Below are 123,627 nucleotides of genomic sequence, written 5' to 3'. Positions count from 1 at the left end.
ATTTGTACTTTTTCTAGGTACAGTTTTTGAGTACTTCATTCACCACTGCCTCTCAGTAGTTTAATCCATCATTATTCAGCCAGGGGTTTACCAGGCTGGGATTAGAGCAGTTGCTGTTCTCCCTCAACAAACGTCAATTGTTGCACCGTTTATTCAGTAAGTCCTATTGAAATAAGCTGTATGCAGAAATTATTTCATGCTATTTCTCAAAACTAGTTTATTACATTTTATGTAAATGTTTATACAGACTGACTGGAGTTAATAATTTGACCCTAAAATGTTGTTATATTTCTACGCACAGTTCTCCACTAACATAAACAAAATCAGTACCTACTCATAACCTGTTTGTTGTATCTTATTCTTTTGTGTTAGTGTGTTTGTATATTGTTACGTCATCTGTCTAGTGTTTTAATTTTCTCTAAAATCTAATCCAGGAACATTAATATATTATAAATTATACAACATCGTTTGAAGACCTTTACTATTCTTTTAACACAAAAAATTTAATTTATTAAGAATTCATAATTTGTTTATTTCAGCAATTTGTATTCTAATAAACAATCCCTGCTTGGAAACTTGACTGGATAGTCTGATCCAAACTACCAGGCGACTACCAGTCTGCCAGTGATCCTGACCATAACCTTTTTTGGGGAACTAATGCTAACGTCTGTGTCTTTGCTCTGTCATCTTGCCATCTATCTGTGTATTTATAATCATGAGTCAGGGAGGGAGATCACAACTTCAACACAACATGGCTTTAGAAGTAGAATATCCTAGTATCCCCATGTCAACATCGCCTCTCATCTTCCTGGGGTCAGTCCATCAGTCTGGCCAGCTTCAATCGGAGTGTCCAACTGAGAGGAATATCCTCTTATTTTAGGCTCAGCACTGAGCTTTAACACTTCAGTGCCTTGTACCCCTGTCCAATCACCTTGTAAACCTTTCTTAGGTTTACTCACCACACACACACACACACACATATATTGTACTCCTACTCTGCGTATAGTAAATTTTTATTATCAAGTACTGCACACTGTACACCTTGCACTGAGTTGATCACATCAACCCCCCCAAAAAATTTCCAATTTCTGTATCATTTTGGTATTGATCAGTATGAAGGCCTTCAGCACACACAGAAAATGTGCACCAAAATTCCCATATTATCAAATCTGATTCTTTCTTTCTGATGGCGTTAGATATAGAAACTAGCTACTTTGAGCATGTGCCTTAAATCTATTATTCAGTCTGCTTTCAGCTCAGTAGTGATGATCAAATAAACAGTACTTGCGACTTAGCTCCTAAATGCTCCACTTTTAAAAGTGGGTGTGGACTTTTAGCGTATTCAGTAACTCTAACTTTACTGTGATACATAGTAGATCTCCGTTGATGTTAAAATATTATTCACTTAAAGTTTTTCTTTTTTTAATGTAACTTGATAAAAACCTGATTGCAAGTTTACATACACTCATCTTGGACACGACTGTCATGATGACACTGGGCATTAAAGGTTTTAATTGTTCTTTTAAGTGGTCCTGCTGAGGCAGAATAATTGTACAACATACATTTATAACAAACAAATCCCCAATGATGTGGTGGACATGGTTTATTAATTTTATAGTATTCTGACATCAAAAAAACTATGCATACAGCCAGTCAGATTCTTCTTCAGTGGTGCTGAATGTTCCCAAGTCTGAGGGTTTGGGATCAAAAGGGGGTTGCATAAATAATTTATATCTCACATGTGAACCTATATGTATGTACATATTTACATTTATTTTTCATTAGGTACACCTGTAAAATCCCATGCAATCAAATACTGCAGCTCTGCCATTAATTAGACTGATTGACCGAGATTGAAATTTTGCAGTTGCAACTTCCAGAACGGAGATAATTCTACTGTGTATTTTATTGCGGTCAATATAGGCAGTGCTGGAAAGTAATGAAGTAAAAGTACTTTATTTCTGTAAGTAAGTAAATACTTGAGTAGATCGAATTAAGGCTACTTTGACTTTTACACCACTACATCTAAGAGCCAATATCTGTACTATTTACTACACTACACATTTCTTATCGAAGTTGGATTTCACATTTTAATCGTATTATTTTACACATTTCATAATAAACCCCTTTGTCTGTTGTTTAAGAAGATGAGTCACAAGCGACACATTTATTAAAACAGGTACAGGTACGCTGTTAGTCCCTCCATCCAAGCCTTAATAAAAATACTTATTTGACATAGTAGTAGTACTCAAGGTCGTGTCAAAGTCAATCAAATAATAAAACGACCAGAGCTCCAAATCCTTTCTTACCTGAACTCGGCGTTGCCTCCCTCTCCATCTTGGTGCCATTAGCGCAGAGAGAGGCAGATGTAGCCAAGCGAACTTTATTTATAAAGCACTTTAAAAAATAGCAAAAACTGACCAAAGTGTTTAATAATTTAAAATGGTAAAGCCAAAATAAATACATATAAAGTAATAAAGGATAAAAAGAATAAAATACAATAAAATAGTACAGGCACCTGGTCATACTGGGTCAACAGCCCGGGAGAATAAGTGAGTTTTCAGCTTTGATTTAAAATAGACAGTGAGGAGGCCTGTGTAACTTGCGAAGGCAGTGCATTCTACAATTTGGGGCCTGCAACAGCAAATGCTCTGTCTCCCCAGAGCTTCCGTCGTGTCCTTGGCACGTCCAGAAGCAGTTGTGAGCGACCTGGAGGGGGAATGCACATATAGCAACTCAGAGAGATAGGGCGGAGCAAGACCATTTAAAAACAAATAAAGACTTAAAAAAAGACTTAAAAACAAATAAAAGAAATTTAAAATGAACTCTAAGATTGACAGGCAGCCATCGCAGCGATGCTAAAACCGGGGTGATGTGCTCTCTCTTCCGTGGTCCAGTTAACAAACGTACCAGCTGAAGATGGGACAGGGACAAGTGAGAGACACCAAAATACAGAGAATTAGACTAATCCAGCCAAGTTGTTACAAAAGCATGGATCACTGTCTCAAAGTGCTTTTTTGACAAATATGATTTAACTTTTGCCAATTGTCTTAAAAAGAAGCTGGATTTCACCACTGCACTAACCTGCCCGTCCAAGATAAAACCACTGTCCATCTTAACACCCAAATTTGTGACATTAGGTTTAACAAATTGTGTCAAAGGGCCCAGGTCTACAAGAAGGGGCGCACTGCTGGTGCTTGGACCAAAGACAATAACCTCTGTCTTTTTTTAATTTAAATTGAGGAAATTAAGAGCCATCCAGGCTCGTAATTCCTCAATGAGCTTATGGAATAGACATCCTTCTGTCTCAGTGGCAAATATATCTGGTTGTCATCTGCATAACAGTGGAAAGGACAATTATGCTTTCTAAGAATGGAGCCAAGTGGGAGCAGATAGAGGCAAAAAAAGCAGAGGCCCAAGAATTGAGCCCCGCAGAACCCCATATAACAGAGGAACAGAACCACTCCAGAGCAGTGCCACTGATGCCTATCCCTTGCTATAAATGAGAAATCAAAATGCTATGATCTACTGTGTCAAAAGCAGTAAGATCCATTAGCACCAAGACCACAGAGTCCCCAGTGTCTGTAGCTAAGAGGATGTCATTAAAAACCCTCAGCAGTGGCGATTTAGTGCTGTGAAGTGATTTAAAGCCAGACTGGATAACCTCAAGAATGCTGTTTTCCTCTAAAAAGTCCTTCAATTGGACATATACAATTTTCTCCAGAATTTTTGACAGAAAGGGAAGTTTAGACATGGGCCTAAAATTATACAACACAGAGGGATCCAGGCCTGGTTTTTTAATCAGTGGCTGCACTGTAGCATGTTTGCAGTGTCTTGGGAAGACACCGGAGGCAAGGCTGCTGTTAATAACAGCAAGAACAAAAGGCCCCAGAGTAGTGATAACCTCTTTAAAAAACTGTGTTGGAACCACATCAGTGGGGGAACCTGAGGGCTTCAGATGTCAAACAGTCTCATATAAAAAGACAAAGTCACAGGCTCAAACTGGTGAAAAGTTACAGGGCACAACACAGACACTGAAGGGTCAGAAGCAGGTGGTGATATGAGAGCCCTCACATTATTCACCTTATTTACAAAAAACTTAAGAAAGTCCAAACAGTCGACAAACAGTCCTCGGGGCATTAAGAAAAACATCTATGGTGCACCCCCCCCCCCCCCCCCCCCCCAAAAAAAAAAAAAAAACACAAAGCAGCACTGGTACCCAGAAAGAGGCAGTAAAAATAGTCAAGTACTTTTATTTTTAATACTTTAAGTAAAATATAAATTGTGTACTTATGGATTGCATTATACAAAGAGGTGGTTTTAATGTTTTAAATTGTTTGTAGATTTAACAAACCTTTGTTTTACTTTTTTTTTGCCATTTCAAAATAAGGTGATGCAAACTTTTGCACCCAACTTGTATCCTGTGCTCCCAATTGCGCTTTACATTTCACAATAGCACCATGTTAACAAGTAATGAAGTAAGATGATATGACATTTAACGGACAGACTGCATGGTAATATATGCAATATTACATCGTGGTTTTTGAGTGTATAATACTGTGCATAGCGCCCTGCAGTACACCCAAAGGTCAGGGTACAACACGATTTAAGCCTACTCACTGACAGCAGTAAGTGGCAGGTGTTGATATTTATTTTCATGTCTCATATGGTGAGTATCTATTATTATGAAGGCTGACACTAAGCCAGTAGTCCCATTAAAATTCTTATAATAGTTATCAAACACATTCTGGTGACAGGGAAGTTTTTCCAAATAAGATGTTTCGGTAAAGGTGGACTGATTCCAGAGGTTCAAAAGAGACAGTCCACACTCTCAGTACTGCTAAATGTCATTGTTTGAACATAAATCTGACATCAGACTTATTCATTTATTTATCATTTTTTATTTATCATTTTATGAACGTTAATGCATTAGGGTGTTGTTACTGTGAACAAGAGAGTGAGAAAGACATTTTTTCTGTTATATTAGAGCTGGTGCATTAAATGACGGTGCAAGTACTCAAATTCTGTACTTGTACGTACGACTCAAGTGTAAGAGGTCAGTGGCACCAACACACTAATACCTTACAACATGAGAGCTCTGAGAGTACGTCAGAAAGGATCCCCAAACATTGGAAAATTGATCAGATCCATGTAGCTTCCAGGAAGATATTATGTTCTCAAGCCACTGAGACTGTGTGGATGAATCAGCTTCCTTCTATCTCGTTAGTGCTGATTGTCCTGCCAGGAAACAGGAAAAGGGCAGAGATGCATTTTAACTCAAAGGGGTTGTACTACTTAAAGTTTTGGACCTGTAATCAACTAAAATTCTTTTTTGTGTGTGTGTCCATTTGATCATCAAAGCAGGATCACAGGATTCCCTCTCCCTGTACCAGTTCTTCATCCAGAGGGTAAATGAGGTAAAAGGGAAATAAAATGACTAAGAATGCTACTAAACCTGTCCAGCAAATATAATGCCAAAGAAGCTTTGTGATGATATATTAAAAAAACAAATTATGAAACATGCTGCAGCTTTAAGGCTTCGGGCCCTTTATGCTGTTTAAAGTTCTTGCAGCTTCATAGGTATGTTGAGCCCTTAATGTAAGGTCAGGATCAGGCATTTCTAAAAAAAATAATACTTTATCTTGTTCTCACAAGATATAAGCTCCTCATTATTTTCTCAAGATTCATATGTTGTGGTAAAGATACCAACATGGGACACAACATAAAAAATGATTATTTTAGGTCTACAGGCCCCTATTATTTTAACACATTTTACACTTTACACATACTACTTTGCCCCATATGTACAAAATAATGTAACTTGAAGCATTAGCATTAGTAGTAAGTCACAAGATAGTAACTTGAATCTCGTAATAAAAAATGGATTAAGAGTAAATTCGATGACAGTTCGACACTAAATTAAATATGGGACATTAAGCCCAAAATAAAAAAGAAATCTATACGCAATTAAAAGTAGTTGCTTAAGATAACTCAAAGGAAATATCAGCAACATCTGAAAACATAGATACAGACTAATTACAAGTTCTGACTACACCAGCAGTACAGCATAGTTTGCCCCAAGTTCTTTGCCAGTGTTCACTGACAGCAGCCAGTGGCGCTGATTGATGGGATTTGAGATTGATGACAGCTCTCCAGTGACTAGCTGGCTCCCGTCTTAAATACTGACTGACCCCGCTCGCTATACGAAACACACACAGCATGTGGTAGGGTCAATTTGAGTTGGATTCAGGCTTAACCTTGACGTGGTTGCAGACTCATCTTCCCATTTATCACAAATTTGCTTCTGTCATTTCATAAGAATGTATTGTCAGATACCTCACACATGCTCAGTCCATGAGTATGCAAATGCACGAGCATACTTGGGATTTACTGGGTATTTACTTGTCTCCATCTATCTGATCCCCAGAAATGATCAAGAGTTTCATGTGACAGGAACATCCCTGTGGGTAACTGTTGTATCCAACCAAAACTAATGCACATTGCCCCCTCCTCACTCATTTGGAAGTTAATAAGAGTGACCCTCCAGAGATACCCAGGCACTACTATCAAAAGACCTTCCTGTTTGATGCCAAACAGCACCAAGAGCACCACAGGAGTCATGCCTGTGCCCAAGAAAGTAGGTAAGAAATCACCCTAAGCTGAATCACAGGATGGACCGTGTTAGAAATGGTACCATATGACATGCTAGCAAAAAAACATAATCTGTGGTGTTTGGAATTGTTTCGTAATTCTGCTACCACAGGTGAAATTACTAATCCCTCCGTTAGCTTTGCTTAGTTTCTGAGTTACTTTTGTGAATGTTTAATGGCAGTTTTCTTAACGTAGTTTTTCCATCTCTTCATCACAGAAATGCCTTTGCAAGCTCATATCTTATTCCTTTTCCTATCCATCACAGTACCATTTATTAAAAACACGACTTTTGTTCTTATTTATTTTCTTACTCTTGGTGCAGCACTTTACATCTCTCACTTAATGTACATCATATGGTACTTGTATAACACAGACATTAACGGTGCTGTATTATTTTAGTATTTATTTATTCCAGTGTTTTCCAACTTGAGAGGTTGTATCTTTATTTATTCCTCATCACAATGTTTATTTAGAAATTTATTATGTGTTTTATATGTTATTTATATTACAGCCTTCCTTGGATTGAGCCAGTTTTCTCCGGACCGTTAATCTTGTCAACGAAGTGCATGAAAGAGCCTCTCCCTGGGCAGTTATGCTCTCTTCTGCACTTGCGCCATTACTTACCAAATTCCCTTCAATGTCAAAGCTTGATCTGTAATTTCAGAGCTTGTATTTCTGTCTTTTCCATTTCTCTCCCTGCGTCTCGCGATGCACCTGTCTCTTCATGCTTCATTTCTCGATTTCCTCAATTTCACTACCATAAGTCGTTGCTCCGTGCGAAACCCTAGTATGTCCCTTCAACTTTTCTTGGATATTTCTAATCCATGTTCACTATTTCTGTAATGGCCTCCATCCCTCAGAAAATGATTGTGCACCCCCACAAATGTTGCTAATCACTGCTTTGGCAGGCACACTAATGAAGTGTGAAATGCTGCAAAGTAATTCAAGTCCCAAAATTGTAAAAGCCTACGCATCTCTGTTTTATTTAGGACTGTCTGATTCGGCCATTATGCAACGTATGCAATTAGAGAGCTCCTCCTCTTCATAAGGAATTATTGCCATCAACAGGTTTACCTTGTCACATTAACTTAAAGATAGTCACATAAACTGATGTTATTAGCTTCTGTTGCATAAATTACGATAAACATGATTGTATAGTTAACATGGCTCAACGGGAGCCAACAGAAGAATTCATATTTTACAAATGAGTCCCTTTTCTTGTGTTGGGCATTTAAAAACCATTTTCCTCCTTTTCCCACAGTCTTTTCCCTTCTTTTGTACGCCTCTCCAAATGTTTCATTTCCTTCCAACTCCATCTCGTATGAATGCATCCACCCAGGGAGTCTCGACACTTGACAGGGACCGGAGGGATGAGCCTGGGCCCACGCCACCTCAACTCATCTCTCTCCCTCCTCCTCATTGGACTATCTTTTGATATTGCTGCCTCAGTGGGATGTTTTGAACCTGATCTCCACAGATAATATAGCTCTCTTCCACTGAGAAGGGAATCTGGGGGGGGGACAAAAAAAGTCTACATCATGACGATCCAGAACAAACATCCCACATGAAGCATCTGGAGATCTAACGATAACCTTTTGGCTTGGCCGTGTTGAGCTATTCACTCCTTTAAACATGTGCTCAGGAGGATGGACCTCGTGGCTTTCGTAACTACTTGTCAGTACGGATCATCACCAAAATCCACCAGATCTATCTCACTCATTCCTTTAAAGTTACATTCAAATCCTGTTTGGGTACTTGTAAGTATGTTTTGCTCAAACACTTCTGAGAGACCACAGCTTCATTCAGCTATCCGTCTATTATTCTGACTTGATTCACGAGGTGTCTTTTTTAAGATCCCTCTGACCTCAAATATTTTTATGGCTCACACCTCACTCTTGCATCCCGCTCGTCTCATACGTGTGTCTATTGCTGCAATGTCAGGCAATCAATCTTTTTTCAGTATCAGTTTATCTCTGTGGGCTTTTCCTTTTGATACTGCAGAGTGTTGACAGGCATGCACAGGGGTTTAACCTCTTCAGAGCAGCTGGAGTGCTGGCACATATCCAGTCACCCATCTTACTTACTGCCAGCCTGATATCTCACTCTAAGGTTACCTGATGTGTTTGCTTTGGGCCACTCAGATGGAAGCTAGAAAAAACTTATAGATGTAAAAACAAATTCATTTACAACGTAGCATTTCCTCCAACACCTGTCTTTTAATCTCTCTTCCCCTCTCCACCGTTCTACAATGGTTTTGTTTTCATCGTGTTCCCATCTCACCTGCTTGTGTTCTTTACTCTAGAAAGTAAGGAAAGATAGACAGATGAAGTGACCTGTCACCAGCATCTTTATGCTCCACCAATTTCCAGTGACGACAACATGACCTTGCCTCTTTGCTTTTCAGTTCTGCCAAATCTCATCTCCGCTCATGATCAATCTTTCAGCTGTCAGCCCTTATGTACATGCACTAACAATGTATTCATACATTCTTGTGAAGACATGCATGGTGCTCCGGCAGGCTGTTTCCTGCTGAAATCAATAAGGCCATGTAAACAATATCCAAGCTCATATCTGGCCTGTAAGTGGATCCTAAGCCTCAGCAGGAACCAGCAACTATTTCTGCATGCCCAATCAGTTAGCATATTTTCTAGTCTTAGTGTCCTTGGACAGGTAATTGTATTTTACATAATGATCTCCTGCATAACAGTGACTCTGTATGTATTTAAATTTTCAATTAGAGCATCTAATGGCACACACTATTTTAGACTATTAAGAAGGAGCAGATTGTCGCCTTAAAAGGCAACTGTTTAAACGTTGGCCCCACTCACCCTTTGGAAACCCAACAACCCCTTCTCAAATCATTAGCTACATTTAAAAGAATCCTGGACCAACACGCTTCAGGGAAAGCAAAGCCAACCTCTCAGTCACATCTGATGTTTGCAGATGTTATACCAGACTTCTATACTGCATGCCCCCCCAACGGCTGCCCCCGGTATCATGCTGCTGGCATCTTCCCCAGCTGAGGGTTATGCAGGCTACAGAGGTTATGTTTCCTTACTCTCAGACAGGTGCTGGTATAGACCATCACACCTGAAAGAGCTGACTTTCCTCATTGGGCTCTCAGGCGCCAGCAGCATAGTGATCGGAGAAGTAAAACGCGTAATGTTAGCAGGGTAACTATAGAAAAGTATAGTTGTTTAAGTATCGTATTTAATTACAAATTTTAACAACTTGTACTATATTTTAATGTTTCCATTTTATGAGACTTTGTACTTCACAAAACATCAGGTGAAATATTGTCTTTGTTGTAACTATATAAGTATAGTAGTTCAGCTATAGTGCATATACTCAATCATCCAGGTCATAGTTATCCCAAGGGTGATTATTTAGTGGCAACTGGCTTGAAGCAGTTATCATCAACTTACTACAAAGTCATAACACCCCTCCCTAAGCCGCTTCACAGTTGTTTTCACATTCACTCATGTGACAACAGCACACACGATGGCAGCGTGAAACAACAACCCAGAGGTGGTCTTAACAACCCTCAAAGTGTTAACGATTTAACAGCTCTCCAGAGTTTAAATGCCAGGGACTCCCAACATGTCCATTAGAATTAATGAAGAACTTCTTTAGTCCAGTTACCACTAAACCATAGCACAGTTAGTTCCACTGTAGTTACTAGTTAATTAATAAAATAAAACCTTACATAGAAATATATGATGCCTTTTTATTGAATAGGATACCCAACTGCATGTGAAATTGTTCAAAGTAAATGCAATGCAGTGACTAAACAAACATCTGCTTCCATTCCGCCCAAACTGTAGACAGCAAATCAGACAAATTGCTGACTAGAAGCAACAATAATACATATTATATATAGATATGCAAAGAAATATGGGTAAAGCTGGTGGGTACCGTTACATAAAGATAAGCCTGTTCTCAAACCCACTGATCTATTTCCATCAAAGACAGGAAATATTTTTTTAAATTTAGTCAGAAGGATCTTTATATGGAATCAGAGGAGAATTAAAGCTGCTCTGTCTAATTTTGGCAATAGTAATTGACCCAAACTGCCACTAATGTGGTGACGTAACAGTCTGATAAGTGAGTAGGTAAGAATGATGAGTTAGTTTTCTGTGCGAAATTTGAGAAACAGTACCATGAGTGTGGGTGACCTATGCAGGGGCAGTGACGAATGATGACCAGTCTGGCCGGCATTCGATCGCAATTTCCTCTGAATGTCAGAAGAGTTACAGAATGACTCACAAACTGGAGGCGGAACAAATGAACAGAGATTATATACCAGCCCACAACATGACAAACATGCCCTCGGCAGTGTGAAGTGACAGCATGATACAGAAAGAATATTCTTGGAATGACTCCTGCTGTTGGTGGGTACGATGTGTGTCCTTATCAAATGCATCCAAGCCTCCAGATTCCTAATGCTGAAACCTAAATCTTGAGTGGCACAGAGAAACTTTGTGTATCAGTGCTGGGCCGACGTTGCACACATAGTACTGTTCTGTGATCTACTGCATGTTGAGAGCAGCTCGTAATTTATTGTGGATGAATGGCTGAAGCGTTGATGAAGGGAAAGGCTACAGAGAGAGAAGAGAGGATTTAAAGTAGCTGGCTGAGGTTTACTTTTCAGTCAACTCTGTTGGGCATTTCAGATCTTTGTTGCACAAGCCAATGTGAGAAGAATCTGTGACGAGAGCCCATAGAAGTAGTCTATATGGACAAGCACAAGCTGTGCCAGACGGCAGTGAAATGACAGTGTGTGTCTTTCTTTTCCAGGAAGAAAAAACAGTGCTGCTGAGGAAGGTAAAGAGAAACGTGAATAACTGCAGTTTCAAGTGTCTGTAAATTTATAAGTAATGAGATCAGCTTGTTGAACTAAATAGATAGTGTCACATAACTGACTTTTATTATGATAAAGTTGAATAGATTTCTCTCCAATTCTCGGTATCCCTCCACTCTGTTATCCCAGAAAAACTGCAGCCTTACGAGCCAAATATCCCTGAACCAACTACCAGGACTGACTTCATGAAATGTAAGGCTTGCAGTTGTTATTAAACCACTGTGTACTCCCAATGAAAGTCACGCAGGTTAATAATGGAAAACATTAATTGAATTAATAAAAAGAGCACTAATGTATGGAGCCTGCAGTGTGCCAATATAAAAGATCATTAGATAATAGATAATTAGATCATTAGTCAATAAATCACTATAAAATTAAACTCACTAAAACAAGTTAGAAATTAATTTTTTACATTTTGAATTTATGGCCACAATTAAGGAAACACTAAGAAAACAAGAAACTACAAAACAAGAAAGAAGCCATCAATAGTTTAAATAAATTTTATATTTACTTGTTCATTTATTTTTGATGCTGGTACTGTTGATCTGTCTTAACCTTATTCTCCCAATCTGTTTACATTTGTCTCTCCCCATTCACTCAGACTGGATCCCACTATGTATGGATGATAAAACTGCACAGAAACTGTTGTGGATTTCAGAGAATGGGTCTAAAGCTGCTCGTACATCAGATGCAGTCTGCCCATATCCCAACAGGCCTGAGAGATATGAACACTCACCCCAGGTAGGTCCAAACACAAAACAAAAGGTATAATCACAGCCACAGGATTGTTTGTTGTCAGTGGTCTTAATAGAAGAAGAAACCATTATCTTTATCAGAACAACAGCCCTGTGATAGCAGAGTATTAGTGGGGTAATATTCCAGAAATAACAAGGGGGTAATATCTAAGTAATAACAACTGTATAATAGGTTTCTGTAATAATATAACAAGAATAATACGTTGCTTAAAAAAGTATGTAATATTTTGGTAATTATTGAAGTAATAACCAACAAATAGCTTGGTTTATGGGTGTTTCAATGTAATAGGAGTCCAAAAACACAGTGTGGGTGTTTCCAGGTTACTATTACAGCTGGTGTTTAGTTTCAACATTTAAAATTAAACTACGAGTTTTTTGACCCCTTATTACGTAAATGTATCTATTGGTCATAACAAGCGTTTAAACTGGTTATTATGTAGTACTGTGCCAAATCAACATGCGGACAAATGATCCGCTGTGATGACCCTAAACTCTCGGGACTCACAAAAAAAATTGCAGTAATTACTATATCATATTATCAACATAATCCTGTTACAATATTATTACAGAAATATTACCACGAGAATGTGGTAAATCTGTGAAGGGTCGTGAGATGACTAATAAATTATAGTTGGCTCCACACTGAAGCCATAGCCAGAGGTTTTATTTTTTGTGGTTGTATGTCTGTCCTTTTGCTTCAGTCTTGTAAACACAATATCTCAGGAACGCCCTGAGGGGAACTTCTTGATGCTTGGGCTCAAGGATAAACCGATTAGATTCTTGTGACAATATCACAAGAACCCCTTGAATTCCTTTAAATTTGGCATAAATGTCTAAAAAGACTCAAGGATGAATTAACTTAATTTTTGCGATTAAGGACATCTGTCCTTTCTTATAAATGCAATATCACAGGAATAATTGAGAGAGATAAGAGAATTTTTCCAAATTTGCCACAATCCAGGTAGACTCAAAAATAACCCGATTACATTTTGTTGGTCAGAGGTCAAAGGTCAAGGTCGCTGTGGCTCTACATTCTTGTGAACACAAGTTCAAAGGCAATGCTTTAAGGGAATTTGTTGAAACAAGCATCCACTTGGACATGAACTGAATAGAATTTGTGGTCAAATGTCAAAGTCACTGTAAACTCATATAAATCCCATCCTCTGTGTTATAGCTTATCCTGCGGGGAATGTCCTTACATTTGCAGCAAATGTCTACCTGGAATTAAAATATGATTACATTACATGCATGTAAAATGAAACTTGCCTGGTTTGAGGAGGCATACAACCCTAGTGCAGTAATTCTTGACTTTTTCTATAAATATAATCTCTATTTTAAATTACCAAAGAAAGTCCAGCTTTGCCTGAACTGAATACAACATGTTCAGTTACAGAAGCTTGTCCTGTCTGCATTGGCCTCCTCCTTTCTGCTCTAGGTGCTCTGTAAGCAGGGTCTGCTGGGCCACCGAGGGTACTGGGAAGTTGACTACGATGGCTGGGTGGTGATTGGAGTGGTCTGTGAGAGCTCACCTCGCAAGGGCCAGGACGGGCCCTCTGGTATCGGGGAGAACAGCAGCTCCTGGGGCGTCGGCTGGTCTGGCTCCTGTTACCAAGTGTGGCACAATAGTGAAAATGTGGACATCCAACTCCCCTTATCCACCACAATGGGCGTCTATGTCGACCAGCCTGCCGGCATCATCAAGTTTCTCACAGTGGAGGGAGAGGGCGAGAAGGAGGTGCGGCTGATTCACAAGTTTATAGCCAACCTCCAGGAGAAAATGTTCCCCGGCTTCTGGATTGGCACAAACGCCTTTTGCCGTTTACGGCAGAAAGATCAGTGACACAAGAGAGAATTGGAGAGTGAAGTAGTGTAAATTTAAGATGCCAGGATGGAAAAGGAATGCTTGTGATGTGTGAAGTTGTAAAGCAGAACTGAAGTGCGTCATTAGATCTCTGTGGATTAAATTTGCTTTGCGTTGCATGAAGAAGTTTTATCAATTTCATATCATAAGCGCAGGTGTAATTTTATTTATTAGTGTGTGTCTCATTTATCTCAATTTTATTTAGCTTAAAAAATTAAAAAAAGCTGTTAAATCTAAAGAACTGTATCTTTTGTAAGTGCTAAATAAAGTCAAGAAAAAGCATTACCACAGCATTATTGATGCATGCATTGACATCAGTGTTGAGCAGAAACATTAACTCAGTAGAGTAACAATGCCCCCTACAGAAATATAAAAATACTGCATCCCTCCCATGTAACAATACAAGTAATTATTCTCTTGGTGTTGCTCCTTTATTTGAAACAAAAGAATTTAACAAAACATCAATTTTTTTTTAAATGTCAGAACTAGACATTTGTTCCTTTCAACTCAAACCTTCTGTATCATACACATCCACTTTCACATCCATTCATTCAATAGCTGAACACCCCGCCTCAAAAAAAAGCATAGCAAGGAGAAAAAAAAAACTGAATTCAGTATCAATTTACAATCATTCTATCAGTCATTCATTGGCAAAAGTAAAATCAGAAATATGCATGTTATAAGGAGGTGATGATGTCCTCTGCTCACATTTTTAAAAGCCAAAAGCTTCAATCATCTTTCTGGTTTTTACCCCTTTAAAAGGAATAGATTTTTGAAGAGGGGGGTTGAGGAGGGATCCACTGGCCTGTCGGTGATCTTAACCAGTCAATGACAGGAGAATGCAGAGAAACCATCAGTGTGGTCATTGGCAATCACAAGTTTGAGTGTTTCATGCTAACACAATAGCATATAATGTTCTGAGGGACGGCAAGGCTGTACAGTAGTAGTATTAAAATATTACCAAAAGTGTCCTGGTCACAGTTAAAAAGCTAACAAGTTACAGATTCAAACATTTAACAATTTTCTCCAGTAACCGAATATAACGTGATCTGTGCTGCGCGGTCCAAATTCTCCCTGCGAGTTTTGAACATGCTATGGATATTTTAACATTTTAGAAATATAATCACTTGCTTTCTTTTCAAGAGTTACAGTAATAAGACTGATACCAAGCTCAGCTCTGTGTGTTAAATACGGGGCTAGAGAAAAATGTCTAGTTAACAAAGACTGGAGGAAGGAAGAAAAAGCTAGCTTGGCTACCCCTAAAATACAAACATTCCCAGTGAAGAACCCCTTACCACGCGTCTGTTGTTTTTAATATGTGCACACAAAAGAATTTAAAAAGTGAACTTTAAGAAGACTTTATACTGTAAGCAAATTTTTGGCAAATAACGAAATGTTGTGACACCCCACATTCTTGTCGTCTGCACAATGAGTTTCCAATACATATTCATGTCATTAATAAAACCCAAATGTGAGCAGCCATTTTTTGGAAACAGGCATTTTATGCACAACAATAAACTATGCTAGTTGAAATTTGGATAGTGTTTATGCCAAGCTAACAGTGTCCTGAGCTTCATATTTAACAGGCTGACATGTATTATCTCTATCTTTCAATAAAGAAAGCACTAACACAAACCAAAAGGTTAAAGTGCTCTGTTAAGTGAATTCTGTATGTTCCTGTGTGAAGTTGCTGTTGAACCTGTGTAAATCCCTCAATGCAGCATCTGCAAGAACATTAGCATGAAGCACTGGAGCCAGTGGTCAATCAGGTACTAACAGCTGTTCCTCCAGTTCTTGTCATTTCACAGGTAATCTGAACTTCCCAAAAACTCGTCCCCAGTACATAAGGTTCATTAACACTCACCCTCTTAGACAATTATGCAACGCATTTTAGTGTCTGTTTTGGTCAGTGTGGTGGGTCACTACACACACATTTTGAGATCCAATCCTACTGTAGTGCTGGGGTAGGAGTACTAGCTAGTATTGTGAGATGTGTAGTGATGAGGTGGGTGGCGTGGGTAGTGTTAAAAATGGTATTAGTGTTCATAACCTCTCTGTTTCGGTTACTCCTTGAAGCATGTGCCGTTAATTTTGGTTAGTGAGAAATAAATGGAGGTACTAGCTTTTACAATTTCACATAATTGACATCACATCTGCCAGTCCACTTCTCCTGTCACTATATTTCCTTTACCACTGTGTATCTTTCTCTCTCTCTCAATTCCTCTTTATCTCAGATTCTTCGCTCTCCCTCAGTGCTTGAGGGAGAAATCCCCTGTGTTCAGACGGGGCCGAGGAAGAGCTCCAAACATTTCAGTTCCGTCAGTGGCTCCGGGGGCCAGCAGGGCTTTCATACTGGCAGCGATATGCTCCAGGTCAGCACAGCCCACCTGAGGGATTAATACACAAAAACTGCATATTAACACTTCTGTTTACAAGAATCAAACGTAAACATATTATAATGAACAAATAAATGCATTTTTTAAATGCTCCCTTCCTGTTGTTCATTCTCTGAAAATGCTCTCTCTCTTGCATTTGACATTCTCTATTGTGAATAATGTTTGTCCAGTACATACGCACACACACTTTTACAGTCACATGAACAGATGGAGCCGTCACAGCCGTTAGGTGGTGCAACAGAATACTAAGGAATGAATAGTGTCTTTGTCCTTGTGTTCAGACAGCTCAAAATATGTCAACTGACAATATAAAAAGAAAAGACAAGAGCTGGTTTAATTATCACTCTTTTCATTATCAATTTCTTTCATTTTGGTATTTCAATTAAGTTCAAATAAACAGAACATTTGCTTTTTATCTGCAGCGGATTTTTTTAAAAAGGTATACAGTTTAAAATTATCTTTCTATCAAACAAATTCAACACCCGTCATTTGGTTGACACAAAAGTAAATATCCACCAATGTTTACCCATTTTACTATCCATTTTATTAGAAATGTATTAAAATGTGCAACATTTATGTTAACACAAACATGAAAGAAGGTTCTCTGATGTTAAAATGTTTACAAACTTTTAAATCAGTTTTTGATTAAAATCTACTGCACTGCCCTTATGATATAGTATTTATTATTAAGTAGGGAGTTTCTGCATAAACCTTTAAAACTTTAATACCATGTATAATCCAACTGAATACTTACTGCATCGTCACATTAGAGGCTCAAATGGCTTAAATTCAGTTTTTTCAAATCAGATCTGGACCACCTCATATGTGGTCCTAGATCCAATGATTTTCTGATCTCAGAAAAAGTAATCATGATCATAATTTAAATGATGAGATCAGAATTGATGTGGTTTATTTAATGTTTTACTTTTGAGCACAGCAAACTGACTCATCAATTGGTCAGTGTGAGCAGCATAAAGGAAATAAGCAACAAGAATGGGGGTTATTGGACAGATGAGTAGGTTTTTGGAGCTCTTTGGAGAAATTCTATTAAAGCCAAACTGAAAAAAAAAAATATATATATACACTATAACTGAGCATTTTTGAGGAATTTGATGCAAATTGACTCTCAAATTATGCTGTTGTTGGTACTGTGAGCACATGGGTCACATTTTAGTTAGATTTTCACATGGTATGATGGAAAATTACTACAAAGGATATCTTAACTTATGCGTGAACTATATTGGTTAAGTTGCTTTGAATCTTGTAACTTCTTAACTGCTGTGTGACAATCATGATGTGTAACTGTACCATATATGTATGCATGCATGATTTTGCAGTTTCTGTGTTGGGGGTACCTGTACAGGAGTTAAAGATGCCAACTATGTGGAGGTAAAGAATGATATGAGTGAACAGAGAAGCTGCATTTGAAAAATGACATGCGTAAAAACAGACTAAAGGCAGAACTGTGAGCATATAAGAAGCGAGAAGGAATGAGAATGGGTGTATTTAGTGAGAGATTCTTGTCTCTGTATCTAGGGCCTTTGCTTGAGCTGCTAGGACTGTCTCAATCCTCTGCTTGTAGGTCTGGTAAGGAGATACATGACACAAACATAAATGTGAACCATCATCAGAAAATTATAAAATTCAAAGAAATTATAATCTGAATTAAGCATTAAGGTGCACATTTGTTTGCAACAAAAACATTTCATCTTGAACATTGCACCAATTTTAATGTGATAAACATCCTCTCTGTTCTAACTCCTGGTTCAAAATCATTCTTTGATAAAATTATCAAAGACAGCAACTCTAGTGATGTATGAAACTGTTGCTTTTTGATCTAAATTACTGTTAATTTAATGTCAAATTCCACATTACCTATTGACACTCAAAGTGCGACTGATCTGATTTAAGGCAGACAGGTTACTATGGTGATCTGCTATCAAAACACTTTAGTTTGGCCAAAAGATAGCCAGCTAACTTCACAGCATTTTTCTATCTGCATGTAAACCAGCAGCTCCGTCCTTTTGTAAAAATGATATTTGCTCACCCGCTCTCCACTGTTGCTGTCTCCCTGAGCAGCTCTGCTTCCTCTGCAGCCCCACACGGGCACAGATACAGGAAGCGAGCGGGCCAGAGCCATGGGATGGGCATGACGAGCCGAAAACGCAGCCTGACCTACAGCCATGCCACGTGGGGGTGGAGGAGCATCTTCACTCAGTGAACCTAGAGTAGATCAAAGTAAATGTTGACAATGCACAGACTAGGATCTGTGTACACGTGCAATTCTTTTCAGTCAAAATACTAAACTCTTACCATCTGTGCTCTCCTCCTCCCCATCAGACTCAAAGAACGGCTCACAGTCCCTGGATAGAGAGTCCTCATCCATGGAGAAGACACCTGAAAGGAAGAAGTATATAAATTGTCACAACTGATGCACTGTATTCAAAAAGAGACGTAAACTGTATCAGTCCTCACCAGCACTTTCATTCCCATAAGGCCTCCTCTCATCCATGTCTTCCTCCTCTTCCTCATCTTCACACTCTTCTTCCAAATCCACAATCCCCGACCTCTGTCCCCCTAATTCTGCCTCCAGTACGCTCTTCTCCCGTTCCCTTTCATCATTACCATTCTGCCCGACACCCTGTACGGTACCAGCTCCCGAACTGTAGATTGATGGATAGCTTTGGGAGTACAGTCTACCATTGGGGCTGACTCCACCCACCCCACTATCACCTGTATAACTCTGCAACAACAAAAGGGAACAAACACATTAGAAATGTTTCTGAATGGCTATGCCAGTGCAGGATACAGCACTAGCAAGCCACTCACCCCCCTGGGTCCAGGGTCGGAGGTCAGGTCAATTACCAGCTTCGTTCCTTCCTCTCCCCCAGCCTGGCGTGTGTGCTTTTGGGCTGTTAGCATGGTTGTGGAGTGTAGCACACCAATGTCATCCATGTAACGACGCACCGACTCGGCCAGAAACCCCTGTCCCCACACATTATAGGAGAAATCACGCTCCCTTGGAAAGGCACTGCTGCTCTCCCGTTTCCTCACCCCATCTCCATCTCCAGCCGGTGACCGGAACTTCTTACAGGCTGTAAGTATGGCCAGGTCGCAGCCAGACTTTTGGCAATAGGCTTCTGCAGCAGAAAGTAGCACCAGCCAGCTTTCTTTGTGGTTGTCAAGGATCTCGGGCTCAGATGACTGGGTTATGGAGGCCATAATGGTGCTAAGCGCTGTTTAAAGCGTTTCGAGATAGACTGAGAGAGACAACACGGAAATGCTAACAAATGAAAAGCTTTGAGGTTTACACTAATCAGAAGCTGGGAAAAAAATTGTGTGTTTCAGTTGTGGTGTGTTTGACTTTGATCAAATGGTTCACAAACTAGTTCCTTTCTTCTGTTTTGCTGGTGTACAGTTGGTTTTTGCACTGGTATATATGAAGGGGAAAATAAATGATCTATCAGGCAAAGAGGCACTAGGTGACTTTTATGATATGATATACTGGGCGGTGTCCTTAAGCATGGGAGAGCCAGGGGAGAGAAGAGATGTTGCCAAGTTGCTGGTGATATCTGAAAAAATAAAACAAAAGTATGGTTGGCTGAAATTAGCTTAGAAAATGGCACGCCATTGGTTGTAAATGTGCTCTTCTCCTTGCTTTTGTAGATAATGAATATGGATTTGCAGAGTGATTGCACAAGTTTCAATATGTGCAAGCAAACATGTAATCACAACCTGTACACACTAAACTGACGACTGATTGACACCAGCCAATGCTAACTAATGTAGCTGCTGTAACGATAGCACTTTGAGCCACAGGTAAATCCTGCTCTGAATGGATCCTTTTTACTGCTGCCGCTGCATTTGTCTCATTTTTAACTGCATGCGGACTTTTCTGCACGGTTGCTGTTGCAGCTGTTGTTGTTGATCTTGTTTACTGGCTGTTGTGTGCAGCCTTTTCACGATGTGACCACATTTCACCTCCATTTTTCGGGCTTTGGCAGGAGCCCACACGCGCAGATATAAATTATAAAAACGTGACAAGACGTTTGCCTACCTGCTCAGTTTCTTTCTTCCACGTTGCAAGATGTTTATCGATCTTAAAAATTACTTCTTGTCTATCATTCGTTTTCAGCCTTCTCCCACGGTTTCTCTCCCCCAGCCAGGCTCAACACCAGCAGCAAGCTGGTAAGGATTACAAAAAGCTGTTCCGGTTGAGAATGTCACAATAAAGTCCGCGTCTGTGAACAGCCCTTTTCTTGTGCGTTGCACAGGTTCAAAGCTATTGCATTTAATCCAGCAGTGTATGCACAATGTTAATGTATCAGAGCGATACATTGGTACATGTTATTTTGGATTTTGGATTTGATAATAGCAACGGTTACATTTAACACTTTGCTGTGGTACTTGGGTTATATTTTGAAACTCCTGGCAGACCTGAATATAACTTTGGGGTACTTGTATTTTCCTTGAAGATTTCAATATTTCAGTATTTAACTAGCATATATTTTTTGTTGTGCTACATGTCATTTCAAATATTTTTACTCTTTTAAATTTATAGGCTATGCCTTACTTTACAATTTCAAATTAATAAGTAAAATAAGCAAATAAACTGTGAATATTTATTAATTACATTTTGAGATACATGGGGAACCTGGGGAACAATTATAACAATTATACAAATTTAATTTAACTAAACATCTAGGCAAGCTTAACCAATCCTTTTAATTTGAAAGTCAACTGTAGCTCTCATTCGGTTAGGTTCGGTTGCCGCTAACTGACGTCACCTGTTTACTGACTTCCAATCGAACGCACGTTGTTCACGAAACTGTGTTCTCGGCGGGCTCGTACTCGTCGTGTTTTCGTGCACGTATAGAACCCACCACACCATCCTCTTCCACCTCAGCTAAACTATACCACTGCTACTTGCATGTCGCTGTCCACGAAGATACTTTAGTTCCTCACACAGAGTCTTAATCCAAAACCAAACCAAGTCAAGAATTACAATATATGTGTGTGTTTAGCCCCAAAATAAATCTGTATAGAATAAGATATGGAATAAATATAAAAGTATTAAAAATAGTTTTCATAATTGGTTTTAATGTGTAATGTTAATGTATTTCAAAAAACAACATCTGTGGCCTCTTTACCTTTTTAATTATTTAAAGTATCTGTTATTTATATTTTCCACTTGTTTGCTATAGTATATTATTTCATAACAAGCCCGTAATTATGTGATGCATTTAAATAAACAAACCAAACGTTAAACAAATAGGTTTAGGCTCTGCTTGATTGCAGAGTAGATTAGGGCTCTGGGTGACCGCATTGTGCCTGTTCACTGCCCTTCAGTGGTCACAGCGAGGAATTGCAATACAGTTGTCCTTGTAGTAACAGATTTTTCGCTACCTGGGGGCAGAAAAGTGCTGTAAAAGAAAAATATGTGACTAAATAGAATGGCAATGGATGCAGTTATACTTTAATATGTTGTTATCTCGTGATAACGGGATTATTAACTCGTCGTTTTCGGGCAATCAACTCCCTCATTCGGGTCTACAATCCCTCCCTGAGCTCTGCCAATGAACGAGGTCTGATGGTCCCAGCACCGCACAGAAAACATCAGGCAAAACTCATCAGCTCAGTGATCTCACGATGGTGGAACTCTGCACTCTCAGCAAACTCACTCCCAAAATTCAAGAAAATCTTCCGCACCTTCCTATCCACTCTAATCTATTTATAAAAACCTTCCTTCCTGCTTTTTTGCACTTGCATCTCATGAAAAGTAAACACTTTTCTGGTAGGACTTTGCTTTGATGTTTTATCATTGACTTAGATGTTTGCTTGCCTTGTAAGACGCTTTGGATAAAAACGTTTGCTAAGTGACTAAATCTATATGTAAATGCAAACGGCAACAACGGTGTCCCCTGGTAACGAGATGATTTCTCGGGAAAACGAAGTTCAATTTGTCGTGATGAAGTCTCTACTTTTCTCGAGAAAATAGCTTGTTCCGTAGATCTAAACTAATGCTTTACATTTTAAACTTTGTGTGATTAAAAAATGTGATTTTTTTCTTTTACTACAGTCGTAAGCTACACAGTCCTAAAAAGTCCTAAAAAACACATGGTTGCATGGGTATCTATATTCACTAAATCCACTTTTATTTCTGTGAGCTGAGTTTACTGCACCTCAGTGTTCAAATTGAGGATCGAAACAAACATTAAGTTACATTTGAGAAATAAATGTTAGAAGATAAATGAGCATGATTTTAAAAATCAGCTATCGGTGAGGGATAATAATGCTAAAAGCTTGTTTTGATGGTGTGTGATTTATGGTTCGATCATTAAAATGTTGATTAAAAACAAACGCAGTAAATTAATATCATGTGATTGGCTGGCGTCCCTGGACGTCTCATTTGGGGGCGGGTCTCTCGGTAAGCAGGAAGTGTTGCGTAGTATTTGTTTTGAGACACTAGCGGCGGAAGAATGGAGCAAACCGTTGAAGATTACAAGGTATTCTTTGTTTTTAGGACATATTATTGCCAATACCGAAGTTTTTGAATGTTAAAAAAATCATCATATTCAGCTATGATATTTTAGTTATAACTACTTAAGTTTATTGTTAGTGTTAGCTGAAGTTGCCACATAAAGCTAGCAATCGGTTCTCAATAGCGTTCGATAAAATAAGGCTGTCAGTTAGATTCTAGTATCTGGCTGATACATAAAATGTCAGACTGTATAGCCGGTCGATATAGCTGTATGTACAACCTGACATCCACGATAGCCTGTCAGCTCAGTCAGTCAATTCTAGTTTATCACGCCAAAGTCTACCTAAGTTTTTTCTTGTTTCTGGCCGAGTGACCTGACAGACCAGGCACATTGTAATCATGTGACGCCTCCGTCATTTACAAGGTATTTGTTACATGATTTCACTTATTTCACTACCGACACTGGTTACCAAATGCAATAATTTGCTATATCTAATCAGTATGTTCAGATTTCATTAGGAAGTTAAGATTTTATCAAAATCAAACCTAACATTTGTTACTTTTGTAATTAAGCAATAAAAGGATTATTAACTTAAGTGCTTACCTCCCCCTTATACATTTAGAAATGTATAAGATTTATTATTATATATTTATTTTACAAACAAAAAGATATATTGATCATTATAAAAAAAAGACCAGTTAATAATACATTATCATTAAAGGCTAATTTGCATCTGTTGACCAGATGTTAAATAGGCAGCCTACAACCTCCTACAAATTCATGGTGGGCAAATTAATTGCAATTAGGACACAAATTCTTTAATCAGGGTCACAAATTACAGAGTAATTAGAAACCCATACTTAAAGAAGAAACTAGTTGATAATATATAGGAAATGTATAATAAGAAATGCTATCAATTCTATGATGTGTTTCCTTTCTTTATCATATGACATTAGAGATTATTTTGAGGTTTTATACTATTTGTCACATACACACGTTATATATGTCACCTTTAGTCACTAAGGAGTTATAATGGGTATATTCACTATTTTAATACTTTTCAAAAACTATTTAACATAAATTCCTCTCAGGATCAATAAAGTATCGACCTATCTATCTTTTGTATAATTGAGAAAATAATCTTTACATTTATCAGTAGTCAACACAATCATTTAAGTTCAGTTATCACATACTTACCATGTTGGTTCTTAAATCTGAAAAAAAAAAATAGGACACAACCAAAAGTGGGGGATCCTTTTAGTGCTGCTTACACTATACAGTTGATTTTAGCTACTTTACATTGATGGCTACTTTACGTGTCTCTTTAGCTGATATTTGAAAAGGAGGGGGTGTATCTGCACACAAATGCCAAGAGGAGTAACCAGGACACCACCATCCCAGGGTTTATACGCATTGTGGAGCGGGTAAGAAAAAATATATGTTAAGTGTGCTCAGACGCAAAGGAACGACGAGAAATGCACCAGGGTTAGTAACAACATCTTTGTCTTAGGCTGGAGTGCCAACTTTAGAGTGGAGCCCACTAGAGAATGAGAGTGGCAGCGGTCCCGCTGTATTCTACACTAAAAAGGTCAGTTGTTACCTAAACATAAACAGTACAAAAGGATAAGAATAAGTGTATATTTTTTATTTTACATATAATTTGAATCAACCCACTTCTAACTAATTAGGATGGAGAAGGAGGAGAGGAGGACACGATCTTTGACCCTGGTTATGAACCAGACTGGGCAATTATCAGCACTGTGAAGAAAGATCGAGAACTCACTCCTGTTAAAGAGTCAGGTGCCGTTTACATTTCTGTCACTTTGGACAGAGACTTGTGTGGAGTAAGGATGCGTGAAACTAAATATCCCACAATTTGTTTACAGGTAAGTGGGCATTTTCTCTGCCTCTCTCAGAGCTGTACTCTCTTCGGAGAGCCCGGTTTTCTTTGGGTCGAAACTTCCTAGTGTTGACTAGTAGAGGGGGCCACCCTCTGCCTCCTCTGCACTTCCACAGAGGAGGAACCAGGGAACTTCTTAGGGCTATGCATCATTACATCATCCTTGACCAGTAAGTATTATAACCATAATCAAAGCAGTAGTTGTTGTGTTTTTCAAAAAAAAATTCAAATGTATCCTGTTCTCCTCAGGTCACCAGTTGATGGGCGGCTCTTCCTTGCCTACCCCCATGACTCAGGTGCTCTCTCTCAGTCTTTCGACAAACTGCACCTTTTTGATGATGGAGGATCAGATCTTGTCACGGTAATTAATTTTATTTATCTTATCTTATCTTTATCTATATTGTTACAATATTTTTTTTGTGCACACATTTAATGGGACATAAATATCTTTCAAGGTTGTTGCAGTTCTCAAGTAAAACACCTTTTTAACTGTTTTTGTTTGTGATTCGTTTTTTACCTCAACAGAGATTTATCCACGACCCCTATGCCACTACATTTGGTGGATTCTCCAAAGTCACCAATTTCTTCAGGGCAGCGCTTCGGCCTCCAGATTCCCCTGTTCGGTCTCGTACTGCTCAGGATCCTAGCATGACCCCGCACTCTGACGACGAGCCTGGTTTTGAACTCATCACCTGTGTAAGAGAAAGACAGACAGGAAAAAAAAAAACAATTTAGAGTACCACTTGTTGTGCTACAGATAGCTATACATCTAAAAGCCTAATCAGACACGTTTGTTTCTGTCTTTCTATTAAGGGGGTAGAGCTTGGCCCCAGACCAAATGTAACCAGAGGACCACCCCTGGACAAGTGGGAGGAGTTTTTGGACACTGATGGTCGAGTGAAGAACCCAGGAAAAATAAAAGAGCTTGTTTTTAGAGGGGTATGGTTGGAAATAGATTATCAGTAGAGTTCCTGTCTGAAAGACACCTTCTGTTTACTTGTTTTACCCTCTGTCAAAAGAGCATTCTTTAACATTTACATTTAGTCATTTAGCAGACGCTTTTATTCAAAGCGACTTACAAGTGAGGCACAAGGCAGCAAAAATCTAAGTCAAATGGTGTGTCATTAATGGTGTTCTTGCATCTTGCAGGGCATCACGCCATCATTCAGGAAGGATGTGTGGAAGTTTCTCCTGGGTTTTTATCCATGGAACAGCACTACTAAGGAAAGAGAAGATCTTCTGCGTGTCAAAACGTTAGTGATTTCATAACTTTGTATTCCCTCTAAAACCACCTCTTGATAGTTTGGCATTTTGAGAAAAAAAAATTTCTTGCCAAGACTTAGATGACATCACTCTTAAATCTGTAACACTTTAGATGGGTCTACATCCAGCAGCTGTTTAGCTTAGCTTAGCATAAATATTAGAAATGAGGAAACAGCTAGCCTGGCTTTGCTTAGAGGTGGCAGATTTCTTTCTGGTGCATCTGAAGGTCATTTAGTATTAACATGGTCTTGTTTGCTAACCTCTACTCAAGTTGAAATTTATAAACAAGTCACTATATAAAGCGTTCATGCCCTAAACTTTTTCTTGGCCAGATGTGCTAATTACTTTGAGTTCACTAGGTCCCTGGCCATTTCACAACTCCAAGAGCTCACTGACCCTGGCAGTAAAATAGCCCAGTACATAACCCTCATAAAACTTAATGTGTTGTTGTTTTTTTCTTAGAGGTGCTGGAATAATGATTTTGTTACCTTCAGATGAGGCCAGGCTAACTGTTTCTTTCTGTTTCTGTTGAGCTGAACTAAACTAACTGCAGCTATGTATTTACAATATAGTATTAATCTTCTCACTCAAAGCACGAAAGCAATAATTAACCAAACCGTTGAACAACACCTTTACAGTAGTAAAACACTTTAATGCCCTGTTGTGTCTGTAGGGACGAATACTTCAGAATGAAGGTTCAGTGGAAGTCTGTCAGTGAAGAACAGGAAATGAGGAACTCCCTTCTCAGGGGATACAGAAGCCTGATAGGTCAGCTGTGCAATCTGTCAAATAACAGAAGATCTGTTCATTGTATCAGTCAGCTGCCAGGGACAGCAAGAGACATAGAAGTTAAACTGCCTTTGTTCTGCTGTGACAGAAAGAGATGTCAGCAGGACAGACAGACAGAACACCTTCTTCTCTGGTAACGACAATCCAGGATTAACCCTGCTTCATGATGTGCTGATGACTTACTGCATGTACAACTTTGATCTGGGTATGTATTCATGAGTTGTTGGCAAGCAGAGGTAGATCAACACTACATTTATATTATAAATATGAACACTGGTAATAATTGTTATTTTTACTGTCTCTTGGTTTATGTTGAAGAATTATTAAGTTTATAAGACATGCCTAATAAAATCTGCACTTTTCTATCATTTCATCTATCACAGTTTCTTGGTGCTGTATTGATGAACTAAAAGTAAATATTGTTTGGAGCAGGTTAGCAGGTGAACATCTATTTAGGAGGTTAGGAATAATGAAACTCGTGGATCTCTAAAACCAAGACTAGCTATTAATAGCTAATAGCTAATAGCTATTAATAACTAAATATTCATAAAGTTTAATTATGTAACTATTTAAAAGTGCCTTTCAAGATCAACAGAAAACGAAAAGTATGACATATTTATTTCATACATACACAATATACCTGTAAGCACACATAAAGACACACATGCAAACGAAACACCTAAAACACCAGCAAATACTAATTTATACTATCCCTTAGTGACTGCAGAATCACTTTTTATTTTTTCAGATCATTAAATGGGTGTTTTTATGATTTGCTAGACACAGATATCATATGCCTTGGCAACTTGGTCTTCTTTTCTGTCTCTTCAGGATATGTGCAGGGGATGAGTGATCTCCTTTCTCCTATCCTGTTTATCACCCAGAATGAGGTGGAGTCTTTCTGGTGTCTGACAGGCTTCATGGAGCTGGTGGTTAGTAGAAACATCTCAGGATTTTCAGGGTCAGTCACAAACCTGTGGCCTTTTTCCTGGCTGCGCTGTGTTAAATGGAATAATTTTAGATCTACAGCTCAGCAGCAACACAAACCACACAGAAGGTTTGACTCCGTCTAAATGCAAACATTATTGTTTTTCTTTAATGTAGTCAAAATGAGCAAAATGATTCCTGTGTGGTGACTTAATTGTTTAGCAGCAGTTCTGATTTAAATGAGAAAAAGTGCACATTCTTTTATTTTTGCTTTGGTGTCTTTTATTGGGACCTTTTTAAACTTAATAGCTTGTATAAATAACATTTTTGAAAGGTTGAGACATTTTTTGTGCTCATTTATGAACATTCATCAGCATTGAGTGCCTTGTCTGTTTTGCAGCACCAGAACTTTGAAGAGTCTCAGGAGGCCATGAAGCAGCAGCTCCTTCAGCTCAGTATTCTGCTGAAGGCTCTGGACCCAGAGCTTTGTGACTTCCTGGGTTAGTCAGCTAATATTCATTCAGTCAGGCTGGATTCAAAAATAAACTGCAGCCGGTTCAATGCAAGTAGATGTAGCAGATGATTTTTGGATAATGCAAAAATTAAGGAGAGCAGAAGAATGAAGAAAATTACAGCCTGTTCTACATAGAACATGAAAATGTATGGAATATGGCAAGAAGTGCTTAACTTGTATTCATACATTTCCATGATACAGGCTGATAAAATGGCTGCAGCTCCCATTATCATTCATTTACAAGGAGCACTTTTTCTTTGGTTGTTGCCCCCTAAAATAGAAAAGGTATTTCTTTGTCCCTCAGACTCTCAGGACAGCGGCTCTCTTTGCTTCTGTTTCCGCTGGTTGCTCATCTGGTTCAAGAGAGAGTTTTCTTTTGAGGATATTCTGACTTTGTGGGAGGTGAGTACACCAAGTAGCATTTACTTACCTTTTAGTTAAGTTAGTTCAATTAACAGCCAGGTCTTACCTCACTTCTTGCAAACCTGAATGTAAAATTTTGACTAGGGGTATGATGAGTAACATGGCTTTATTTTCTAACATGCATTCTAATGAGGACTCATCCTGACTGGGGATTGAAGACTTATTTGTTCAGTTTTTTTGATACTTGGGAACACGGTGTAATAGTGTGCAATATGTAGCAAAATGAGTTTACAACATGTTTTGGTTTTGTAATAAGATTTCTTTTTCCTAGGTCCTCTGGACACATAATCCCTGTGACAACTTTCACCTGCTGATCGCCTGTTCAATCCTCGAGTCACAGAGAGGAGAGCTGATTGGCTCAGACCACGACTTCAACACTATTCTGAAGGTGTGTTTGTGTATATTTGCAGAAGTGAGACATTATTAGAGTGGCATGCATGCTTTCCTCTGCTCAGTCATTTTTTAAAAATTGTGAATGATCTGCAGCACATTAATGAGCTGACGATGAAGCTCGACCTGCAGACTGTTCTACGTGGAGCAGAGGCCATTTACCTGCAGCTGGTTCAATGCAAGGTAACAAGTGTTTTTAGCCTGATAAGATACTTTAATTGTTTGGCAATTATGCTTTAAACATAATCTGAACGATTTGTAGTTGGTGTTTTTTTGTGCTCTTATTTCCTTGCTTGATGTGCATGATATGAATTTTGGGAAAATGACAGAAAACATGAAGGGAAAATTTCATCTTCCCCTTTTGTCAAATATAATCTAACTTTGCATCAATTATAATAAATATTTTATATTTTAATGTTATGCTTTTACTCATTCTCCAATCAGTGTTAATTAGCATGATCAAAATCTATCTTATCTATCTTTGATTTTTTTTTTTTTTTTTAGCATTTGTACGGAATTTTGTTAGTTTGCCCCATTAGCCATCAAAAAGTTTATTACATATTATATTTTAGACTAAGTATTATATGATTATATAGAAATAATTTGAATTATTGCTCTTTTCTTATTGCAAAACAATTGTATTGGACTCCAGTCTCTTTACTTTTTGTAAAATAATGTTAATAATGAGGGAATAGATTTTTAGGTGTTGAAAGTACTTTGAGTGCAGGGCCTCTGGAAATGATGCTGTGTAAACTTCTCCTCAAACCTTTGCTTCCACTTTTCAACACCTCCTCTCCTCTTGTCTACTCCCCAGGAGCTTCCACTGAAAGTGCAGCAGGTTCTGGGTCTGTATGTCCCCTCCAGCTCTGCAGAGATCAGCCCAGACCCCCAGAACAGTGAGACACAATGCCTCCTTGGCCAATCCCAGGCCGTAGCTGCTGCCTCTAATTCAGCACATGTCCCCACTTATCCTTAAACCTGTAAGTCTGCGGGTGGACTGACAGATACTAAGACATATATGGAAGATATCTACATAATTATGACAAAATATGTATTTATATGTATAGCATTTATGGCGATCCAGTGAGAAGGAGTGTGGTGGGTAAAGACGGTTGTAAATGTTTGCCAGAGGCAGGGGGCGCTGTCAAGTTTTTTTTTTTTTTTCTTTAATGTACCCATCAGTGTTATAATCCAAGATATTTAAACACTATCACTTTACTTTTTTCTTTTTGTATGTTTTCTATCATAGCATGTCACTTGTTTATATGTCCTCTGACTCTGTTATTATGTGTACTTTCCATCGAACTTTCAATGCTGCTGTTTTACCACTTATTTAATAATTGAATGTATCACTTTAATTTCATTGCATTTTTCCAAGTTGATTTAGATTTCTTCACCGTCCCCTTGCTCACTGTTACATAAAAGGGAAGCAGATAAGGTATAAACTAAATGGGAGAGTCCTCTCAGTACTGTGCGGTGACATTTCTTCCAGCCCTATGCAAAGTGTTTGCATGCCTTCATAGTTTTCACTTGTGCCATTGTGGGTTTATCTAATCTCATAACACGTTCCTCTAGTTATTGTTACCAAATAAATAGTTGGATCTTTAACAAATTGTTTTCAAACTCATCCTTTACCTTTGGAATTGGATACTAGTCTATTTCTCTCTGCCAGGATTTGATTTCTTTATTTATACATTTATTTTTAATTGTAATGATTGCATGTCCACAAGTATAATTTTTAAGGTATATGTGCTAGTATTTAGTTATTTTATATTTACTCTTTGCATACAAACACAATATTTTGCAATTCATTGCTAAATATTAAAGCAGTTATTCCCAAACTGTGACCCCATGCATTTTTTGTGTCTAAGGTCTGAACTGTTGGCAGATCTGACTCTCAGAACTGTTTGAGGACCAAGGATCCAATATTTCATATCTTAATATATTTGACGATAATAATAAACCTATGAATGTTATTTGTGTGAATCAGTTTAAGATGTAGAAAATAATTCAAATCTGACAGACAAAGGTAAAAAGAAGTTATTCTAAAGTAAAATTAAAACTCAGACTTGTATTATAAAGAAACAAAGAAGTAAATGTAAAAGGTTTATGATTTTAGATCAAACTGAGAAACAGTAACTATTTGTTTATGTAATGTCTTAACTTGTGAACTGGTTAAACTTTGCCCTTTCCCCTCTCCTCCCCCGCTGGCCAGCAGGTGTCTGTATGAGGTAAAAAAAAGGCTGAGGGGAAAATAGGACCTCTGTTCTCCAGTGTCCCGGGAAATGAGCTGGAAAATGAGGGGCGGAGAACCACACCCCCTTCTCAGGACCTGCTGCACTCCTCTATTTTTCCTCGTCACTGTCCCTTTCCCTCTCTATCCATGTTGTTTGAATACAGCTGGGATGTATGAATTTAACATGGTGCTTAAACAGGCCAACGATCTGTCACTCTTTTTTTTTTTTGTGCCCCCTCGGTCTACATCCACCCCAGAGTGACCTCACTTGACTCAGTCCTTCATTCAAGCTCAATCTGCTTTCAGTCTTTCCTAAAGCCTTTTTTATAGGCAAAGGCCTTGTCGACAGCTTTAAGCTCCATATTCTCTCTCTAATGCTACAATCGACCAAGTGTTGAAGGATTATGTTCTCTTCATGTTGTCATTATGCTGCATGTCTTAGGAAAGCTGTTATCTGTAGTAGATGATGTGGCCGTAGATCAACTCTCATCTTCCAAGTTTTTTATAGCGTGCTATCATCTGTTTCACGTAGTGATACTCCTGTAAATCGGAGAATCTATGTTGATTATTTCCTAATAATACTTAGTACATTTAAATTTACATTTACATTTAGCAGATGCTTTTATCCAAAGCAACTTACAAGTGAGGTACAAGGCAGCAAAAATCTAAGTCAAGGAGAAAACATCAAAGCAAAGTCCTATCAGAAAAGTGTTCACATTTCACAAGATGCAAGTGCGAGAAAGAGCAGAAAGGAATTTTTTGTCTTTTTAATACATTTAAGTGCATAGGAAGCTGCAGAAGAGTTCTGTTTTCATCAGTTTTTTGAATAGTAAAGGTGTATGTTTATATTGCAGTAAGTGAATTTGAATATGTCCTACACTGCTGTATGACAGTTCAATAAAAGGACACGTGTTTGAGTTAAAGCCATGTAAACTAATTAATAAATGCAATATTGCTTTTCTGTTAAATAAAGGATACTTATATTAAGAAATTTATTATACACAAAAAACCATCTGAGTTACATTTAGTCTTACGCTTGCATTGATCTTGAATCAACTTTTAGTCATTGTCATTTAGTCATCACTGGTCATAACATCCATGTTTAAATGACCATGAATTATTGATGCTCAGCTGATATCAAGTCATGATGCTGATGGTGTGGCCACCTATTTAACTGCTATTTGCAACCCGAGCTGTCATTGAAGACTTTATGTGTGAAAAGCCACCTGTAATGACTGTGTCAAATACAATCTGTATTCTCTACTAGAGTGCGACCCCATTGTGACCATCAGAGGCATCCCAGGGGAGTGTGTGAAAAGTGTGTCTACCCGATGAATGTGTGAAGTGTGTGTGAGTGAGGTGCCAGCAGCAGGCAGAAGGCCAGGGGCTGTTGTCTGACACTGATTTGTAAAGGGAGACAATACGGCTCATTGACCTGCCCGGCTTCACTGTCTGCTGCACATACCTCACCCAGTCTTCCCCGGTGGTTTCACTGCTCTCTAAACATGAGCAGCAGATTGCTACAGGCACAGGGAGGGGAGGAGACAGGACACAGGTTGCTTTGACAATGAGAATCCTCAGAGAAAAGACAGAGAGGAGGCTAATCCTAAACTTTAACACATTTTATAAGAAAATCATCAGAATCTAGTATCAAGAGGAAATGCAGAATCAGGATTTAAACAAGTGGATGCCAATGTTTAAGGGCTCCTTTCATTAAAATGAATTCTGTTTGTGTCACAACTAAAAAACAAATTATTGTTTTCTTTATTGATTAACATGTCAGTGATTTTTTAGTTTGTTTTGCTAAATTGTTTCTTAGTTTGATTCATACTTATGGATCAGAAGTTAGTCATAAGCTCCCAAAGAGACATAATTAATGAATCTAAAATTCTAAAATGAAAAGATATTCAAATTACAAAAAAACATTTTTTGGAACATTTTTGTGGTTGCAGATTGATTTTCTCTCAATTGAATTGATATTTATATATATAATTGCTATTACAAGAAAAAAGTTAATTAAAACAAAAGCGAAGATTGGAAAAATGTCTAAAACTTTAGTTGTTTGTTTGAGTGTAGATTTAACTTTTCTTTCTCCTATTGTCATTTGACCTAAACAAACCTCAGCAGGGTCTATTAACATCTAAATTAGGTTATGAATTAAATATATTAATTTTTACCATCACACAACAGTAAGGGTAAAAGTATATAAGAGTGAGTATCTTTAACATAAATATTTTGCACCTTTGATGTATTTTCTTACTCACATTGTAAACAAACACCCTCATCCTTTTGTCAACCTTTCCCATTGTCAGAATCTGGAGATGACCTTTTCTCTCTTCTCTCACTGCCTCTCACCCCTCACAGCCTTTTCTTCTCTTTCACTGTCGTAGACAAGCTGTTGCGCTGTCCCTGCGGGCCACTCCCTCATTTGTCTGCTCTTCTTTCCTCCTCCCTTGCCTCCCTCTCTCCCCTTGCTCTCCTTCTTTCCACCTCCCCCCACCTGTTGAATCAATTGTTGCACAGACCATATTGTTGCCTTCTTATTATTTTATGTCACTTGTGAGAATGCCTGCCCCTTTCTGCAGTCTTTTTCCTTCCCTCTCCGCTCAGCCACTCCCTCCCTCTCTCTCACTAACTCCCTCTCACTGACAGGTATAAAACCCAAAAAGGAAAACTGAGGGGTGACACTCAGCAGAGAACAGCAGCAAGATAAAATTCAAATTTCAGTAAGGAAAATAAGGAGGATCTGCACATTAACAGAGGGACACTTGGCTGCTGTGTTTTCTTCATTTGGACGTAAACAAATTCACATTGCACATGGACAGAGGCATGTCGGTGTCTCTATGGTGTGAGGAGGTGGAGGACGAGCAGTGTCAGGACCAGGGTCAGACTGAAGCTCCGGTCCACGGTCACATTACAGGCTCTCCTCAGCTGAGAGCCCCGTGGGACCCCACAGTGTCTGGACATCGTGTGATCCAGAGGCTGCTTCACGTGGAGGAGAGGTACATGCCCTCCATGCTCTATGTCACTCTCATCCAGAGGGATCCAGAGCGCAGGGAGGAGCTCACCAAGTGGGCCCTGGAGGTATGAAACTCTCTTCTGCTTTAGTTTCTTAATTTTAGTTGTTTTCTTTATTTTCAATCATGATGGCAGCCTCCTCACATCTGTGTGTCCTCTCCAGGTTTGCTGTGATTGTGGCTGTGATGAGGCGGTGTTTCCTCTGTCTGTCTCTCTGTTGGACAGGTTCCTGTCTGCCTCTCTGTCTCTGCCTGTCTCACTGTACTGCCTGGCTGCTGGCTGCATCCTCATTGCGTCCAAACTCACAGAGTGTGACAATGTCACAGCTGACACTCTCTGTGCTGCAGCCGAGTACAGCTTCCAGCCTTGTAACCTGCGGGTGAGTCAGACACAAAGCAATTAAACTTGTGTTTAAAAACCTGATTAAGATACCTCACAGTCATTGCTGGCGTTTTGTATAAATCTGAATAATTCATTATTCTGGCCCCTCTTGTTTAAATATTTCTATAGAATTTTTTAGGTGTTTAAAAACATTTATGAATTCCATATACCATAGTAGGCTATATGGTACAAAAAACTTATATTACACAGCCTGAAAGAAAGTATATTAAAATATTATTAATTTGATCTCTATTGATGGTAAAGTGGATGAAAAACCAATTGTTCTGAAAACAAGTAACATTCAACTTGAGGTTTTTCTTCTTGATGCATTTATGTCTCAAATGAATCCATTTATACTGTAAATTAAATCATAAACTCTACATAAAGTCCAAAGAGATGCATATATAATACACAAATGAATGAAATGAAGTTTCTTATTGCTTTTGTTTGCTTTTGCTATTGTACAAAAAATGTCAAAGTTGTGAAATGATGCACCAACCAGACACCAAAAGATGTTTGTCTGTCCAGAAGTCTGAAGTTCAAAGAAATTAGTTTTCTGTTATTTATGTTAAAGAGAAATTAGACCAATTCAACAGCTTAATATCTAATAAATATAGCTATTTTTTCCACCATTTTTGGTTTATAAATGATATTGAAATAAGTAGCCCTTTTTATTCTCTCAATTATTAGAAAAATTGTTTTAGATCTAAGAATGATAAACAAAACCTTTTGACTAACTACTTGAATTTAATATTCTGCAATTAATTTAGCATTTAAAATTGTAGTAAACTAATAATTAGTGTCTTGGACATGGTGCTACACCAGACATATATGTTTGTCCCTGTCAACATTGTATCACAGATGAATGTAGCCTTTACCAGGAAACATCCCACAGAATTGTCTGATAAAAAATTGATTATATTTTCCCTTTTTTGCTTCATCAGGAAATGGAGCGCATTATTCTCGCCACGCTGCGATGGGACACAGCAGCGGTGACTCCTCAGGACTTCCTCCCACATTTTCTTGCTTCCGTGGAGCAGAGAGGAGCTGCAGACACTGATGAGTGTGAGGAGGAGCGGCTCTCCACCCTGCGGAGGCACAGTGACACACTGGCTGCCATGTGTGCCTGTGACTCCCGTTTCCTGGGAGCACCGCCATCACTTGTTGCTGCAGCATCACTGAACTGTGCCCTGAGGGGTCTGGGCAACAAGGGGCCTTCCCAGCTGGCTCATATGAGTGAAGCATTGGCAGAGCTATGTCAAACTGACCTGGTGAGTTCCCCCTGAGAAACTAATTGTTGATTGTTGAAATGAGGCCATTGTATTTGATTTTTAGGGGTTTATGGTTTCAGTCCTGGTAAGCAATGGGATTTTCAAGAATAATGTGTTTTGAATATTTCTTTCTTTGAGTGGCACACCTATATAGTCAATGCAAATGCAGGGAAAGCATAAAAAAAGATTTATTGTCTTTGATATTGATTTTTTAAAAAAGGATTTATTGTCTTTTCATTGCATCCCAGGCAGTGCTGCAATGCTACAGTGAGATGATTGAATATGCCCTCCGACAGCGGCTGAGAAGTGGGCACCAGCAGGGCCCCATGGAGAAAGACGAGGAGGTTGAAAACGAAAGACCTGGGACACCTACTGATATGAGAGACATTGATTTCTAAACAGCGTATAAGCTGTTACGAGAAAGTGTGAATCAAAGAAAACCTTTCATTCATCAGTCAAGCTGATGTAAAATTACTGCAAAATGCTCAGCCACGTTTTTTTATATTTTGAAATTGGTTTATTGTGTAAGTGTTAATTTATTTTTGTTTATTTAAATATGAACAGATCTGCAGGTATTTGTTTTTCATGTGCCATATTTTATTATGTATTTCTATTAAATTTATTTTAGGCATAGTTATGGTGATGCGTACTATTTATATCTTTAATTTATTATCTTGTGCAATTGTTTACTCCCGTTGATGTTAATTTATTTCAATTTGTTATGATATTGTGTTTGTGTACTGAATTGAATATACAATAAATCTATTTTTCATAGCAATTAAAAATGTTTGTACATACATTGCCTTATGTATTATTTATCAGTAAACTAATGATGCCCTTACGTGCTACAAGTAGGAACATACTTCCCTTTAAACTTATATTTAGTTCATATATCTTAATGGGTTAAAAAGAGCTCTGGATACTGACACAGGCAATTATGTTTTATCTACTGTGAATGATTCCAGCATATGCATCATGTTATCCTAATCTTTATTATTCATATTCGCATGATACTTTGTCTTCTGATTTCAATGTTCGGCACATCTTCTGGCACTGAAATACTAGCCAACTTTCAGCTAGAAACACAATTCAAACTCCAAAACATTCAGCTTATTAAGCACATGTGTGTAAAAATGCTTTTTAATATATTTTATACATTAAAATAAAACTTTACTTAAAAATTTTATTTAAACTATATAAATATTCTACATTTTATCTGATTCAAATGAATGGAGAGACCCCTCAGCTACTCCTCAATTTTGTCCAATTTCAGCTTAAAGTAGTTGGGCATACTTCAGCCTAGAGAGACCATTCAAATGTTCCAAAAATCTTTCAGCTACCAGTCTTCTATTCTGCTTCATAATGTCTTTTACAGTTTTTGAATATTCAGTTTTAGTTTGAGGTAATTTTTGGTACTGGGTAACGGTGATAATTTTGTGGTAATTTTGAACTTGTCCATTAGTGTGTATTGCAGAATGCTGGCCCAGCTAGAGTGGGTGACATCACATCACATACTCTAACTTCTAGCTTCAACTTTTATTAAATGTTTTCTTCTTTTCTTTAGTCACCTTTCATCTTTTCTCAACAAATTATACATTGAAACATAGGTATTTTTCTGTTCTTTCAGGAAATGTAACTCTCATAGTGACAGAAGCAGAGAGAGTGCCTTCCGAAACTCCCATTGGACCCCATTATACGTAACAGAGGTCTGGAAAATCTCCTCAAATCACAAAGGGGGGGCTGTTCTAAAATCGCCGCCCTGTCTTCATTTTATTGAGTATCTTCAAATAAAGTATAACACTGTGTTCGTGAAATCTTCTTTAATTTTGTTAACTGGGCTAATACTTTTTCACATTTTGTACAGTTTAACCTGTCTTTAGCAAATGTGATTGAAAGCTGCTGTTGCCATGGTGACATGGCTGATTCACAGCTGAATCAGGTTATGTGATCAGCCTCTCACACTTTTTGATACTTTTATATACATTTTTGTAGCATTTAAATACTAAAATGAGTTTGAGATTTTAGTCTAACTAGAGTAATCAGTCCAGGCTCGCTGATTGGACAATTGTTAGAATGTCTTCAACTATCTCCACATTGAGATGTAAATGGTTCTGCATACTTTGATCTACTGAGATTTCACCTTTAACATGATCTTTTGAAATGGAAATAGTAGTTTATAAATTCTACTTTTCTTTAGATGAAAAGATGACAAATTGCTGTAATCAGATCACAGTGTCATCTGCAAACATCACAGTCCACCGAGTCCTTTCTAACCTCATCTGTCAGCCTGTCCATCACCAGAGCAAACAAGAAGGGGCTCAGAGACGATCCTTGATGCAGACCCACCTCCACCTTGAACTCCTCTGTCACACCTGCAGCACACCTTACCACGGTCTGACAGCTCTCATACATGTCCTGGACCACTCTAACATACTTTTCTGCCACACCAGTCGTCCTCATACAATACCACAGCTCCTCTCTCTGCACCCTGTCACACGCTTTCTCTAAATCTACAAAGACACAATGCATTCTTATAATAATTGTTTCAGCTATTTTAGCAAAAGCAAAACTTTCAGCTATTTTAAATATATTACATTCAATTCAGCTTTCGGCAAAGGCAATGATTTTGGATTTGGAAATACCTGAAAAACGTGTAAAAGATATTAAAAAGCATTTTGCATACATGACCCTTGCTGTTTCTAGCCGAAACTACGCTGAAGTAGTTAAGTGCCAAAAAACATATACAATACGGAAATAATAATAAAAATAACAATAATAATAGTAGTAGTAAATATTAGGATGACATACAGTGTATGCTGGAAACATTCACAGTACGAGATATAGACTTTTTTTTCTTTGATGAATGCATGCAGTGCGTAAAAAGCCTACTTTTACGAGAGTGCATGAAAGCAGCATTTCGCCCTGCATTCTCATGACGTCAATTTAATCCGACGCACAAACACAAGATCGTGTTCTCTGCGCTGGGCCCGACTTTAAAAACATACCTGCGGTAAGTGATAATATATTTGTAGATATGTATGTGTTGTAATACATTTAATCGTGATTTTAACATCAGCGAAGTTTAAATGAAGAGTTCGTCAGAAAATCGTGAGACATGTTGACGTGACAACGCAGCAAGAAAGATCGGTGCTAGATTTTTACATAAGGTAATGTTAGTTAATGTAAACTCACAGCTGCTGTCACAGATCACCGGGTTTTATCACCTGTCAGATTGATTTTAAAGGAGACAAAGAATAGGTAGATATTGTAAAAATCCAATATACATATACAGTGAGCTTAAAAACCCACACAAATAACAGCGTTTGTCCGCTTTTTTTTTTTTTTTACCCCGAACGATAAGTTATTCGCATCACTAATAAGCCACATAGAGACACACAAACACCATATAATGTCAGTATCCTGTTCTAATCGTGTTAAACATTTCATTAAACATACAATGATGGTCACGCTAACCCTCATTTAGTTGTTACTGTCTCCAATTATGGAGAATAAACACCCGTCTCAAATATTAACTTTAGAGCTGTTAAAGCGTGTTTGTTCAGTTTATTATTCACGTTTTGTCTGCTACCCATTTTTTTTAGTTTGCTACCCCATGTGGCTTTAGTAGGTAATGACAAAATACAGTAGAAACATAATAATATGTTGTTGTTTTTTTGTATCCATAACATATCCTTGTTTTTGGTGTTGGCTTTTTGCCCTGATCTCATGTACTTTTGGCTTGTGTCACATACTAAAGACGAGCACGAATGAAACATAAGCACTGCCTTTAATGAACAGTCGTCATATTGAGGATACGTTTGAGTATCACTTGTTGTCATGTTATATCAATGTTTAGAGGTCACATCCCATAGACAAGTTTTAATGCTGCATTGTTGAGTCAACCAAAACTGGTTAGAAATGTTGATGTTGAAATGATGCTCTTAATAAAAGCATCATTTTCTTATTTATTAAAGGAGGATGACCTTAACACCTGGCTACCTGCTGCTTCTCTACATTTCTGCTGGGGTCTGGTCAGTTCCTATTGATCGTAATGGAGGCAACCGAGAAGTTAAAGAAGAAGTGCAGGAAGAGAGCATAGTACATTAATTTATAATCTGATTATTTTTCATGATATGAGAGTGTGGTGAGTTTAAATTTGTTGGGAGTAATCTGTTTATTCCAACACTCTTGCAGGACACTGGCCTGTACTATGACCGGTATCTCAGAGAAGTGATCGAGGTTTTGGAGACAGACCCTCACTTCAGAGAGAAACTGCAGACTGCAAACACAGAGGACATCAAGGTGAAGCTCCATCTCTGTCACTGTGTCACCCTCCATTCTCACCCACAGAGCTCCCCTGTTTCCCTTTTTCAAGTGTATTTCTTTACCTGGATGTCCTGTGTCCTCTGTTAGAACGGTCGTCTCAGTAAAGAGCTGGACCTGGTCAGTCACCATGTCAGGACTCGACTTGATGAACTGAAGCGGCAGGAGGTTTCTCGTCTCAGGATGCTGCTGAAGGCCAAGCTGGACAGTAAAAATACACAGAGTAAGTGGGCTCCAGATGACTTGATGAATTTACCTAAATTTACTCAAATGTTTTTTTTACTCATTTTTTGACATTATTTTTATATTGGGAAGATACATTATTGACACTGTGTTTTATGATTTGCTTTGTCGCACCTTTTAGAGCAGCAAAGTACATTACTACTTTATGCAGTAAGGTTGTGTCTAAGAAATGTACTAGCTGTCTGTTCCAACACTGCTTGAGTTTTGCAAATAGTGGGAAAGAAGTTGAGGCCCCTATAGAATTTGTTTGTATTAGCTTTTGAGGATTATTTTACATTTCTGTTTTATATTCATATATATACTCATCTATTCATTCGATGCTTAATCCCATCTTAAATTACCAGAGCAAAACATCTTACGTTTGTATTGTAATAAAATATGTACAAGACATAATCAAAGTCATGCATGCAGAAGTCTGATAATCCATGTTTGCTGTTCAGGCTTGCAGATGGACCATGCCTCTCTGCTGAAGCAGTTTGAACATCTGGATCCTCACAATCAAAACACCTTTGAGGCCAAAGACCTTGAGCTGCTAATCTCAACAGTAAGATGTTGTTTTGTTCCTGAGAGTGAAAAGCCTTTTGCTTTGTATCAAATAGGAAATAACAGAAGCTCAATCTCTCCCCCTCCCCCCGGCTTATCTCCTAGGCCACCAAAGACTTGGAGAACTACGATGCTGAGAGACATGAGGAGTTCAAACGCTACGAGATGCTAAAGGAACATGAGAGGCGGGAGTACCTGAAGAGCCTGGATCAGGAGAAGAGGGAAAGGGAGGAGAAGAGACTGCAGGAGCTGAAGGAGAAACACCGCCAGCACCCTAAAGTCAATGCTCCTGTGGGTAACAAATAACAGCTTTGTGGATTTTTAGTCAAAGCAAATACAAAAAAAGTCAATCTCTCAAATGCTTTCTCTGCTGCATTTCCCCACACTCAGGGCAGTGTTGCTCAGCTGAGGGAAGTGTGGGAGGAGACAGACGGACTAGATCCTCAGGAGTTCAATCCCAAAACTTTCTTTAAGCTGCATGGTCCGTAACAAATCTTTCCTTTTACCCCTCGTTTCTTTTCATGTGATACTAATGAGTTTGAGCAGTCTAACTTTGTCTCTGTGCCATTTAGATACAAATGAAGATGGTGTTTTAGATGAGCAGGAATTGGAGGCTCTCTTCACTAAGGAGGTATAGAATCCTACAATACATTATTACTACATTAATTTCAGATTTGCAAAATAAAAACTAAATTTTTTACACTGAAAACCCTGAACCATTTGTTCAGACTTTTTAGAAGTAAAACATTAACGACAGTTAAGCAGACACAGATAAGCATAGGATCCCTGTAGCAGCTAACACCTGTTCATTTTCTGTCCTCCAGCTGGAGAAAGTCTATGACCCAAAGAATGAGGAAGATGATATGATGGAAATGGAGGAAGAAAGACTGAGGATGAGAGAGCATGTGATGAAAAATGTGAGTCTTAAATGAGAAATCTCTCTCCTCTTACCTTCATTACCTCCTCTCAGCCAATCTCTATCTTTTTTTGTTTGTTAGCTTTGCCCAGACTCATGCAGTTGACACTTCTTTGTTTTAAAGGTGGACACAAATAAAGACCGGCTTGTCACCCTGGAGGAGTTCCTCAAATCCACAGAGAAGAAGGAGTTCAGTAATCCCAAAGAGTGGGAGGTAAAGAGACCCAAAGGTTTGGGAACTGGGTGGATAGTTCACATCCCCTGGAAAGCTGTGAAAATGTGGTTGGTAAAGTTAAATAGTACTGGGCTTCCTTGCATCGAAATCTGGACTTGGCGTTTTCATTGAGTGTAGTTGAATAACTGTGTTGATTCCAAAGCTTCAGTACAAGTGACTTTATTTTACCTGGGACTGTATTGATTCTTTTTGTGTTAAAACTAACTCCTCAAAGTAAATTGAGGCAGGATTGGCTCATGAGAGAAAAGAGAGCACTGACTGTATCGGTGTTAGCTCTGCAAAGTCTGAAAAAGGGGAAAAAATGTCACAGGGCCCTTTTATCGGAGTTACTGAGTCATTTTCTTTTGTTACTACATTTTTTTGAGAAAACAAATACAGTGCTGTGGCATTTTCAGGGAAGACTATGTATTTTAAGTTGCAGTTTTGCAAATAATTATTATATACTACTTCCACTGAGAGTATATGTGTTCATAATGTGCAATGGTACACTTCTCTATAACAAAATCTCAAAGTTGTGCTTCAGGTGATTTTATAATAACCTTTACCTAATCATTGTTAATCAGGGGAAATTACCATTATTGCCCTTTTGAATAAAATACACAGTAATATCAATTTATTTTCGTACCTACTTAATTTGCCATAGAAGTATTAAGATAGAAAGATGGTTCCTCTCCAGCAGCAAATTCTAATCTGTCCAACTGAAAATTATCCTTTTTTATTTTTTTTTTACCTTTTGTCCCTCCAGACTCTGGACACCAAGCTGGTGTATACGGATGAAGAGCTTCGGAGATTTGAGGCTGAGCTCAGGGACAAAGAGGAAGAGCTGAAGAGGAGAGCAGAGACGCTGCGTCAGGAGCAGGAGCTGCTGAAGGAGAGAGGCAAAGCCCTGGAGGCCCAGAGGAGAGAGTACCAGCAGGTAACTGTCCCACCTTGTCAGTTCTCCTTCATATCGTCTGAAACTGAACTAAAAAGTGGAATGAATCACATAGGTTTAAAATTTTAAGCATGTGACATCAACAACCAAAGTTCCACCTGCAAGGACACTGTAACACGTGCTAGTAATAATTCAGTTTTTTTTTTTTTTTTTTTTTTTTTTTTTAATGCCAGGCTGTAATAGAAATGTCCCAGAGACAGAAAGACTTGCAGGCAGCGGATGGACAGCCTCCTGCAGGCCCTAATGGTGAGCTGCAGTTCCAGCCAGAGACACATAAACCTGAAGATAAAGGTAAACAAACTGAGATATGATCTATGTTGTATTGTTTGCACAGATTTGTGTTTTCAGTAAGCAAATCTTTGTCTTCTGTCTCTCCCAGAGGCAAAAGCCCCAGTTCAACTTGAAGCTGAAGCCCAGAATAATCTGCCTGCAGAGCCTCCACAGAACCTGCCTTCACACACTTAATGCAGCACATGCTGACAGCCTTAACACACACACACACACACACACACACACACACACACACACACACACACACACACACACACACACACACACACACACACACACACACACACACACACACAAATTTGCACTGACACAGATGTCCAGATGAGCTCTACAAACTAAGTTATGTCAACTGTATGGATACATTCATACGGCCTTGTGAATCTTGAATCATGTTTTACTGTATGTTCGTTTCTGTCGTCTAGATTAGATTAAACATCTCAAAGCAACAAATATTGGTATATGTATCTTCAGAAATCAGAAAGCCTTTCAATTAATTGAAGGTATCAGGTGTAAAATCGGTAACATATTCAAATAAAGTCTTAATTTAAAACCTTTTAAAACAGGCTTTTTGAACTCTAATAAAAGACTAGCGTGTTTTTTTTTGTATTGAAGCATTTGAACTATGATTTTGTTAAAAGATGAACAACTTGTCATAAGAGTATTATACCAACTTTTATAACTGTACAATAAAATACAATGTAATATGTAACTAGAATAATATTTTATTTCTGTATTGACATAGTATATCATAAAGTACAGTATAGTGTAATATTAGAAAACATTGGTTTGGTAATATATTCACTAATCAGCACAACAAATATGGAGAAAAAGTTGAGTTCTGCATTTAGAAGCTGGTGTTTTTAGAAGTGTGTGTGTTTTTTTTTTAAGGAGCCTCATCTTACTTTGGGTCACCTTATATGTGTCTGGCCCCCTGAGGACCTGCTGAATGTTCTTGTCGTCCTGTTGATGAGATGCTTCCCCTGGCCGGAGCTCAGGGCATTCCAATCAGCATTCCTCTAACTCGCTGACCTCTCATGACCTGCGGGGCCCCTCCTGTCCTGGTATCCATGCAGCTGCCTGCTGTCAGTCACCCGCTGTCACATCCACCAAATGAAGACATCTTAGGCAAGCTGCCTGAGTCACGAATAGGGTCGAGACACAGTTTAAAAGTTTTATTGCTAATTTTATTGTTTGTACTAAGTGGAATCCTGAGATGAAAGTGAGATTAAAATGCAAATTCCCCAGTCCGTCCAGTTTCTAAAAAGTAAAAGCTTTTTAAAAAATTTTCAACTATACTCCTGCTACATTTCAGGGTAGCTGTAGATCAGTGCGTAAGGCAGGCGTCGATCCCCGATCCCGGCTATATGTTGAAGTGTCTCTGGGTAAGACACTGAAAGGAAGGGCATTCGGTGTAAAAACTGTGCCAAATCAACATGCAGACAATGATCTGCTGTGGCGACCCTGAACTCACGGGAAAAGCTTAAAGGACAAAAAAAAAACCTATCCTACTACATTTCACTGCATCTACAACAATGAAAACATGACTTTACTTCAAAAACACAAGATATGCTAAATTCTTTACAGTACCTCCATTACTGTTTTTTTCATTTCCCCAATGCTGGTCATCTTGCAGAAGGTCTTTTAATGTGCAATAAATACAATTTGATGCACTGCAACCAGATTGTGTAACAGGATAATGAACATTTCAAAACTAGTAACTAAACTGTTTATGGTTTAGGATTTTAATGCCATTTTTTTTAAAGATAACTGATAACTCTTGTTGCTTCCTCACTTCCTGTGGCCACTTTGACTTTTGTAAATGGCTCTTGCTTTATCTGTCCTGCTGAGCTTTGCAAACCAGACTTTATTCAGGTACTGATGCCAAACCTGATGAAGTGTTCTTTGCTTGTTTTTTAGGCTTTTAAAATCTTGTCACTTGAAGCTTACTTGTCTCCAGATTGTTGTGTATAATTACAAGGCAGTTAATAAAGTCTGAATACTGGAGAGATTCTTTTTTTACTGACTCATCTCACAGGCTGCCCTGATCAGTCTGATTACTAATAGACTATTTAGAGAGAGGGACTTTTCTAAAATACAATTTGCTGTCTGTTTGTTATTCCATAATTGTCTTTCTCTTCATTGTTCTTTTCTTTTGTGATGTGTTTTTTTCTTTCTTTCTTTCTTTCTTCCGTTTGTCCAAAATATTTTTTGTAAATTTAATTTGGATGCACTCTGCATCATCCACATTACATCACCCCACCCCCACCCCCTTTCCCTTGTGGAAGGTTGAGGGGGGTCCTCCTTCTCTGAGCTCTGATTGGCTGAAGTAAATTGGCTGGTGATGGGGAATTTTACTGATGCGTCTGTCAACCTCTGGAAACGTGTAGCGGGTTATTTAATAATATGCCAGAAACATGTCTTATTTATTTAAGTAGCGTAAATAAAACCAGCGAGTCCACACAACGAGTCCAAAATAGTTGCGACTACCCGCTTTAAATTAAAAAACATTAACAACAGACACATTTATTGCCTTCCTTTATTTAAAAAAATGCTAATTCATCACGGTGGCATTAAACTATACAAGCCAATAATCCTAAAACTTGTGGAAGTATTACATTGCTCACTTTGGGGCGCTAGAGGGTGCAATTGTTTAATTATTTCACCAAGTTTCGAATACCACTCAGTAAGAATAAAGGAAGGGAATAATTCTCACGTGTACCTGCTCTGACTGTATGTATATTGTGTACAGAGGTGGAAAATGGCAGCGAAGGTCAGTCACAAGTGAGTGTGAGGATGTGAGCAGTTAAAAGCTTGTTTCTTTAAGACCCAGCATCCTTCCGTGGAGAAGCAGAGATGAGGGAAGATCAACGATGTTAGGTCGTCAAGTTACACAGAATCAGCAGGCGCAAAGAAGGAAACAGACATCAAAGTTAAAATTTTTATTATTACAAATATAAATATTCTATATACTAACAACTAAATAAAAGTAATAAGTAACTTAGAATGTATGTGCTAGAAATACTCTACTGTCTATTGCTGTAAGACACTACAACAATATCAAATGTGGCACTGATTAGATATAATACCAACACAGGTTTATGAGTTGCACATCATCTAACATGCTCTTATAATAAGGCAGGCAAACCAAGCCGAGCCATAAAAGAAGTGTAATAAATCATAATGATCACAGGAAAAGTGTCTTCCTTTTGTTCCAGGACTTTGTTGTTTTATTGTGAAAGTATTGGTCGGAAGTTGCGTGTATTTCCTACGTCTAACTTGATGCACCTACACGCAGAGAGGGAGGGGATGGGGCAGGCTGGTAACCGGGCTGTAACGGGGATAACCTGCAGCCTCCGTCTCTGAGATGCTCTGATGGAGTGAACCGGGCAACGATGCGCCTTTATTTCCTTTCTTTGTCGATCATGGAAAGGGTAAGATACAGAAATGGTCCGGCAGCGGCTGAAATCCACCGTGGTGTACGGTGCACAGATATAGCCGTGCGTTAGACCGTCCAGCTGTTTTTATGGGTGGGGGGGCAGGGTGCTGTGTTGAGGGGCAGTGGGGTGTTGATAGGAAATAGACGCCTTGCAGTCGGAATAAAGCCAAAAAGGCGCAGCGCTTTCCTAAATCGAGGTTAATAATATCCCAAACAATAATGGAATTGCATAATATCTTATGATTGGATCTGTTAACTGGGCCTACATCATTTACAGGATGATTGGCACCTCCCACCATAATGTGATAGCGATGTGGGGCTATCCTGTACAGAAATGTATGAAAACGGGCTGTTTCCCAGTATTAGGCCATTTATTTTGCTAAGACAGCATTTCGCTTCCTGTCTGAGGACGATAAAGCTCTGCATTTACCCAGAATAATGTTACTGAGGTGTTTCGGAGCCACAGGAAAGAAACATCCTGGATACAGTCCGTAATTACAATTCTCGATGACACCCTTTTTCACATCGATGTATGAAACAGCGCCTAACAGGCCTGATGAATGTTCTGTCTTTGCGTGGCTGCTGAGGTGAAAGCCAACATTTACGAACCATTTCCGTACATCATGCGCATTCATTATTACCATTATGACTGTGGACGCACGGATACATAAAGCCGAGACATGCACTGATGGATGAATTGCTCCAGACGCTGAGTATCGCGATGCCAGTCAGTGAAACAGAGCAGTGCTGCAAGAGGTTATTCTGGTTCTTTGAGGTTTGGAAAACGCCTGAGAGAGGTGCATGTTCTGAGTGTGTTCGTGTGTGTGTGTGTGTGTGTGCGTGCGTGCGTGCGTGCATGCGTGTGTGTGTCAGGATGGATCTGTATTAGTGATATTATGGGAGATAACAACCTGGTGGGAATCACAGGCTACCCTGTGCAAATGTGTTTCGCCAACATCCACCTCCAAGCATCACATCCGCTCACAAATAGAATTTGCCTGAAAGTAACCTTCCTCTGTCTTCTTCTCTATCCAGGTTCATCTCTCGCCTCAGTGAAGCCTGGGCCTGAGGTCAGAGGTCGCCCGCCAAACCTGCACTTCTCCCTCTTACCCCTGTACCCCTCCCTACCCTTTCATCAACCCTCAGCCCCTCTCACCTTACACTATTTCCCCTACGATATCACCTCCACTTTTCTCTCACTCACACTGTCACCAAACTGCCTTGTTCATCTTTTCCCAGCACCACTCTGTTGTCTGCCAGTCTCTGACAATCAGCTTTAGACTTAAGACCCCAATTAGAAAAGTCACTGTTGATCATTTCATGACGTGAGCTGATCAGTTCTCCACCAGACACCGCACTGAAGTGTCCTAGACATCCTCTCAGATAACGCCTCTCACACCCAGGCCTCAAGATGATGTGCGAGGTGATGCCCACCATCTCAGAGGATGGGCGTGGTGGGGGAGGAGGAGGTTCGTCATCCCCAGCAGGGGGAGGAGGAGGGATGGGCGGAGGGATGGGAGGCATGGGGGGCTACAGCAGCCGAGATCCCCGTGGTGGTAGCGACGAAGGGGGAAGCACGGGAAACCTGGAGTCGCTGATGGTGAACATGCTGACGGAGAGGGAGAGGCTGCTGGAGAGCCTGAGAGAGACCCAGGAGAGTCTGGGTACAGCCCACCTTCGTCTGCGAGAGCTGGGCCATGAGAAAGACTCACTCCAAAGGCAGCTGTCCATCGCGCTGCCGCAGGTACGAAGACGGAGGGGGGTCAGAGTAACACTCGAGCAATAGTGTAAGAACTGCTGATCCACCTCACAAAGTATTGTGGTGTCACATCAGGATGATCACTTTGCCTTATGTTTCCATAGTGTGAAACGATATTATCTGCACTTTTATAGTTAATATTTGTCAAGGTCAGATTAAAAATGTGAATGAATGAGGAGAATATAACATTAAACATGTAGACGTGTATTAGGCCTTTAAAGATTCACAACCCTCATCTATTCATGGAACTGCATAATATGAACAGATGTATCCCACATTTTACACCAAAATGAAGGCTGGTGGCAGAAAGTTAGAAAAAAAATTAGTTTTGTAGCCAGATGCAGTGTGTTGTGGATCCAGTACATTGTACAATACATTGTACAAGTACATTGTTATCTCTTATACAGAACATTGTGTTTGTTAAGTAAATGGACCTAAAATATCTGCATCAAAAAAACACAGCTTTAAACATTGCTTGATATTTAATGTTTCTTAGTGTAGAAACATGAGTGTTCAAATTTTAGCTTTGACAGTTTGGGAGAAGTATGAGGTCACTTCACAGATTTTGATTTGTTGATTATGTTGATGGTGTTTATTGGTGAAATGTTACGTGCCTGTTAGAAAAAGGGTATTCAAGAATGGTTAAATCCAAAATTGAAACTGCCATCCAATCAAATGTGGAGATCAAATCCATAAAAAACACAAAACTACAGAAAATAATTTCCTTAAAGTAGAAAATTCACACATGAGCAGAACAGTCACTTTACTGTTTAGGATTGAGCTATATTCTTTGATAGCTTCACTAAATATTATTTGTACAATAAATACGAAGAGGATAAAACATAAAACTATAGTTGTCATACTTAGAACATACAAGCAATTTTGGCCCTGTGTTGTTTAAATATTTTTTTATATGTGCACTCCAAATAATAATTAGTCTGCACCCTTTTAATTAACATCTAAAATAAAATTCTGAACAAATCTATCGTGGACTGCCAGAATACCAGCTTAGCTTGTTCATAAATCAGCCTCATCAGCAGTGTTCGAAAATACTCACATACTACTTAGTGCTTAAGTACTTGATGTAAAATCACCAATAGCATAAGAAACAGCTGCACTACCATGAGCTGAATTCAAACTGCCCACAGTAAAAGCAAACAAGTATAATCAGAAGAATGCTCTCTTGTATCAAAAGTACTCGGTGAAAATGGTTCCTATCACAGTGTTGAATTATTGATGTGTGAAACTGTAAGCAGGATTTTAATGTTGTAGCCGGTCCAGCTAGCGCTGAGTCGCATTTCTTTACAGTACTGTTGGGGATTTTAAAGTACACCAACATGGATGTAAACACCCATGTACAGTTTTGTGGATTTTGATACTGATCAGTTAAAGGATGACACAGCCCAGGCTGTTTTCTTGGTCTTAATACTTAATCAATAATATAAAATGTGTTTTTTTGGGCAGAATTATATGGAGATACAAGATTTGATCTGACAACATGGAAAGTACATGAGCTCATCACATGTTTAATTTAAGATAGTCATGCTGGCTGATGCTGGATCATAAAACATCATTCGTGTGTTTATAAAAGTTTCTAGGAACAAAAGCACGAATTATTTCCATTCATTTATTGTTAATATTGTCAATGACACAATCAAAGAAAATTAAATGGCAACTATATTCAATAGTAAATAGACATTTGACACATTTTTACAATACTGAGGTTCCAGCTTCTTAAAAGTGTTCTTTTAGCAATTTGAAGCCATCACCCTTAGTTCCTGGATATAACGATGATATATTTAGCTGTTTTCAGCTATTATAGACCAAAAGATGATCAGTCAATCAAACATAGACACCTTTTGATAAAAAAAAAACAAAACAAACAAACTAGAAGGTCATTTCACATGTACTCATGTAACTATTTCACAGTTACTCATGTAACTATCTGAATATGTTTCACAAAAAAAACCAAACAAAATAAACCCATCTTTTTCTGTATTTCTGTATCCAGTTAGGAGAAAATGAAATGCTTGTTTTTAAAACACAAGCAAAAAATACATAAAATATAAAACATTTATATTAATAAACCATATACTATAGTAACTAATAGTAAATCAATTTTTGGACAAAGGCATTTGGTCAGCTTGAGAAGAAGAACTTTTTTTTTTTTGATTGACAGCTGATGGGTGAAGTGTCTTTGAACCGTTGTTTAATGACCCTTTGGTCCAATGTCTCAGAGAGCTCAATGCACTGCATCTTAAAACACATTCAAATGAACAAACACGAACACTAAACACACATGCATGCAAATTATGAAAGCAGTATCACCAGTTTCACAAAGAGGTTTAAAAAAAATGCTCCAAATATAGAAAGCACAGCCAACTCTTTCATGTGAGCAAAGTAAAGAAATGTAAATCAGGCCATTAGAAGGTTAAATCAATTAGAAAACACATTATTTTCTGAGACCCCTCAATAGCAAAAACAAGCAAGTCCCAGCCGTGCCCCCTGAAAACATTGTAGTCTTTTGCAATTAAGATACCAAATATTTACAGGTGAGGCCCAAAAATGCAGGACATATAGTGAGTCATTACTGTAAATCAGTGAAGTTGACTGGTGTTGACAGTGAGCTAACATGTAAGATTTGAATTTTCTTTTTAAAGTTTTTGTTTTCTGAAACATTTCCATTGTTTTGCATTTCGCATTTGCAGCGCGTTCCTGTATTTGATTGTGTTTTCTGTATTTGTATTTCTTTTTTCTTTTTTTCACCTGAGTTGTCTTTGTGCTATTTTTTTTTCTATTTGCACCTGTGTCTTAAGTTGCGTTGAGTTCTCAGGGCCACCATACTTTGGGTTTTCATCACTATATGCTTTTATCAAAATCTAATGCTTGGCTTTGTGGCTTGATGTAACAAACAGGAGAGGCACAGGCTATCTAAAACCTTGATGATGGCTGTAGGTTATATTTGCCCCTGTAGCACCGAAGCAAATATTTTCCCACATCCCTGTGGCCGAGGGCTAATCATTTTGTAATTCCACTCAACATACAAGGGCTCCATCTCTATTTTCAGGCAGCAGTCATTTTTGATGCCTCGGGCAGCAATGATGCCTCCTTCATTGTTAGTACCTATTTTTCTTTATCGCTTGGCATGAAATATCAAAGTGAAAAAACAGATGTAGCAGTGGTGCACATTCTAACACAGAGTGACTAGACATTCGAGGGCCGTATTACCTCAGTGAGAGGAGATCAATATGGCGCACATATCTGCAGAAACACACACAGATACAGGGAACACATGGAGTGCTGTGATACACACTACAGTAGATGAGTTCACTGAGTTTGTCTGCGTGTGTAGACGTTGCCAAGAGAGAAAAATAGAGAGAGAGAGGGAGAGAGAGTGCTACAGCATGGAACGCAGGAAAAAAAAAAAAAAAAACGAAAACTGGTGATATGAAACACACAGAGACTGACAAATCAAGACCATTTGCATATTGCTGCATACTAATAAGGTGGCTTCTGGAGTCTGTTTTAGATCATGACAAGGGGAGATTGAAATGGATGAAGGAGAAGAGTGGCAGGATTGAGATGAGGGAGAGTGGAAAATAATAAGTGTTAGAGGTGAATGCCAGTGCAGTCAGAGAGCTAAATAATTAGCTTCATGTGTCTGACCAAAATCATGGCGACCAAATGAGACAGAGAGGAGTCTAGAACGTGTCTGCTATGAGTGGTGCACCTCACACCATCTTCTACATAAATTAATCCCAGAATTCTTATATGCTTTGGGCCCAGAAGACGCCATCTGTACACTGCAATTTCCTCCTTCTTCCTTCTTCTTCCACCTTTTCAAATAAGCTTCTTCCTCTCACTTTTTTCTCCCGTCCTCCCCTATTTCAGCCCAGTGAGCACATGTGCTTAGAGGCTTGACATAAACTGTACGTGTTGTACTTTTTTAAAATGGATTTTGCCTGAAAAATGGTGTGAGGTAAGGCGCCAGTTTGCTGCCGTGTGGGTATACTGATCACTGTTAACCCAGACTAAAGATAACAGCAGCACCATGCATGCTCCGATGCCCTTTAACAGCTTGTTTGCATAAGCGTTTTTGAAAACACACATGATTTGGTGCACACGTGTCTGCGGACGGCCGTGTGCTCATATGTGTGTCACGCCACGATCACACATGAGCAGAGATAAAACGGGAGGACGATTAGTGCGCAGACTAGTGGATATGGTACGGCATGTGCACGTCGTTTTACATCCCTTAGAGGTGTTCTCTGGAGTGTTGAGTGTTGTGACAGAAGGCATCATCTAATCTCACTCCTGAAAGTTACACTCAATCCAAGTGACTCGATAACATCACTCATCCACTCTTTGTTGATTTGTTGCCATAGTTATACTAAAGACAACTGATTTTAATCATATCATGTAGCTCACCACACAATTATACATAATTGGAGTAAATTACACAAAATCACAACAATTCAACTGGACCGCTGTCAATTGGACATGTAGGACATTACACTGGCTTAATTCCCATTGCTCTCATGCTTGTTTAACCTTCAGGCATTTGTTTTAATGATGGACAAACACACAGCCAGTCATAGTTATTGCGTAATTAAACCAATATCAGATGCAACAAGTACAATAAACCTGGTTGTTAGATTTTATACTGAGGCCTGGTTTAAGACTTCTGGCGGTCGTGAACCGTGAGCACTGTGGTAGACACATATATAAAGATTATACTTGTGTGCTATCAAGGGGGGGTTTATTGAGTCATTTCCTCTTTAAGCCAACATGTAGCTGCATTTTTGTGCACATATGCATGTGTTTAATGCAATGAAATGAATTGTTCACAGTAGTTGCTTTGTATAAATTGACTCAATATTTTGGCTGTACAACTTTTTGTCTCGGGACTTTTATGTAGAGGTGTGTGTTTCTTTTTAGAAGAGGTATATATTCAGAAAGCTTTTGTTTTTTTAACAAAATGTTTTGTGTGTATTTTGTTTTCTTAGTTGGTTTTATCCTCTCTAACTCATAATTTAAGATAAATACAAAAAAGAAATTAATTGAAAAGGCAAAGGAAGAAATAAATAGTCAGTGCAACGAGGCCCCTTCCCTATTAGTGATGGCTTTATCTGTTAGTGTACCCCTACGCTCGAAAGATTTTCTGAAGGAATTTTGTCAAAATAAGAAGAAGATAGAAAGTAAACAGTGTTTCATTAAACACCAATTGTCTTTTTTTGCATTTTAGTACATATATCGACATTTGTCAGGTGGTCACCAGTTTAGATAAATCCAGTTTGATTTAATGGAAAATATTAGTAGTCACAGTTACAGTCCAGAGTGTTTTTGTTAGTCCATGAAACATGGAGTTTAGTAAATATTGGCAATCACGCCTCATGTTGTGCTGTCAATGTCTTGCAACAGAAATTAACCGTAATACTGGAAGAAATCAGAGAAGGGAGCAACAGCTGATATTAATTTTTTACTCCTCCTGCTACCGTGTTGCTAATCCCTCCAGTTGTAAACTTTTCTGTTGACTCCACCAGTCTGAGAAATAAATGAGTTCACCAATGAATGAACTCACAAGGCAGGTTTAAAAAAATGTTGGAAAGCACATGCTTCATTACAGAATAATTTGTGGGTCGTGATCTTTGCAATCTGATGTGTTTGTGTGTGTGCACGCGAGTCAGTGTCTGTGTGTGTGTGTTTGTGTGTGTGTGTGTGTGCGTGTGTGTGTGTGTGTGTGTGTGTGTGTGTGTGCACGTGAGTGTGTGAATGAAGTGAAGTGGGCTCATGACTTCATGCAGCAGTAGCAGCATTGAATCAATAACAGCACCCTCTTGTGACCCTGCAGGAGTTTGCAGTGCTGACCAAAGAGCTGAACCTCTGCCGGGAACAGCTGCTGGAGAGAGAGGAGGAGATAGCAGAGCTGAAGGCAGAGAGGAACAACACACGAGTCAGTGCACTTATATGTCTGTTTATTGCTGTGGTCCTGGGTTTATTTGACTGTTAATTAAAGTTCAGGTCTGACAGTTGGGGTTTGCATCTGTATCAAACCTAAAATACTCGAAATTGTGCTACTGCAAAGTGAAGAGTTACACAGTGGCGAAAGTTTATGTGAAATGTGTTTCCAGCTGCTGCTTGAACATCTGGAGTGCCTGGTGTCCCGTCACGAGCGCAGCCTGAGGATGACAGTGGTGAAGAGGCAGGCCCAGTCTCCAGCCGGGGTCTCCAGTGAGGTGGAGGTCTTAAAAGCTCTTAAGTCCCTGTTTGAGCACCACAAAGCGCTGGATGAGAAAGTGCGAGAAAGACTACGGGTGGCTTTGGAGCGAGTAGGGGCGCTGGAGGAGGAGCTGCAATCCTCCTCTCAAGAGGTGATTTTTTTTTACTGTTCTGTTTCTGTTTCACAGAAGCACTGATGGAGTCTCCTTTGATAAATCTCCTCTGTGTTGTTTCAGGTTCTGTCTTTAAGGGAACAAATTAAACGACGGCAACAAGGACTAGACAACGGAAAAGAGGTTTGCATTTGCATTATTGGTCTTTAATTCACACAGGCAACTTACATTTGTCTGGTTGAGAAGTGAACTTGTACATTGATCCATCCATCCATCCAGCTATTATCTGTACCCACTTATCTAGTTCAGGGTCAGAGGGGGTTGAAGCCTATCCTAGCTGTCAGTGGGCTAAAGGCAGGTTTCAAACTGAACAGGTCTCCATTCTATCTCAGACTGGACTGTGGCAGGAAGCCAAATTAGGGAGAACAAGCAAACTCTGCTGCAGTCAGCTGGGGAGTTGAACTGGAGACTTTCTAGCTGTTAGATAGCCATAGTAACCAGTCCACCACCATGCTGCCCAAACTTAGATATAATAAAAATTCTTTCCTATTATTACTATAACATTCATCCCGATCTATAATGGATCCCCAAAATCAAATTAAATCCAATTCAAATGTAATCAAATTAATTTTAAATAGACAAATCCAGTATGCAGCATAATTTTTCGTATCTCAGTGAGTGAATCCGGTGATCCAGAGGGTTCCTTAGCTGGCAGTCAGAGAAAAAGTAATGCACCATTTTGGATTTTACAGGTTGTAGGAATTTTGATGAAAATCTGTGAGAACAAGTTGTGTTTTTATTACTTATTACAGGCACGTAACCTCTCCTTTTCATACAGTGAACTCATATTTTAAGTACTACTTCTGTGAAGCAATTTTACTAGCACCACATACTTGAATTGAGAGTGTTTGCCATCTACTATGACAGTCTCTGACCTGTGGAGTTTTATTTAAGCATTTATGGGAAAGACAACGTTATGTGATGATATTTCTTCTGATGACACCATCCTCTTTGATACAAGTACATATTTGAAAGTGTAAAAGTACTCTTTTTTTAAAGTGATGGCCACAACTCAAGGTGGACTCATTGATACCAATCACAACATCAGCCTTGGCTCCATCAAGGTTTGTGATGATGTTAGGGTGCACCGATAATTCAAGTAAATCTTTATTTATTTAGCGACTTCCCAACGGCCCTTCCTCCATCTTGGATGATGGAGAAATCGACAGGCAGAGAGAAGGCGAGATAGAGCGACAGAGGGCAGAGCTGGGACAGCTGAAAGAGAGACTAGCCCTCATGTGCAGACAGGTACGTGATGCAGCGACACTCTCATGGTCTGATGCTTTCACTTACACAAACAAAAGCTGGAAATGCTAACAGACACAAAATGATGTGTGCTCACTCAACCTTGTGTCCCACACGCTCACTTGCCATCAGGTTGGGGAGATCGAGGAGCAGCTGACGTCTGCCAGGAGGGAGCTGGCGCGATCCGAAGAGACCAACCAGAAACTACAGAGGGATGTGAAAGAGGTGAGACAGACAAAAATCCACCACTACGCGTATTTGTTACAGTGGCACAAAAGTAATATTTTACTCATACTCTCAGACATGTGTAACAGTTTGCTATGGTAACAAAACCATTTGGTTTTACCTGCCAGCAGTGGCTGCTACTGTTCACACAAGAGCCTCTACCCTGTAGCCACGGTGACAGCGTCACTAATAGAGCTGCAGGCAATTTTGCCGTGTAAATCACTATGTTGGTAGCTTATTGGAAGGGGAGGGGAGTAGGCAGTTGAGCCAGTTTATCCAGGAAACTTTTCTTCCCTTGATCCTTTTCAAAGTGCTTCTCCTCCTGTGCTCAACTTGTGGAACTGGGGTGCTTCTGAAATCTTTCAAGAACAACTATTAACCTGTCATTATCATTCCTCAGTTAATAGCTGTTTGGGCCTAGTGATTTTCCTTTGATCAACACTCACTTGTGTACTTTCGCCCTCTCCCTCTTTCTCTGTTTGGTCTGATTCCATTTCTATTCATGCATCAGGATCTTTACATACACTTCTTCTCTTTAATCATTCCAGGCGCTCTGTCAAAGGGAAGACATGGAAGAGAGAATCACCACATTAGAACGAAGGTTTGTGTTTTTACTTTGTGTCTTGTTGTTTCCCTCTAACAAAATATGCTGCACTCACCGCTCCATCTGTCTACCGTTTTGTTTTGGTTTGCAGGTACCTAAGCGCCCAGAGGGAGGCGACGTCTCTCCACGACATAAAAGATAAACTGGAGAATGAGTTGGCCAGCAAAGAGTCCCTATATAGACAGGTGGGAGACATCTCTTTATCCCTGTGTGCGGCCTTATTTCTGCTGTTGATTGGCAGCTTGGCTACGTTTCACGTTGGCACGAACAGCATGCCATCAATGCAGTTTCTCCTTCCCTAGTGGCTTTAATCATGTCTGCTCCCCTCGGCAGTCTTCACCCATGCTCCAATTTTCACCTCCACTCCCTTTGATTATGATTTTTTGCAGAGCGAGGAGAAGAACCGGCAGCTTCAGGAGCGTCTGGATGATGCCAAACAGAAGCTGCAGCAAACTCTGCAGAGGGCTGAGACGCTGCCAGAGATCGAGGCCCAACTCGCCCAGAGAGTGGCGGCACTCAACAAGGTGTGTACATTTCCGTATGTATAACCACTGCTGGTGCATTTTTGACCAATCTTGGAACAGTCACAGAACTTTGTATTCATGTTGAGTTTGATATAATGAAATAAAAACAGCAACATTTTCACCTGCCAGCAGCGGATTGTGCATTAATATGTGCAGAAATCTGTGCATGTGTGAATACTGTAGCTCGCATTCAGACCGCATTATTGTGGGCATGTGGGCAGGTGCAGGCTTGAATATAGATGTGCGTTCGTGTGCATTTGCATGAATTCATGCATGAGTGAAATGAAACATGAGATGTCAAATGACAGATGAATACAAAATATTTTCATCAAGCGGTGCCAGAATTTTATACGCAAACAATGTAAGATGAAAGCCAGCTTACCTCACATAGTCACACAGCTATTTGATCCCTGGGCACTGAACATGTCAAGAACTGTACACTGCTTAAATCTTTTACAATTGACTGATATAATTGAGTTTTTTGTTCATTCCTGTGAAAACAATTTTCAGTCTTTGCAAAAAAAAAAATACAGTCCTCTTAAATGGCTACATTTTCTTATATTCTTTGGCAAGACGGAAGAAGATTAATCCCCATAAGACACAACCAAAAAGACTTTCCTGTTATAATGTGATCTGTACTGACATGTAATTAATTGTTGGACTCGGTCAACAAGCTGTTTCCTTTGAATTCATTTGTCTTAGTGTTACAACAAGATTTACACTGTAAACCAGGCTTCCTTCCTCTCCAATCATTCAGGCGGAGGAGCGTCATGGTAACTTTGAGGAGCGACTGCGACAGATGGAGGCGCAACTGGAGGAGAAGAACCAGGAGTTACAAAGAGTGAGTCATGCATGCTTTTCTGTCTCTTTCTCTGTTTTCATCCTCCCCCTCGTTCATGCCATTCCTTTTGTCAGACTTTATGCGGAACAAAGGCGCACTAATTTCCAAACCCTTTTTAACCCTGCACATTCAGATACAAATCTGAATGTGCAGTCTCTCAGTGAAGCAGAATGCTTGTTATTATTATTAACTCTCCTCCCACCCTTTCTGTTGTCCCTCATCACAATCTTTCTTTATTTTGTCTTTCGGTCTCACTGGTCTCGCTCTCTCTCTTTCTCACAGGCGAGGCAGAGGGAGAGGATGAACGACGAACACAACAAACGTCTCTCTGATACAGTGGACAAGCTACTGTCCGAGTCAAATGAGAGGCTGCAGCTCCATCTGAAGGAGAGGATGGCTGCCCTGGAAGAAAAGGTGACTCAGACTAAAGCATTCATACAGTAACATGGTTACACTGCAGCAGAGAACACATTTGCCCAAGGGTGTCTTATGTTCACTCACCTGCACAGGATGGGGTTAACAAATTACATCAGTCTAGTTGTTAAAACTGTCATTTGAATTGTACTTTTAGTATATTTATTTATGCTACTCCGTGAACTATGTGTTAGGAGACAACCTGTCTCAAAACACTGAGTCAGGTATTCACTATATGACAGGAGGTAAACATGAAACACAGCAGAAATTAACTGGAATAAGCCCTGCGATAGACTGGCTACCTGTCCACTATCCAACTGTTCGACCAATGAAAGCTGGGATCAGCTCCAGCATCCCTGCAACCCGAACAAGCAAAGTAGTTTACACAATGGAAAGCTGATGAACTGAAGTAAAAAATGTACACAAGAACTAAATGCAGCCATGAATGAATCTGAAACTCAGTTAGATTCAGTTGAGGCTGACGATGAACACCTTTATTGACACCTTTATTATGTCATAAAGGTCATAAAGATGTCATCTTTCCTGTTATATAGCAACATTACCTTGTTGCATTTTTACTGGATAAGTTAACTTAAAGGTGTAAAAGTAACTCAGTTACAAAGTTTTCGAGTGAGGCTCGCTTGTGTAACCAATTAGAAAAGGTGACTTATTTTTCCTGTACTTAAAATGTAATTTAGGCCACAAACAAGTTTTGGTGCTCTAATGACCTTTCAAAATGAGGAGGCGTCAAAAAAGTAACGAAAATCGACTTTAACCAGTCTGCACCAGGTCAACACGAAATATGATGAGCATTAGTTATTCTTTAGTTTAGAGTGTAGCACTATAGTGGAATTATTTATGCCTCCTAATTGAGCTTGCTAATCTTGGTGAATCGCATGAAGAATGTAGTGTTGTTATTGTAAAGCCTCTTATTTTTCTCCCTCCAGAATGCCCTATCTGAGGAATTGGCTAACATGAAGAAACTCCAGGATGATCTCTTGGCAAACAAGGTGACTGTGCCTCTAGGCTTCATTCCTGGTCGGCATATGTTCATTTCTTTTCACCCACTCTGTCTGTTTTCCGCTCCCAGGACCAGCTGATTGCGGAGCTGGAAAGGCTTCAGCTGGAATTAGATCAGCTGAGAGCAAGACCAGGGGGTTCTTATTCCAGGTTGGTCCCATCTAGACCTCAGCACCACAGAAATAGTGAAATTCAAACCATTACTCTGAGTCTCCAGTGTGGTCTTGCCTAACTGCAAAGATGCCAGCATTGTGTCTCTTATCTGGTCAGACATTGTAGATATATCACTTCACGGTGGAGGCGTTTAACACTGTCAGCACTCACAGGGCTAAAAGAGAGCTGAAATGTAAACACGCTCATTGACTGGTTGCACAAACCCATGCAAGATCCAACACTTTTACCCGCTAATCTGCACGTCTTGACATGTTCTTTTATAGCCTTCTTCAGCTCTGGCAATGGGAACATTTTGCTTTTTCATTGCACATTTTAAGTAAAATGATCAATTTGATCATATTCCTTTTTCTTTCAATTTTGAGAAAGATTTTTTCCCTTTTCCCTGTTAGTTGCCTTATATTGCATTTTTTTGGTCATATTTCTGTTGTTTTTCTTTATTGTACGATCTTTACTGTAGTTCCTGCGACAATCTTATTCCCTTGGAAGGGATATTTATAGGTTTCTTTCATATAATATTTCCTTCTGATTTCCCAGTCGCTCCCTGCCAGGTAGCGCTCTGGAGCTGAGATATTCCCATGGGGGCGGGTCCCTCCCAGCAGGCTCCACCACTCACCTTGATCCCTTTGGTAACGCCTCTGCAGGGGGGGTAGTCAGGCGAAGTCACCGGGCCCGTTGGAGCTCCGCCCGGGAGGACTCAACCAAGGTTTCATCCATATGATCCATTACAAAAACCCAGATTAATTTTCATCCATCTGCAATGTTATGGCCTTTGTTAACCCAAACCTGACACCTTTTTTAAATAACAATATTAATGATTGCTCCTTTACCTCAAGAAGCAGCAGTTTATCAGTATTAGTTGTAATTTGTATAAGAGTATATGAAGTATACTATACAGTATTTTTTGGCTGCCTTACAGTTTTCTTGTATTTCTTATGCAAGCTACCTATGTGCCTATAACTTGTTGGCAGTTGACTAATTTGTGACTTACAGATTGATATTACAGCTAAAATGGACATACCTTATTTTTTCTGGTTGAATAAACTGACCTCATGATGGTAGTAGATAAAAAGTTATTTTAATTTATGCCAAATAACATCAAATGTAAATGTGACAGAGGTACTTGGAGTTGCCAAAGGGACAATGCCACTAAATAGTATCAAATCAGTAAATAAAACTACTTATGAATGTGATCAGATTGTGCCTGTGTGGGTCATCATTTTTTTTTGCATGTGCAGTACCCAGACTGGGAGAGCGGGGCTCTGCTGGGAACCGGGTTTGAGCCGGGCATTGATGTTGGCTGTTCTGATGACGAGGACGACGGGGAGCATCGGTTTGGCTCAGAGCTGCTGTCCCCCAGTGGACAGACGGATGTGCAGACCCTGGCCATCATGCTGCAGGAACAGCTAGAGGCCATCAATAAGGAGATCAAGTAAGGAACAGCAACAGGTTTCAACAGCTGATTAGCTTGACATGTTGTGACATAAGGTTATTACTTTAATTTACTGCTGAGAGTTTGACAAGAAGATACCACTCTTGTGTTTGTACTGAGTACAAGTAACATAACATAACATAACATAAGTAAGATGTTTGTTTTTTGTATGCATTTTCTATCTCTGAGCTGTTCAACGTGGATGGCCTGCACACCAGTAGAGCATGTCTTTTTTATTGTATTGTCCAACTTTTTTAGTCCTTTTCCTTCCTCTTTTTTCTTTACATTCAACATCAGACTGATCCAGGAGGAGAAGGAGAACACAGAGTTGCGGGCCGAGGAGATCGAGAGCCGGGTCAGTGTGGCTTTGGACAGTCCTCCCATGCCTCCCTCCACCCTGGGGAGAGACAGCACAGGCAGGGGCTTCATCCCCTCCTCCATCACATCCTCCACCCTGGCCTCCCCGTCTCCCCCCAGCTCTGGACACTCCACCCCTCGCCTGCCTCACTCTCCTGCCCGTGAGAATGATAGACAGGTACTGCTGGATAAAGTAGTGATAACATTGCTGTCAGATTTAATTTTTTTTTTTCTCATTATCAGCGTCCCAGTTTATGCAAACAACTCCTTCAGACAGTGAGTCATACAATAAAGTATATCTTGCAGGCAAGGTCAGAAAGTTCAGTTATTTTTCAACAAACACAATAAATTGGCCAAAGATTCAAGTAACTTGTAAATTGGTAAAATGGTTGTTGCCAGACACTCAGGCAAATGGATTACAAAAAGTGGTGCAATAGACAAGAACATGAAAATAGTGATCATGTTTAGGACAGTAAAAGTGAAATAATGGCACTAAAAATGGACTATAGTTATTGTACAGATGATGGTAAAGATGTATGAGAGTATGGTGAACAAAATAATTCAGCAGTTAAAAAAATCAACAAGTCACTTTTGTATTCACTGGGTAAAAAAGGCATCAATTAAAGAATAGAATAAAAAAATTAGAAAAGACCGAAGTCCAAACTAAAACCCGGGAAGGTTGTGATACTCAGACTAAAAACATTATATATTAATAACTTCTTGTGGCTTATATGGTTTGTAACCATTTGACATTTTGTGTTTTTAACGATTAAAAAAGTGATTTGTTGAAATAATAATGTGTTAGTCAGGCAACTGTGCTAGTAAAGTAAGATTATTTGGGAACAGAATTAAAATTTCACCACTCTCAGAAGACTTAAAGAAACGAATGACTCACAGATTAGCTTTGAGCTATGAGGAGTATTTGTTCATTTGATTATATTTCATTTTTTAGAACAACAAAGATGATGAGCGGTCTCTTGCTCTTCTTGACTCTACACCTCCTCCCACTCCTCGTGCTCTGCGACTAGACAGAATGACCCTCACTCATCCAGGTGCAATGCTTGATGACCCCCGAGAATTTCGAAGGTAAGGCAGCCACACATTAGATATTTATAATTGTAATTGTATTGTTTTCTGATAGGGCTAATTACTTTATTTTTATCAATTGCACAATGCTTCACAGGTTATAAGCTTTCAGGTTGCCCTTTTCAGAATATAAGCGTTCTGATGTGGTAATTTAAAGGATAACTTTGGTCATTTTCTAAATTAATCACATTGCCCACCCTACTATACAGCTGCTAAAGCCAACTTTGAATCTTCTCTACTCACGTCAGCCTGCAGCCTAGATTTGTTTGTTTATTGGTGCCATAGACCTCTGTTGTTGTCCAAAAAACTATTAAAAACACATCAGCCAGACATACCACTCCACTGCATATGTTTCTTCTTTCCAAAAACTAAAACCCTTGTAAATATTGTCCACACTCTTTGGATTCCACCTTAAATGTCATGCATGTGCATTTCACTGGCCAAAATACAAGGAAGTGCAAAATAGAAGCATATAGTGCAATATTTGTTAAAAATTTAAAGGTCACTGGTTTTGGAAAGAACTAAGTAATGTGGAGTGGAGCGTGTCTGACTGAGGTCTATGGCACCAATGAACGAGTCAGTCCAGGCTGCAGGCCGACAACCAACCAAACGTGATTAGAGAAGATTCAGTGTTATCAATACAGAAGCGAATTGTGGAATTGTAAAAATATTTTCAACAACATGGCAACCCCAAAGTTATAGTGTTGTAATTATATATAATTATTGTAATATATATTTGTGATCACAAGTCAATAAAAAAAACTATTATTATATTCATTAATTTGAAGCTTATAAATCCTTTAAAAATTAATCCTTTATCAGAAAGTGGTAACAGAATGTTAAATGTAGTGCTTTTTCTGCTTGTTTTGCACTTTCTTAAGTGATTTCTTTTGTCTCCACCAGTCTCTCTGCAGATGGCAGCAGCTCTAACAGCAGCCAAGATTCACTCCACAAGTCCAGTAAGAAGAAAAGCATAAAGTCTTCCATTGGTCGGCTTTTTGGAAAGAAGGAGAAAGGGAGGTTGGGCCCACCTGGGCGAGATGGATCTGCTTCGCTTGGTAAACAGATAAAGGATAAGAGATCAATAATGCGTACTGTATATGAGCAGTACACACTGTTGCTATTTTCTTACATCGTTCTTTGAGCCGCTCTGACTCAGTGAGTAGAGATATTATGTATTATGTTATATGTGACCTTTGATCTTACTGTGCCTGTTCTAGCATCTACTCCCTCTGAAGATCTGGCCTCTGGAGACCCCATGGGGATGAACAAGACTGGGACTCTGGGTCCAGCAGATAAAGACCGCCGCAGCAAGAAGAAGTCAGTGTTGAGATGCGATGTCTCTTGTTTTGTTTCAGCTTGGTCGACTTTCTAGAGGAGCACCAAATAAGATTTTTTTTTTAAATACTTTCCCTTCGTAACAGGCATGAGCTACTGGAAGAAGCATGTCGCCAAGGACTTCCCTTTGCATCTTGGGATGGACCAACTGTTGTATCTTGGTTGGAGGTGTGTGTGACCACTGAGATCTTAGAAAACAAAAATAGTAATTGGACACAATTGGACATAAAAATTAAACCAAATTTGTTTAATTTGTCTGGTTTTGTCTGCCTCTTCCCAGCTGTGGGTGGGAATGCCAGCCTGGTATGTCGCTGCTTGTCGTGCAAATGTGAAGAGCGGTGCAATCATGGCCAACCTGTCTGACACAGAGATCCAGAGGGAGATTGGAATCAGCAACCCTCTGCACCGCCTCAAACTGCGGCTGGCCATTCAGGAGATGGTGTCCCTCACCAGCCCGTCTGCCCCGGCCAGCACTCGCTCTGTAAGATTCTCTTACTGCTCGTACAGTTAAGACGTACATTATAGCCTCAAATATAGTCCACGGTTATTAAGAGATCCAGTCTAGACAGCTTTCCTATATTGTTAGAGATACTAAAGTCTTTAATTGATGCAGAGTAAGACCTTAAACACCCTCATATGTCAATTTATTCATACACGAGGCTGCTGACACATTTTTACCCTATAGAGGTGTACAGTAATCTCCATGCTGAGCGTGTGTGCTGCTTTCATAATATCAGTATAATGCAAAGGTTGATGCACATATAGTTTTCTTTCAATGAAATATTAATCATCAGTTTGGGAAAATCTGTGGCAGAAATAAGTAAGAGGAGAAATTTAAATTTCAAATTTATTCGCAATCATACTATTTCTAACAGGGATTGTGTAAAATGAAAAGCAGATTGAGTCATTTGGAATGTAGTAAGTAAAAGGATGGAAATTGTGGCATACAGCATGAGTGAGAGTTAAAAAAATGCAAAAAAGCGGAAAATATGTGAAATATCCATGTGATAAATGTAATATTAAAAGCATTAGTGTATTTTCCAAAGGAATGAAAACTTGATGACAAAAGTGAAGTTTTTCCAAACTTCCAACAAGTGTAGTCAAAGTGCTAGACCCACATACATGTGTGCTGCTGCTTGTTATGCTTTTTTTTCCCATAAAAGATAATGCTTGGAATGACTGAAATCATTTTCTTTTTACTCTTGGTTTTGGAGGTTGGCACAAAGTCCAGATTTTGGTTCAGCTTGGCTTTTCCAGTCCCCTGCTTGGCTTTCTTATTATTTACAGGAGGAATCAGTCACACAATTCTGCTCAACAGATTTAACACATTTATCCTATCGCAGTAACTGGTCAAACCTCTTGTTTATTGGAATCACCGTGGCAATGAGAAAGCAGTCTGGTGTTTTGGTTGGCTGACATCCTGTGATGTGGCTTTCGTTTGGCAAAGCACAAATCTACAAGCTCTGACTCACTGTTTTAGGCATTAACACACATTCCCTTTTTTTCTTTCACTGCAGTCGACCAGTAACGTGTGGATGACCCACGCAGAGATGGAGTCACTGAATGCTGCCACCAAGCCTCCGGTTAGTCTCCCAGCCACCCTGTCCCATTTTGACAAGTCAGCTTTTATGTTTTTTCATGATTATTTTACTCAGTTGTGAATTATTTTAAGTGTTTTGTCTGGTTTGAATCATTTGACGACTGTCTCCCCTTCCTCCTCTTCTCACTCTCTCTCTTTTTTTTGTATATATTTGTCATTAAATATTTCTCTCTCTCTGTCTTTTTACATATCTATTTTTGTATGGGCCCCATGTTAAGCATCTTCTTCTCTCCCTCTGGTTGCTTGTTTCAGTGTGAACTGCTTCCAACTAATTACCCGTTCACTAACACACTATTCCTTCCTTTTGTCCTGCTTTCCTGTTGCTGGTGCTGCTGCTCCATTCTCCTCTCCTTTCTCCTCTATCCCGTCTGCTCTTGACTACTGCTCCACCTTTCCCTCGCCACCTCCACATCACTGTCTCTGGCTTATTCTCCATCTGTCTGCCTCTACTCTCCTCTCGACGCTCCAGGAGCTGAAAGAGTTCAGCTGGGATCAGGTAAGGATCAACTCCACCTTTTGAAAAGCCAGAATTAACACAACACAACACGCTGCATATTTGAAACTAACACAAAGTGAGTCATGAGCCCCTGACGTGCAACACCATCAGATATGAAACCAAGCATGAATCATTTTGATCATCTGTGGTTGTCCCCTCCAGATACTGGCCTATGGTGATATGAATCATGAGTGGGTGGGCAACGACTGGCTACCCAGCCTGGGCCTGCCACAGTATCGCAGCTATTTCATGGAGTCCCTGGTGGATGCCCGCATGTTGGACCACCTGACTAAGAAGGAGTTGAGAGGACAGCTCAAAATGGTGGACAGCTTCCACAGGTACAGCTCTGCTTGTGTGTGCCTGCGCTTATTCACAGCTACAACTCATATAAACCAACTCTTTTGCCACGTTTTATGTTTTCACTTTCATTCTTTTCTGACTTTTGTTTTGTGTGTGTTTGTGTGAGTAAGCCATAGCAAATATGAAGGTCTTAAAAAATGTGTATGAAAAGTTCCTATTGTTGTGGTATGTGCACAGCTTTGAGCCCTTTTCTCTTTTAAGTTCTCTTTTAAGAGAGTCAGGGGGTCAAAGGGTTTGATTGTGTTAATACTTTCTGAGTACAGGTGAGAGTGGAAATACATCCTCACCTAATTTAACAGCTTTCTGGCTCTTTGACCTCTTCCAGGGTCAGTTTGCATTATGGCATCATGTGTCTGAAGCGTCTGAATTATGATCGCAAGGAGCTGGAAAGAAGGAGAGAGGACAGCGCCCTCCACAACAAAGGTGAGCTCTATTTTTCCCTGCAATTATCTTACCAATTATGTTACACACTGTCCCTGACCACCTACCTAATAACTTTTTTCAGGCTGTGCTATTTTTCTCTTTAAACACCTTTGTAATGGTCATTTTTCACTTGAGAGACATGAACATACAGCCCCTTTCAAGCTTTTGGATGGCAACAAATTTGTTTTTGCTGTTCACCAAAGACAGTTTAGTTTATAGTTATAATAAACATCATAAAACATAGCAACCTTTGCATTAGAGAATGCTAGTTTTAGGTTACCTAAGGTATTGTAACACGTGACTTAGTATGTCCTCTAAAACAGTTCTAGCCTTTACCTGTAAAGACTATATTTGTTGTTAAAAAGAATAAATTACCGTGATGACCGGAGAGCTGTGTACGGGAGAAAACGAAGCTATTTGGAATGCAAAAGAGAAGGGAATCACAGGAATTGCAGAAATTTTGGCTATGGCAAGTACAACAATTGGGAATGTCTTGAAAAAGAAAGAAACCCATAGTGTATTGAGCATCAGCAACATACATAAAATGGATCAGACAAGGAAAACAACTGATGACAGAAGCTTTGTAAGAGCTGTGAAGAAAACCCAAAAAACAACAGTCAGTGACTTCTGCATGAACCACCACAGAGCAGCGGTGAAGGTATCACAATCCACCATTCAAGAAGTCTTCATGATCAGAAATACCACAAGACGCAAACACCTCATCAGCAGGTAGAATCAGTCAGAACGCCAGGCTGAAATTTGCAAAGACTAAGTATAAGATTTACCAAAATGATGTAAAGGCTAAATTGTGGGGGACGAAATGATCTGGTCACGATCCAACGTGTACAGGCTGATCGGTGAGGCACAGTGGAGGTAGTGTCGTGGCTTGTGCTTGTACAGTGGCTTCAAGAACAGGCTCACTGCTCTTTATTGATAATTTAACTTATGATTGTTGCAGCAGAATGAATCAAGAGGTGTACAGGCAATTGTGTCTGCAATTTTACAAAAAACTTTGGATGAACTGGCCTTGCTGTGCCAGTGCTTTTGGAGGTAATTGTAGTTTCTTAACGACACATTTCAAATAAATAAATCTGCCACAAAAAGTCTCCTTCCTTAAATGGGTTGTCCATCCATAACAACTCATAAGAAATGGCCTCTATGTAGACAGTGTATCTCTTTAATCATTGTTATCAACAAAAAAACATGAAACTCATTTAATCTTCAATCTTCAATCTAAATCATAACAGTCTTTTCTCCTCAGGGAAACCATTAAATCTCTCTGTTGTGACAGTATTGTTGAATGTTACTGTGCACAGACTGAAAGCTGTTGACTTTTCATCACTCAGGTACATGTAAAGTTTTACACTGCAGTTTTACACTGCGGTTGTTTTTCATCAAGAGCAGGCGGCTGTAGCTCAGTTGGTAATGCAGTTATCCACGGACCACAGGGTCAGTGATTCAATCCTCGGTCCCAGCTATATGTGGAAGTGTCTCTGGGCAAAACACTGAACCCCATTCCCATCCCTAGCTGTGCAGTGCTTGTCCAAGCCCGGTAGAAATTAGGGAAGGTTGCATCAAGAAGAGCATCCAGTGTAAAAACTGTGCCAAATGAACATGCGGACAATGATCTGCTGTGGAAACCCTGAACTCACAGGATAAGACGAAAGGACAAAAAAAATAAAACGTATGCTTTTAATTAAGGCTTTCCACTCATGCAACAGGAACAGTTTATACCAAGCATCATGGATATCACACTGTAGCCTATTTGAGAAAAACATTCTTACAAAATTAGACATATCATACAAAATAAAGACTTTACCTCTCTAATCCAAGTCAAACTTTGATTTAAGGTAAATATTTACATAATGTGAACATTTTACTGACATATTTTTTTTTCTTGTTGTATGCTGGGCCACGTTGGCCTGTAATCTGTACGTGACTTAAAACGTATCTGTTCAGACTTTCATACCCTCTATGAGCGGCTGGCCTGCACAGATGTCTATGCAGAATACGGTTGATACTGCGACAGTTGTTCATGTCGGATTGTTTTCTAGTGTATTTTATTATCTTTTATTGTAATTCTTTTATTTTTGCTTTGTGATGGAGGTCTGTTTGGTGACCTTCACCAAACAGTTTGTCTGACTTTTATTGTATTTTATTCTTCTATTTTGCCTTTATCTGTACGATGACCTTCAGTGTCATGAAAGGCACCTAGAAATAAAATGTATTATTATTATTTATTATTATGATTCCAAGTCAGCTATACTGCTAGGAGTTATTGTTTCTATAGCTGAGATGTAATCACAAAATATGTGATATTAATGTCAATAACATTATAGATGTAGTGAATAATTATAACCTTATTGTTTATTTTAACTAGAAAAAAAGCATTGAGCATCATTCAAAGTCAAATTAGATAAAAGCCCTGTGAAAACATGTCGCCTTGCTTTAATTTAAATCGTTAATTTTATTATTATTTTAGTTTTCTACTTGCTGTACTTGCTGTACTTCTTTTAACTTCTAACTAGCTCTTTAAAAGTATGTTGACATCCAAATGCTTCTTCCATTTGACTGACATCAATGCTCTATAAAACATTTTACTTACATTAGCTCTAGCATGTAAAACAAATTTGTCTTGCTCACTAAACATTCAAACTAATCCCACAAGTTTAATACTATCAAACAGAGCATTTGCTTTATTCTGTTGTCTGTAACATAGCTGAGAGACATTTATACCACCTTTTGATTTCTGTTCTGTCTCCCATTTTCTTAGAGGTGATTAAAAACCCAAACTTTTAAGTGCAATTTTGCTGGATAATGATTACATAAATGTAAACACACTTAGTCATTAAACAAACCCAAATATCTTGCTCTCCCACTGCTGCGCATTGGGATACACATGTTGTACATTTACAGTCAGTCCTTCTTGGCTCATTTTCCCACAGAAGAATTTCCTAAGTGAGGACATTTGTGGGTAAAGCAGGAACTTTTCACAATTTCACTAGATCATGTATAGATAGTAAAGCAGTAATATAACCCCTTCAAATAATCATTAATAAGATTGAACAGAGCGGCGTGTTTCATCCAGCTTGAACCTCAGGAAATGACCAGAATATTAAGAAACCTGACCTGGTTTATAAAAACAGTGAGCTGGCAGCTTGCTGTTGCAAATAAATCTCTCCCTCCTTCTTTCCTCCCAGATGTGATGGTGTGGTCCAATGAGCGCGTCATGTGCTGGGTGCAGACTATCGGTCTGAAGGAGTACGCCGACAACCTCTGTGAGAGCGGCGTCCATGGCGCCCTGCTGGCTTTAGATGACACCTTTGACTATACTGACCTGGCCCTGCTGCTGCAGATCCCCAATCAGAACACACAGGTATTGGAAACATCATCAAAAGTCATTGATAAAGTTCTAGTTTCTAAGGGCAAACGTTTCTGACTTGAAGACTGTTTTAAATTTAGGAGAAAAAAGTGAGGAAAGACAGGAAACACTGAGATCAAGATCCAGAAATGTAACTGGTGGAGACAAACTGTCTAAGCCTTCTGTTTTACAAATCACACTCAATCAAGTTTTATACTTGACAACAATAAGCTCCAAACCAGTTAAACTGCCAGATAATTATGCTGGTACATAAATGTTTTAACTGCAGATTTAAAGTTAGCACAGAGAAACATTCAACCTTTAACAGAGAAATGTGAACACAGTCAGTTTCATTCTGCTGAATAAGCTTCATCTGTCCAAGTGAGGGGACAATTACCAAAACACAGTTTTGAGTCGTGCATAATTTTTTTCTTGCAAAACAAAGATTTTACAAACTTTTAATTGTTTTTGGTTTGAAAGACTTTTAAAATAAAGTTTAATTTTTATACAATTTACAATAATGAGATGAGTAAATATAGGACCATTTAATGTGATTTGTCATTAAATGTACAAATGATAATAAGTGGTTTAATATCAGCTATTTAGAGCTATTTACAGAGTTTTTCTGAGCTTCAAATAGAGTTTGTAGGATGTCTTCAAAATTACTGAAAGTAACAACCGGTGCTGCCCATATGGCTTAAAGGTTAAGACACCAACTGTGAAGGATAACAACCTGAGTTCAAGTGCAGAACCTTTGTTGCATTTCTGTCTGCATCATTTCCTGCCACCTGTTGCTTATAATAAAAGCTTAAAATACCTGAAATTAACAAGCCTTGTCTGATCCTTAAGAGTTTGAAGCATGCACTATACCCACACATGAATTAATGAAATCCAGCACAGACTCATCCTGAAAATATGTCATCTGCAAGGTCCAAATTAATTTCAAAGCTCTACATTACCTCTCTCCTGCAGGCCAGACAGCTCCTGGAGCAGGAGTACAACACCCTCATCTCCATGGGAACCGAGAGACGACCTGATGAGGTTGGCATGCTAATCAGCTTAAAAATCTAAAAACCACAGATTTGTGTGATTTAAGTCATGGTTTGCCTGGGCAGCTGTCCATTCGTTCACAAGTTGTGCCTGTCTGTCAGGACGGAACTAAGACGTTCACCCGCTCACCCTCCTGGAGGAAGATGTTTAGGGAGAAAGACCTACGGGGCGTGACCTCTGATTCCGCCGAGACCCTGCCTGCTAACTTTCGTGCCTCAGCCATCTCCACGCCCTCCGTTACCCTAAGAAAGGTTCAGAGTGATGGTGAGTACGACTCCGTGACCTCTGCCACTTTAGCACTCCTTCTTTGCATTTGTTCAGCTCTTTTGAGCCCTTGGGGCACATCTCAATTTAGGGGTTAGTCACATGAAGAGCATGATAGGAATCTGAGCAAAAGGTGCTGTAGCAGGGTTATGTGGCAAACTACAATCAGATGCAACTGTTCTGTAGAGCTTGTAATAAAAAATGAGCCTTGTGTTTACATCTTGATTTCTTGGAAATGAGCCTTGAACAGAAACATTTGTCTTCACCTATAATAAAATACACTTTATATAAGCTGCTCTGCAGTGCACTGAGCAGTTGATTGTTTTCATGCTACTTTGCCATTAGTTTGGCAGTGGAATTTTTCTGTTTCCTTCCGCAAACAAACTGGCAATAACAAGAAACAGGCGCTTTAAAGAACAGAGGATGACTATTATCCCTCATTCCACTTCTTAATAGGGATGCCTTCAGAAGGTCAGTGCTGTTTAAGACAGTGGAGTTACAATAATGATCTTGTCATTGTCTCCACCACAGCCAACTCTGGTGCCCGGGGTGAATCTGCCTCAGTGAGGACTTACTCCTGTTGAGGGGCTGAGGTGAGAACACATTATTTCAACCATCTAGTAGTGTTTTATCCATGTGGGGTTTATTGTGTGGTGAGACTAAACTGTTTCTTTAAGCGTCTCTGATGGCTTGCACATGTGCGGGGCGGATTTCATTGAACTTTGTTTTTTCTATTTGTTTGCTGTAGTGGATTGGTATTAGCTTGGGATTTGAGTGGTTTCCCTAAGGTCTTAAACCGGTGGGTTCAGTCAGCATGGATTTAGGCTGAGTTGAATTAAGGCTACAGAAGCAGTGACGTGGGAATAATACTGTTTCTTTCCTCAGGGCGCTGATTGGATTGGGACAAGAGGACCCTCTCACTCATCCACGGAGAAAGATACAATGAATACCATTTAACTTAAAAATAAATCTATCAGTCTGACCATTCTGCAATAACAGAAGCAAGATATAAAGTGGAAAATGACATGAAGAATGTATGAATGTATTTTCCAACCAGATGAAGTTTAAAAATGATGGTGTTGGTTAGGTTTGTGCAGGTCGTGCAGGATTCATTCCTGTCTGCGTCTGCATGCAGGCAGCAGAGATGGCAATATCAGGGCTTATTTTCCTACCTTCAGAGGAAAACACTTGCTGCCATTTGTTCTCTTGCAGTAGAAAAACAACTAAACATGTCGCCTTACAATTTCTGCTCAAAAACAGGTTTGTCTTTTGAGGGCTGGGACAGGAGTTAATATTACAGTGATGTTTGGATTTTCAAACAACAAAACAAAACAAAACAAGAGGACTGAGAGTCTAAAATGTTTAAATTATTGGGGGAACTAGATAAATGGATGTAAACATGTTACCACTCTAAATCGCACTGGTGTTCTCCTTTCTGCTATGAGTTGGTCGGTGTCTAGTGTCAGGCATCGCAGCTCTATTCTTGGCTTGTCTGGTCCTGTTAGAGCTGTCTTTGTGTCCCCAACTGGTGGGAGCAGTGTAGTAAAACACGTCAGATTTCAGACCACGATTTACTTCTAACACAATGTCTCCTCATGGTTTGTCTTTAGCACATTGAAAGTCGATGCCCAGAGTTATCTCTTATGAAGGGAGCTCATTATACAGATCAAAGGCAAAGAAGTGAATGGGACAGGGTGGAGCAAGGACGCAGAGGCATTGTGTTCAATGATTTCATGATCTAGATGGCGGGAAGTCCATAAAGTGAACGTTTTTTTTCCAAAACATTCTATACAAGGGGTTTACAATGTTCTTTATCATTTTTGGCTTTGTCAAAGCACCAAGGGTTGGCAAGTTGTGAATTATCCATTTATTGGTGAAATTACTTTATTATCATCACTATTTTTACTTTTTATCTAGATAGAAATTTCACTTAAGGAGCATTGAAAACGTTTTTTCCCCCCTACTTTTTAGCAATGCTAGTTGCATGTCTCTAGAGATGGCAAGGGCTTTTGTGTGAAATACCTCAACAAATATTAATTGAATTGTCATTGCTTCACACATTCATGGCCCCCAAAGGATGATTTGATGACCCCTTGACATATAGCATTAACATTAGAGCCAATACTTTGACTTACAACTTCAAGCACCTTTCAAACTAACAGCATTTCCTTCATCCCCAGCTGTATTATGTGATTAGAATAGAAAACACAGAACTAACGTGGTGAACAATAAACCTGCTAATGTTAACATGTTAGCATTGTCACAGCATATCACCCACATTATAGCCTCAGAAAGTTGCTAGCATGGCTCTAAAATTGTTAAGAAGCCATTAGCTCTGTGGTGAGAAAAGTTAAGAAGTCATAACTAAGGCTAATACGATATCCTGTGTATTACGGTGATGGATATTAATAAGATGTTATAAATAGATATTGGTCTAAACATTCTTCATTTAATGATTTAAAGAGCTAGTTAATAAGTTATTGTGTAGAATTTACACAAGCCAAAGGGAGATTTCACAACCTGGCAACCCCAAAGTTCTACAGTTCTACATGTACTTGGCCTATAACACATAAAAAAAGACTTAATATACACAAAGCTATTAATAAAAACTTATTATAAACCTTTCGTAATGTTTGTCTTATTAGAAAGTGGCCCTTAGTTTAAATGCATCAAAATCACGTATTCAAACCCAGACTAAAACCTAAATTCCTTTTTAGCCCTCCACAGTGTTTATGTGGTTTATGACTTGTAATCATCAGCTCAGGGTCTAGAGTAATCCTGATGATTGGAGAGGTGACATAGAGGCAACAGAGAGTCAACAGAGAGCGAATGAAAGGGAGAGAAGACAAGAAAAAGGATGGACAGAAGCCGGTCATTTTACTGCACACACAAGCCATAACAGAAACCCAGAACTCTCTGGGGGATGAGATCAGAGAGAGGCAGGAAGAGAGATCCAAGCCTGAGGACGCCCAGGAAACAAAACCTTTAGCCTCTGTGTTTACGATGCATGTCAAACAAACGACAATGACCTAAAAAATTTTTTGGTGGTGAAGATGATACGAAGTGTCGTTAAAAAAATATATTATCTGTATGATAAACCTACAGGGGTGGGAGCCTGGGGATCAATTTTTAAGATGTATGTATTTTTTTCAGTTGTATTTTTTATTTTTTATGATAACTATTTTCTTTAGGTATGTATTGGATAATTGTATGTACATGTTCCGTTCCCTCTTGACTTCATTTGAACTAGTTTTAAAAGTAAATATGAATCATTGACAATGGTCATTCAAATACGCAACTGTATGTGTACATTTTGAGAACAAATTGTGCATTGATTTAACAGATTTCCATGATTAAAGTGATAGTAACACAAATTGAAAATATCATCTGGAAAATAAACAATATGATGATGATGAAAATGGTGATGTAAAAAACAAACAAAAAAATAAAGCAATCCATGTGGATCTGCTGATCATCGCAGACTTTCTCCCAATTGATTTGTTTTATTCTTTCCCTTCCTTTAAATAGTCAGCTATGTGTAGTGGTAAAATGGCCATGTATTACCCCAAGTGCTGTTTTTAATTACAATACATATTACAGACACTTGCCAGCAATTTATACATGTACTCTACATTTAGGAGGCAAATATTGTAGTGTTTCAAGTATTTGCCAGCTACAATACATCTACCAGATAGATTGTAGCTTCAGATTTCAGGACTTTTAAATGTTATGGAATCATTTAGATGTTAGCATTACAACTTTTATTTAAATAGCAGATCATCTTCCATGTTTCTCAGTTTCTTATAAAGCTGCAGTTTGATGTGTCAATGGTCTATGAAGAAAATGTTCCCAACAAGAAGATTATAGCTATAAAATACACATTTACTACTCATACGTTTTCATAGTGCTTTGAGAATTATTTTCTGCATTAGTAGGCTACATAATCATCATTTAATTTGTACAAAAGTAATAAGTAAAAAGATTTTTTATTACCAAATTTGGCAGGCAAACTGAACAAACCAGCAGATGGTAAAATTATCTTGGTTAGGCATCATGTAATTTACAAACCAAATTGGTTTTACATCCATGACTCACATTTACCAAGTTCCACAGACAGAGATGTATCCTGCCACAATACTACTGAGTTTTCAGCCTGAATGAAATCGTGCTAAACTGCGCCTATGCAGTAGATTGTGTATCAAATACATTTTTCCAATCAAACTCTAAAGACACAGTGCGGAGCAGTAAAATGGAGCCTCAGTAGGTGGCGCTCCTTCCTCTCACAACCTGAGTGGACCAGAGGCTGGAATTATCATCAGACACTGGAGAGACCTACCACTCCATGAAGACTTCTATAAATACACACAGATATACATAGCTTCGTACATAAAGGTATACTGGTGTCATATTGTACACATATATAAAGAAATATATTAATATCAAAGACATACACATGCTTACATACTAATCAAAAATAACTTAGATAATGAAAGATCAATCATACAAAACAGTACTTTTTAAAAGTAAAAGCTATGTGACAATGTCCCTTAGCTCTAGTATTGAGGTCTTCTTGTTTTGTAAAAAAAGTCATTTGAAATTGTGGTGGAGGGAGAAATTTGAACAGAAGAAAAGAGAAAAACTGTGGATTAAGGCAGTAATATCTTCCTTCTTGTTAAGGAAAACTGCAAGTGAAAGTGCACACAGAAAGATGTCACAGCTGCTCTGCTCTATGTCACTTTCTACTTCTTGTTCTACTTCTTGTCATCCCCCACCCCACCCCCCAGCCCCCACCTCTCTCAGCCTCTCCCCTTCCTCGTCAAAGAGTCCCTGACGGGTGTCTGATTTGCTCTGGACAACAGCACACAGACACAGGACGAGTCGATGCGGATCCACCTCCAACCGGTTCTATTGTTTGTATCTTTGGTGAGAGCTCGGACGTACGACTGCTTGGCTTTACACTCACTCATCCACTGTTTTTTATCCACGCCCAAGCAGCCGGCCCCAGCTACGCCCGTCCCCAGGGGTTTTGCTGCTGCACCTGAAACTCTTGACCTGCTGGAATTGCTTTGCTGCTCAGCCTGGCGGCACCGAGTCTCATAGAAGTACTGTTTGAGTGGTCCTGTCTGGGTTTGGATTTCCTGTAAGATGGTGACCTGCTGACCGTGGGAGTCAATGGCGGTCTTCTTGTCAGTAACCCAAATACTTTCAGACTCACATACAGACTTTTCCCCTCTCCGTCTGTCATTCAAGTGCGAGCGTTTATTCCTTTTAATTGGACGGGCACCCTCACCAATAAATGTGGAAGAATCTGCCATGCTCTTGTCGATTGCCCGGTCCCCATGACCCTCGATGTGTCCATCCATGTCCTCCTGATCCTCTGCAGCTGCATCCTCCTCCAGCATCCCCGTCTCCAACATGAGCAGCAAAGGAGGGTGTTCTGGAGGTGATGGGGAAGGTGAGAACAGGACTCGTGGATGGGCATCCAGAAACATCTCGCCTCCTTCTAGGAAGCTGTCTAGACCAGTCCCCAGACCCAACCCTGCCTCCAGTGTCAAGGTTAACTCATCTAGATCTCTTCCAGCACCCTGTGTCTGTTGACCCCCTAACCTGATTGTTGCTGCATCTCTTAGCTTCTCCGAGGGTACAGTTGGTTCTAGTCCTCTTTGAGCCTTTAGTGTAGCAGGATTTACAGCATTGTGGGCTTCCACAGCAGAAACCTGCAATGGTCTATCTATGGAGTCCGGGTGATTGTCATTTCTAGAAAAATCCACAAACCTAAAGTCATGCCTGCTGCTGCTGCTGTCAGATGCGTAGTCCTTTGATAGAAAATTATCCTCAGAAATATCCTTGGTTCTGAGTGTTCCTGCTTCTCTGGAAACATCCAAAATGACACTGCTTTTGTCATCGTTGCCTGAGTTGCTATTTGATTGGTAGATTCCTTGATTTTCCACTTTGAACGTGGAAGTCTCTTCATGTATGGAGGATTTCACATAATCCTTATGGTTCCGGAGGTTTTGTCTGTTGGTGTGTTGGCTAAGAGCAGCAGCTGTGTTGTAATTCATTCGTGAGGCATTTCCATAAAAGTTGTAGTCCAAAGAGGGAGCAGTGAGGTGAGCTGCCTGGTCATGATGGCGCTCTCTGCGGTCGTCAAAGCCAGGCTTCGTCACAGCAGCAATCTTGGACATGGGGTTGTGAGGGAAGGGCAGGGCCGAGGCAATCACCATGGCAACCAGGGGAAGCCAGTGCATCACTCCCAGGACGTATCAGCTAGTGAGGAGAAAAAGAGAACGTTATTTTATGCACGGCAAATTGTGGTTTATGCAGTTAAACTAAGTACCACAATTAAATGTAAACGAGAGGTTTTACTGGTGGCTCGCAGCTTTATGACCGTGGTGCTTTAACTGCTGAGGTATGGCTTTAAAATCTTGGCAGAACTTGTGGAAAAATAGGACCAAGTACAGCAAGGTCGCCCTCTACTCTTTCATATATGAAGATAGATTTCAGCTACAAATGCTGTGTATTCTGCCATCTGAAGGGTTGACCTTTAAATGCAGACGCCTGTTAAATGTACGCATTTTGGAAACTTTACAGCCGAAGGACTAAAAATCTAACTAAAGCATAAGTAAACAGGCTGTGCCTTTCAGGTTTTAAGGGCATGTCTTTTGTTCTCCTGTTCTCTCTATTTAGGTTCCAAGAATCTGGGTTTGTGTTCAAATTTGTGGTGAAAAAATATGGTTTGTATTATGTCAGCTTGCCAAAACAAAGTGATTACTCACTTATTAGAAAGCATGCTGGTATTGCTAGGGTAAACCTCAGGTATTGTACAGTTAACACCTGGTCTCTGGTGAGTTTGTTTTTCTTTGGATAGGTGGTGCCTGAATCTCCTGCAATGGATTGGAAACATTTTACTTACAGTGCAACTGTCAGTACTGTAAACATCCAGCCTGCAATAACCTGCATTATCTAAACTTTGTGCAAATGGTAAACACTAAAGGATTAGGATAACTTAAATATAATATGAATACTGCTGAAGAGAGCTTTCTAATAATTAATTTAGGGCTTGGAGCAGCAGGTTTGCAATATTAGAAGACACTGACAGTACAATATGTTGCAACATCAACCATCAACATTTTTAGTTGCATTTTAGACCTGCAACTTTAGGTACTTGAAAACCAACCAGCAACTAAAACCGATATTTTTTTAGTTCTAGCTTTTCACGTGAAAGGATGTCCTGCTTATCACTGACTTAGTGGTCACCCAACATCTAAAGATCCCTTCTGGGTGAAATTGACATTTTTCATTGTTCTCTGATGGTCTATAGGGACCACAAAATGAATTGGATGAATTGATAAATTAATCTCTTGATTAAACATTAATTTGAATTAAAATAACTGTAATGCTATTATAAACAAATACATTTAGCTATATGAATCATTTTAAAGTAACATTTTAAGGAACCTTTACTTTACTGGAGTATTTTAATTTTACGATTACAAACAATGTCACCCAAATTCAGATACGAATTGTACATTTACTACAAATTCATTTTTACATCTGTAGTTACTAGTTACCATTTGCAGAATTATAGTCTTATGAAAACTATAATGAAGTAATAAATATATAAATTTTTTTAGATGAACACACTATAACTAAAAAAGTGGTTAAGTCAAGTGGGTACACCAAGTCTCTATAGTAACATATACATTTTTGACATAATTTTATTGCTGTACTTTTTTTTGCCATAATTTTTTCCATAATTGCTCATAATTTTCACTTGTGAAAGCACGAAGGTGTGTTTAGGTGTTACAACACCTAAATAAAAGACTCCCTGGTGTAATCAAAATGTAAACATTTCCTCACATGCTGAAAACTTTTTAAGAGTATTAGTTTGTCATCATCATTTGGATGAAACAAAATTTATGAGTCAGGGAGTGATGACTCAGTTTCAAAGTGAGGGTATCCAGTGAGTAACTGGAAAATTATTTCAGTCACCCGTCCATATGGCATCATCAGAAACCTTTTCAGCAGAGGTGAATGTCAGTTTAGTTATTTGTTTGAAAGCAGGGAGAAGGTCACTTGGAAAGACTTAAAATAGGTGGAATGATCAGAATGTCAGAGATGCAGCTTTACTGGCGAGTCTCCTTTGCAATTTCCTCAGGCAGCGAAGAGGAAAAAAAAAACACACATGCAGTGAGTAAGTGCGTGTGAAGGAGGGGATGTCATGACTGTGTCTGTGTTTGTTTGCTTGTGGCATGTTTTTGTTTGTCTGGGCAGGTGTGTGAGAGTGGAAGTTTCATCAGAGGCCATTAGTGAATGTGTGTGAACACGTGAATGAGTGACAAAAGAAAATCCTTTCAGTGACAGGACCTGTACTCAGCAGGGCCGCACCCTGGCCACATTGCAACTGAGGAGCAACAAGGTTTGGTCGACACATCACTCATGCAGTCACCCCAGGCGCTTGTCATACTGACGATACATCACATCAAAGCCTGTTGAGCTTCCTGTTTGCTCAGGCTTCCAATGCACATAGTGAGCCTGCCTTATAAACCCAGGAGTTTTGTGTGATGAAAGCAGATTAAATGATAAACCTGGCTGTTAACACACCTCTCAAACTTGGATAGGTCAGCCAACAGCAATTAAAGGCAAAAACTAAGTGTGTGTAGCTACATTGAAGTCAGTTTGCAAAAGATAAAGGGGAGGAGCAGATCATTTAAAATGCTAGCTGTGGACAGGAGGAACATGGTGAATATCTACAAAAAAATTGAGTATTTTTTTTATGCGAGTGTGTGTCCTGGTATTTGTGGGATTGTCATATGGCTCTTTAGGGCTTTCTTAAAGCACTCAGACACCACACAGAAGGCAGACAAGCAGACTCTCTCAGTGGTTTCGCAGCAGCAGCAGCAGTGGCAGCACTTCATCACTATGCTCCATTTGCTACAATGACACGCATCATTTGAGCTCCGTGCAAGGCCAGACAAGGACCACGACGTTCTTCTGCCTGCTGGACCAGGCCCAAGTACTCTGAATCCTCACAGAAGGAGTGTGGACACACACACACTCACACACACACACACAAAACAAAATCCAAGTCTCTCTAAAACCTCACTTAGTAAATAAAACCCCACTCAACACTTCACACTTATGCTAATCCTAATCTCTGCTGTCTGGAACGTTTCCAAATGAGCACAGGAAGAATAGTCTGAAACTGCAGGACGGGGCCTAAAACAAACAGACAGAAACCAACCACCTCATCAAGCAAAAATGCATGAATAAACAGACAAAACGTAACTACGCAGAATAAACCATCACCAACTATCTGTGCGCTACAGTGTATCACTGAGTGTGCAGCTCTTTTGGCTGCATATGAACACCTAGATAGCAGTTTATTGTTTTCTACACCTTCACTGTGGGTTCATCAGTTGTTCAGAGTCAGACATACAGTCAGAGGAAACCTGAAGATGCAGCTAGTTTCTAACTCATCTTCAAAATGGTGCAATACACCAACATCACCAAAAGGATATCAGATGACATTTTTAAGTGACAGCATTAAAAAGATTTTACTTTGCTTTTAACTAGTCTGTAAACATAAAATTTTCTACCATCTCCATACTTCTAATTAATATTTTTAATGAGTGTTTCTAGTTATTTTAGAATTATTACATATTAAACGTGATTTCCTTTTTTTACTGTTTTTTCATTTCTCCATTTTATAAAGCACTCTAAGCAACAATTTTGTTTAATGGATGATATATTAAATTGTTAAGACTCCAATGGGATGTCTTTAATTAATTAAATGATTCAAACAATTCACCAAAACCAAGTGTCCGAGGAGAGGCAAAACAGCCAATTCTCTCAATTGACAAAATTTTTTTAACTGGTAAATTCATTAATTATTTAAATGACAGTATTTTTGGAGCTCAAAATGACAAAAGCTACTTTACTACTTTAAGTGAGCATTAAACCTATGAAACAAACCTTGCTGATTTGCTGCTACTATAGAGACAAAAGGCAAACTGTAATATACAGAGAAAACAATAAGTGAACTATTTCCTAACTAAATCTGGCACCTGCAAAAATGGTCTCACTTCACGTTTTGAGTGCACCAAGTGTGAACAGTAGGGGGTTAATCCAGATGTGTCAGTGTGAGTGAAGGGGGAATCAGAGGAATTATAGCACACAAGGCCTCTGGCTGTGAGACCCTCCCCAGGAAACAGATGCCATAAAGCAGCTCGACACCTGGCAGTGGCAACTGTGCTATTAGCCTGCTAACAAAGTAATGCACTCCCCTCTTGTGTGGCTAATGTCAGACAACTCCATCTGACAGAGAGATATTAATGGTTGGACTGGGGTCCTAATCGTACCTCTTTGAAGCTGTGCAATCTGAAAACCAACAGAGTGGAAGATGCCTAGAGGCTGACTGATTGGAGGATGATTTCCTAAAAACAATTTGCTCCGGACACCTCATTTTACAGCAGGTTTTATGACACGTTCAGTTAGACTAAGATGTCTGAACTGCATATAAGGTGACCATTATAGATTCAGCAACAACAAGAGTTATTGTCAAGTGATATGGAAATAGATGCAGTTAAATCTTTGCTTTTCCAGTCTTTCCCCCTATGTATTTTTCTCTTTCTTCTCTCTCTGGAAGGGTACAGCAAATGCCTTGGCCTCACATATGCTCATTTACAATGCCTGGCCGTCCCACTGTGCAAACAGCCCATTAATTCCAGGTCTGTGATTGTTAAATACCAAGCTCAGCCTGCAAGATCCAGCCCCCTACTCCCTAACCTTGGCTCTGTATGAGCTGATTTATCAGTGACATCTCCCTTAAATCATTTGTAGATCACTCTCTTTTACACACACAAGCTGACAATACACAGCTTTGGTGATGCAATGTACATTAAGCAGTGCAAAAAAAAAAAAGAAAAAAAAAACAGCATTGAAAGAAGAACTGACACAACGTTACGCTGATGTTTTGCAAGGGGAGTTTGGCTCTGATACTAAAGAAAACCACATGGGTAGGGGTTTTTCTTTTTACTTACACTTGCACCGAAAACCTCCCACAGAGCCTATTCAGCTCCTGATCTGTTAACAATGTCGAATTAAGATATCATGGTATTAAATACAACCTGTGCCATCTACCTGCGGGTTTGGATTGTGACTTGGTAGCTCTCGCTTCACCTGACTGACTGCCAACGAAAACAAAAATGTCAGATGGGCTACAACTGCAGCCCAGCTGCCAAAGAAAATAAGATGTACAATACTGTAGGATTGAGACTGGTCCAAATGTCTTGTTCAAAGGACAGGCAAAAAAAGTTGCTAAACGGAATTTAAAAATACATCAAATTAAATACACATATATACAGTTAAATAGACATGGACAGAAAAATATGCAATTATAAGTGTGAGCTTAATGATAAACTATTTACTGTTTATTCCAAGCCAGCCATGCTGGTGATTGTATAATGTGATACGTTAATAAATATCTCTGTATAATAACTAATGCATGGTAATTATAGTTATTTAAAACGGACAGTTTGAGCCTACGTGTAGGATTTAGAGTCATAGCCTACCGTTTAGGTGAGATCCGGACCCCGCGTCCTTCCAGCTGACACCACATTGATTATAGAGTCCTGCCGCCAGTTGCTCAACTGGTTTTAAAAAATAAACTCAAAAAACCCTTTCGCATGGTAACCACTAAACTAATCACAACCATTTCTTTCTTCTTTTAATAGTGCGTGACATCGCATGACCCCCCCCCCCCAAAAAAAAAAAAATCCGATGAGGGAAAAAAAAATGGAAAAGTAAAGTAGTTACAAACCAGAAAACTCTGTGCTGTCCTGGGAGCGCTTCTCCTATGGAAAAAACGCAGTATGTAATGTGTCTGTCACGAGAGAATCACAGATGAAAATATGCCTTAAAATAGCAGATATTCCACCAGTTGTTACTCCACCAAGGCGAGCCAGGAACAGTGTGTCTGAGTTCAAATATGTGAAGGAAGAAGTGGAGAGGTGAAGAAGTTGGCCAAATGTTTTAGGATCTGAACTCCGCCTGAAACGCGTAAAGTCGGACAAGCAGTTAAATGTCCGTGAGTTAGAGACACAACTTGTGGTCCAGAGTTTCAAAATAAAACCTCCCATCGAACAACTGATATTTCCGAGAAAACAGTTGACAAACACTGGTGCTTTTATTTTACAGCCAGAAAGGGCTAATTCCGGCGGGAGTTCTCGTTAGCTACCGCCAGCGTGACCACACGACCAAAGACTCCCATATCTTTGGGGAAGCGCAGAGACAAGACGTTTTTTTTTTTGCCCCTCACGAGGTTCGTGTATTGAAAAGACGTGTACAAAATTAAACGAGTTACATCTGTGAGAGCAACTCACTAACTAAGGCGCGTTTCTATAATGCGAAACACAGTGCGAAAAACAGTTATCCACAGTACAGTGCGCAGATTTGCCGAAAAGTCGCATTGACTTGTTAAATACATTTGTTACTTTCAGCTGTCAGACTTGACAAACATGTGCGTGACTTAGATATTTTTTTTACCTTACAGAACCCCCACCCCCCTTCTCATCATCCCCGCCCCACGCTTCACAAGAAATCAATTTCATAATTTACCAGCAGCGTGTTGTTGGCAGGGGTCCACTAATGTAAGTTTACTATGTGTTTGTAACTGTGTAAATTATTAGCGTAAAAGCTGGAGTGAACCTGGATGATATAATTTGTCAGGGTCCGCGTCTGTGTGCAGATGCAACATAATCACATTTGGCACAATCAGACCTGAGAATGTAACCTCAACATTTGATGCCAAATCCGAATCTGCTTTCAGATTGCTTCCTGTTTGCTTGTGCCAGATATTTTGCTGCGTGCTCACATCCTCGCTATCTGGCAGGTTTTGCTCAAAGGCACGGGACAGGATTATTTGGAGCTCATTTGATCCACTTTCACACTTTATGGCCACAGGTCACTATATCCCAACTAAGATTTTTTGGCACCTACAAATTGGATTAAAAAACAAAAATATACATCTGTCACATAACAGATTAAAATTTCAATATGTGAACAGGAATGAAAATACGTGAGAAAGACATGCGTACTCGGACACACTGTTAAAAAATAACAACTGATTAACTTTTTTAATTTGGATTCTATATCTTTTATTCAAGACTTGTCCCCACCCCCCAGAACTAAAATACCTGATAACTGTTGCACACCAATACAAATTATCTTCATAAACATTCATTGTCCACTAATTTTCTAGAATCTAATATGACAGCTGAAATACAACTGTTTATGTGATGTATAAAGCACTAAGCCTCCGCATTAGTGTCTTAGATTCTAGCTCATTTTAGATGTTGTGTTTTTTCATAATTTCGTTTAAAAATATTTAGTGATGCTTTAGCAAAGAAACAGAATTATTAATACATATACCAAGTCATACTACTACTATTTTTAATTTAATGGAAATAATCTGGCATGTTTCCTACAATTGTCTATTGTTTTGCATGTTTCTGATGCGTATCTAGAGCCAAAACATAATGCTATTATATTAACAAATTTACATCATTGTGCAACCATGTGTACTATTTGTTCCATATGCCTTGTTTAAACTTGCTCTGCGTGGGCGGAGCTATTTGTTATATGAAAACTTGATAAATGTTCAAGGTTAATTGCTACAGTGTTATTTGGTTTTATCAAAAGTCAAAACATAAAACAATTTTTGTGTGTCAGTAGATTGGGTGAGTGAAGGCGTTTAAGACTCCTTTAAAATTGGAAACAGGAGCTGGTGACTGGCTGCTCTGTCCATTCTCAGGTCTTTGGGGGAAAGTCGGCGAAAGACCGGGAGACACAGTGGAGACACAAACATGCCGACAGACAGTTCAGTGGGTCTTCGGAGGAGATAAGTCGCCCATATACACACAAGACTAAGGGTCCACTGCTATTGACCTACGAGAACAGCACGTCTACTGAGCCTCCCCACCTTGAAAGGCCTTGTTGAAAAGGAGAGCCATGAATTGGCGGATGAGCAGAGGTGGTAGACTCTGCCTCCCCCTCACTCTCTGGCTTGCTCTCTCACATGCTATCTCTTTCTTTCCTTTACCAAGTAGTGGTTTTCCATCTCACCAAACCCCTTTCCCCCTGAATGTTTAAAAAGATGAAAGGATAAGAAAAAGAATGGAGACAAAAGAGGGGAGGGTTGTGTTACAACCCTGCCCCTGAGAGACTGCTCATGAAAGGGTTTGGGGATGGGAGAGATAGTGACCAGAGAGGAGAAACAGAAAGAGAAGGGGGATCATGAAAAGAGGTTTTTCAATCTCCAAGCCGCTAAAACGGGTCACTTCTGTATAGAGGAGCAGACTAAAGTGCAGTCTTTACTCAGGAACAGAGACATTTAACACTGTCAGTACCCTGAGATGGAATGGAGCGAACTCAATGACTGATTGGACAAACACACATAATCTCACACACACATAAACACTGGCTTTCTCAATTCTTTCTGTTTTTCTTAACCATAGCGACCATACAGTAGCAGCACTAAGATTAGATTTCGGGGAATCCATCAGATCCTCTTTACAGTTAACTTGCCCAACTCAAATACACACACTCCCTGGTGTCTCCCTTGCAGCATTCCTCCGTCTTGGCATTTAGTGTCAGTCACTGGAAATCCTTGCAACCCTCCCACAATTCTCTCTATCTTCTTCTTTGTCTGAACTTGCCTTGCATGCACTTAGATATTTCCGCCTCGGGGTGCATCAGTGAGAGTTAGAATGAGAGACAGACAGAGAGAAAGTTGTGGACAAGAACGACATTCAAATAAATATGATGATTGGACAGGGAAGGACAAATGTCATTGTCTTGGTCGCTTGCCCTCTTGCTCTCTCCCTGTCTATGTCCGTAATTTTTACACACCCACATACATTTAGACAAACAGCAATAAGTGCAACTGTTTCACCACTGAAGAGAAATGGAGGTTTATTTAAGACATTAATTTCCAGAACGAGTTTTCCTTCTTACTGTCTCACTAACATGTCACATTAAAATGTTCTTTAAATTGTTAAGGCACAATAAGCTTTTTAATTCACAACATATGGCAGACAAATAACACCATTGGCACATTCATACTCTGGTATCTCATATCAGTTTCAATATAATTATTTATTATAATTATTGTGTTTATTCACCTTTCTGAATCCTGACATCTTCAGTCGGTCAAAAACATGCTACAGGGTTTTGAAGTTTCCAGATGTTTCTTTTACTACCTTCGGACATCAGACACCAATTTATTGCTTATGTTCTGGACATCCTTATTTATTTGAAACTCGGATCTGAGCATAATTGGAAGGTAGCTATTATGGCAATTATTGCAAATGGCTGTGCTTGGCTGTCAGGGTGAGGCTAGCAGTCTGTCTGTCCACAATTGAGCCACCAAGTTAGACATAAGACCTCAATTACACATTGCGGACTTCCCTGGGGTAGCTGGCGTCAGTTCTTCATCATCTCCCCTTCATCAAGTTCTCTTATTCTGCTCCCTCCATTTGATTTCTTGTTTTGAATCTTAACAATTTTCCATCATCCACCTCACCTACTAAACTTCACTTCCTCCCACTCGTTGCGCCTTAATTCAAACCTCTCGCTAGTGAGACCCGCACTACCACCGCCACCATTACCACACACGTGTACACGCTGAGGTACGGTTACATATGTTTCCAATTTCAAGAGTAATGCTCCTCTCTCCGCAATCTGACCCAATTAGACGAAGCCTTCTGGAAATGCCCCAGTCAGCAGGCACGGTGGCAAAGAGGTAAAGGGTCAAAGGTGAGGTTATTCACTCGGAGGCGGGGGGTTGTGGGGGGGCAGTCAGACTGATGAATGCGTCATCTCCTGTCTGTATGTCTGCCTGTCTCACAGTCTGTCTTAGATATTCTGGCTTTGACACCTTAGCTGCTGCTTCCCCATGGACATATTTGGCACAGGTGTAGGATTGTGCAGAAAAAGCAACCCAAGCCTGAAATTGAATTTCACAGCTTACTAAAGGTCAAAGAGGATGAGTGACAGGGTCTGGAGCCAGATCACAAGTAAACACACAAACTACACACTCACAAAAACACACGTCTGTACCGACACACTGCCCCTCTGACAAACAAACAACACATGCACCTACAAGTCTTTCCTTCATGGAATTGAAATTAGTGTATGGAATGTTCACCTTCGGGAAAAAGGTTTGGCAGGGAGAGGGAATATGAGAGCATCAGAACTGCAAAGTGTCATTAGAGGGAATGAAGGACTAACTTCGGTAATTCTCTTTAATGCTTAATGAGAAACACGTTCAAATTGGTGTAAAATGCAGATTGGGACTGCATTTCATTCTCACCCTTTCCATATCCATCATTTTAGACTTTGTGTTATGTGCAATACTTGTGTGGCAGCTGGGTCATTGTCAGTTTATGAAATGGCTCTAAACGTTGTCTAAACACCGTCACCTCCAGAACACATTTTACTTGTCTTGTTTACATGGTCTGCACTGCCATTCGCTCTCTTCTTACAGCACCTCACACCCTCTCTGTCACTCCTCCTCATCTCCTTATCTGTCTCTTCTCAATCTCTCCTTACAGGATTCAACCCACCTAAAGCGGTTACGCTTTCATTGACTTGCCACAGATTTATTGCAGTCTTGTAGCCGCCACCCCCTCACCCCCCCTTACCCCCCACCCGCGATTAGACATGCACCCTCAATAGTAATCATCAGACGTTTGTGAAACCTTTGGAATTTTGTCGGTATAAAGTTGACCAAAAATATAATCCAATTTTCCCCCAAGTCAAGTAGATACAGAACAACCAATCAAAAGAACGAGTCAATCACAATAAACTGATTATTTTATTTATTGTGGAAAATTATTCAATTTTAAATTATCTGTATGGCAAGAGAGTACGAATGTGTAGGCTTCAAGAACTTGTGGTTTACAACCACTTCAACTAAAAGTTTTCAGTAAGCCCTGCACATCTGCTTGAAAGGATTTTAGTCCATTCCTTTTTACTGAACAGCTTCAATTCACGGATGTTGCTGGGCTTCCTTGCATAATCTGCTGGCTTCAGGACCTTCCAGAATGTTTCCATAGGATTCCAGTCAGGACTTTGGCTCTGCCATACCAAAAAATAAATTTCTTCTGATTTAATTTTTTAGGTACAACTTGTAACTACATTTTTCTGCAGTAATTTGCATGTACAACTTATCTTTCATAGCTCCATCAATGATGGCAAACTGTCCCAGTCCAAGGTGTCCTGAAAACTGGCACCACTATGTTTCACTGTTGGAATGCAGTCATTGCCTAATGTAACACTTCACATTAAAGTCAGAAAGTTGTTCACTTTCTTGATAGTGGACTCTGATTTTAGTCACTGCAAGAATATCATTTAGACTTATAGATAATATCCTGGGATTCCACATAACTTCATGGATTATTACATATCTTAACCCCTTAGCCCTAGTGTGATCTTTGTTGGTTGACTAGTTCTGTGATGTTTAACAGTGATGTTCTCCTTGCTGCCTGACAGTCGACTGGTGTAGTCCAAATTCTTATAGAATTTCTTTTGTAAACTTTCCAACCTGATGAACATCAACTCTTCTTCAACTCTTCTTTTAAGGTCTTCACTTTGATAGTGAAGATCCAGACTGCACTTCGTTAATAATATAAGCCCTTCCAGAGTCACACCTGATAGTCATCCTATTTTTTCATTCATGTAAATCAGTTTTCCTCATCAAACTTGGAATTGATAATCCTACAGGCTCAAATACTTTTGCCATGTTATGTCCTTCTTCTTGCCAAAGAATTAAATGTTACACAATACTGTACAACACTTGGATTCAGGATTGGTTTTCAGAGGCAGATTCTGTGTTTGAACTGCTCTGGCAATTTGCAGAGGATAGACTTACAGCACACCTACTGCACAATAGAGGTACCAGCACAGTTCAAGCCCCTGCTCCCAACCTACCCCTCTCCATCTGCCACTTCTTTTGTATGTGTCTTTGTCCACTTGTGTGTGTGCATTTAAGCCTGTCACCGTTTTAGCTTGGAGGAGTTTTAATTGTTGACAAAGTATGTACATTAGTAAATACTTATATTCCATTCACATATCTGTCAGTGACTGAATAGTTATATTTTATAAACTAAGACTAAAATTATTAGGTCATTAACAAAGGACCAAATTAGTTTTGTGATTAACCTAAATATTTGTTTGCATGCCAAATGAATTATGAATTATTTGCCTTTAGTTTGCATGTATCTCACTTACGGCCCAATAATTAAGAGACTGTGCGGGTTGTTTAAACATACCACAGACAATTAGCATATTAATATCTGCCAAGCTACGTCATTATACAACATTTTATTTACTTAATAACTACCCTCCTAAATCAGTGATCTCCCTCCTATTAATCCCTTTTCATAGGCTCTGGTGCGACAGACCTGGAACTCCACAGCTTCCCTATCACTTTATTTCTAATTCTGTGTCTTCATAAAGTCTCATGGTTGATAGAACAAACTAAAGCCTTGTACGTGTAGTATGTAGCAGCTCCACCCATGGGCCTCTATGCATTTTGAGGCTTCACTGACTGACATTGACATCTGGCAGAGGATCCCTCAGAGGCAACCTCCTGTACAGGTTTCTTCATTGAGTGCAGAGTCATAGCTCCCTCCTGTGGTAGGGAGGGTAATCATGATTCTCCCCAATGTGCTAATGTCAAAAACCCCTTTCCTATTAAGATAATCCATTCCAATTATCCAATTAACTTCTGTTGTTTGTTTTTTTTCATTAAGGCTGCCACTGATGACATTGTTTCCGCATTTGATAACAGTTTAACTAAGATAATCAAAAGATAGACCAATGATGGAGAGGAAGTTAGTGAATGAGGCAGAAGGGAGTAAGGGGAGGTAGTGAGGGGAGGTAGATGAAGTGTGTTTTTGTGTGTATGTGTGTATGTGTGGGTGTGTGTGTGTGTGTGTGTGGGGGGGGGGGGTGCTCAGAGCACCAAGCTGTTGTATTAATCTGCAAATTTTCTCAGATGACGCAAAGACTGGGACTTTGCCTCTCGTTCCCTTTCCATCACAACGTCCCTCCTCTCTCTGTGTCTCTCTCTCCGATGCCTCGTTCTTGTCAGATGGGAGACAGCGACAAACAGCAGGTAAGCCCCGTCGCCTGCTTTTGTCATGCTTTTTCCATCCGAGCGCTCTAATTCATTCACTGCTCACACATGCAGTGCGTTTGCACTATTTGTCACCTTTGACAGTGTTTTTATGTGTTGTTTGGCGTTTCAGAATTGCTCTGTTTGTTTGGTGCTGCGTTATTTATGATTGTTGATTTATTGTATATTTATTCCTCTCTAGGGTAAAGTGTATTAGTGTCCTTTATTTGTGTTTGTCATGTTTTGAACAAGCGGTAATGATGCCAGTTATACAAAGTTATAGAACAAGCTAGACCCTTGTATACACAGTACCAAGAAAGTAATGAAGCAATTTATACTTTTTAAATCTGCTAAATAACATGTCATCAATTATCAGCATTATTGTAGCACACTGTCTGCTGTCAGAGAGAAAAGGATCAGAGAGAGACTTAAGGCTGGAATAAGGAGTTTCCAAGACGTCTGTTGTCCAAATGAGAAGATGGATTTACTGTACAGAGAAAATGAGCTGTGTAAAATTCAGTTTTGCTGGAGGGAGGAGTGAAAGAGAAATTTTGACACCAGATCAAAAAAGGGAAAAAGGGGAAGAAAGAAACAGAGTGAGAGGAGAAAGAGACGGTTTATAAATAGCAAAGCTTTACAAGGGTGAAGGGAGCAGATGTGTGAGACAGTCTGTGCTTAAGGAGTTCAAACAACAGATTAATACAGTCAGATTATCATCCGAGAGTGAGAGAGAGGGAGGGTATGTGTGTGTATGTGCTTGAAATGTGTCCACAGACGAACACACAAACACAGACAGGCAGATGCAGACCAAATCACAAGCCACACGTGAAACTCACTCATTAATGTTATCTCTTACACTGTGTTACACTACTCAAATGTTGGTTGAATTTCGTGGCTTCTTAAAGTGTTTTTGGGATCATCCGCTGTGTTGAGCCAAAGTAGTTTTGTGCACAGTAAATAACACTATTTATCTACTGTAGTAATAACAATAACTGCCCTATTAAAGAAACAGAGTCAAATCTGTCATTTAGAAGACGCTTGTATCCAAAGTGACTTACAAGTAGCAGATACTAGGGACAACAGTGGGGTTCGGTGTCTTGCCCAGGGACACTTTGACATGTAGCCAGTAAGACTGTGAATCAAACCACTTACACTGCTTGTTGCAGTCACCTGGTCTACCAACTGAGCTACACCCACCCTTACATGCTCCATCTTTAACATGAAGGTCAGTCAGTCCAGAAAGTTTGATGAAGAACTTTGATGATGGTAGTCACGTCAGGACGGTCCCTAGATAGGAAGTTACCTCTGCCGCAGAGGAAAAGATCACTGAAATTAAGACTCAGAAACCATAAAGGGCAACTCTGATTAAAGCCCAAATCAGCGTCTCTCATGCTTTAAGCAGCAGGCACATCTTAAGATTGACTGTTTGAACGAGACAGCATGAAGCAAGTCTTCATGGTTGAATAGCTTTAGAAAAAAAGCCTAAGGACTGAGACCAATAAGAAGAAGAGCAATGATTGGCAAACAAACAAAGAATATACATTAGAACAGTCAACTTCAACTGTTGTGTCAGCAATTTATTCACATTTTACCTCACATTTTGCCAACTGAATGATTTATAATTTCTAAAAAATAAAGATACATTTAAATCAAAATGTATCTTTACCTAGAGTGATATGTCCAGTAATTAAATTGTTTATAAATAAAATATGTTGAGAATCAACTTTAATTTACTACTTTCAAATTAATTAAACATTTCGCAGTAGTATACAGTGCACAGTTGGCATGAGTGCTCATCTTTCTTATTAATGCAAAATTACACAATGAATTAATTTTATTATACTATATGGCAAAATTGACTTAATAATCAATCAGTTAACTTTTCATTTTTAATAAGTCCAAGCCATTTATGTGCTTAACACCAATGTATGGCATTGTGTGTTGTAGTGCTGCAGTGAGCATCCTCATCTCCCTCTGCTGAATGAGGAGAGGATGGACAGGCGGGATAGGGATTATATCTCGATCCCCCTGCAGAACTCGCACTAAACAATCAACCATGGGAACTAATCCTTTGAGACACACACTACATGCATACACACAATTGGATGATTGCTTAACAATAAATTACAATACAATAAATTCAAATAATAATCTGCCAATGAAGGAAATGTATTTAATGTTTATTATGTTTATTATTAAGCAGTTTATTATTGATCTGTAAATGTGGACAACATCTCATCAAGATAAAATGTAAAAAGTCTACCTTTATTTATAAATGTGGTTGTATTATTGAATATTCTGTAATTATTATGGATTATTATTCAAATCAAGTCAGATTTTTTTTTAGTCCAAATCTCAAATCTGTCTATGTAGGATTAATCATAGTCTCTGAAAACAGAGTAAAGAAAAACATTGCAGAGCTCAAGGTGACATTTTCAGATAGGTTGTTTTGTCAGATCAAAGTTCAGTTTACAATGACACATGACAAAGACAAACCTTTGAATGCCTTTTTACCATGTTTGCTTAAAGATGAAAAAAAAAGCTAAATTAGGGAGAAGACGTTGAACGCCATGAAAAGAAACTTTTTCTGTTAGCATTTTTATCATGTTGTTTTTCTGTTGAATTGTGTTACATTTAACTTTTAAGTTAGAGGATAATTTGACTATGTTTTTGGTAATATTAATACTTTAAAAAAGTTACAATTCTAAAAGTTTCACAAACTTTACTGCACACTGAGGACTCGGTGAGTTACCATTATTTTAAAACTCACTGTGGGAAACTTTCTGTCTTGTGGCTGTTTTTTTTCGCATGAGGGCACATAAAAAGCAATCACTCTCTTTCCACCGGTGGTTACTTGTTTCTTCGCTCTTAGCCTGCCAACTTGATTTGAACGGCCTTTACCTTCTCCCTTGTGTTCATCACTTAAATGCATTTGCAAAGTTTTTACAAACACTGGGTTCCTTTTAAAAGGGAATGCTTTCCTGTCTGTAGGTATGTGGCAAAGTAGTAATACATGTGTCCTGTAGCTACAAAATCCAGGATTTACTTTAAGCTGCCTGACCAAACAGTCAGACTTGAATTACAGCATTTTATTAGGGATGCTAAGCTGTAATACGATGTAACGGCCATGTTTACATGTCTGTTTTGTTTTGTTTGTTTGTTTTTTACTTTTCAGACACTATATTATACTTCAGGCCTGAAAGGTTGTAAATACTTTCTGTTTTCTAAAGTTGAACAGAGCCACCAGGGCAGCCCAGTAAATGCAAGTTATTAGAGGCCAGCTACATTTCGTCTCAAGTCAGCTCTGACATTTCCTGGAGCAAGAAAATAATCTGTCTGTTGGAGAAGGAAAACAGATTTGCAGCACAGTTTCAGGTCCTTGAGTTTGAGTTTGTCCTTGCCACTTATGTTTCCCAGCGCCACCCTTATTGCAGGACACATGCTGTTGCTTCATTATTTCATGGCCTCCAGCTGACCTGGCTTGAGAACTAAGATTTAGGATCCAACTTGTACTGAAACAGATGATAGACATGTCTATTCCCCACTCTATGGTTTTCTGTAAGAGGAGAGTTGCTTTCGATTTTTTGCATTTTGAGAGTTCTGAAGTTTTTCTCGTCATATTCCAAAAATCATACTACCGCGATATTAGGAAAAACAATCGCGATCCCAGCTTGATCATGCCACCTGTTTTCAGTTTGTCCACGAGTGTTTGACAGGATCTTATCTGCCCACAATTGTATCTGAACCTTTTCAATGGTTAAAGTAAAGTGTCAAAATCTTTAACTTTAACCATAAGTGATTTTCTTTAAAATAAAAATTGTGAATATGATGTTCTTTTTTTGTCCCTTTTTTTTTGTTAACCATAAACCAAAACGCATTTAGTCAACATTACCAAACAATATACACAAGAATGACATAAGGATTGAAAAGAGGATTTGTGAAGACCATACCAGTGGAACCCCCTCCCCCTCCTCCCCATGGTATTCTGTTGACTGAGGATTAAAATCTGTGCAATTGAAACTTGGCTGGACATTCTCCGCCCCCTGAATATACCATTTCATATCACCCTGGCAAACCACGATTTTGTGCATGGACTGCCAACTGTTGTAGAGCGGACAAAGGGGCAGAGATGACCGGATGGGGCAGGCGATGAGAAAGTAGATATGAAAGCGTGACAGGAGAAAAACTAGTAGGTAACATTTTTTGCGCTCCCCCATTTTCTTTACTTTTGGTAAATGTGTACGACCATATCCCCTCTGCTGCAGAAAATGCCATCCACTCAGCTGATGGATTATAATCATGTCTGATTGCAATTGTCTCACTGAGTCAGACTGTTTGTAAATGTGACATTCATACTGCTGACAAGGATTTGGCATGGCTGCACTGCTCTCCAGATGTGTTTACATATGATTAATGTTTAGAGATGGTAACAGTGGGGGTCTATGTTAAGTAGAAAAGTGTAGTGTTAGTGGACATTCTTACATTCTGACTCTGTGTTGAAGGTGACTTGTCTTGGAGGGAAATTTGATTGCTTCCGTAACAGGATGTGTTGAATCACAAAAACTAGCATATTCTAAAATTCGACTGAAAATTATTTAACTATGTTTATTGGAGATTATTTTCTTTGTCAATAAATTGACTTTTGGATGATTTCTAGAACTTTTAAAATGTATTAAATGTACTATGATGGGTGTTGACTTCCATAATGACAGAAAATTTGAGCCATGTTGGTGAGTGATTGGTGGTCCACCACATTGTTGCATACTGAAATTCTTTACAGACATTCCTTTAGAAGATCCATTCTATTGAAATTATTATTTTCCTCAGTCTTCATCTACTGTCACCATAAGGGTTGACATTTTCATTTTTTAGCTTAATATTTTAGCAATTATAAAACAGATAATTCATAATTTGAATAAGATTGTGAGTATAAGGGTTAACTCGAAGCACCATTCTTCCCAGTTTTATACTCACTTTCTCTTTCAGATCTGCTTGGTGAATGTACTTGTCAAAACAAGACTGGCACAAGAAATATGCAGGGAAATGTAAAATGTGGGAAACAACATATCTACCATAACACAGTAAAGATGTATGACTTGCACAGCATTTACTAAAAAGGTTTTGCTGGTATTAACCTTGTTCTTGCAGCCAGTCAAAATCCCATCTACACTGCAGTTATAAAAGAACAATGTACTGTTAACAGTCTGTATTTCACCAAGGTCAATCTCGATATCCTCTATCTCCTTTTCTCAAACTAGTTGGACTGGCTACACAAAGCTAAGGAGAAGATTTACTTCACAAGCAGCAGCAAATTTGTCTCCTCATTCTACATAGAAATGTATTTGAAATTTTTGTTTTTGCTAATACACTTTCAATAGGGTTAAGGCATTATGGAACTCTACTCAAACTAGTGCTTAAGCCTCTCAAACTTGTCAGTCACAGATGGACTACCAGGGGCATTCATGGCTCCTAGCCGACTTATTCTTCACAGCACTCATCAGATATCTCTCTTCCTTTATCAGTAACTCTATATTGTTTTTCACTAAGATGCTGTGCATCATTCCCATTTAGAGGATGATGCACAGATTTTATCCCCTCAGTTTGTCCTGTTTAGCCATTGCCTGCTGTGTTTAGGTTGCCTGCAGTCATGAACCTAAACTAAATACTCAAAGGACATTCCTTTAGTGTGAGTGGATGGTGGTTGTCCCTAACCCCCCTAAAAGAAAAAAGTCAGACTGCCACAGTAGTATCACTTATGTGAATCCTTTCTATCCCCAGGAGAAGAATGCTTTGTTAGGATATATAAACTATCTATATACTATCCAGAGTCTTCACAATTGACAAATCAGTTAAAGAGTCAGGGGTGCATCATTAACCACACACTGAATACTGTGCAGGCTAGTACATGAATAATGTTGAATCATGTAATCTCTCAGGAGTAAACCCATATCTCCCACTGTCTCTACAGGCAGGATGACAAACCAGCTGACAGCCAACCAGTCCAACACAAACAAGCAAAAGGAGAAAGAAGAAAGCCCACGAGATGACAACACAGAGGTTGCATATAAAGATGCTGGCCACTGCAGCCGCAACACCCACAACCTGCTGCTGGGTCTCACTGTTTTGGGTATGCATGTTCTGGGAAGCTTGCTCTATGCACTGTATTGTATTGTGTTTACTGGAGTCTCTATAAGCTTATGTGATGCAAAGTGGATTGTATAAAAGTCATAGCATGCAGTTACTTCAAGAAACAAAGCAGGCTTAAATTTCAGTCTTTGGTTAACATAACACAACGCATCCAAATCCCCACATTCTTTCTGGATTGAAGAGAATTGAAATTGAGGTCAGTTTTATTGTTCAGAAGTATCCATTTGTCCTTTAGCGAATATCACACACAATCCTAAATGTCGTCAATCCACAATAATTTCCCCATGAGGCATCTTAGGCTTGTTTTTGTCTTTAGTTTGCCTCTGTAAACACTTTTTTTCTGCATAGCCTTTTTTTAAAAGCTATGCACGGTCAAGAAATGTGCTATTTTTGTATGTAATTTGTCAGCTACAGTAGATGTAAGTCTTAATTTAAACCTGTTTACATGACCGTAGATGTTGTCTTTAGTCAGAGAACCTCTTAGATGTAAAACAACATAGTTCTAGCCAGTGTGTCCACCAAGTATAAACTCTTTTGAAAGCCAATAGCACTAGTACGGATATTTCTTGGCACTGATGTAACCTACTAATTTCTATTATATTTACTTTATACCAAGTACACACAGTAGTCTTTTCCATAACTCTTCACAGGAATTAAAAACAATGTTTTATGGAAGGATAAAATGTTCTGCTGAAACTCAGAGTAATAAGCAGGTCTTTCAGCCAAGATGACTAAGTAGACATTTTAAATGGTTTACAAAACTAATGGTGACCTTATTCAAGTATTGGACCACAAAAACAAAACTTAATAAATTAGTAAATGTGGTCAACATGAACCCATCTACCCTTGTTTGGAAAAAGAAAAAACTAAAATATTCCTAAAATATTTAATATTAAATACTCTTCTCGCCTCAGGTGTTGTTATGGGAGTACTGTTTGGGATGCTGCTCCGGTACATGAGGGTGACAGATATTGCTGCCCTCACTATGGTTTCCTTCCCTGGAGAAATTCTTATGAGGATGCTGAAGATGCTAATCCTACCACTAATCATCTCCAGTCTCATAACAGGTATGCCTCTTTTACACACATGGCTGTGTACATAAAGCAAATATACTGTACATTAATCACATGTATGCCAAAGTGTGTGTACATGTCTTAATGTTTGGAATGAACCTGACAAAACACAGAAACACAAACTACTTTACCCGCAGTTTGTGTTGAAATGCCAAAGTAAATTTGTACAACCAACCCATTTGTTTTGTCATGCATATCTGGGATCACAAAACTTCCATTTAACAGGATGCCACTAAATCTACTGACCACATTCCTGTCAGTCTCAGTTGTACTTTGAGGGTATTACAAAAAACAGTTTTTGTGTTTGTTTTTATGCTGAACATTAATTCTTTCTACAGCGAGAAATATATTGTTTAAAACTTAAATACTAAAGGGCACTCATTAAATATCATCATGTACTGAATGTATCAATGCTGACTTTACACTCAGATGCAAAACATTACCTTAATAATGTATCATGTGTATCATGGCGAACCAACTAAATGTCTTACTTTTACTGAAAATTCAGTGATAACTATCCACATGGTAACTGCATGTTAACATAAAGTTAAGTTAATATTCTTATTTTACAATTTTGTGTTAAGGTTATTAAAGGAAAAGCACATTTTGAAAAACCCATCGCATGCACAAATGAAATTCTTTTAAAATGCTTTTCCTGTTGTTCCTATCTGTGAACCTGCAAACATGTGAAACTTTTTAACTTCTACTCTTAAACACAAGCCTAGTTGCACATGACAGGCCCTCCATAAATACGTGATGTTGTAATTGCAAAAATGTATTTGATCAATATAACTATACACAAGTTAAAGAGACAATATGCAACTTCATGTAGAACTAACATGACTCTGTCCAACCCTCACTCTGCCTTCTTCAATGTGCTTTTTTATTGCCCAGTTATTATTCCTCCTCTGTCTGCACGGTTCTTCAAGTATTAGTCATTGTCAAATTACAATAAATAAGAAAGCTCCAAAACTTGTAATGAATCAAAAAGATGTGAAATTCTCTCATTCAGCTGGGACAAGCTTTATTCAAAACCTTTTTTAGGGAAACATCTCTAAACTGCTGCCAGTAATGTAATCTAAGTTAATTAATCACGAGGAGGCCTCAAAAACAGCATCTCTCTTTGGAACATATTTCTACTCAACTATTTGAAACATGTTGTAGCGTTACATTCTTAAACCAGGATGCTAAGCATTCAGTTGCTGCAGAGGCAGAGGTTAATAGCGCAAATTTACCAGTTTATTACGGAAAAAACGTAAAGAATTTAGGGGTTTTTACACAAAGTTTCATAACAGTTCGCATTGAAAAGCTTACGAAACTGACCATAATGGGATGGTTGTTCAAATTAAATTCTCTGTGCATCATTTTATTTAATTTGCTAGTGTAATAAAAACAATACATATAAACATTGTTTCTTAGATAGTATCAAAGCATCTGAATTATGTACATAGGCTGTGCATCGTTGCATATATTTGACCCTGGCAACATGTTTGATTTATACTATATGGAATTTTTGTGGATGTGTGTTGAAAAAAACAGACCACAATGCACTACTGTCAGTGGGTGGCTTTTTCATGAAAAGCCACTTTCATTTTCTCTGTGGAAATTAAGAAAGATTGTTTTGATTCTGAATGCAAACACTGATTGTTGTCGGTTTCTTTTAGGACTGGCAGGTCTAGACGCCCGCTCCAGTGGCAGGATGGGTAGTCGAGCCATGGTGTACTACATGTCCACCACTGTAATTGCTGCTGTCCTTGGAGTAATCCTAGTGTTGACGATCCATCCAGGGAACCCCAAACTGAGAGGGGCATCATCAACAAGGACAAACACAAAGAACCCAGAAGTCAGCAGTCTAGATGCCTTCCTGGATCTAATCCGAAATCTCTTTCCTGAAAACCTGGTGCAGGCCTGCTTTCAACAGGTGCCCCTCAAAATAAGTTCTTGTAGAATTGTTTCATTATTCTAGCTATATAAATCATATCCTCTGATCTAAAGCTCAGTCTAGCTTAAATGGAGGTGATTATTTCATCTAACTTTCGGCAACAATTATTCTAAACATGAAAGAACATATAGTAGCATAAAATGTTGGAAATACTCTTCCATGTTCACCTGTAAATTAATTAGCAAGTTATTAAACAGTCTGACGAAATGCAAAAAACTACAGAGAGTTGTTGAAAACCTGTGATTCTCTAGAGATTCTACAGTAATTGTCTTTCGAACTTCATACACAGTATTTCCTACACGTGTTAACAGCCTGGGTGAAAGCATGATTTTAGTCAAAGGGTTTTGGCTACAGAAGAAACAAAAGGCCATGGCTGCTTCCTGTAACTAGATAGTCCTGAAGGTAAAACCTTTTGAGTGAATATCCAGTTAGACCAACATTTTGGGAAATATGATTACTTTTTTCTTTGTCAACACTTAAGTGATGGTGGGACATCCATATAGAAATAACACTATCTAAGATATTGTAAATATTGGAATAACCAGTAGTAGGTAGCTACTCTTTATGAATGGTGATCATTTATAAACAATAATCCAAATCTCAATGGTGTGACAGTTGCTTTCTTCTATCCAATCCATCCTCCCCTCTTTCTGTCCTGAATGATTAGAAGTAGTTGTCTGTGTTTGACTGGGTGAGGGTCAGCCCTTCTGCTACCACTAATCTCTTAAAATCTGTAATGCTATATCCTTATTTACCACAGCAAGGCATCTGCTGGTGAACAGGGAGCACTGCTGAGCTTAAAGACTCCTCTTCTTCCTAGTTTCCCTGTGGTATTCTTGTGCTATTTTTTCCCTCCTTTTCTTCTTGTTCACATCTCTCTCTGTTCTGGTTGTGGCTCTGTTTTATTGCTTCTTTTGTTTGTACTCATCAGGGATTCATTTAAGTTATAAAAGGCATAATTGCATTTGCAGGAAGGAATAGTCCTTCCCTGTTAAACCTTTCAACCTTCCTGTCTTCCTTTTCTTTCTCCTTTGTTCTCATTATGGGACAATGTCTTGTTCTGTGCTTGGCTCTTTCTTTAAACACAAATGTAAGTTTATTGTAACACTTCCGAGCTTTTGTTTGCTCACACACAATATGAGTTACAAAACTGTGGCTTCTGCTACAGTATGTGAATAGAGATCAGCTGAGTTAAGTTACTGTTCTGTCCAAACCCCTGATCAATCTGAATGTCGTTCTGTCCTCCCTTTAGGTTCAGACAGTAATTAAAATAGTGCCTGTCGCAACATCAAATGAAACAGAGCCTGTTTTAGTGAGCAGAAAGAAACTTGAATACAAATGGGGGATGAACGTACTTGGTGAGTTGATAATATATATTGCTGATATTGCAGCATTTGTTTTGTACTGTCAATCATTTCATCTTAGTTTTAATTCTTCCTTCTTTGTATTGAAAACTTTACTCTGTTGAATGTTAATATTCTCCTTTGTTTCTCAAGGCTTGATTGGATTCTTTATCACCTTTGGCATCTGCATGGGCAGGATGGGTGAAAGGGGGAAGATCATGGGCGACTTCTTCAACATACTCAATGAGATTATCATGACAATGGTTTCCATGATCATGTGGTTAGTGTCTTCCCTGTTTTCCCAGTGTGTATGTGTGTGTTTGCAAGCATGCTCAACATGTGTCTCTGTTTATGCTCATTTGGGCCAATGGCTGCAATGCTTAGACATTCTGAAGATCCCACACACAGAGGTCAGTGATAGTGATGCATAATGCAAAGACTGTGAACATGATAACAACCAACAGGGTTGGACGGCAAACATTGAAAAGGAAAGAAAGGCAGATGAAGAGGGGGAAAATGTGTTGGTGAAGGACATGGACAGATGGAAGAAGAGAAAGAGGGTTTCCCTGGGACATGCTAGAGTTTGTGGTATGCTGGGGAGTAGCAGGAACAGTGTTGTGGGCTCCCAGGGGAGCCGGGGTGGAAGATCTCCAAATTGTAATGGATCTACCAACGGCAGAGGAGTCACTTGGCAGCAGAGCAGAAAGCAGATGTGGGTGGGAGGGACATCAGGACATGGAGGGATGCGTGTAAGAGCATGCCTTAAGAGAGCAGTGCACGCCTTGAGGCTTCGCAGGACCCCAGCTGGTCGCAACAAGCGTGTAGTGGCACTCAGCGCAGGGACGGAAAAGGAAAGGGGGATCAGGGTAGGCGGTTGTAAGAAAAACAGCAGGATGCTTGTTTTGCAGCTCTCCTAGGCCATCTACATTGCAGCTGGACACCAAAGGAATTGTGTCCTTGTTCGTATCACTCACACAGTATAAACAGATTACTCATGGGCCTATGGAGCTAGCCAAACACAGAGTCCTGTGTATATAGAAACCCATATCATACAAGGAGCACATCCATCAAATCATATTACATGGCATTCTCCAACAAACAACTGTCAATGAATACCAGCCTCAGGGTTCAGCCGGCAGCTGACCTGAGAGAGTAGACCACTGTCGGGATGGGACCTGCTTTGAGTCGGACCAGGAGTGGCATAAAGGGGAAAACCGCTTCAGTTCATATGTCCCACAGTGATCTGTGTTCAGGAACAACTGTGCTCTAAAGCTGGAAACAGGGATCCAAGAATGTGTCATGTCCTCATGTGGAGAAAAGTTCTCCTTTTGATTAAAGATTGATTAAGTGTTATTCTAACATTTTGCACCAACATTATTGAAATACCAAATACATTTCCCTTCTTTTCCATCAAAACTAAAAATGTTTTTATCAAAAATTTAAAAAGACACTTTTAGAACAATAGGTGTGAAAGTTTGGCATCTTTGGCAATTTAAGTAATTAAATGAAAAGGAAAGTTAAAGTACTTCCATCGTAGCAACTTCCATCCTCTGCTATGATTTAGGACTTTCTTTCTTCGAAAGTTCAAATGAAGAGATTGAAGGCAAAATTATTTATATACCATAGTCACATACCGCATACTATACACAATACAATATACCACTTCACATTTCAGTCTAAATTGCTTTTCATACAAAAATGTATATGAAGAATTTAAAACAGAAAAAGGAAAATGTACTTATACCAAATATACAAAGGTTTAAAAAATATTTCAGTAAAAAGTGATTAAACAAAAGTCAATTTTTTTCCTCAATACATGTAATTCAGCTGTATTTTTTTTCTAACTCAGGTACTCTCCCATTGGCATTGCTTCTCTGATTGCGGGAAAGATCGCAGCCATCGGAGACCTGGAGGTGGTGGCCAGGCAGCTGGGCATGTACATGGTGACTGTCATCGTAGGGCTTGTTATCCACGGCGGCTTGATCCTACCTGCTATATTCTTTGCTATTACCAGAAAGAGCCCCTTTACTTTCTACTCTGGAATCTTCCAGGCCTGGATCACTGCTTTAGGCACTGCTAGCAGGTATGGAGGCCTTAGGGAAGTGTCTGCATGTGAGTGTTTGGGAGTTCTCTGTCTGGGCATGTGTTAACACATGTGCGTCACATGTTTCTTTTGCAACATCTATTCCTTAAACAGCTGCTGTAGTTACATTGAGTGAGCGCTGTAGATTGCTATGAGCTTTCATATACATTTGAAAGGGCTGAATGCAAAATTCTGTATTTACTGTAAAAAATTAGGACAGCAGAGTCACACATGTGTGAGTGCAGGCTATCATAGACAAGCCCATGTCAGGCAGCCTCTGTGTTGTAAATGTCTAAGCTGCTGGATTAGTCATCACCAGCCAAATTGGCCCCCCTGCATCCTGCCTCGTTCAGATTTGCTTGGCCAGCCTGGGACTCACCATTCCTGCTGGAACCAACTGTCATTTTGGCACATTACCGGGGCTTTGCTGAATATAGGTAATCCTATCAACTTTTACTCTAATTATATTATGACCTGAGCTTAGCATGGCCACGAATCTAATTCCTTTAATTTAAATGTTGGAGGATTGCAACAGTGGCCTGCACCAGCTGTTAGACAGAGCCTGTCAGTTGACTCAAATTTCTGCTGCTTTTTTTTGTCTGTATCCCCTTACCTCCTTCCTCACGTCTACATTTTTGTCTTCCACCACCTGTCTAACTATTTTGTATCATTCACAGACACTTTGCTCCTTTTATTTGTACATTTGCACCTTTTTTTTTTTTTTTTAACTCAACATTGGACCGTTTCTTTTCAGTGCAGGGACGTTACCCGTCACCTTCCGCTGCCTGGAGGAAAATCTGAAAATTGATAAGCGTGTGACTCGGTTCGTGCTGCCCATAGGTGCCACCATTAATATGGACGGCACTGCCCTGTATGAGGCTGTGGCAGCCATCTTTATTGCCCAGATGAATGACATCACTCTGGATAGTGGACAAATTGTCACTGTCAGGTAAAGCACATGGTGGCTGGCAGCACATGTTTTTTGATTTTGTGATATTTTCCTGTTTTATTCTTAGTTGGTGCTCTTGTTCTAAAAAAAACAGGTAAATTTGATGATTATGCTCATATTTCATTAGATGAGTCTAAATTCAATGATAAATTTACACCCACTTCACATATTATGGGCCAGTTGTCAGGAGGTGGGAATGTAAGCATGCAAGAAGAGTTCATCACTGTTCATACATGAGTAAAAAGAACATGGTACTCAGACATCGTATTTGCTCAGTTGGCATATGCATTGTTCCTCTTTCTATTGCAACTAACCAGCCTGAGGAAAAACAGAAACACTTTCTGTGGTGCAGATAAGAGGGGCCAAACCCCTAATGTGTGTCTTATTATGGCCATACATTTGACTGTATGAAATGTGCGATGAACCACCAAACCATCTTTTTTTGGCAGGCCTGAAACAGCTTCATTACCTTACAAAACCCCAGTTTTAGTAAACTATTTAAGTTATAGAATAATTAGTATAATTATTTATTTTGACAAACAGAAATCTGCAGGGTCGCAGGGGGGCTAGAGAATATTGAGCAAGAGGCAGGGTACATTATGGACAGGCATAGACAGACAGATGGAGACACACTCACATTCACAACTCACCAGTTAACCTAACATGCATGGACTGTGTGAGGAAACCGAAGTACCCGGAGGAAACCCACACAAGCATGGAGAGAACATGCAAACTCCACACAGAAAGGCAACAGCCGGCAGGGGATGCGCTGACCCCTAACAGTACAGGAATTTCTTTTCTTTTGTCTATATTAGAAGCTGTTCCTTGTGTTCTGATGTATTTTATACAGAAAATGTGTCAGAAAATGTCCTAAAAGTATACATCTGATTTCAGGGGCCACACACTATTTAGCTTCACACTATTTAGCTCCAAGTTGCATGGCAACAATTTACATGGATTATTGTCCCCTTGACCGCAAGTGACTGCAAGCAAATCCTACTGTAAACAAAATATACATTAATTCTAGGTATTGTACTGTTTTGTAACGGCCTGACGTGAGACATGAACGGCCATCTGAAGCTAAAATGAATGGAGTAAGAAACCAATTAGATATTCATTCCCCATTTCTGAGGTTTCGAAAATACCTTTAAGTCTGATTGAAACCAGTCTACTTGGACCAGACTCCACTTGTTTTGGCTGTGGGTTACGAATGATGCTCAGCACTTTTAAGTTGTTTATTGTAGGTCTTTCATCATTGGCTGCTTACCACTAAATTCCTGAATCTAATTCTAAAAAGTCTGTATGACTCTCGTACGATCTGTGGTGAAATTGTTTTAAAATAAGATCCACATGAGTTGTGCAAATCTCTTGAATGCATATTGTGTCTGTGCTAATTAGTACTGCAGTTTGTCTAAAACAATTGAGACGTAATGCAGAACTCTGATTATGCAATAAATATTGTGAGTTAGAGCTGTGTCCAAACTGGCCTGCAGTCACATCTGGGACCAACATGAACTGATAATTCCTCTATTTGCACACATGCCTTGACAAGCAACATTCTTTTGAGCAGTCAAGATTTAAGTCAGGAAACATTAAGACATTAAGTTTTTTGCTGTGGATAAGATAACTGTGGTTAACACTTCCCCTTCTCCCTCTTTCTTTTTAAAATCCTGCATTTATAAAAAATATTGCATGTATGATGTGCTACAATGGACACATTAGTATCAGGTTCTTGCCATATGACCTGGTTTTGCAAATGTAAACCACATACAGTAGTATAGTACCTATAAATCTGTGTGGGTGTTGTCAAGTCTCAGAAGTGGTCTGACAAAAAATTTGGGCGCTTAAGATAATCTTATGTCACCTTTTGCAAATATCTGCATGCATCTTTGTGTAACAGAAAGGTGGAGTATCAACTATAATGTGAAAGTAACACTTTGTTTTTACTGTAAGTTTATTGTAACGTCCTCTGAAACCTCCCCCCACCCTTATTTTAAAGAAAAGTGGTATCCAATGTTTTTAGAACTCTTACATAACAAGGTATACTAGGTTCAATTATGACTAGTTAGCCTGGCTTTAGTTCCTGGACCTCAGCTTGGTGTTCGACCATCACATTGATTTAAAATAACATTTTCTGCAGTGTGAACATTGTTTTCTTTTGTCTCTGCCACAGTATGACTGCCACCCTGGCCAGTGTTGGAGCTGCCAGTATTCCCAGTGCTGGATTGGTGACCATGTTGCTGATCCTGACAGCTGTCGGCTTGCCCACCCAGGACATAAGTCTGCTAATTGCTGTTGACTGGCTGCTGTGAGTGACCTGTTTGACAGGCAGCATTAACAGCAGGGAATAAGGAATCACTGCTCTAGCAGTTTTTGCTTTTGCTTAAAAGCTTTTTCAGATTTAAAAGTAACCTTTGTGAGAAGGGTCGGAACAATATTCGTTTTTTTCAGCTCTTGGTTGGTTGCATGGTTTCACTCGCTGACAATGATACTGTTTTTCCGCTCAGTGACAGAATGCGAACCTCCATCAACGTGGTGGGAGACTCATTTGGTGCTGGGATTGTGGATCACCTGTCTAGGGCGGAGCTCGCTGAAATTGACGCAGCAGAAATGCAAATACTTGAGCTTGATTTCATCCCCCCACCACCAGTCCTCACAGAGATGGACCTGGTCGACCCACTTAAACCGCCTGAGCTGCCGCCTCGCTCCCCTTGCCCACCCAGACAAAACCACCATGGTCCCATTCTCTCTCAGTCCCATTCTGTCAATTATTCTCCATCTCGTTCTATCCGATCTCCATCACCTCACTCCATCCGTTCACCATCTCCGCGTTCCGTTTGCTCCCATTCTCCACGACCTTTCCGTACTCATTCACCACGTCTCCTCCGCAGGACAGAGCCAGGTTACTGTGCCCTGCCCAGCCATGATAACCCGGTATGTAGCCACCACTGCTTCCTCTGATTTAAAAGTTACATAGTATATTTTCTTCTATGATAGAAAATTAACAGTGCTAGGCCATTAGTACAACCGCTATTCCAAAGAACAATGGGACAATGTGTAAAACCTAAATAGAAACAGCTTGCAACAATTTTCAAATGTCATCAACCCATATTTTATTCCCAAGAGAACCTAAACAACATATCAGATGTTAAAAATGAGACATTTTACCATTTCATGGAAAATATTAGCTCATTTTGAAGCTGATGGCAGCAACACATCTCAAAAAAGTTGGAACAGGGCAATGTTTACCATTGTGTAGCATCTTCTCTTCTTTTAACAACTGTCTGTAAACATCCAGGAAGTGAGGAGATCAGTTGCTGGAGTCTCAGGAGAGGAGTATTGTCCCTTTTTTGTCTGATGCAGGATTCTAGCAGCTCAACAGTCCTGGGCCTTTGTTGCTGGATTTTTTGTTTAGTGATGCACCAAATGATTTCTATTGGTGAAAGGTCTGGACTGCAGGTAGGCCAGTTCAGTACCTGGACTCTTCTCCTGTGAAGCCATGCTGTTGTGATGGATGCAGTATGTGGTTTAGCATTGTCTTGCTGAAATATGAAAGGACTTCCCTGAAGGAGACATTGTCTGGATGGGAGTATATGTTGCTCTAAAACCTCTATGTACTTTTCAGCATTGATGGTGCCTTTCCAGATGTGTGAGCTGTCCACACCATAGGCACTAATGCAGCCACCATCAGAGATGCAGGCTTTTGAACTGTCCACTAATAACAAGCTGGATGGTCCCTCCCCACTTTAGTCCACAGGACATGGCGTCCATGGTTTCCAAAAAGAATTTGAAATTTTTGATTTATCTGACCACAGAACAGTTTCCATTTTGCCTCAGACCATTTTAAATGAGCTTAGGCCCAGAGAACACGGTGCCGTTTCTAGATCATGTTCACATATGGTTTCTTTGCATGATACAGCTGTAACTTATTGTTGCTGTAAATTGTGGGATCTTTTCTCAATTTTTCAAGGAACATTTTTCAGAAAATGTTTAGAGGCAGTTTGTCACAGATTGGTGAACCTCTGACCATCTTTACATTTGGAGGCTCTGCCTCTCTGAAATGCTCCTTTTATATCCAGTCATGTTACTGACCTGTTGCCAATTAATTTAATTATTTGTCAAATGCTCCTCCATTTGTATTTGATTTGTGGAAATTCCTTTTTCAGCCTTTTGTTGCCCCTGTCCCTACTTTTTTTTTTTTGAGATGTGTGAGATTCTGTTTTTAATTTGGTTTTACACATTGTCCCAATGAATTGCGGTTGTAATATTTGGGTTAGTAGGTTATGGAAATTCACATTAGCTGACGTTTTTTATTTCTGTTTGGTAATGATTCAGTTAGCAGTTAGTTATGAATCCAATAATACATATTCATGGTTTTCTTGCAATAATTTATTGTCTCATATTAAGGGACTCATACCGCCTATCTAGAACCCCGAAATCCATCTTGTCTTTTATTGAATGTTGTTCAATGTTGTTCAAATCCACCCCGCCCAGCCACTAAGGGCCATCTTGGTGCTGTTCCCAAGCCCAGGCAAAAATGGGGGGGTTGCAGCAGAGAGGGGTTCTGGCAAAAAAATAATAATCTATGTGTGGAATACGTTTCCTTGTGGGAACGCCTGAAGGGAGAAGAGTATATATTTTTTTTAAATTTCATTCAAGAAACACAAAAATATCCAGATTTCTTAGCTTCCCATGTTACAGCATGTTGTGCTATGTTAGCAAGCAGCACCATTATTTATAATTAACCAGGCAAGTCCATAATTTGCCAGTGATACATGGATGACATGGGTCTCTCTGTCTTAGGTAAAATGATCAAGACACTAATGTCTCCAAACGCTGATGCATTAATTTATCATTTAAAATTTTGATCTTTGTAAAACTGAATTTTTGTCAGTTACTATTTAATTGCTTATTTAATTCTTTTTGCCTTTTTAGATGCCCACACTGCCTCGTCCTTACAGAGAGAGGGGCAGGGAAAGGGAGCGGCTGAGGCGAGAGAGTGAAACAGAGGAGGAAGAGGAGAAAGACAGGGTTTTGGGAGAAGCAAGCGATGGTGAAGAGAGCGATGACACTGCTTATGATAGAAGGCATGCCATCCCACCAGGCGACCTGCCATGACTTTGACGACAGCTTTCCCAACTTTAGAGAGCCACTCTGCTTTTTATCAAGTTTCCAGTGATGGTCCACAGTGGATTTCTGACTGGCTACATTGCTATTTGTATTTTAAGTTTATTCATCTTGAGCAACAGGACCTTTCTAAGTTTGAGCATAAATTAATAGATTACAAAATGTAAACTGTAACATTCGTCAGAGGGGCCTGTAAAACAGCCCTGAGATTTTATTTTCTTTTTGGATTGCTGCAACAAAAAACTCAAACTGAGTTGTTTACATAGTTTGCTTATGTCACTTCCTTTTTAGAACACCACAACTGTCTATTTATCTTTTCATAACTGAACGTAATGATCCTAAATGCCTGAACTTCCTAAATATGCCTAATACCAGAGTGTTATGAGTCTGCTATTGATGAAAATATTTGTTTTTACCTGCCTTTTTAACGCACAACCAAGACTTATTACATCATTACAACATTACATTATTACATTTGCTCAACAGTTTTTTTCTATTTTTGTGGTGAAAATAATTTAACTTCAAAAGTAATTGAAATGGTTCTGTATTTTGGCATATTATTAACATTTTATGCACACATTGCCCATTTGCTGTTAAATGAAAGTCATACTTCTGTATAACCCTTATAACAAAGATTATGGTAGAGTTAGCATCCTGGTAGCTTAGCCTGGTTGAATGGCTGGACACAGAGGGTAACAGCTCACCTGATGCAAAAGTAATTAAATGCACATACCATTAAGATGCAACTTACCTTTTTACAATTTCTTGCACGGCTACTTTACATAAGCAAAATATATGTTTATTTTGTGAACTGTAGTGGTGGATTTTTTTGTCTGCCTGTTTCTTGTCACCGGCTGCCAGCTACATCACCATTTTACTGTACCAACATCTAAAAATAACTAAAAGCCAGTAAACAAATTTTCCAAAATGTTGAATATCACTCAAGAGGTTAATTTCTAATGAAATCAATAAGCAACCAACAGACATTATTTTTTATAGTATTCTCTACTCTTGCCATTTCCATCCTTGGTGCTCATCTTGAATATTACCTACATTTCCCCAGTCACAGTTGGTGTTAATATTGTCTATATTTTGTATGGTTTGTATTTTATTGTTTTGGTCTGGTGTCTGAAATGAACAATAATAGGCAAAATTTGGTTTTAATTCCATTCTATATTTACATTTACTAGTTGTTTTACATTTAATCTTATTTATTTTAACCTCATGATTTCTGTAAAATAGCTTCATTGTTCATCTCCTCTATTCCACTTAATTGTCTTTTATTTTAAATATAAGTTCATCAATTGCCATCTTACATCCTTAACTCAAATCCACAGGTCCAGGTTGTATGTATATTGTATGTAATAAAATCTTAGATATTTATTTAAAATAACAGCACTTCTCCTGTGTTTTCTCTGCTGCTTAAGTAACTCTTGCGATCTGTCGAGGGATTTACAGGCAAAAGGGGACATGCGTCAGTGTTTGACTTCTAAAGACACAGGAAAAATCCTGCAAACAGAGGTATTACTGGATGGAAAATTTGTAACAGACACACAAACGAAAGTGCACACATTACACATTGATGGGACAAAGACACGTAGCGATACTAACACACTTAATCCTCTCAAAGAGGAGTTAGACATGAACGAAGCAGGAGAGAGTGAGGGAAGGGAGAGGAATCAGAGCATGGCAGATGGCCAGAAAGACGTCAATCCTTTTCATTCTTCCGAGACAGCATAAGGGCACTGTGGGTAATTGCAAGCAGGGCTGACATTAGATTTGGGTCCTTCCATGTCAAAGAGGAGAACCGAGTTTGGTAGAGGTAAAAAGTCAAATGCAGAAGGTCAGTGCTCAGCAGGAATCTGAAAAGCTGACAGTTTGGAGAAGTTTGCACATATGATTGATTGGACTTTAGAGCTGATGATGTCTCTGCAAAGAAACACTAATCTGTCCTGTGGCATGAGAGAGCTGTCCCTTCATGGGGATATCACACCATGTGAGGCAACAGGGTTTCGGAAATTTAATCACTGTAGCCATTACTGAGAGGAATGTGACTATGTGTTAGTTTGATGGGGGTTATAAGGAGCATCATCTGCTACAAAACCTTGTTCACTTTCACTTGTTCACTATACTCTAGCTCCACTCAAACACATTGTTGAGTTCTCAGTTGTTACTGTTGCCATATAATGAAGATTTGAAACCACCAAGTAGTTTGATAGATTTTTTCTTAAAAACGCACTGGACCCTTGTTGTAGGCTTCATCAAATGTATAAAGATTCTCAAGTGAAATGACATAGGGTCAGAGATTTCTTACAAGCCACTAATAGAGTAATCAAAAGATATTTAATATTTATAACTAATTACATTATCGGCACTGGTAGAGATTGAGTTGGTCTATTCAGATACACAAGAATATCATTAGCAAATATTTAATGTTTCTAGGTTATTATCTGCAGGTTATTAAAGGTATATTATAGATTATTAGTATCTGATTATCTGTAGTGTTCTTCTAACATTGTCTTGATTTTGAGTCCTTTAGTATAATTTTTTACTATGGTGTACTTTTTAAAAATGTTATTTAAAATCCTAGTGTCTAAAGATTGAAGCTCAAACTGATCAATATTAAAACTCTTTATTTAGAGCTAAATGTTCTAAATAACGGCTTAAACATTTTAACTGCTACCACCTTAGCTTGAATCTATAATAACTAATTGAAGTAGTTATAAGCATATGTACAGAAATATATTGTAAATCCCTTAAATATAATACGTAAATAGAATACGTTCAAAAGACTGATATCAACAATGGAGAAAAATGGACTGAGGGTAAAAGTCATCTGAACCATCTGGATCATATGGTATAAATGAATGGGTTTGTGCAGCACTGCAGTTTTTAAAACACAGTCTGACATCTAGAGGCAAGATCATTCATCGCATTAAACCCATAGATTGTATAGACAGCTGAAGACACACTATGTACTCACCTCACTTAGTATTTAAACGTTTTCTGACCATTAAGCTAAAGAGAACTCAGATACAACATCGATATCCATTATGCATCAGTCTCTGAAAATAGTGTATACATGCCTTATAATGCATTTTAAAAGTTGTTTAGATTTTATCAAACATTCTTGCACAGTGACTGCAAAGGGAGTCATGTGGAAGAAATTCAGAAATCCATGACACGAGTAATAAAACATGATCTTTTTTAGAGGAACTTAAAGATATAAATACATACACATAATGTGCTTTGCTCTTATAACACACAGTATGCAGATTACATTACAGCCACAATCAAGACAACTCACAAAATGATGATATATTCCACAGAAGTTTTTATTTTACGGCTTTCTACAAAAATATTTTCTGAATGAAATGTCTGGCTCTCCTGGATGGATATTTAGGGAGTGCTGAGCCAGAGAAGACTGTCATGTATTAGTTTTTGCGGATCTGAACCATGCCTTAAAAAGAATTATAAAGACGTTTTAATTTAGTGTTTACTGTCCACAAAAGTGTTGTCCTATATCCGAAGAGTCCAAAAGCACAATTCAGAATGCTCTGTCAGGGAAAACTCAGAGTTACAACTAACAGACAGAAAAAAAACAAAGAAATTATTCATTAACCTCGATATGCAAATCAGGGTGCATAGTTGCATGAAGTATAAGGAAGCTGCTGTTCATCTAAAATTTGTAATTGTGCTACTGGGAGAATGTTTAGTGGATTGATGAAATTTAAACTTAAATTTGCTTTGAAAGAACATGCACTAGGGTGTTAAAAGTACACCACATAACAACGTGACAACATCATCACTTGACAGGAGGATGAAGGAGAATCATGATGTGGGTCTGTGCCTAGACAACTTGCCATCATTATAGAGAAAATTAAGTTAATCAAAACATCCTGGTTGGTGTCAAGCTAAGCTCAATGGAAGCTGAGTGATGCCAGCAATCCACAGTAATTTTAAACATAGTTATACCCAGAAATAGTAAGGATATGGCTGAGCCAAAGCAGGTTTGCGAGGATGAAGCAAGTACAATTCCTCCTGAATGTTGTGCAGGTTCAATAAGCAGTGACTGTAAGTTCTTGTTCGAGGTCATTGCAGCCAGTGGTGGTTTGACCAGTTATTAAAGCCAAGTGTTCAATTACTTTTTCCACTAGCACTGTTTGAATGTTTATTAGTAATGTTCACCCCCCTTTAGGAACATACTGTACAGTGGTGCTCAAAAGTTTGTGAACGGTCTTTATCTCTGCATAAATATCACCTAAAACATTATCAGATTTTCATATAAATCCTAAAACAAAAAAAAAGGGAACCTAGTTAAACTGAAAAGAAAAACATTTATACTTAATAATTTATTGTTGATGCATTTCTTTGTGGAAAAGTGAAAAGTATTTTGTTTGTCAAAGACCAAGCCACTGTAGCTTCACTGTTGCTTTCTCTAATAAAAGGGAAACTTTCTTTGCTATTATAGACACCTTTTAGCTCTACACATGGTACAGTAGCTACTGTAGTTTTGATAAGGCTGGTTTAGCTTTAGACCATCAGAGCAAAGTCTTGGTTTAGCGTAAAAATGCAAATTACATTGCATTTTGCGATACCTCTGACAAGTCTAGGGCATCAACACCTACAAGGCTAATGTTTAGGTACTCGATGAGCACAGAGACAGATAAAGGCACTGCAGTACACTTAACAAGATCACATGAGATTGCAGTGAGTGGACACCCAGCATGGGTCAATATTTCATATTTCCGGGTTAATCCCAAAAAAGTTGGGAAGATGTGAAAACTTAAATAAAAACAGAATGCAATGATTTGCAAATCTCATCAAGCCATATTTTATTCACAATAGAAAATCAACAATATATCAGATGTTGAAACTGAGATATTTTACGATTTCATGAAAAATATTTTCTCATTTTAAATTTGATGGCAGCAACACATCTCAGAAAACACAGTTCACTGTACAATCCACAAATGTTAGTTAAAACTGTATCGTGCAGAGAAGCCATATGTGAACATGATCCAGAAACGCTGCTGTGTTCTCTGGGCAGCCAAAGCTCATTTAAAATGATCTGAGGCAAAATGGTGAACTGTTCTGTGGTCAGAATAATCATAATTTGGACACCCTGTGGACACCCTGTTCTGTGGACTAAAGACGAGAGGGAGCATCCAGCTTGTTATCAGCAGACAGAGAGATAAATGCCTGGGTGCTGAACTGGCCTGTCTGCAGTCCAGACCTTTCACCAATAGAAAACATTTGGTGCATCATAAAACAAAAACAATCCAGTAACAAAGGCCCAACTGTTGAGCAGCTAGAAGCCTGCATCGAACAAGAATGGGACAACATTCCTCTCCTGAAACTCTAGCAACTGGATATTTACAGATATTTACAGACTGTTGTTAAAAGAAGAGGTGATGCTACACAATGGTAAACATCAGCTTTTTCCAACTTCTCTGAGATGTGTTGCTGCCATCAAATTCAAAATGAGCTAATGTTTTCCATGATATGGTAAAATGTCTGTTTCAACTTCTGATATGTTGTTTATTTTCTAATTTGAACAAAATGTGTGTTGATGAGATTTGCAAGTTATTGCATTCTGTTTTTATTCATGTTTTACACATCTTCCCAACTTTTTAGGAATTGAGAATCCAAATTGAATTGGAATCCTTGTGGTATGCGTTGAGTTCCTCTCATGCAATCATCATGTGCAACTTAACTAACTTAATCATTTTCTAGAAAGGTCTGAGAAAGGACTGAGCTTTTTTGCTTGTTACGAAATAGGATTTGTGTTTAATTAAGACACTTGAATCATTTGCATTCCATATAACTGAACAATGCTAGAATATACATGCTAGAATATACATATTCCACATATATGGAGAATTAGATCTCTCTGTTTCTTTGTCTAGTTGCAATGTTTATATGGCAAAAAGTTGCAACATAAAAACGTAGTTTAAATCAGTTTTACTGTGCAACAGATGTAATATCTTTTTAATTTCAATGAAGAAAGAAAGAAGGTTCTTTGAAGACTCTTGACACAAGTGTGTTTTCTCAAACAACCTGCAGGTTAATCAAAGAGGAGCTTTTATTTACAGCAGAAATAGAAGATCCTGAATATAGAGACATATATTCAGGAAACATACAATATTTGAGACTGAGAATACTGAGAAACAATCAAATGCTTATTGTGTATCCGGGAGTCAAATGTTATCATGCAAAAGCCTGAAATGTAAAAACCTTGATCTCATAAGAGCAACAAACACAGGCTTGTGCCAGTGCATGTCTTTGTGTACATATTTCATAGTTTCTTCCATATCCTTCTAACTATCATTTGAAAGATATCTGTCCATCTGCTTTCTGTCACACTTGGGTAACCAGAGGTTCTTTGAAATAGAAGTTTATTCCTTTGCGATCACCAGCCACCTGTCCAGCACACAGTCCCGTCAGAAGAGTACCGTTGAGAGGAGGGCAGATACCCCTGCTGTTCTGCTCATACAGGGGTGCACAATCTTCCATGTATTCAGCCCCCTCACCCTTTCCTTCCTCATCTTCCTCATCTTCATCATCTCCATCCTTCTCCCAGAGCAATGTGGAGACATGGCGGGACTCTGTAGTATCCTCACACTCCATATCTCGGTGGTAGAAATAGCTGAAGTTGGACACGATGACCGGCACAGGCAAAGAGATTGTGAGCACTCCAGCAATGGCACACATTGAGCCCACCAGCTTTCCCCCAACTGTCTCTGGGTACATGTCCCCGTAGCCGACTGTCGTCATGGTAACCACTGCCCACCAGAAAGCCTCAGGTATGCTGGTGAATGCTGTTTCAGGACGATCCACCTCAGCAAAGTAGACAGCACTAGAAAAGAGTATGACGCCGATGAAGAGGAAGAAGATGAGCAGGGCAAGCTCCCTGAGGCTGGCCTTCAGCGTCTGGCCCAGGATCTGGAGGCCCCTGGAGTGACGAGAAAGTTTGAAAATCCTGAAGACCCTTACCAACCTGATGACCCTGATAAGGGCCAGAGACACAGATGGCTGCGTGCCCTTGTCTTTGGCCAACTCTGTGCCCAGAGTGACAAAATAGGGAATGATGGCGAAGAGGTCAATGATGTTCATGACATCTTTGATAAATTGCATCTTGCTTGGAGCGCAGATGAAGCGCACACTGAGTTCAAAGGAGAACCAGCAAATGCAGATTGACTCCACGATAAAGAAAGGGTCATGAAAGGGAGTGAAGCCAGGTGGGATCAAGATGGTTTCGTTCGCAATAGTGGGGTGAGGTATGGTCGTGAATTGCTGTAAAACAAAGAAAGAAGGAAATGTGGATACAGTTGCATCCAAAAATGAAAGAAAAAACAAGCAGGGCATGTGTATATATTCCATATATATTCCATCATCTGTTGTTTATGAAACATTAATTTGAAAGAGAAATATGAGAATAAAGGTGAGAGGTAGGTCAATAATAAACAGCTCCATAGAGACTAGTGTAAACAGACAGCAAACCAGGACAGAGTAAATAGGACAGACACTAAGTGAGAAGAAGCGATTATTACAAAAGTTTGTCCTCAGCACATTTGGAAAATTACATCTGTCATCAGGATCTGTAAGATCTGGGAGATCCAATACTGTGCTAACTTTTCTGTCCTCTTCATTTTCACTCCTGTGGTTTTATCTTTCCTGTTATAAAGCAGTTTATCTATATTTAAACACAAAAAACATAACATTCATGTGACTCTGGGTTGTGTTACATCACAGACATTGGCACAGCTAAAGCATTTAACCAAGCAGCTTGTTTTGTTTTTGTTTGTTTGTTATTTATTTATTTTCGAGGAAGTGATTTTGCGTTTTATATGACTGAGCATGAATGTTTTTAGCAAGCTAGAATTAGTCTGAGCATTTGATAAAGTGTTGACTTTGCAGCACATATTATCACTGGCACTTTGTATTTACAGGTTTTGTATTTTTTTCTGTCCTTTATCCTCATTTAGTTTTTTTTGTGTGAAGTATGAAAAGAAATGAAAAAGAACACAAGAAGACTATGAATTATCCAGAGCATACTTTCTGCTTTTCAGATTTTTAACAAATGTTAACATCTATTTTCGAAAACAGACATTTGGTTCACTTCTACTATGTTGTATTGATTGCAGTAATCACAGCTTTCAGCTTATTACAATTACTGGCCACATACATGCACTGACTGAATAGAAGTAAATAGTGCCCAGAAGAAACAAACCAGAAAATGTTTTCATGATTTGGATCACTGTGAATATAGTATATAGTATAATACACTAAAAATAATATTTCAGCATTTACAAAATATTTTGTAATACAATATACTGTAGTGGTAAGCAGATATCAGGTTCTATCCATAGGAGGAGTCTTTAATAACACATACCTTCTGCTGTCATTGCATTACAGTGTGTTATAAAGTATTGCTTACATATCCATTTGGCCAGTCCGAAATCTAAATTTACTTAAAGTGAAGCATTTTCTTCTTGAAGAAGCAAGAACATATATGCATAGGAGCTAAGAAAGCTCATACTATGCGTTTGGATTTGAGCGGTTTCCCCATTCTTTAGTGACTGATAGCATGGGGACAGCTGTGATGTACGTTTGGTTTTGTTTGTGTAGTGTCTAAAACTGTCAAACTGATCATGTGAGCTTACGTGTCTGTATGGGAGTAATGGAGCAGTGTAAGTGGTAATGGGGACCATAAATCCAGCAAGTGCTGTGTATCACTTGTCCTGCCTCCACCTCCACAATCCAGCTCGTCTCCAGGCTAGTACACCTTCTTCTAGGCTAATTTAATTTTACAGCAGTCATCAGAAAAGCTGATGTGCGAGTCTCTTTTTCGTGTCGGTTTCAGTGTGTAGCCTGTGAGTCACAGCGTTTATTAATACAGACATTCGTTTATGTGTTGACATGAGTTGTCCTCGTACTATATTTAGCCCTTTAGATCTCTAAGGGTAACGTGAGACAAGCTTGTCTCCTTTCCTTGCCTTCACACTAGATTCTCTACACCTAACTCCCCTCTCCCCCTCTCTCTTCTCAGTACTTACAAAGTATCCACTCCATCTAAATGCACTTTTTGGCTCTGGCTGTTGTCCCTGAGTGGCTGACAAGGCATAGCATCACCACAATGAATCTCTAATGGTGAGTGTGATCTTCCTCTCCTCTATCCTCATGCTTGTTTTTTCTTTCCACCAGCAGGTTAACAGCTCCTTGGCTCCTCCATTCCTTCCCCATAATCTGTGTGGATCAGATTTAACGACAAAGTCTAAAATTTGAAAATATGACCATAGTGGAAAACCTTGTGCTGCCTTTGCTTTTTCTATCTTTGAACTTGATTCATTCCAGTTTTACTCACGTTTTCCTTCAGTGTTGATAAAGACTTTTTTTTATCTTGTGCCGGTTTACATTTTGCACGGTGACACCTGTCAGCACACTTTGTCGATGTATGTTAACCTCATGACTTTCTCACAGCGTTAACCTCTGTTCCCTTTGAACACTCATAAGTGCCTCTTGTAAGTGTCAGCACCATGTAAACCATCCTCACCTCCCGCAGTTCCTTCTCATTCCTAAACTCAGGCAGAGTCTCCAGGCAGAAGATGAGAATGGAGATCACAATGACCATGACGCTGATGATGGCAATGATCCGGGCTCCACCGGAAGACTCTGGATACTCAAATAGCATCCAGAGGCGACGCTTCATCTCGTTGGTGGGTAAGGGGCTCTCCTCCTCCTTGGGGAAGCCTTCATCCTCCTTGAAGCGGTCAATGATCTCCTCTCCAAGCTCATAGAACCGCAGCTCCTCCAGGAATATGTCCAGTGGGACGTTGGCAGGCCTTCGCAGCCTACCACCCGACTGGTAAAAGTAGAGGATGGCATCGAAGCAGACTCGACTCCTGTCAAGGAAGAGTTCGTTCCTCAGGGGGTCGAAGTAGCGAAGTCGTCGTTTGGGATCCCCCAACAAGGAGTCGGGGAACTGAGCTAGTGTGCGGAGCTGGGTCTCATAACGCATCCCTGATACGTTGATGGCCAGGCGTTCACTCAGGGCCCAGCCGCTCCTCCACTGGTAGCGACGGCTCTTGCTTCTGGCCTCTCTGTTCGGCTCTTTCTCACTGCTCTCCTTCTCCAGCTTATTGTGCTTGTCTTTGGTCCGCTTGTCTTCATCACCATCTTCTGTAGCCTTCTCTTTGTCTGTCTTCCTTTCACCTTCTGTACCTCCTTCCTTGTCTTGATTATCCATCTCCAAGGTTTAGTTTTTTACTTTGTCTTTTTTGTCTTACCTTTCTTTTCTCTTTTTTCTGAACAAACAACTTCTAACTATGCAGAAACAGCAGAACAAGGAAAACATAAGGAAAATTTAAGAAATAGTTCTATAATAATAATAATTCTATGTATAATATTTGCTGCTTCTATCCTCCCCTTTTTCAATAATACAAATATGACTTCTCTGCATAGTGCAGTACAGTGTAACAGCTCCATAAAATGTGTCCCCCAAACTGATCATACATTTGAATTAACAACTCTCTAAATTTATTTAAAGAAAATTTAACACCATCATAAGGTTGGAGTCGTAGACCGTACTATTTTTAGCTCGGTGTACATCATAAACTGCCAAATTAGTATAAGTACAGTTTATAAAAAAACAAGTTCTCCCCTAATTTTTCACTTTGGATTCAGCTGAGCATTTTCCTGCACAAATGGAAATAAATTTTGTTAATTTTCTTTTACAATATATTACAATCAAACTACGTGGGACGGCAGTGGCTCAGTTGGTAGCGTGACCGCCTACCAACCCCTCTCTTGGAAGTGTCCCTGGGCAAAACACTGAACCCCCATGAGCCCATCCCCAGACGCGCAGTGCCGATCCTAAGCCCAGCAGAAATTGGGGGAGAAGGGCATCCAGCGCAAAAACTGTTCCAAATCATCATGCGGACAAATGATTCGCTGTGCCGACCCTGAACTCACAGGATAAGCCGAAAGGACAAAAATATTACAATCACAGTTTCTAATTAGAAGTCAGAGATTTGTGTGATGATAAAACTCTGTATCCATATTATCTTATGTATTTAAATAATAATATACAGGTCCTTTATGCAAAAATCTCCACACATGCAGTAATCTTTGTGTTCATCTCTATTCTATGTCTAGTGCACCCAATGGCAACTAAACTCACCTGTCTGTCAGCCAGACCTGCCGATTCCAACACATCATATCCAGATTGATCATTAGTCTCCTAGTGTACTTCCAACTCAGGTACGTTTTGGGCTGAGCCTTCCCTCTATCTCACACAGTCTGATCATTAGTAGTGTGATCATGATGTCCAGACAACCCCTCCTTCTCCGCCACTATATGGTTCCACCTTCATGTCTCACGTTCAGGAGGGGAGGTGGCACAGGGATTAGGGTAGCTCCTCCATGAAGTGTTGGGGTGTTAATCTATAGCCAGGATGAAGTTAAGATAGTTAGACTTGTTTGTAGGTCACTCACTGTCTTCACTTGCTGTCCTCACTCTCTTCTGCTCTCTCACACTAAGTACATCCCCAGGAAATGCTGCTGGGCAGAAATTCGACCCTCTCCTCCCTCTTCTCCCCCTTTTTCTGCCCCCAACTACCCTCTTGCCCTAAAATGTCAGCCTCTTAACCCTTCACTCTTTCGTAAACATACTATACATGTTTGAACATGTTTTCAAATAAACACGTTCCTTCACATAGCAAAGACCAAAGCTCAAATTGGAAATAAATGAAAAGAAAAGTTTGTGGTGCCATTGATCCGGATTTACACTCTGTAATGAGACGATGAACATGTGATGTTTTTTCGTCTAGTCGTCTCTAAACACTTTCACAGCCTCACTGTCATCATCTATTTTAAATTACAACATAAATATGACAGTGGTGTACACAAATTTAGAACAGAGCAAACAAAAGTATCATGACAGTTGACCAACCAGAGCACTCATTTTATAATAATTATAAATCTTGATATCTGTGGTTATTTTTGACACATTGTTTACAATCAAGCATCTCTTTGTGACACTGTGTGTTGTAAAACTACAATTCCCAGTGACTTTGTCAATGTTTCTTTCAAATAGTGTAGGTACGTTTTATAGAATCACCTATACAGTCAAGTGAGATGATCATTGTCCCTATCATTGTGAGGGGATCAGCATAGGCAGCCAAATAAAACTACAGACGTTCCATTAATATGTAATAATAATTCTGCCAAACTAATTGCATAGGATTTAAAAACAGCACTTTTTAAACAGTTACCAACATTCATTGCCTCGTACTTTAGAAATAGTTTGTTTTTGGTTTCTGAATATATTGAGTGCACTCGGGAAATGTATTTTTATCTGGAATCATTTAGTACTTGGCAGAATATTTTCATAGTAAATTTGTTGATAATGATTTACTTCTGTTAATTCCAGTAAAAAAAAAAATAAAAAAAAAAAAAATAAAAATCCAGTTATCCAATCTCAACAGTTTTGGTAGTAAATTTGTGATTTCCAATAATTCATATTGCACCTGAATGCCCCCACCAACCCTCTAGTTCTGCAGGAACTTTGAGCTTCACACTCAAAACTGCGTAATAAACGGCCATGATTCGAGATAGTGAGTGTAGTGGAAAGGACACAGACGTGCTGTGAAAGATTAAAACAAATCCTTTAAATAAAATATCCATTCCTAGTGTAACGTTCTAGTGTAACAGATAAGTCTGTTTGTCAGCAGCTTTGCGTCGTTTAGCGACCGCATCTTTATCGCCGCAGCTGAGATGTCTCTTCGCTACCGCAACAAGGTGGTCATCGTCACTGGAGGATCCAAGGGGATCGGCAGAGGGATTGTCAAAGTGTTTGGTATGGTGCATTCTGGTTTTTATGCTGGGGATTTTTGTTTGCAACCAGATCAGGAAGCGTTGCACTGAAAATGTTCTTTCGTTTTGTAGTGGAGAATGGTGCCACGGTTGTGTTTTGTGCAAGAGGAGGTTAGTAATATGTTTTGTTTTCAGCTCATTTTCTGTCATTCTGTACGATTTTTGTGTTTGCCCAACTCTCAAGACTTATGCTCTGACTTTGGGCCAAGAAGTAATTGACCAGTGCAATGCTTTACATTGCTGACAGAGATCTAAACCGATCTGTGACTATAATCTGTGCATTTTTCACCATGTATGCTTTATAGGTGCAGTAGGGGAGGCTCTGGAGACCGAGCTAAACAAAGCAGGTCCAGGATCCTGCAAATTTGTCACGTGTGACATCTCCAAAGAGGATGACATCAAGGTAAAGTGCAACTTGTGTGTTACTGTTCTGGTTATCCTGTGTAGATTTACAGACATGATCACAAGACCCGATGCTCATATTCCTTCCTGTGTATCACATGACTTGAGTTCACTGACCAGACACAACATCAATACCAAATTCTCGCTTTAATGGGGCGATGGACGGAGCTCAGCATGAGCACTATGAACAGTCTGCAGTTATTTTGTTTTACTTGACTCACATTTCTCTATTCAAATAAATCATTTAGACAAACTTGGAATGACTACAGATAAATAAATAAATATAGTGAATTAAACGTCGTTAAATGACATGATAAAAATTGCATTCCAGGATATAGACAATGTATTTGCATATTGACGTTTGCAAACTTGTGATGATGTGGGTATCTTTTATGGGATGAGATACCTATAGAATATAATCTGTTTAAAGAGGAGGAATTCAGGAGATTTATAATAATGGAACCTATAAAATATGCTGTGATGAAAAGTTTCCATTAAATACATT

The 123,627-nt window shown here is 39.2% G+C and overlaps 10 protein-coding genes across 18 annotated transcripts in view; 7 read left to right on the top strand and 3 right to left on the bottom strand.

Annotated features, from left to right (window-relative positions):
* The first annotated feature begins 6,514 nt into the window (after positions 1–6,514).
* On the top strand, positions 6,515–14,547 carry zgc:195001 (uncharacterized protein LOC567531 homolog). The gene is made up of 5 exons (XM_067477140.1): positions 6,515–6,641; positions 11,449–11,475; positions 11,642–11,704; positions 12,114–12,253; positions 13,703–14,547. The coding sequence occupies exons 1-5, from the start codon at positions 6,587–6,589 to the stop codon at positions 14,105–14,107; spliced, it is 690 nt and encodes a 229-aa protein (XP_067333241.1). The 5' UTR covers positions 6,515–6,586; the 3' UTR covers positions 14,108–14,547.
* On the bottom strand, positions 14,538–20,740 carry akt1s1 (AKT1 substrate 1 (proline-rich)). Of its 3 annotated transcripts, XR_010910818.1 has the most exons (7): positions 20,582–20,740; positions 19,354–20,096; positions 19,000–19,267; positions 18,838–18,921; positions 18,572–18,747; positions 17,880–18,108; positions 16,378–16,515 (listed from the first exon to the last, which is right to left on the bottom strand). XR_010910818.1 is itself a non-coding variant. In XM_067477138.1 (6 exons), the coding sequence occupies exons 2-6, from the start codon at positions 19,744–19,746 to the stop codon at positions 16,378–16,380; spliced, it is 1,059 nt and encodes a 352-aa protein (XP_067333239.1). In that variant the 5' UTR covers positions 19,747–20,096; positions 20,582–20,740; the 3' UTR covers positions 14,538–16,377. The 3 variants fall into 3 exon arrangements, 2 of the variants coding, with proteins under 2 accessions (XP_067333239.1, XP_067333240.1); XM_067477138.1 differs by lacking the exon at positions 17,880–18,108 and having other exon boundaries at positions 14,538–16,515; XM_067477139.1 differs by lacking the exon at positions 17,880–18,108 and having other exon boundaries at positions 14,538–16,515; positions 19,390–20,096.
* Positions 20,741–22,920: 2,180 nt separating this feature from the next.
* On the top strand, positions 22,921–30,824 carry tbc1d17 (TBC1 domain family, member 17). The gene is made up of 17 exons (XM_067477634.1): positions 22,921–23,030; positions 24,335–24,430; positions 24,517–24,594; positions 24,695–24,806; positions 24,893–25,076; positions 25,156–25,267; positions 25,432–25,602; positions 25,720–25,845; positions 26,056–26,159; positions 26,843–26,937; positions 27,047–27,163; positions 27,790–27,890; positions 28,286–28,385; positions 28,704–28,801; positions 29,094–29,210; positions 29,309–29,395; positions 30,027–30,824. The coding sequence occupies exons 1-17, from the start codon at positions 23,004–23,006 to the stop codon at positions 30,186–30,188; spliced, it is 1,887 nt and encodes a 628-aa protein (XP_067333735.1). The 5' UTR covers positions 22,921–23,003; the 3' UTR covers positions 30,189–30,824.
* Positions 30,825–32,547: 1,723 nt separating this feature from the next.
* ccndx (cyclin Dx) lies at positions 32,548–36,836 on the top strand. Its single transcript, XM_067477635.1, has 4 exons — positions 32,548–34,532; positions 34,630–34,845; positions 35,792–36,118; positions 36,367–36,836. Exons 1-4 carry the CDS (start codon positions 34,266–34,268, stop codon positions 36,514–36,516), a joined length of 960 nt encoding a protein of 319 aa, XP_067333736.1. The 5' UTR covers positions 32,548–34,265; the 3' UTR covers positions 36,517–36,836.
* Positions 36,837–38,988: 2,152 nt separating this feature from the next.
* Positions 38,989–43,893, top strand: nucb1 (nucleobindin 1). Its single transcript, XM_067477826.1, has 13 exons — positions 38,989–39,128; positions 40,093–40,216; positions 40,313–40,420; positions 40,532–40,664; positions 41,125–41,228; positions 41,333–41,518; positions 41,618–41,708; positions 41,800–41,858; positions 42,052–42,144; positions 42,268–42,357; positions 43,124–43,294; positions 43,486–43,603; positions 43,692–43,893. The coding sequence occupies exons 2-13, from the start codon at positions 40,097–40,099 to the stop codon at positions 43,775–43,777; spliced, it is 1,359 nt and encodes a 452-aa protein (XP_067333927.1). The 5' UTR covers positions 38,989–39,128; positions 40,093–40,096; the 3' UTR covers positions 43,778–43,893.
* A 2,988-nt stretch (positions 43,894–46,881) lies between these two features.
* ppfia3 (PTPRF interacting protein alpha 3) lies at positions 46,882–75,465 on the top strand. 2 transcript variants are annotated; one of them, XM_067477687.1, is made up of 31 exons: positions 46,882–47,034; positions 48,075–48,783; positions 54,650–54,751; positions 54,930–55,169; positions 55,254–55,313; positions 56,310–56,438; positions 56,568–56,660; positions 57,209–57,261; positions 57,356–57,449; positions 57,654–57,788; positions 58,546–58,629; positions 58,912–59,043; positions 59,991–60,053; positions 60,134–60,213; positions 60,772–60,940; positions 61,473–61,666; positions 61,964–62,201; positions 62,976–63,109; positions 64,013–64,167; positions 64,330–64,429; positions 64,534–64,615; positions 64,728–64,928; positions 65,965–66,030; positions 66,517–66,543; positions 66,706–66,881; positions 67,229–67,326; positions 70,527–70,702; positions 71,660–71,728; positions 71,839–72,001; positions 72,533–72,594; positions 72,887–75,465. In XM_067477687.1, the coding sequence occupies exons 2-30, from the start codon at positions 48,451–48,453 to the stop codon at positions 72,583–72,585; spliced, it is 3,699 nt and encodes a 1,232-aa protein (XP_067333788.1). In that variant the 5' UTR covers positions 46,882–47,034; positions 48,075–48,450; the 3' UTR covers positions 72,586–72,594; positions 72,887–75,465. The 2 variants fall into 2 exon arrangements, with proteins under 2 accessions (XP_067333788.1, XP_067333789.1); XM_067477688.1 differs by lacking the exons at positions 66,517–66,543; positions 66,706–66,881; positions 67,229–67,326; ... (3 more) ...; positions 72,533–72,594; positions 72,887–75,465 and adding an exon at positions 66,300–66,493.
* A 506-nt stretch (positions 75,466–75,971) lies between these two features.
* On the bottom strand, positions 75,972–84,088 carry LOC137100071 (uncharacterized). 3 transcript variants are annotated; one of them, XM_067477690.1, is made up of 3 exons: positions 83,575–84,088; positions 78,778–78,885; positions 75,972–78,268 (listed from the first exon to the last, which is right to left on the bottom strand). In XM_067477690.1, exon 3 carries the CDS (start codon positions 78,247–78,249, stop codon positions 76,798–76,800), a length of 1,452 nt encoding a protein of 483 aa, XP_067333791.1. In that variant the 5' UTR covers positions 78,250–78,268; positions 78,778–78,885; positions 83,575–84,088; the 3' UTR covers positions 75,972–76,797. The 3 variants fall into 3 exon arrangements, with proteins under 3 accessions (XP_067333791.1, XP_067333792.1, XP_067333790.1); XM_067477691.1 differs by lacking the exon at positions 78,778–78,885 and having other exon boundaries at positions 83,823–84,088; XM_067477689.1 differs by lacking the exon at positions 78,778–78,885 and having other exon boundaries at positions 83,575–84,086.
* A 6,987-nt stretch (positions 84,089–91,075) lies between these two features.
* slc1a9 (solute carrier family 1 member 9) lies at positions 91,076–111,183 on the top strand. Of its 3 annotated transcripts, none has more exons than XM_067475902.1 (11): positions 91,076–91,181; positions 97,150–97,308; positions 98,243–98,395; positions 100,066–100,322; positions 101,596–101,701; positions 101,840–101,966; positions 103,536–103,769; positions 104,524–104,718; positions 106,892–107,026; positions 107,226–107,652; positions 109,654–111,183. In XM_067475902.1, exons 2-11 carry the CDS (start codon positions 97,155–97,157, stop codon positions 109,834–109,836), a joined length of 1,971 nt encoding a protein of 656 aa, XP_067332003.1. In that variant the 5' UTR covers positions 91,076–91,181; positions 97,150–97,154; the 3' UTR covers positions 109,837–111,183. The 3 variants fall into 3 exon arrangements, with proteins under 3 accessions (XP_067332003.1, XP_067332005.1, XP_067332004.1); XM_067475903.1 differs by lacking the exon at positions 91,076–91,181 and adding an exon at positions 95,181–95,370; XM_067475904.1 differs by lacking the exon at positions 107,226–107,652 and having other exon boundaries at positions 109,654–109,842.
* A 3,166-nt stretch (positions 111,184–114,349) lies between these two features.
* kcna7 (potassium voltage-gated channel, shaker-related subfamily, member 7) lies at positions 114,350–121,141 on the bottom strand. The gene is made up of 3 exons (XM_067475906.1): positions 121,028–121,141; positions 119,402–120,171; positions 114,350–117,141 (listed from the first exon to the last, which is right to left on the bottom strand). Exons 2-3 carry the CDS (start codon positions 120,092–120,094, stop codon positions 116,206–116,208), a joined length of 1,629 nt encoding a protein of 542 aa, XP_067332007.1. The 5' UTR covers positions 120,095–120,171; positions 121,028–121,141; the 3' UTR covers positions 114,350–116,205.
* The window catches only part of hsd17b14 (hydroxysteroid (17-beta) dehydrogenase 14), a 7,325-nt gene continuing 4,704 nt past the window's right edge, over positions 121,007–123,627 (top strand). The window contains exons 1-4 of one of the 2 annotated variants that reach the window (XM_067475909.1): positions 121,007–121,107; positions 122,579–122,703; positions 122,793–122,831; positions 123,026–123,123. In XM_067475909.1, coding sequence (XP_067332010.1) covers positions 122,622–122,703; positions 122,793–122,831; positions 123,026–123,123 — 219 coding nt within the window. In that variant the 5' untranslated portion in view covers positions 121,007–121,107; positions 122,579–122,621. Of the gene's footprint in view, positions 121,108–122,386; positions 122,704–122,792; positions 122,832–123,025; positions 123,124–123,627 lie in introns of those variants that run through there. The other variant, XR_010910733.1, reaches the window with a different exon arrangement.

The sequence above is a fragment of the Channa argus genome, chromosome 15 (genome assembly GCF_033026475.1).
Source record: "Channa argus isolate prfri chromosome 15, Channa argus male v1.0, whole genome shotgun sequence".
In the NCBI taxonomy this organism is placed as follows: domain Eukaryota; kingdom Metazoa; phylum Chordata; class Actinopteri; order Anabantiformes; family Channidae; genus Channa; species Channa argus.
Note: the sequence above shows the minus strand (reverse complement) of the source record. Positions and strands in the feature narration are given on the sequence as shown.

Excerpts from the sequence above, each read along its gene's own strand:
- zgc:195001 (XM_067477140.1), top strand. The coding sequence starts at position 6,587 with ATGCCAAACAGCACCAAGAGCACCACAGGAGTCATGCCTGTGCCCAAG. Across the intron at positions 6,642-11,448 it reads GCCTGTGCCCAAGAAAGTAG|GAAGAAAAAACAGTGCTGCT; the intron begins GTAAGAAATCAC and ends TTTCTTTTCCAG. Across the intron at positions 11,476-11,641 it reads AAACAGTGCTGCTGAGGAAG|AAAAACTGCAGCCTTACGAG; the intron begins GTAAAGAGAAAC and ends CTGTTATCCCAG.
- akt1s1 (XM_067477138.1), bottom strand. The coding sequence starts at position 19,746 with ATGGCCTCCATAACCCAGTCATCTGAGCCCGAGATCCTTGACAACCAC. Across the intron at positions 18,748-18,837 it reads GGAGGAGGAGAGCACAGATG|GTTCACTGAGTGAAGATGCT; the intron begins GTAAGAGTTTAG and ends GATCTACTCTAG. Across the intron at positions 16,516-18,571 it reads ACAGCAACAGTGGAGAGCGG|GTGGGCTGTGCTGACCTGGA; the intron begins GTGAGCAAATAT and ends TTAATCCCTCAG.
- tbc1d17 (XM_067477634.1), top strand. The coding sequence starts at position 23,004 with ATGGAGCAAACCGTTGAAGATTACAAG. Across the intron at positions 25,603-25,719 it reads GTTTTGAACTCATCACCTGT|GGGGTAGAGCTTGGCCCCAG; the intron begins GTAAGAGAAAGA and ends CTTTCTATTAAG. Across the intron at positions 27,164-27,789 it reads CATGTACAACTTTGATCTGG|GATATGTGCAGGGGATGAGT; the intron begins GTATGTATTCAT and ends CTGTCTCTTCAG.
- ccndx (XM_067477635.1), top strand. The coding sequence starts at position 34,266 with ATGGACAGAGGCATGTCGGTGTCTCTATGGTGTGAGGAGGTGGAGGAC. Across the intron at positions 34,533-34,629 it reads TCACCAAGTGGGCCCTGGAG|GTTTGCTGTGATTGTGGCTG; the intron begins GTATGAAACTCT and ends TGTCCTCTCCAG. Across the intron at positions 34,846-35,791 it reads TCCAGCCTTGTAACCTGCGG|GAAATGGAGCGCATTATTCT; the intron begins GTGAGTCAGACA and ends TTGCTTCATCAG.
- nucb1 (XM_067477826.1), top strand. The coding sequence starts at position 40,097 with ATGACCTTAACACCTGGCTACCTGCTGCTTCTCTACATTTCTGCTGGG. Across the intron at positions 41,519-41,617 it reads ACCCTAAAGTCAATGCTCCT|GGCAGTGTTGCTCAGCTGAG; the intron begins GTGGGTAACAAA and ends CCCCACACTCAG. Across the intron at positions 41,709-41,799 it reads AACTTTCTTTAAGCTGCATG|ATACAAATGAAGATGGTGTT; the intron begins GTCCGTAACAAA and ends TGTGCCATTTAG.
- ppfia3 (XM_067477687.1), top strand. The coding sequence starts at position 48,451 with ATGATGTGCGAGGTGATGCCCACCATCTCAGAGGATGGGCGTGGTGGG. Across the intron at positions 61,667-61,963 it reads GCCATCAATAAGGAGATCAA|ACTGATCCAGGAGGAGAAGG; the intron begins GTAAGGAACAGC and ends ATTCAACATCAG. Across the intron at positions 71,729-71,838 it reads CCGAGAGACGACCTGATGAG|GACGGAACTAAGACGTTCAC; the intron begins GTTGGCATGCTA and ends CCTGTCTGTCAG.
- LOC137100071 (XM_067477690.1), bottom strand. The coding sequence starts at position 78,249 with ATGCACTGGCTTCCCCTGGTTGCCATGGTGATTGCCTCGGCCCTGCCC.
- slc1a9 (XM_067475902.1), top strand. The coding sequence starts at position 97,155 with ATGACAAACCAGCTGACAGCCAACCAGTCCAACACAAACAAGCAAAAG. Across the intron at positions 103,770-104,523 it reads GCTTTAGGCACTGCTAGCAG|TGCAGGGACGTTACCCGTCA; the intron begins GTATGGAGGCCT and ends GTTTCTTTTCAG. Across the intron at positions 107,027-107,225 it reads ATTGCTGTTGACTGGCTGCT|TGACAGAATGCGAACCTCCA; the intron begins GTGAGTGACCTG and ends TTTTCCGCTCAG.
- kcna7 (XM_067475906.1), bottom strand. The coding sequence starts at position 120,094 with ATGGATAATCAAGACAAGGAAGGAGGTACAGAAGGTGAAAGGAAGACA. Across the intron at positions 117,142-119,401 it reads ATGAGAAGGAACTGCGGGAG|CAATTCACGACCATACCTCA; the intron begins GTGAGGATGGTT and ends TTTGTTTTACAG.